General features: G+C 37.8%; 1 protein-coding gene and 1 pseudogene across 1 annotated transcript in view; one reads left to right on the top strand and one right to left on the bottom strand.

Moving 5' to 3' along the window:
- Window positions 1-3,673, top strand: part of LOC149144400 (probably inactive leucine-rich repeat receptor-like protein kinase At5g48380) — a 3,744-nt gene extending 71 nt beyond the window's left edge. The window contains exons 1-2 of the mRNA XM_089453253.1: window positions 1-1,982; window positions 2,300-3,673. The exon at window positions 1-1,982 is cut by the window's left edge and continues 71 nt beyond it. Of these exons, the coding sequence (XP_089309379.1) occupies window positions 1,098-1,982; window positions 2,300-3,310 (1,896 nt within the window). The 5' untranslated portion in view covers window positions 1-1,097 and the 3' untranslated portion in view covers window positions 3,311-3,673. The remainder of the gene's footprint in view (window positions 1,983-2,299) is intronic.
- A 40,715-nt stretch (window positions 3,674-44,388) lies between these two features.
- LOC149144399 (ubiquitin-conjugating enzyme E2 22-like) lies at window positions 44,389-100,721 on the bottom strand (annotated as a pseudogene).
- Window positions 100,722-144,179: the final 43,458 nt, after the last annotated feature.

Raw genomic sequence — 144,179 nt, 5'->3', positions numbered from 1 at the left:
TTAAAGAAGAGAACGACGCGTGGATGTTGCGGCAGGATCTGCATTCTGCAAGACATGAATCCCGCAGCTTGTCTGCATTCAAGTGACAGAGGAGCGGGGTTTGCTTTATGAACGCAGTTTTTATTACACCCGTGCCGTTTAAAACGGGAAATTTTAAATGAATTTGACGCCGATTATAAATCGGGGACAAGAAATTCTGTCAGAACTTGTAATAAATACTGAGGTGTTTAGTGTGAACGGTTCAGGATAGGGTTTGCTGACTAAGGCTCGGACAGGTAAGGTCTATGTAGTTTCTCTTTATTTTTCCTTGGGTTTTTCGGTCCGCGTTCGGCCCTGAGACGTTCAGCGTTGAAATAAATAAGGGAAGAAGCTTAGGTTTCTTTATGGTTGGAACTTGGAAGATGCCACGGGATTGAAGGGCATATTTTAGCTTTCCTGGACGGGCAGCGAGGGTTTTAGTCATCAGGGTTTGATTTATATGTGAGGGTTTAAGTTTTTTATTTTGTGGGGCAAATGCGAAGGTTTTAGTGCTTTATTTTATCTCGAGGGTTCAGTGTTTGATATTGTGCAATAAAAGCAGGGGCTTCGGCCTTTGATTTTGTGCGAAAAATGCGAGGATTTCAGTGTTTGATTGTGCGCTGTAAATGCGAGCGTTTCACTGTTTGATTTCATGTCGTAAATGAGAGGGTTTCATTTTTTCTTTTTAATGTCATATGTGCTGCTGAAGAGAGCTGGGGTTTGGTTGATGTTGTGTGGGGTTTGTTTTGTGGTCTAGCGCGCCTGCGTTTCGTGGCTTGCGCTTTTAGAGTTCTGGAAAGGTTAGGGTATCAGTGGAAGAATGATGACGAATCTAAGGTTTTATCCTTGGCTTGCAGTGTGGCAAGTAGATGTTGAGGGTGGAGTTTTCTGAATCCAGGCTTTGGCTGCTTTGTGTTTGATCATGTGCGAGCGTTAGTTTTCCCTGTTTGGGCTTCTTAAGAGGCCAGAGTGTGAAGGGTGCATTTCTGAGGCCTAGTTTTGATATTTGAAGAGGCAGCGAGAAGGATATAGTTTTGAAAATTATTTTTTGACGAGGTAGGAATAACAGGGTTTTTAGAATGGCAGCAATTGCTCTTTTGGCTAGAGTTTGCGTTGTTGTGCTTGTGCTACTTGGGCCATTGCCAGTAGATAGAGCCATTGGCGTTTCCGTCCCTCCGCCTGCCCCAGCTGGCGTTACGGCCCCCACGTCTGTTCCAGAAGACGATATAAGATGCCTGGAAACTATAAAGAAGACCGTAAAAGACCCCCATAACTATCTTTATACTTGGAATTTCAATAATGCTACGCCTGGGTTTATCTGTAACTTCCTAGGGATAGATTGTTGGCATCCAAACGAAAACAGGGTTTTGAACATCAAGCTTCCTGGGATGTCTCTTCAGGGCAGTTTTCCAACTGGCTTCGAGTATTGTGGAAGAATGACAGGTTTGGATCTCTCGGACAACAATCTATCCGGGACCATACCTGTAAATCTTTCAAGATGGCTACGTTATCTGACTTCATTAGATCTCTCCCAGAACAATTTTAGTGGTTCAATTCCAGCAGAGCTTGCTAATTGCACATATTTGAATATAATTCATCTGCAGGAGAATCGGTTGTCTGGTGAAATTCCCTGGCAATTAGGCCGGCTGGATCGTCTCAAGGATTTCAATGTACGAAGTAATCTATTGTCAGGGCAGATTCCTACCTTTGTGAACAAGTTCGATGCATCTGATTTTGAGAATAATACTGCTCTTTGTGGTTCCCCACTGAAGCTCTGCAGTGAAATGACTTCAAGGAAAACAAACGCACTTGCTATCGTAGGTGGATCGCTCTCTGGTGTCGCAGTCGTGTGTTTGATTGGAATTGCTGTCTGGTGGATTTTCTTGCGGTCAGTACCAAAACAATTGGCGGATACAGATGAACACAAATGGGCCAAGCAGATAAAGAGTCGGCGATCCATTCAGGTAATGAAAATTAAATTAATGAATGAATTTATCCATATTAATGTCTTATATCTGTTCAAGGAATATATGCATCAAAGGCACTTCTTCTCATGGTATCTTAACTCAAAGTCTTAGGTACTTATATACGATTTTCTGTAATTTGAGATGTGCATGTCAATAAACAGAATATGTAGTTCGTATAATAGAGAATTCGTCAGCGTTGAAATTTCAATAACTTTTATATTAAGCATTGAAATTAATCTTTATATTTAAGATAGAGGCCAATTTAAGGCTCAAGGAAATTTTCTTGAAGTAACACTGTTTTTCCCAAATTTTAGGTTTCCATGTTTGAGAAACCCATTTCTAAGATCAGACTTGCTGATCTTATGGCGGCCACAAATGACTTTAGCAAAGACAACATCATAGGATCAGGAAGAACAGGCACTATGTATAAGGCAACACTGCAGGATGGTTCTTTACTGGCAATCAAAAGGTTGCAGTCTTCTGCACAGACAGAAAAGCAGTTCAAGTCTGAGATGAATATTCTAGGGCATTTGCAGCATCGGAATCTGGTTCCACTTCTTGGCTACTGTGTTGCCAAAAATGAGAAGCTTTTAGTTTACAGACACATGGCTAATGGATCATTGTATGAGCGATTGCATGATCATGAAATAGAGGATGGTAGTTATCTTGATTGGACTAGAAGGCTTAAGATAGGGATTGGTGCAGCTAGAGGATTGGCCTGGCTCCACCACAGCTGCAACCCCCGAATTATTCACCGGAATGTAAGTTCAAACTGCATTTTATTGGATGAAAATCATGAGGCAAAGATAACAGATTTTGGGTTGGCTCGGTTGATGAATCCTGTCGATACTCATCTTAGTACTTTTATCAATGGTGATTTTGGCGACTTGGGTTATGTAGCACCAGAATACATGAGCACCTTGGTTGCTACATTGAAAGGGGATGTCTATAGTTTTGGAGTAGTACTTCTAGAGTTGGTTACCAGACAGAAACCTATTGAAGTTACAAATGTACAGGAAAGCTTTAAGGGAAATTTAGTTGAGTGGATCAGTCATCTTTCAAAAAATGGTCTCGTTCAAGAAGCCATTGACAAATCTTTAATTGGCAGAGGACAAGATGATGAGCTTCTCCAGGTTCTGAAGGTGGCTTGTGCTTGTGTTCTATCCCCTCATAAGGAGAGACCTTCCATGTATGAGGTTTACCACCTGCTAAGAGCAATTGGCGAAAGGTACAACTTTTCTGATCAGAATGAAGACATCCTTCTGGTATCAGGCATGGCTGATGCTGATTATTCAAATGAACTCATAGTGTCAACAGAACCATGAATTTCAAACTTGGATGTAACCATGAATATTTCTTGAGAAAAGCCTTTGCTGGTAATGACTGACAGCAAGAATCTACAGTCGTACCATTGTTGCAGAAGCAAGTGAGAGCTGCAAGCCAGATGAGGCTTAATGTAATGACAACTTCGTAGCAAGCCAGATGAGGCTTAATGTGATGGCAACTTTGTAGTTTGTTAGGCCTCTTTGCAAACTATCTTTTATTAAGATTAAGTTTGAAGGTTTTATTGTGTACTATCATTAAAATTATTTTTGCAGTAGAACAATTGCTAGCTCCACCTCTGTCAACAAGCAAATGCAGAAAAGAGTTGTAAGAAGTGCATTATAAAATCACGATTTAAATCACCACCTGCTGAGCCATTTGTGCATAACTCCAGGTAAGCAGTTCCCTTTTTCTAATTTTTGTTTCCGACATACTTGATTAAATAATTTTCCTTGTTGAATTGTTTCACGATATAGAATGTTAGTTGGAGCTTATTTCAGGTCTAAGCAGTTGTATCTATGATAAACATTGGTCAGCAGATAGAAAAGTGTTCCTTCTTGCAGATAACTTAAATTTGATTTTCTTCATTAGTGTCGTCGTACAGTCATTTGTCTAAGTTTTCTTTATCATGTTGCTTTGGCGTTAATGCATATTATACATGTCAACCAGTAAATAAGAGTGATTTAGCCTAGGTGATATTGACCATGTTCTTAAAAGTTAACTTAGATGTGATTGGAAAATTTTGAATGTCTTCCTTTACATGAAAATGTGGTTAAACTGTTCTGCATTCTATAACATCTGTATGTGCATTAGAACCAGCTATGAGTTTCTAGATGTAAAGACTTCATCTCAAGTATATCAGTCAAGAGGCTGGCCTTAATCTGGGTTGGTATGGGAAAATTTTGTTTTAGAACTTTGGTTTAGATGCATTATTTATAGCTTTTTGATAGACGTCGTGATAAATGGGCCAGAACTTCGCACTTAGTAATGAATTTTGTGACCTGGGGGCTGGCATTTCCTTTTATGAAATGATCCTAGCTACAGACCAGTGATAGTATTATAGATTCTCGCTGTTCAAAACTTGAAGCAGCTAACAGAAGAAATGAACAAACTTACTGTATTAAGTATATGAAGCCCGAAGACAATGCAAGGCCATGTTGACAGATAGTAAAACTGTGCCTACAAAGGAAGCTCTTACAAGTTACGAGTCATGACCCACACATGATAGGAATGCCAGTGGAATTGTAAAAGCATATGGACCATTCCTAGAATGCCTTCAAACAGGTCATGGATTTTTCAACCATATCAATGTGATGTTCGAAATTTTGTAATTGTTCTTAGTAAAATATTCTGCAATTTGACAATTCTTTTCAAACGCTGTCAAATTTTCAAACAACAGATGTGAAATTTTGTAATTGTTCTTTGTAAAATGTTCTGCAGTTTGACAATTCTTTTCAAACGCTGTCAAATGTTCAAACAACGGATCTGAAAGTTTTGAAGTACATGTGGAAATCCTTGCTTCCATGTTAACTGGGTTTGGTGTCATGGTGCATTCTTATGTACTCCGTAAAACAATAATATAATTCTGCTAATACCAATGATCAAGTCTGCTATTCATGTGAGTGCGAAAGTAACCATTTCAAATCTCAACCATCTTCGTTTCGCTTATCATGCCTTATTCTTTCTAAGAAACTTCTCTGCATGTGAAATTTCTTGTGTACATGGTACAGCGTAATAACAGAGAAGCAGAGCATTAGTATCTAATTTATTCAGTGGTTACTGCTGATATAACACTTATCAGGAATTTGAAAATCTGTCCTTGTTTGCTATTCTTTTCGTCGTTTCAGTTTGAGATATCTTCGACAGGACTCTGTTACATGTTGATGTGACAGGTTAATATTGTGTTTTTCCCTTGCCGTTTGTCCGCTGCTCCTCTCTGGCTTCTTGAATATGGTCCTTCAATTAAAACTAATTAAACTACATTATATTTGTCCTCTTGCAGTGTCTGTTTCTCTGATATGGATTTTTGAATATGGTCCTTTTACTTTAATTAAAGCTAATTAAACTACATTAGCGTGAGACAAAGGGGTTGATGAAAAGAGTGTTGTGTTACAGAGTTATAGTTTTTTTTTTCCCATTTTTTAAAGATTTAATGATGTTGAATTAGGTTGTGTTGAGTTCAGCTTTAATGTTGGATAAGATAATAATTTGTATATTGTTAGGTCGGGGTTAATTTTAATGTTGGATAAGATAATAATTTGTATATTTGTTAGGTTGTGGTTAATTTTAATGTTGGATAAGATAATAATTTGTATATTTGTTAAGTTGGGGTTCATTTTAATGTTGGTGGTTAGGTTGGGTTAATTTTAATGTTGGATAAAAGAATAATTCGTCAATTTGTGAGATGTTATTAAGATTATGTAAGGTTCAATCGACTTTGGTTTGATAATTTTTATCACCTTACAGGTCGCTTCAACCTCAACTTTTCTCACCTCACAGGTCGCTTCCAACCTTCACTCAAATTTGAACCAATAACTTAATAAATTCTAAACTTTATACAAACATAACTAATTTACACCTCATAAATATAAACTTTTAAAATTATTTTTATCTTGATATGAGGTGTAAATCGAACATGAGATGTGATTCAAGGATATCGGATTTATTTAAATTGATAACAAAACTGTTATCCTATGAAAGCTATTTTTGAGTTATTTACACCGAAAACAAAACTGCTGTGCCAAAGAGTATTGGAGTTATTTACTTGGCTGCCACCAAGAGGGTATTGGAGTTATTTACATTGGTAAACGCTGTTATTGTTGGCTTATATGAGGGTATTGGAGTTATTTACATTGGTAAAAGCTGTTATTGTTGGCTTATATGGGTTTGATTCAGGTTCGGAAGAATTATTTAGTCAAATAAATTCCGCAGCTACTGGTTCTTTCGGCAACATCTTGTGAAGCCGGATTGAGGTGTCACCCGAGGTAGTAGGGGAGGGCGCTGAAACCAAGTGTTCGCACTCTGGGTATGTTTTGGATGTGGTTTGGGGCTTGCGCGTTGTTCTGCAGCCTCGCGCTACGCTAGATCCGCGCAGATCGGAATACCTTTATCGCGCTTATTATAGATGGAATCACTTATTACTGGTTTGATTTAGTTAAAATGGTTTTTAAGCAAACATTTATTACTTTTGATTACTTTGCGCATCAAGATTAATCTAGTTCATATGAATTCAACCGTAGCAAACGCAGCAATCATAACAGTTCATTTATCATAAAAGAGTACAGTCGCAATCAACACAGAATTCATAAGAAACTTATCTTTATTATCAATCTTCTACAATACCTCCAGATCCATCCTGTGCATTCCGCTGCAGGGGTCCGCGTACACAGCTGCGAACTTTCCAGGCCTTTGTGCACACAGCTGCAGAGCCTCTACCCTACTCCCTCGACTCGGACCTACAGACACTTTCAAGCCTACTCCCTCGACTCGGACCTACAGACACTTTTAAGCTATTTCCTTGCAGAATCCATTACATTCCATCTTTTCAAAGAACTATTTTCCCTCATAGAACCACGCTCTATTTATACTTACCCTTGGCCCACGGAGGGAACTTTCCCTTGGCCCGCGATCCCTCCGCGGGCCAATTCTATTACTATTTCTTTACATTGATTTAGTTAAAATGGTTTTTAAGCAAACATTTATTACTTTTGATTACTTTGCGCATCAAGATTAATCTAGTTCATATGAATTCAACCGTAGCAAACGCAGCAATCATAACAGTTCATTTATCATAAAAGAGTACAGTCGCAATCAACAAAGAATTCATAAGAAACTTATCTTTATTATCAATCTTCTACAATACCTCCAGATCCATCCTGTGCATTCAGCTGCAGGGGTCCGCGTACACAGCTGCGAACTTTCCAGGCCTTTGTGCACACAGCTGCAGAGCCTCTACCCTACTCCCTCGACTCGGACCTACAGACACTTTCAAGCTATTTCCTTGCAGAATCCATTACATTCCATCTTTTCAAAGAACTATTTTCCCTCATAGAACCACGCTCTATTTATACTTACCCTTGGCCCACGGAGGGAACTTTCCCTTGGCCCGCGATCCCTCCGCGGGCCAATTCTATTACTATTTCTTTACATTATTTTTGAGGGGACTACCCTTTGACTCAACCTTCTATAATTCACGCTCCACAATTTCCACAAAGTCTTTTACCCTAATATTACTCAAAATTCCGGGCTTCGCAACCCATACTCGTTCCGTGGGGCTTACGCTACCCACCAATGATTCTGACACTCCATGTTATAGAAATGGGTAGAAAATCTTGATTTTCATGTAGCTATTTAATGTTGAACGATATCGGTGACATAGCTGAAGGGATGTAGATATTTAATCTTGAACAGAAAATCTTGATTTTCATGTCGCTATTTAATGTTGAACGATAGCAGTGACATAGCTGAAGGGATGTAGATATTTAATCTTGAACAGAAAATCTTGATTTTCATGTAGCTATTTAATCTTGAACGATATCAGTGACATAGCTGGAGGGATGTAGATATTTAATCTTGAACGATATCAGTGACATAGGTGAAGGGAGGTGTGATGGGGATATATCTGAATTGTATTATTTATATTAAAAAAGTGGTGAAGGTGTTAGTATCATTAGTATAATAGTGTGTGGATTAGTGTTGAGTATCATCTCTATGTTTTAGTAATGATACTTATATTAATATAAATTTGAGGAATGATATTTATATTAATATAGATTTATTTTAATCCGTGGTTTTTTAAACATCAAGAGGTAAAATCAAGTTACTTCTAAATATTATATTATATTATATTTTAAATATTATATTATATTATATTTTATATATATATATATATATATATATATATATATTTTAATTTGAGATTTTTCAAACCTCAAAAATTATTAAATATAAATATAATTATGTGGAAATAATGGAGTTACATTGATTCTTTATATATATAGATATGTCACATGTCAACTTTATATTTTAAAGAGGTAAAGTATTACATTACATCTGGTTTATATTGAATGAAACATTCAATATTTTATTGAATGACATATTTTAAAAATATTTTAATTAAAAAATGACATATTTTATTTAATATGAATATTAAAATGTTTTATTTATAATTCACATTTATTTTTTTAAATTAATATTTTTTTAAATATCATAGGGATTAACAAAAGATTAATGAAATTTCTTTTATCTTTTAAGTAGAAAGCACTTATCAGCAAGTGAGATTTTTTTTACTTATCTCTTTTATATTCCATTTTGTTTAAAATTAAAATTTCTTTTAAATATCATATGGATTAATAAAAATTTAATGAAATCTCTTTTATCTTTTAAGTAGAAAGCACTTATCAGCAAGTGAGTTTTTTTTCCTTCAATTATTTTATCATATCTCTTTTATATTCCGAGCAGAAAGCATTTATCAGCAAGAGTGTTTTTAATATTTTTTCTATAAAATCAGCAATGTGTAAATTCTTTCTTAAACACAAAAATTACAGATCACAAAAATTACAGATCTCCTTCATATGCCTTGTCATCCATTTATTTAGCAGATGATTCTTATACAAACTGAAACTTATAATTGGTTTAAAACTTTGATAAGGATTAAAACTTATTTTTTAACTTAACAACTAGTTTTGTTGTTCCTCACATAGTCTCTAGCCACCAAGACAATTTAATAATTTTTTCTATAAAATAGGTAATGTGTTAATTCTTTCTTAAACACAAAAAGATAAAGATAAGAATTAAAACTTATTTTTCAACTTAACAACTAGTTTTGTTGTTCCTCACATAGTCTCTAGCCACCAAGACAATTTAATAATTTTTTCTATAAATAGGTAATGTGTTAATTCTTTCTTAAACACAAAAATTACAGATCTCTTACATATGAGTTGTCATCCTCCATATTTATTTAGTAGATGCTTCTTATACAAATTAAAACTTATTAATTGGTTTAAAACTTTGATAAGAATTAAATTTTATTTTTTAGTTAACAACTAGTTTTGTTGTTCCTCACATTGTCTCTAGCCACCAAGACAATATCAAGGCATTCAATAAAAAGGCCTATTGCCTTGTTTTAGGTCAAAATTGAGCTCTTTACTCTTTCAAGACAATATCAAGGCATTCAATAAAGGCCTATTGCCTTGTTTTATGTCAAAATTGTTCAAAATATGATTTATCAAAATAGAATGCTATTCTTACAAAAATATAATAGTAATTTATAGATATAGGTTAAAGTTTATGCAAGACAGTAGATAAGGTTGTTTGGAAAAATAAACCCATGTATGAACTTAGAAACTTTCACAATGTTTATCAATAACTATAATGTAAACTTTGTTTTATTAGTTTTGCCAATTTAATTGACATACAATCATCGCACATAAATAATTATCACAATACTAGCTCTCATCATAATAATAATTGCACATGGATATAGAAATAAACTATTAATTAAATTAAAACTTTCAAATGTACATTTAAAACAAAAAATGAAACGAAATAAATAAAAATAATTATCACAATACTAGCTCTCATAAGAATAATTGCAAATACATATAGAAACAAGTTATTAATTAAAATAAAATGTTTAAATGTACATTTAAAACAAAGAAACAAAACTAAATAAATAAAACACAATAGTTTCAAGTAATATGTCAAGAAATGAAACTAAATAAACAAAACACAATAGTTTCAAGTAATATAACATAGGGTTAATTTAGTTGAAAGTAAATGGTTTCAAGTAATATAACATATGGTTAATTTATAGAAAGTAAAGAATAGGATAATCATGTTAAGAAAGATTCTTCAGCGAAAATCACATGGAATATCATTTGCCGACGCGTTTCGAACCAACTAGTGTGGTTCATCGTCAGGACAAGTTGGTTCGAAACGCGTCGGCAAATGATATTCCATGTGATTTTCGCTGAAGAATCTTTCTTAACTTGATATGGATCACAGAAGCTTGAACTCTATTAGGATAATCATGTTTGAGATTTATTTGTTTTTTTTCCAAAGAAAAAAATGAACTTTTTATAAACATAATAAAAAGTTACATATCATATGCCGAAGCATTCCTTTTGCTGTATGATTGAGCATCATAAAGTTCTGCAAGAAAGGCTATTCTTCCTTCTTTTAGCTAAAAGAGATAGAGCTTCCTGAGCATAACGTGAGCCTCCTCTAAAGAGGAAAACAACTCCCTTCCTTAGCATCATCAAAAAAGAGCCAACAGTTTCCATATGTTTAAAATCCATGGTAATAAAGAACAACAACAAGCATCTTTTTTCCGGGTCTCCTTTATCGAGGAAAAAAAACCCAAACAGAAAAAAGATGCCCAAATCATGCATAAAAACACTAAACAATTTTACAAAAAAGAAACCCTTTCAGCTGTATACAAAAAGAAACTACTTTGACCAATCTGCTAAGTCTTCAAAGGTATGCAATTTATACATAAGGAGGCTGGTTCGAGACATGGATTTCTCCATTGTTTTCCTCCACTATTCTCCAACTGCCCAAATCTTGTTGTAGACCTTCTTTAGAAAGCCTGTCTGCTGAATCGTTGCGCTCCCTGTAAATGTGATGAATAGAGAAAACATTAAAAGACAACTTTAAATGCTGAATTTCTTCTAATAAAGGATACAAGATATAATTTTGACATCTGCTTTGATCATTTGCCCACTTGATAACATTTAAAGAATCCCCAAAAATCTGAACTGTGAAGATGTTCCTGTGAATAAGCCAACATAAGAGAAGCTTTAGAGCGGATAATTCTGCGAAGTTGTTTGAGCCATTGCCTAAGCCCACAACTGCTTTTAGAGTTTGTCTTTCGTTTAAATGGATGATTAATCCTGCTCCAGCTTTGTTATTCTGAGAAGCTCCATCAAAATAAGCCCATGGCACTCCTTCCTTGATTTGTTCTTCTCTAACCTGTCTGGGCATCCTTTCTTCCTCTGAATCGGGTATGTTTGAGTAAATAGATGTACATTGTATGGCAATTGAGTCAACAGAGGTTTCCTTGTCTAGAAAAATGTATATGTTCCTTACAATCCAGATGCCCCAAGAAATAATTGGAGGCAAATTCCGCAATTTCCCATTTGAATATAAGCGCCACCATTTGTGCCATGCATCAGAGATGTTTTCCCCTTCCCAGGCTACCGGTTTTTGAGTAAGCTTCTCAACCTCCACCCATACTTTTTTAACTACAGGACAGTCAATAAAAAGGTTTGTTATAGTTTCAGAGTCATTTTTGCACAGAGAGCATCTTTCCGGCCCTGACTTAAACCTGGATTGGAGGATGTCCCACGTAGGGAATTTTCCTTTTAGAATACACCAGAAGAAGAGTCTGGCTTTTGCAGGGCACTTTAGCTTCCATAATGACTTTGCCCACCATTCCGGATCTCCCCAACCTTTCTTTGACATGAGGAACTTGTATCCAAATTTTGGGGAATAGGATCCAGAATCAGCGTGAGCCCACACCAGATGATCCGGTCTGTCTTTAAGCCTTACATTAGATCTGGAGAGTTCTTGTATAAAGACCTTCCAATCGTTCCACCAATGGGGCTGAAGGTCCAATTCCTCTCCTGTTTTCCATGCTTGTCCCCAGATGGATGAGTGGCCTATTTTCTCTACCTGATTAAGGAAAATAACTCCTTTGGATTATAGATGTCTAATCAGGCCTGGGGGCAAAGCAAAATTCTCATTACACCCCACCCAGGGGTCCCTTCCTATTCGAAGATTTTCACCATTTCCAATCTGCCATGACAAACCTTGCTCAATAATCTTGAAGGCCTCTATAGTCGCCTTCTAGACTACCGACACATTTCCTCCTTTCTTATCTGGGTTCCTTATCCAATCTTCTAGAGGGGTGGGGTTGATGTATTTCCGCTTTACCACTTTCGTCCAGAGATTTTCCATGTTGATTATTCTCCATCCTGATTTAGCCGCCAGTGAGGTTCCGAAAGCAGTGAGGTCTTTTATTCCCCACCCTCCCCATTCTTTCGGTCTTGCCACTTTCTCCCAGGCGACCCAGGGGAGTACTAAATCCTCCTTTGATCCAGCCCAGAGAAATCTGCTACAAATTCTTCTTATCCTTTCCAATATTCCTTTAGGGACCCAGGTCAGCGCAACCCAGTAAACTGGAATTGCTAAAAGCACTGATTTGATTAAAGTTAGCTTTCCTGCTCTGGAAAGCCACTTGAAGCTCCAATGAGAAATTCTGGCTTCAATCTTAGCTAACAACCAATTCCAGTCCTGTTTCCTATAATTATCTGGCTTCAGCGAAAACCCCAGATATTTGAAAGGATCTTCGAGCTTATAAACATCAAAGGGTAGAACTGAGGTAATTTGGCTTTTCCCTTGCCTGTTAAAGCCTTCCAGAATGAGCTGAGATTTCCTATAATTCACTTTCATCCCTGTAGCTTTCATGAAAAGATGATTCTTGAGCTCCTTGATTTATGACTGGTTCCCATTACTGAAGAGTAAGATGTCATCGACAAAGAGAAGGCGCGAAATGTACAAGTTAACTGCTACCTCCAGACCTTTTAAAATTCCTTCCCTTTTGGCTTTTAGAATTAATTGACTCAATCCTTTTGCTACCAGAAGGAAGAGCAAAGGGGACAAAGGGCATCCTTGTCTTAACCCTCTTTGCCCTTTGAAAAAAGGAGAGGCTGCTCCATTAATAAGGACCACATAACTGACACTGGTGATACATCCCATGATCCAATTGATAAAGTCAACTTTAAAACCCAGATGTGTTAACAACATCCGGAGGTAGGTCTAGCTGATTCTGTCATAGGCTTTTGACAGATCAATTTTCACCACTGCTCCTTTTCTTTTCATCTGTTTGACACTGTGAATTGTCTCTTGAGCCACCCCAATGGCTTCATGAATTTGGCGTCCATCCAAAAATCCAAACTGTTCATTTGAAATGCATCTAGACAGGATTGGCTTTAGACGGACAACAATCACCTTAGCTATAATTTTATAAATGCTATTGCAAAGCGAAATAGGCCTGAAATCTTCAAACGATTCTGGATCTTCTTTCTTAGGAATAAGGGCTATAAAGGTTGAGTTGAGTGGCAAATAGACCATACCTTTTCTCCTGGATTACTCAACCACCTCTGTTAATTCTGAACCAATCAGATCGAAGAAATGCTGGAAGAGTTCTATAGGCCACCCATCCGGCCCAGGGCTTTTGTCTTTGGCCATAGATTTTATAATACTCTCCACTTCCTCTTTTGTGACCTCTCCCATCAAACTCTCGGCTTCTTCCTCCTCCACATACCGGGGAAAACATTGGGCTGTTTTGATAACCTCTGCTAATGTTGGCTCCCCCTGATCAGAGAATAATTTTTGGAAATGGTTCCTCCCCATGAACGAGAGAGATTCAAAGGCATTGGCTTCTCTACCTTCCTCGTCTTTTAACTTCTAGATGGTATTCGTTATCTTCCTTCCTTTTGCATAATTGTGAATTTTTTTTTGTGTTTTCATCTCCAGCCTTCAGCCAGATTACCCTGCTTTTCAACCTCCATTCCTCTTCTTTGTCTAGAAGTATTTGACTTCTCTTCTTTTCTAACAGCAAGATCCTATCCTTCGACTCCTGAAATTCATAGCCATCCGATTAAGGGTTTTCCAATTCCCCAAGCTCCAAGTTGATTTTGATTAAATCTTCATTTTGTTTCTACTTCCTCTTCTTTGCCCAATCCACAGTGGCCTTCTTCAATCTTTTCAAATTTTCCATGAAAAGAAAACTCTTGTCCTCCATGGCATCCCTACATGGGGATTGCCAAGTTTCTTTAAAAAGCTTTTTGAATGATTCCTCCTGCATCCAGGATGCGTTGAATTTGAAGGGGGCTGCCGGCTTAAGGGGAGGCTTGGACAGCTCGAGAAGGACTAGAAAATGATCTGAGTTTCCCCCCTCTCCCACCCATTTCCTGAAAACTGGAATTCTGGAAGCTAGATCTTCACCTAGAAGAAAACGGTCTAATCTTTTTGCAATTCTAGCTTCACCTGTTCTACGGTTCCTCCATGTAGGTTTCAATTTTGACAGGTTTATATCTATCAGATTATGCGTAGCAAGGGCATTCAAGAAGAAATCTGATAGTGGGTCTTCTCTAGCTGAAGGTCCCCAAGTCTCGACATTCCTAATAGAGAAATTTAGATCTCCTCCTATCGCCAGATTTTGACTTCTCATCACTGATTTAGGCAGGAGATTGTTCCAAAAGGAGACTCTCTCTTGGCATGGCCCGTAAATATTTAAGATCATCAGAGGGAAACTGAAGTCAGGGGACATAGCTTCCATCCCCAACGCATGATCCATCCCCCACATATTAACTAGTTTCAGTCTTCCTTCCCTGAAGCCTATAGCCAGGCCTCCCGAGTGACCAATGGAATCCAAGGCTTGAAAATGCCAACCCGGGAGCGTGGAACAAAGAGATGACGAAACTTCTGAGCTCATGCCTAGAGTCTCCTGCAACATGAGTACATCTGGGTTACAACACTGTACCATCTCCTTCAGAGCCAGTTTTTTGGGTTTACTGGCTAAACCCCTATAGTTCCATGAAAGAAAGATCATTTTGACGCTCCCTCACAGGGTTTCGCTGCTCTAAGCACCCCAGGAATCGACAATTGTTTACCATCCGCCACGTCAAATTTTGCTTTCACCTGAGCCTTAGACAGGTAAGACTTCCTACCCCTAGATTTCCTCAAAGAGGTATGGGATATAACCATGCCTAAACCTCCAATCGGATCTCCTGAAACCGGTTTTTTATCAAGGGAGCGTAGGTTATAATGGCATGCCAATTTGGAAGGAGAGATTTTAACTTCAGATTTCATTTGGAACCTCTTCACAACTTAGGTTAATCTTGGGGATAGATGAAGTGATGCTATCAACACGAGTGTGTTCAACAGGGGAATGACTATGAGAATTTGAATTCAGGCATGCATCTTTAACATCACAAGGAGGAGGCATAGAAGGAAAACAAGAGTCCAGACGCATACCCATCGTGTCTTCAAGGAGGGTTGTAGTCGATTCTTTTGTGATTTCCGGGGCAACATTTCCGATTCCGATAGGTATTCCTTCTTCAATCTCCAGAACCTGATGAGCCTGCTTCGAAGACTTCTCCTTCTCACTCCTATCCACCTCTATGGCATCCTCCTCTTGAGCCGCATCATGCCTAAAATCTTTATTCTTTTCGGCTGTTGCCACCTTCGCCTCGGCTCTCTTTTGTTTCCTTCTGCGATGAAAACCCAATGGGCAGTCCCTTGCTAAATTTCCATACACATGGCATCTGTGACATCTGAATGACAAGTGTTCGTAGTCCAATGGCTGGTAAAAAATGAGGTCTCTGTATTGAATTTTGATATTTTCTGCAAGGCCTTCTCTGGGGTTAAGACTGACCAATATCCGTGCCATGGATTTATTCTTTGTTTCAATTAAAGACATATCCGTTTCCAAATAAGTGCCAAGCATATTCCCTATAGACATGAAAACTGAATCCACCCAAAGGAAAGGAGGCAGACCAGAAACTCGTACCCAAACCGAAATGTTTCGACCTTTGCCTGTTGCGCGTTAAATAGTGGAGTCCATCACTTGAAGAGTACAAGATGGTTGCCGAAGGCCTAATTTTTCCCCATAACCCAGTTCACCATTTCCTTCTTCTCAAATTGCACCATGAACCATCCTTTTGCCAGAACTGATACCTTGAAGGATTTTTCTGGGGCCGCCTGTCATTGCTGATCCGCCCAATTTTGGATGAATTGGGCTGAATATTTCTTACCCCTTACTCGCCCTACCAAAGTGCATTCGGCCACCCCAATTGCTTCCTCTATTTGAACATCCATCCCCAGCACTAGATTTGCTTCGATCTCCTTTTTCTTGATAAATTTTTGTTTCTTCCTTTTCTCCCCGTTCTGCCTCTTGCCTGAGACCTCCTCCCTACCTTGTGTGTCAGTAGCACCATTTGCCGCCTCTGCTTGCTGCGAAAAATCGTTCTTGTCTACTAGCGGATTTCCTGAGGGGGTCTCTATAGCAATAATTTCCGCAATATCCCTGTTTACAGCTCCTTTGTCGACTCCTTTTTCTAAGCCCACCTCTGTTCACTGCTTATCAGGTTCGAATACCGGACCTTCCTCTCTTAGACCCGATCCCTCTCCAGATCCCACCTCCACCGACTCAGATATCACATTAGGCTTTACCAAACCTATTGCGATAGAAGATCTGGTTACGGCCAGCAATCTTCCTACCTCAACTGACCCTAGGTCAATTTTGAGCCCTCCTCCCAGGCTATGCCAAGTCCAATTTTTTGGTCCATGGACGAATACCACATCTTCAAGACCCCTAGTAAAAGAACGAGCAGGAAGGAAGGATTTGGTATTACTTACTTGTAAAGAGCTGAAAACATCCCCTTGAGGGTAACCCTCCTTCTAAATTCTCGATTCCTGGGATTCGAATTGGTTAAGAGCCTTCTGATTGTTCTGCGCTACCAGCCCCAAAATTTCTTCCAGCAATCCGATCGAAGTCCTGTTCCTCCATGACTCTTGCAGATCTGGTTTAAGTTTCGAGATTACATGGTGGCCGCTTGTCCCAAAGAACCGCTCAATATTCTGTGCCGTTAAATCCTTCCCCCATACCGATAGTATGTCTTCCGGCTCAGGGTCGAGTTCAATGGCCTCACTAGGGTTGACCATGTTTAATGCAGCAGATTAAATGCTAAAACTGCCAAACAGACCGTTCCCGTCTTCAGTAACAGGGTAAAGACCTCAGGTAAGCCGGAGAGAGCGACAGCTATGGCGACCTGAAGACAATGTCTCAGGCACTTTTCTGTTGCCGAAATCGTGAAACCACCAGATGCATCCATGTTCCAAAGCAATCCGTCCACGTACCAAAGTGGTCCATTTGTTCCTTGCCGGATGTCTTCATCTGGTGCCCTGATCTGCCACTTGTTCCTTCGAATCCTACCACTGTCCTTCGCTGCTTCCATTCGCCTTTGTCACCGAAACTACCCATTACTGAGATGCCTTAGGCCCTTGGCCCTATTGGACGCGGCCCCCGCTTCAGCGCCTGCGACCATAACCTAAGTCCTACGGCCCCCATCCCAACCCAAGATTTAGTCCTCCTAAACCTATATAATCAATAAACTTTCCAAATTCATCATTCAACCTTATATGTCTACAAATGTGAAAATGGAAATTAATGGTAAAAAAACTTCAAATATATTTGAGATTTATTGATTATAAATAACACTTTCCAAATTCATTATTCAATAAATTAATGGTATATAAACAATGCAGTTTAGTGAATTTTCAATTATACCACTCACCAACAAAACAAAATGATTATACATCAATACTTCACAAAATCATAAGAACATATCTCACATCGATAAAATAAAACTTGTAAAATCAACATGTAATAGTTTAATTAAAATAAAATTTTACATGTTTGTAGACCTCTTACATCTACCCATCCTTGTGCTTTTAAAGCCATCAAAGAGCAACTACTTTACCAACCATAATTATAACTAACTACATGTGAGGCAATTTATGTGTAAATGTTTGCATTGAATTTTCACCTTCATGGGATTATTTTATGTTTCCTCGATGTTTCGACACTTCATCTTAACCTTTTGTTGATGTACAACTCTTAGGCTGATTAGAAGAGTGACTAGTTCTTTTTTTCGGTTGTGAAAATCTAAGATAGTCTTCTTCATCTTCAACAATTTCTTCAATCATTGATTGTAGCAAAATCACTATCTCAACTCATTATATTACTTGTGAAGGAAATTGCTATTAGGATGTATTCCTTTTGAGTTCAACCATATTTTCCCATTTAATTGGGCAATCAATCTATGTTTTTTAAACTTAAAGTAAGCCACTTCATGTTTGGATTTTAACTGATAAGACATATTGGGAGCTTATGTGTCAAATTGTAATGGTCGTTACAATCTCAATTTTATTATTATTATTATTATTTTTTTAAATTTATAATTTGACTTTATTTTTCCTTCATTTTCATTGGATATATCTACCTAGACATAGATCATATATCCCTACATGGAAACAAGTAGCTCAACTTTTCATTCTTATTTATTACTCTCAATAATAATAATGTCATGAATTTTCTTTCAATAAACCCCTTTCGTTTCCATTTATAATGGTATTCCTAATCATCAAAAGGATATCATTTTTGTTTTGAACATATTTGGATTAATAACAACAAGGGAATCTAGTCCATTATACAATGTTGCGTTGATATACCTATATAGAAAATGTTAATCATAATTCATTCAAACATTCCCACCATACTTCGACCCTCATTATATATATCTGTGTGTGTGTGTGATTCAAGGGTTTGTCAACATTACAGTTTATTTATTTATTTGCACTCATGGTTAGCATATATTTGCACTGCTTTATATACCTTATTCCCAATGTGGGATTATATAACATTAAGTCATGGATATATGTAAATTGGAAGGGTTTTGGATTGTTCTATTGTAAGCGGGAAAGTTGTTTTTGATTGCCACATATCCAGCTAATGTATTGACTTGATCGATGACTTAGATTAAAAGAAGCCATATAAACGGTTGTTTGTGTCTAGGGATTTTGGTGAGAGTTTAATGACCTCTTAGTTTTCGTTTTCATCCATTCACTTTTACTTCCGGTTTTCATCTAGTTGTGCCGCTTATTGTGGTTGGGGCTTCGTTGGTTTTTCAATGGCATATGCCATCTCCTTCGAAACATTGCAACAAGTGTATCTTAACCATTTTCTCTTGAGTATATGGCTTACATCTGTTGCATATTGACAGTTGACCTTGCAATTTGTCAAATGGAAGGGTTTACTTATCCATTTAATTATGATCATCATGCACAAAGGTATAAATACTTGTAAGGAAGCTTGTAACTCGTTATAATATTTCATTCTTATGTTTTCATATGAAGTTGTTTAGTCTGTGGACTAATAATTTTGAATGTTCTAGGGCTACCAACGGTTCTTATGGTCTTGTTGTGACTTGTACTGGTTGTCCCAAGGAGTGAATCAATGTATTCATACTCCAAGAGGTAATTATTGTTTCTTCAGTGGAAAATCCCTTCTTAATGCCTTTAGAGTAATCAATTTATTCTCACAACACTCTTGTATTTATTTTCCTCTTACTCTTTCTGAAGAGAATAGAGTGTAAATGTAAATTACAATATCAAATGTAGGAATAAGGTTTTTAGCCCTTACTCGAAAGCAATACTTCTAATTCTACATTCTAAGCCAATTGACTATATGCCAAAATCTTTTGTTTCTATTGTTAGGGTTTTTTGTGGGAATTTTCCCTCTTTATTTGTCATGGTAGCTCCACTACCGTAAAGGGTTTTTTTTGTTGTTGTTTTGTTTTTGTTTCTGTACATATATGATACATTTTTTTTCAATATTTATTCAATGAATGCACAATCATGTCCGTGACGACATAATGAATTAATACTTGAGTTCTATATTGCTTTACCAATTTATAATGTAAATTTTACAGAGTATTATAAAGAATCTTTTTATTACTTTTATGTAAGATATTTTCCAAAGGCTTCCTCTGTCTATAATATATGTTCCCAGTTTCTATCGTATTTAGGGTTTAATGCATCCATATCGTTTTTCATTTACAATGTTGTGGAACAATCTCCTACCTGACTCATTTTCCTATTCCTTCATTATGGTTCTTATTTTTTGATTTCTTTTTGCAAGATGGAAGTCTAGAGAGACTGAGAACCCAAGGTAATACCTTATTTCTCAGTCAAGCAAACCTACTATTGTCAAACTTTTCATTCTTAATTACTATAAAATAAGCTTTCTTATTAACTACTGAAGTTTTTTTCTAGGTACTTCCTACCTCCGGGTTTTGAACGACTCCTAGAGCTATTTTATGGATTTCTCGTTTATTAAACTCACAAATTTGTTTTGTTTCCTCCCCAGGTTGGAATTATCCTCATAATATTTCTAGATTCTCATATATATCACGAATTTCGGCAGACAATGTTTATTGTCTTAATGACTTTCCTGTGATATATTTTTGGCATACATCTTAGCTGCAAAACTTAAGAATTCTCTCTCATTTTTTTAGACTAATACTGAGGCAGGGTTTAGGCTAACACAGTTATGAATAAATGTTTTAAAAGAAGGAACTCTTTGAATTAGGTCCATATTCGACTTGAATATTCTTATATATGTGTGTGTGTGTGCTCCTACATTTGAAAGGATTTGTTCAAGAGAGATCTTCATGTCTGCGAATTTTTGGTTCATGTGGCTTATTGAAATTATTTTCTTTCTTCTATCCAAATTTGCATCTATATGATATTTGTTAACAAAAAAAATATATTTCTTACTCCTTATCTCTTACCGTGTTTATGTTTAATACCACACGACTTAGGTAGACCTAAATCTTTCTCACTTATTGTATTGTCACAGTGTTGGTTAACATACAATTCTTGATTTTAGTACTCTATAATTCTGGTTATAAGTACAAACTATTCCCGTATATATATATATATATATATATATATATATATATATATATATATATATATATATATATATATATATATATATATATATATATATATATATATATATATTTATATTTATATATAATTATTTTCACTTATTTGTAACACTAAATTACTGTATCATTTTCTCATGATTTCTCTCTACTTTTTCCATACTATCGATATTACCAATATAGCCTTCATGTTTTATAACTATATACATAAAAATATCACTGACTAATCTTATTTGCGCACAATTATAACTTAGTAATCATGTATTTTATAAGTTTTTATACATAACTTTATATATATATATATATATATATATTCCACCTAACCTTGAGACAATTCTGAGTACTTGTTGTTCCGTGATTTAAAATATTATTTACTCTTCGTAATGTTATTTTATTTTTGCGGGAGAAATTTTCTTCCCTCATGGTAAGATATTGTATAGCTATTATGTAACAAAGCCATTTCACACTATTCTCTAGTGTAATTTAGCATATTATAGATTTGGATACTTCTACTACTAATACTTCAAACAACATAACCAACCAATAGAGCAATCTGTAACTTTATAAGTTATATTCTCAAGTTCATTATATTCTTTCTTCCTTTGACTACGTTTATATAAAAAAACCAAGTGTAAGGAAAAGAGCTATGTTAAAACATATATTCAATACCGGCTATTGTCTTTATTTAGAAAAACTCAATGTAGAACAAAATAAATAATTTGCATGTAAATATAAAGATAACAATGTTAGAAATAACGACTTGTAAATTTTTTATGGGAAAATACTTGTTAAATACGTGGATCCTTCCAACCTTGACACAACCTCTACTGGTCCCCCTGAGCAACTAGGTTTACAATTCTCTTTCAATATCTCTTTTCTGTTTTTCTTTAGTCTCCCTGTAGTTCTCTCTTCTCGCATAATTAAGAGACAAAAGATAGAAAATTACAGAGATATTATTCATTTACCACTCTTTGAGTGGTTATTAACTACCTCCACCTCATCAATAGGTGGCAGGTAGTTAGCTGCTCATTAATGAGCTCTTGTTTCCCACTTTTGAAGACAACTTTTTGTCTTCTAGGAAACATTAAATTGGCCAATATAGAAAATTCACAGTTAAATCTAATCACCCAAATTAGATGCCTAGGACTTGTTGATGGATAAAATAATTTTCTAAAATAAATTGTAGCTCTTTTCCCTTTTCAGCGATTTGTACTTCAACCATTAGTTTCCCAGTTTTATTTTTTAAATAAAAAATAAATACAACTTTATAAACAACTATACATCAATTATTATTAGTAAAATTACTGATATTTAAATATTGTTTTGTTTCCTAATGTAGCAAACTAAATCAAAATTAAACTTATACACATGTAATTACAATGAATTCCTTACGCTGAGGGATATTACATCCTTCCCCACTTAAATTTGACATCGTCCTAGTGTCTCAATCAATTATTTCTTTTGGAAGCCATTTCAAAATCTAAACCATAGAAGGATAAGCTTCCTTAAAACTATCTTCTGATTCCTAGGTAGCTTATTCTGGAGTGAAATGTTTCCATTGAACCTTCAACTTCACTACTTCTCTATTCTGAAGTGTAACCACCCTCTGGCCTAGAATACACAGTTGTTCTGCTAGGAACTCTCCTTCTAGTTCCACTTGTACAACATGCCAATAAATCACATGAGAATGATCATATACACATTTATTCAATAATGAAACATGAAACATATTATGAATCTTAATGTTGGCTAGTGGGGCTAGTTGGTAAGCAACAAGTCCAACTCCGGCTAAGACTTCAAAGGGCCCACGATATCTAGGAGATAACTTAACACAACTACCAAGCTTGAGTGTACTTTTCTTAGGTTTGACTTTCAAGTATGCATATATCCCACATTGAATTCTTTTTGAGTTCTCTTCAAGTTTGCATAACTTTTCTGACGATCTTGGGTTGTTTTCAAATTTTGTTTGACTTGCTTGACTCTCTCTTCCATTTATCTTAACATGTCAGGTCCTAGTATCAATATGTCTTAAGGGTGATCCCGTCTCAATGGTAATTTGCATCTTCTCCCATACATGACTTCAAATTGACTCATTTTTAAAGAAGTCTGATGTCCATTGTTATAGGAAAATTTAGCTAAATACAAGTAATCCTTCCATTTAGTTTGTTTATCTTTCACATACATCTTTAACATGTCCTATAATGTCTGATTGGTCCTTTCTATACGACCACCAGTTTGAGTATGACAGGATGTGCTAAAGGTTAATTTGGTTCCCATGTTTTCAAATAATCTCTTCCAGAATTTGGAGGTGAACTTATCATCTCTGCCTGAAATTACAACCTTAGGTACTCCATTAAGTTTGAAAATATCCCTCATAAATATTTTTGCAATGTTTATAACCTTAAAGTGGATTTGACTAGAATGAAGTGTGTTGCCTTGTTGAATTTGTCAACTACAACCATAATAACATCATGTTGTTTCCTACTTTTTGGTAGTCAGTGATAAAATCCATGGAGATAGTCTCCCATTTCCACTCAGGAATGGGAAATGGTTGTAATAAACCAACTGGATGTTGATGGGGCGCCTTAACTTGCTGACACTCAAGACATCTTTACACGTATTCAACTATTTCATTTTTCACATTTGGTCAATAAAAATCCTTTCTCAATACTGTAATCAACTTTTTATAACTAGGATGACCAGTTGTTAGTCTCTTGTGTAGCTTATTTAAGACATTTTTTCAAATTTATTTCATTTGGTATATAAATTCTGTCTTTAAACAACAATAAATCTTGGTCATTAACTGAAGAGTCAACTTTCTTCTTTCAATTTGTCAGTTTTCTGCAATTTTTCTTTAAATTTTAGATATTCCAAATCTAAATTTGTAGTTGTTTTGACTTTTCCACTTAAATTTGTTGACCAACTAATTGTTGTTGTAGCATAGATATGATTAATTTCTTTACTTAAAGCATCACTTATCTTGTTTTCTTTTCCTTTGATGTGTGAAATCTCAAAATCACACTCACTAATAAATGCTAAACATCTTGTTTGTCTAGAATTTAAATTAGGTAGATCAAATAGGTATTTTAGACTCACATTATCTGTCCTTAGCTAGAATTTTCTCCCAATCAAGTAGTGTCTCCACATTTTAAATGCATGAATTATTGCTACTAATTCTAGGTCATGTGTAACATAGTTTTTCATATGTTCCTTCAATTTTCTGGATTCAAAGAAAATGACATGGTCATTTTACTTTAAAACTCCTCTTAATCCTTCTTTGTTGGATTTTGTGCACACCATGAATTCCTTATTGGGATAAATCAATTTTAAAATGGGAGCTATTATCAAAAGTTGTTTTAGCTTGTCAAAACTAGCTTGACACTTTGGACTCTACTCAAGGCTTGATTCCCTTCCTTTGTAGATTAGTGATTGAATAAGAAAGCTTGGAGAATCCCTCTATGAATCTCATATAATATCCTGTGATGCCCATAAAAGATCTAACCTCTTCCACATTCTTGGGTGCTAGCCACTCCAAAATTGCTTTACCTTTTTAGGGTCTAAAACAATTCCCTCTTTTGATATTACATGTCCCAAATAATGTATTTTCTTATGGTAGAAGGAACCTTTGCTAAATTTAGCATAAAGCTCATTATCTCTTAGAGTTTGGAGAACCATCTTCAGATGTTGATCATGTTCTTCGTTACTCTTTGAATATATTAAAATATCATTTATGAAGACAATACCAAACTTGTCTAAGAATGGCCTTAACACACTATTCATGAAACACATGAATGTGGCAGGTGCATTAGTCAACCCAAATGGAAGCACCACAAACTCATAGTGCCCATAGCGGGTGCAAAAAGTTGTCTTATGTATATCTTCATCCTTGATCTTGATTTGATGGTATCCTAACCTTAAATCAATCTTTGAAAATATAGAAGCTCCCCTAACTTGATCAAACAAGTCATCTATTCTTGGTAAGAGGTATTTGTTTTTTATGGCCATATTATTAACACGGGGGCTTCACTCAATGAACCTTTGACCTATCACTTGCATTCATAGTATACACAGGAGATTCACTCACTGAACCTCTGACATAGCACGTGCCTTCGTGGCATACTAAACAATACCCTTAATTTGACTACATATTGGAAAATATCTCTAAAGATCACATTATTTAACCCCCTACCAATATAAATCCAATACATCTTCCCAATTTATAAAACCCCTATTTTCACTAAATATTGTATGTATCCATTTTTTTAATACACATTTTTTATACCTTTTTATTTTTATATCCCTGGTATAGTGACATGATGCCTCTCTTATGACCCCACATGCATTCTACAATACATCTTTCTTCTTTTGATATACATTGTAAATGCATATTAGTTGCACCTTTATTCTTTTGATATACATTGTAAATGAATATTAGTTCTCCCACAATGCAATTACTTAACCCACACTCAAGCACATCTCACTATGATTTGTGGAATTTAATGGTCTAAGGCACACAAAGATAAACCATGTTTTAGGAAGATTGATTATGTGCATGTATATAAATAACATATAAATTGATCTATATGATGATGAAAAATCAATTGATGAATATTTATGAATAGGTTTGCACCAAAAAATGTGTTCAAGCACAAGCCTAGACCCTCTAGATGCAAGACAACTATCTACAACCAAGGTTGGGGCCCCAAATGTCAAATAAAGAGTGCAATCCCAACCTAGACATGCTTATAAGAAGAGGATGGACAAGTCCCAATACATGCACTCTTAAGGGAATAACACGAAAGCATGAAATCACCTTTTGACTCATTGTCATCTCACCAATGATATATGGGCTATCACTCATAGAATATGTAAAATGAAACAATGGATTGGAGATAACACAGAGGCATTAAATAAATGGATTACAACTAGAACATATGACAAAATTTTGATTATAGAGGTGATCTGCTCCATTTGGCTAGCTCAAAACAATGGTGTATTCCAAAATAAATCTCCAAACGTCTACAAGATTTTCTACATGTTGAAGGGAAGAATTACCTTATCATGCACCTCACTAAAGATAAGGCTTCCTTGCACTCTCATACCTTTGAAATACAATTCTAAAATTTCTAGAGGATATTTTGATTATCCAATTTTAAGGTCACAACCAAGCTAGACACCACATTGGTGTATGAGACCCCCTTACTTGTGGGACAAGGGACCAACCTCTACACAGTGATTTGACTGCTAAGTCAATGAAGGCATACATACTCTACTCCTTTGGTTTTGAACCTGTGACCTCTTAGGAGGAAACACATGCTCTTAACCATTAGGCCCATGCAAGCTAGATATAATGGATTTCTCCTTAAGGTCTCTTTTACATAATGAGTGATTACATTGAAACTAACATCATATAGGAAATAGAAACGACCCTGGAAATAATATTAAGAACTAATATCACTTCCTTGAAATAGGAATGACCCTGGCATTTCTATAATCAGAGAATCACTTGAAAATTTAAGCTAAACAATATTAAAGTAATGTCTTGAACACCAAGAACCAAGAGCCTTATCGCCCTATAGTGAAGCAACCTATGCAAGATCAAATTTACAAAAAATCCCTACCAGAGAACATCCACGTACACAATTTTGTTAGAGAAAACATCTATAATTCCAAAATTAGTTGAAAAACATGACATGGGACTTTTAAATTTGAAAACTAGTTGAGAAGCATGGGATCAAACTTCCAAGATTTTATAAAATGATTATGTCAACAAAGGTTCTCGCAAGATGGGTTTAAATGTCCAAGGAGGAAATGATAGGAGAAAAGATTTGCTAGAAATTGAAAATAATCCTTTCACTGTTCTTTCCCAAGGGGTTAAGCCAGTTATTTATATAAACACCTCAGTTAATATTGTTGTATATCACTTCAATTAATATTGTCTTCTCAGTGTCAATATTAGAATAGAGCACAATCATTTTCGCTATATACAACCATGATTACAAATATCCAAACTCTTCTGTGGAAAACCCGCAGACTAGAGGTTATAAAAGGCCAACGAGGTTTGAGCACTTCTAAAAGAACAAGTGCAGGGATCTGCTTATTACCTTGGAATCTCAAGCTGGGCAGGACTAGTAGGACTCACATCACCTTCCACGACATATATTATAGAATATTCAAAGCTAAACCAGTTGTCCTTGATTTTTCTACATGAAACTGTTAAACTACTGTATATCCAAATATAATTTCGCAGCAATTAGAGATTCTAAAAACACAACTTCTTTATCAAAATAATGTTAATTTTACCAATATGTCACAATAAATTGCAATAAATAGCTATGGAAGAATCAGTTGAAGAGAAGGCACACAATTTTCTTTCAGTACCTCTGAACTTACTATCAGACAACAAAAATATGCAACATTTGATCAAACTTTGTTGTATCTAATAAAAACAGAAGTTGGAAACAAAATTCCATGCTAAAAAGGTTTTGATCAACTCTAGTCTAACTTAGTTTCCTATAAAATGCAAGATTTAGTCCAATTTAGATGCCTCTAATTCAAACAACAGTTGAAAACATAATTACGAGCTAATAGATTCTGACAACTCTAATATAATTTCGATGTAACTGTAAAATAGACCCCTAGAGCATGGGAGAATAAGCATGGACCTCTTGTTGTAGTCTTAAGCCGTAGGTGACTAGCCATAATACATATTCTCCATTATTTGAACAAGAAAGAGAGTGGAAAGCCTAAAGAGACAAGCCCGTTTGTATCAATATTCCATCCTACTAGCCTTAGTCCAAAAACTAGCTTTAAGAAAGTATCCATTGGAGTGGAGATTGCCTTAAGCAGCTACAAAGTTCAAGTCCTTTGAAATGACTTCCTTAAGATCTCTGAGCTTAGTCTGTAGTCTAAGCCCTATGACACTTGCCTTAGTCTTTAGCTATATTGACATAACTATTCTATACAAGTTTTGGAGAGTAAAGATATATGTAGAGTAAGATTTGCATGGTTTCAAAGCTTTCACTCAATATGCATATATTCTTTTATTTGAAATTGTAGTATTTGGTGAACTAAATCTCTCCGTTTTAGCTTCTGAGAGTAAGATCTTTGGAAAAAATCCTTAAGAGACAAACTGTAGTCTGTACTATAGCTGTATAGCCGAGAGTCTCACTATTCTCAAAACTTGATCTACTTGTTGTAATTGCGGTTGCTTACAAACTTGCACTTGGGACCCAAGCTTTGGAAAGAGTGATAAAAATTAGGCCTTTGGTTGCACCTTCTATGAAATTTATTAAATTTATGACACAGGCCAAGGGGCACATGTGAAAAAATCTTTCGAGAATATATAATTCATGCTAATAGAGAATAGATGGATGTTGGGCACATGTTAACAGGTACTACTCCCTACTAAATTTCAACAGATGGGAAATAGTTAAGTATAACTTGGTATAGTGTAGAGTTAGGTAAAATGTGTTTCTTTACTTTGTACTTTTGTAATTTACAATTCGACGGTCACGATATTTTCTAGACATGAAGTTATTCGACAGTTCATTCTTTCTTCAATATTACCGACACTTGATCCGTGGCTTAACAACCGATTGTTCCATGATCTATATTTAAAGAGCATGGAGGGTCATTTGTAAGGTGGCCATTCATGAGAGAAGATTATGTAAATTTTCTTTTTTTTTACATTAATATTTTGCTTGAAGTCGCCGCGTTGGCTCAGGCCGTGGACTCTTTCCCTCTTTGAGGGTTTTAACCACGTCAAGAATACTAATGTACTGATCTGTGATCTATTCGTGAGCAGTGTCCCTTGGTGTTCTATCTAAGGAACTTATCCTGTAAAGTCATACATGGTATCAGAGCTATTTGAGGGTCGCATCCATTGGTGGTTCAAATCCGAAGCTGATACAACTGCATCCGACTGTCGTTTCCTAGATCTACTGTTTCTGACTGCTTTCAGGCCGAGAGGACTACTCTATTGTGTTATAAGCATCTGTTCTAGTGAGGAAACCATTTCGTTTCACGCGAAAAGGTTTCCGTTAGCCCTAAGTACGTCGTTTTTAAGATATGGACATATACAATCTTTATTTGCAGTTTTATCTATTTATCTCTCTGTTTATTTCAGTTCATTTATCTCTTTGTTTTTATTACTGGATCTATACCTTTCATTTCTACGTATGCTCTTTGCCCCACGACTCTGTGTAATCTAGACAAATCAGAAACATAAATGAATGTTTTTTCTCATGCGTATGCTATTTTCTGCTGCTGCTTAGTGTGATTTCGGAAAATCAGAGACATTGAGGAAAATATTTAGTTTTCAGCGAAATCTAACTTTAAGTCGTAAGGTTTGTTTTTTTTACATGTTCGTTTTGGGTTGTGTGGTTTTTTTTTTTTTGTTTTCTAGGCAAAAATGGGTTTTTCAAGTAAGCATGCACCCCAAAGCTTTAGTGAGTTTATATATATGTTCATTTTTTCCAAAAATTAGTAACCTTTTAAACTAGCTCACTTGGTCCAAATTTACTTTATGAGAATAAAGGTATTGGGTTCAAGTCTTTATTTTTGTTGAGTTACTTTTTCAAAAAGCACATGTAACTTATGTTTTAAAGTTACTTTATGTAAAAGTGTTCTCACCCATTATAAAAAGTGAGTCACTTATAATTCTAAAGTCACTTTATCTTTTATTCAAGTTACAATTTAGTGGGTAGCTCATAAAGTACCATTGTAAAAGTGACTTTCACTTATTTATAAAAGTGGGTCACATAGAGTAATGTTTTTTTAAAAGTGAGCTAATTATATTAAGTTTGGAAATGGAGGGATTTTTTTTTTTAATATAACATTATCATTCACTTTTGAGCAATCATGTACTTTGTTGGCATCTTCAACAACTTTTCTTCAAAAAATCGTAACTTCTTCATCCGGAAATTGTTTTCAGAGCCTTTTTTTTGAATCGGCCTAATTTTTCGAGATCTTTCAATTGGAACACTCAGTTCAACATCTACAGCTTCAGTTTTTATTAAAATGGAAATTCCATGCCAAGTGATTCTTGACAGCACCAACTACTTCCAATGGTTGTCTTACATTGTGGATTTACTTAGAAGTAAAGGTCTTTATAAAATAGCCTCAGGCCAAGAGTCTAAACCTAAAGATGAAGATAGGCACACCAAATGGGAAAATAAGAAAGATCAAGCACGTGGGTCGATAGGGATGTCTATTTCTCCAGACCTTAGATTCCATATCACAGAACTTGATACATTTGATGAAGAAATGAAACAACTCAATAAAGTTTTTGGAATTAAAAATGAAATTAGAGCCCATCAACTTGAAAATGAGTTACTTACGTTGGACCCCAATATTTTTTCTTCCGTTGAATATTTTTGGTCCAAGTTCAAAACCCTTAGACTTCCCTTGGAAGGTGTTAAGGTTAAGAAAGAAGATAGTAGCCTTATCTATTCCATTCTTATGAAGTTATGACCAACCTACTATGTTTTTGTTTCCACCTTCCGCTCTACTAGAGAAGCCTTTATTTATTAAGGAAAAGCCTACAAGTCTCTCTCTTTTGATTCCTTTTGTGATTCTTTAATAAGAGAACAAGAAAAACTCTTACATCTTGGTCTTCTTAATACTGGAAACTCTTCTAAGAAAGCCTTAGCATCCCAACAACAACCAAATTCAAAGAATCCTAAGAAGAAGTATCCTAAAAATAATGGTCCTAAACCAAACAAGGGTCCTAAGCAATTTCAGCTATGAAAAATCAATTCAACAAAATGATAAGACAAATAAAAACAAAGGGAAGAAGACTGATAGACATTGCAACTTTTGTAATCGAGATGGCCACTTAGGATCCAAATGCTTTAAGAAGATGGAAGCCTTGGAAGCAACAATGAAGAAGCATAACATCCATTTGGAGCACTCTTCAACTTCAACTTCATCTTCAGGAATATCTCTTTCTGGATGTGGTTGTCAAACATCTCGGTCTGGTTATGCACTAAATGTATCTGCTTCTTCTCATTTTCACGGGTGGCTCATTGATTCTGGAGCTTCTTATCACATGGCCAATAACAAAGCCATTTTTTCTTCTTTAAATGATTGTAACACCAAAAATATATATTTTGATGATGATAGATCTCTTAGTGTTGTATGGACTGGAACTATTCATCTAGACAATTGTCAATTTAATGATGTATTATGTGTTCCTACCTTATCCTGCAACCTTCTATCTGTATATTGGATAACTCATTCAGGTGAAGGTAAAATCGTAGAATTTTCACCTCGTGATGTTTTAATTAAGGACCTAAGAGATCCTAGACAAATTTTAGCTACTAGCATTGCTGATGATTCTACAAGGTTGTATAAGTTTAAAAACTTTGGGTCATCAACTCTTCCCTCGGTATTTGTTGCTGTTGGCTTATGGGGCCTGACCCAGGTTTGGAAGAATTATTTAGCCAAGCAAATCCAGCAGTTGCCAGCCCTTTCGGCAACAGTCCACGGAGCGCAGACTGAGGTCTCACCCGAGGTAGCAGGGGAGGGTGCTGGAACTAGGTTTCCGCACCCTTGGGATGTCTAGATGTGGTCTGGAGGTATCGCGCGCCGTTCTGCAGCCTCGCGCTACTCTATATTCATGCAGATTCGGTCCCAGAATGGTTTTAACTTTCTATTATCGTGTTGTTTACAGATCTAATCTATTTGAGGAAGTATTGTAAATCAGATCTACTTAGAAGGGTCTTCAAGCCAACATTTAACAATTTTAACCAGTCTGCACACTTAGAATAAACTTAGATTCACATATATCTATACCATAAGAAAATGCGCATAGATTCAACAATTATATTAACCATACACAGAGTCAAATCCACGATAACTCAGATTGTAACACAGTAATTGCAGAAGAAACTTATCTTTATTTTCACTTTATCACTAATACATTCAGATCCGCCTTGCGCACTCAGCTATAGGGGTCCGCGCACATAGCTGCGGACTCTTCCAGGCCTCTGCGCACATAGCTGTGGAGCCTCTATCTACTACCCAAGCCCTTGACTCGGACTTACAGATGCTTTTAGACTATTCTCCTCAAAAACCCATTACAATTCAGATCCATAATCATACCCCAAAAGAATTGCTTTTCCCTCATAGAGCCGCGCTCTATTTATACCTTTCTATGGTTCGCGGACCGACTTAATTCCTATTATTTTATATTATTTCTTAGGCAGACAACCCTTTGACTCGACCTTTTACAATATTTTTATCCTACTTTCTAGGCTATCAGACCCAAAATTGTTACGCGGGACCTCTGCTACTCAACAGTCCCCCAACAAAATCATCGTGACTCGTCCTGAGTCACTCGTTGGTGCGGCGAGACGCGCTGCCATGGCTTCGCAGTTCACTTGCCTCTGAGTGACGCTCGTCATCCTACTGCTTCTTCATTGTCTCCTACAACGCTTCGTCTGGTTCTTGCTTCGTTGTTTCTCCCACTTCTTGTAACCGATAATGCTCATTATGCTCGGTTAACACAAAACACCCCCTCCTAGGATTTTAGCTCTAGTAGGGGAGCCGCATACAGGACCTCCTTGTACCACCACAACCATTTCCGACCTTCGTATCTACTCTTTTCACTATCTGTGGCAGCTTGTGTTGCAATTTTGCAAGACCTGTGCTGCTTTCCGCGAGATCCCAATCCTCAAGGTCCTTCAGAGATGACTTATTAACTTCGTTTCTACCCGTGGTCTCCATTTGTCCATCCTTTCGCCTATCTGCTGTGGTTCGCCGACCTTCCCCTGGGCGAGGCGACGACATCCAGACCAATTCTGCTTCGTGTCTCCCCTGTTTCAGTACATCCCCTACTGCTGATGCTACGCGTTGTGGGACACCTGCAGCCATCACCACCCTATTCTTTAGTGAGTCCTGTTTCTTCATTGGCCATATCACCACCCTCGGGCTTACTCCTAGTGCAAAGATAATGAAAAGCTCCATATCGATAACCAACAGGTGTTCTCCAGAAGTGTAGATTGCCTGGTGGATGCCTCCTAGTGATTTATAAGCGATTCAAATTTCAAATTCATTGGTTCCCGCCTGGTTTAACATCCTCGTGTAAAATCTATGGCAGCTCGTTCCATATCTGACTCGTACTCCTTCTCTTAATTGCCTGCCACTCGCTCCTTCTATATGCAGACATCTTGTCATGAATAGTGACATGATCGGTGAACTTTTCTCGTAGTAATGCAGTAGTGTACTTCGAACCGTGCGACTGCGGTCTTGGTGATGGGCCAGATCGACGCATATCCTAGCACTCACACCTCTTTCCCCCAGACTGCTTTACCGTCCGGCGCTCTCTTTCAATTGGCTAGAGTGGTGAGATTGTCTTACGAACCGTTAGTTAGGTTGCCAGCCCGCTCGTATAGAGCTTCAGGCAACTGCCATTCACTCAGCCCGGGAAGGGGTCTCCATTGAGTTTGGCAAGTTGAACCATGCCCCCATCGATAAATTCTTTGACGACATAGGGTCCCAACCAATGCATTCAGAGTTTGCCAGGGAATTTCTCGAACTTACTATCGTATAACAATACTAGATCATTCTCCTTGAAGGGGCATACTTTGATATGGCGATCATGCCATGCTTTCTCACACTGTTTCTATACTTGCTGATGGAATTCGGCCAAAAACTGTTCCTCCTCCAGTTCCTCTAGCTGCGCGAGCCTTTCCTCCAAAGCCTCGCGGTCTGCCATACCTATGATTGCCACGATCTGCAGACTAGGCACAATATATTCCATAGGCATAACGACCTTCTTGCCATAGACTAATAAAAAAGGTGTCTGGCCCGTCAACTTCTTGCACATGGTTTGGTATGCCCATAGCACAACAAGGATGCGCAAGTCCCAGTCATTTCGTTGCGCATTACAAACCTTGGTCAACGCTGTCTCCAAGATTTTGTTGAATGCCTCAACGGTCCCATTTGCTTGCGGGTGGTATGGTGTACTATGTTGGTGATATATTTGGAATTCCTTAGTGAGTGCACTGATTGTTTCATTTAGGAAATGCATTTCTCGATCGCTCATGAGAATTTTGGGACAGCCAAACCTTGTCAGTACGTTCTCGAACAAAAAATTCGCCGCTATTGCAGCCGTGAAATCCTTAACCGGTTGTGCCTCTGCCCATCGGGTCAAATAATCTATCGTGGTGATGATAAAGCATGCGCTCGTCTTCCCTCATGGCTCGATAGGTCCTACGAAATTGATTGCCCACTTCTCAAATGGTTGTAGTGTCATCTGTGGCTAGAGTGGCATTTCATCTCTTCGCGATGGTTTCCTCGTCCGTTGACATACGTCACAGGTTTGGCAGTACGATTTCAAATCTTGATGCAAAGTGGGCCACCATAATCCTGCGCGAAGAATCTTTTGGGCTATGGCGCAACCCACATAATGTCTGCCAACAACCCCCCCATGTGCTTCGGCCAGGATCTGTCCTTGCTCAAACTCTGGGACATATCTACGCAATATTTCGTCATTGCCCATTTTGTAGAGGTGTCCTCCAATCATGGTGAAGTCTGCAGGGCGTATCACCAATTCCTCCTTTTGCTAAATAGAATATCCCTGCAGCGCGGTTCCTGTAGTTAAGAAATGGATTATATCTTCAAAGTGACCATCCTCTACATGCACCGCACATAGCTGTGCATCCGGGAGTCCATCCTCTAGATTTGTGGGTTCTTTACCAGTATCAATTTGGGACAGGTGATTGGGGCCTGCGTTTAGTCGTCCCGACTTTACAAAGACCTCAAAGTCATACTCCTGGAATAAAAACAACCATCTACAAATTAGCCCCCCCAACGTAGGCTTGTTCACTAGGTATTTTAACGCTGAGTGATTGGTATACATCTTAAAGTGGCCTCCAAGCAGATAGTGGTGGAATTTTTGAAGCGTGTATACCATTGCTAATCCCTCGCGCTCAGTCGTGGAGTAATTCTTCTCAGCTTTTGACAACTGGTGACTTGCGAACGTGATCGGTGGTCAATTCCTTCCGCTCCTGGTTGAGTACGTACCGCCCCTAATGCGATACATGACACATCAACATGCACATGAAATTCAACGTCCCATTTCAGAAGACCAATATAGGGGCTGATGCTATATTTTCCTTAAGCATCTCCAGACTTTTGTTGCATTCCTCATTCCAGCAATAAGTAGCATCCTTCTTCTGTAACTGTTCCATTGGAGTTGTGATTTGAGCGTAGCTTTTGATGAACTTCCGATAGTAGCCCGTGTGTCCCAGTGTGGCACGTAATTTTTTGACACTTCGCGGTGCTTGTAGTTTGAGTATGACGATGATCTTTTCCAGATCCACCATCAGGCCTTGCTTATAGACCACATGGCCCAGCAGGTTCCCGAATGGGACAAGGAAAGTACACTTTAAGTTTAGTGCAATCTGGTGTCAGTGGCAAGTATCCAACATCAACCATAAGCTTGCTACGCGCTTCTTAACTAGTCCAAACACGGTCCAGTCATCAAGATAGAACTTTAAGAGCTTGTGGATAAATTCTTTGAATGATGCTACTACTATTCGTGAAAATATCATCAGCACATTATTCAGTCCAAAGGGCATCACCGTGTACTGAAAGCAACCCCATTCAGTGGTGAACGTTGTTTTACTCCTGTCCTCTGGCGCGATCTTGGTCTGGTGGTATCCTGAGAACCCATCTGTGAAGGAGTAGGCTTCCTGCCCGCCCACATTTTCCAGTACCTCATCTGTAAACGATGTTGGAAACGAATCGTTAACACAGGCATCATTGAGCTTCCTGATATCCACGCAGATGCGAATCTCACCCTTCTGTTTCTTCTCCTGCACAACCATCGGACTTACCCAGTTAGACTCCTCGACTGGTTCAATGATTCCTGCTGCCAACATCTTATCCAATTCTTCGCGGACCTTTGCTTTATATTGTGGATTTAATTGGTAGGGTCGCTGCTTCATCGGTTTCGTGTCTAGCTTCAACATTATCTTCATCATTCCCAAGTCTCTTAGGATCCATTTTAGCTCCGTGATCTTTGTCGGGAACAAATCTCGATATGCTCGAAGCAATTCAATGACCTTCTCCATTGTGCCGTCATCCCAATAGTCCCATAGCATTGCATGCTTCGGCTCTTCTTCGATTTTGATATTAACTTGTTTCGTTTTTAATGGCGCCGTGATCTTTGGATATTCGATTTCGGGTTCGTGCACCTCATGCCTCCCCTTTGATTCTGGAATATTGATGTTTCACGGATCATCCTCATCATTGTCTACCTGGACCTTATAGCATTCGAGGGTTTGGCTCAGCTGTTGCGACAAATCGGGCTGCACAGTTTGCTCTGGTTCTAGTGGTGCCTTGAAAATGGCAGCATTTACCAGCTGTAATGTTTTGCCCACGGGATCCATCCATTGATACTCAAAGAGGAATGTTGACAAAAACCCTGCGCGCAAGATATCCCACTCGCCTGTGTCGTGTCGGAGCTGCACTTCAATATACTAGTTTTTGCGAATGACGTCTAGGGTGTGATAAAATAAGTGCACCCATTCTGGCTGAGGTTCCTCTCTGTAGGCTTTGATCCATCTGGTAAGGTGCATGCGTGGGTCATCACGTCCATCATATTTCTCTGTTATGCGTAGTTCCAGTTTCCCAAATCTGATTTTCACCATGTGCTTATAGGCATGCCAATCTTCGAATGTCCCTTCATGTGTACCCCACCATAGCGCAGGCGTCGCACGTAGCGCCCACCTCATCGCATCAAACCGTTGGTGCTCTGGTACTGTGATTTCAAATTTTGTCATGAATTCATCTATTATTGTCAACCCATCATACTTTGGCAATTCACGATCCTAGGCCCTTACGCAGTACAGAGATTTAGTCACAATGTTGCAGTGTAGTGTGGTTAACCTGTTGTGCCACCACTCGTCTTCCTCATCTGAATCAGAAGTGCAGGATTCTCCATCACCCTGTGATATTCTTCTATCCTCCATTGTCTTGACCCATCCTCGCCTTTGGGTAGACATTCTGTAGCTACAATCTACGTCGTCGTCGCGTTCTCTGTCGCACACAGGTTCAATGTAGCACAGTCCTTCAGTTGGATCTAGTGGAATGACTACGGGGAGCGACTGTTTCAAATATCATGGTCCGCTTCTTTAGATTAATAACCCTGTTCATGTTGGTGGCCCAATCTATTTCTAACAATGCAGGATAGGGCATAATTTCATCCATGAGTTCAATAACTTCAAAGTTCATTCAAGTACTTGCGCCATCAAGGTCTACCATAACTCCTTGCAGCCTTCCCATGGGCAGCACCTTCTGCTGGTTTTCCATCCGCAATTGGATAGGGGACCATTGTAGTGTAGGCTTACCCATGTGCTCCCAAGTCTGTTTCGGCAGTACGTTGGCATCTGAGCCCAGATCCAAAATGACTTGATCCATCTCATAGTCGTCGATCTGTGCTGTTAATCGCATTTCCCTCCCAGTCCGTGATGCATGTCTTCCCAACTTTTGAACGACGCGAGGTTCACTCCATCCTACACATCTATTTATCAACTCCTGTAAGCCTTTAACTACCCTGTTTTCACGAAGCAATTTTATACATGTCTCTAAAAAGGTAGTTATCATCGAGGGATCCTTATCTGACTTCGGCTGATCCCTACTACCTGGGGTAGAGACCTTCACAAAGCTCCCCTGAGCTTCAAGATATGTCTCCTTACTGGTCCCTAAGTTCCTTCCATCCGCTCCTGTGGCCATGCCACTTCTCAGTACCATGTTGACTTTGGGATCTTCCTGGCCCCATTCAGCCTCGTCCTCGTCCACGGCCTTGGAACCCACCGTTCGCAATCGCCACGGCTGGATCCTAATTTTGTGCGTTAGTCTGCATTCTGTAAGCAGGTGACTAGTCCATTAACAATTGGTAGCTACGACAGTCTCTTTCCTCGTGGCCCACCGACCTGCAAAAGTTGCAAAATAGCTGCTGGGGGGTCTGGTTGTATTTTGGTAATAGATGATAGTTATCAGTGTTGTGCTTTCCTCCCACCTGACAGATTGCGCACCAGAGCGGGGCTGTGGTGCTTGGTCCTGCTTGTGCCTCTGGTCGCAATAGTGTTGGTCCCCCTGTTGCCACAAAATTCACTGAGACTGGGCAATGATCTTTATCGTGTCCCTGGCTTATGCACTTTATACACCATACTTTCTCCTGAACTTTTGGTCGCGGTACTTGTTCTTGTTTTAAATTCTTCATTTCCAAACACAAATTTTGGATTTGCGCTTGGATTTGCTGAATTCCCAATCCCGGGTCTTGTAACAGAGTTTCGTGTAACCTCATCACTGTCTCTAGCGCTTCGGCCTAGGTTGAGATATTCTGTTGTGATAAAGCCGTCCTCAGATGTGGTGTTAAGGATGCCATAAACCAAGCGCAGTGCTGCACATCCGTCAATGTCATGTTAGCCTCGTGAATAATACTTTTCAGTCTTTGGTCCAAATCCCACGGGGTTTCACCAGGCATCATTGCGATCTCTTTGAACCCTATAATCGACTGTGTTTCTGACTTCAGCCGGCTAAACTCCTTCTTCAATTCAGTCTGGATTTCTGTTGTCCCCACCATTGGGTGATCGCTTGAGTACTTTATGTACCATGTCAGTGCTCGGTCCTGCAGCACACTGACTAAGGTAGCATTTCTGATATTATCATCCACAATTTGCTGCGTGTTCCATACTGATGTTAACACAAACCAGAATTGTTCCGGGTCTTCGCCTCCTACTCCTTTGAATACCGGTAACTGGATTGCGCTCGTCATTGTTACCCTTGAACTACTACTATTCCTAGTTTCTTCTCTATCAAGTCCCTGCGTTTCACACCAGACACCCCTTAGGCAAATCCTCGTCCCGACAACGGAACCATTTGTTGGCTTATAGGGGCCTGACCCAGGTTCGAAAGAATTATTTAGCCAAGCAAATCTCGTAGCTACCAGCCCTTTCGGCAACAGTTCGCAGAGCGCGGACTGAGGTCTCACCCGAGGTAACAGGGGAGGGTGCTAGAACCAGTTTTCTGCACCGTTGGGATGTCTAGATGTCGTCTGGAGGTATCGCGCGTCATTCTGCAGCCTCGCGCTACTCTATATTCGCACAGATCCGGTCCCAGAATGATTTTAACTTTCTATTATCGCGTTGTTTACAGATCTAATCTATTTGATGAAGTATTGTAAATTAGATCTACTTAGAAGGGTCTTCAAGCCAACATTTAATAGTTTTAACCAGTTCGCACACTTAGAATAAACTTAGATTCACATATATCTATACCATAAGCAAATGCGCATAGATTCAACAGTTATATTAACCATACACAAAGTCAGATCCGCGATAACTCAGATTGTAACACAGAAATTGCAGAAGAAACTTATCTTTATTTTCACTTTATCACCAATACATCCAGATCTGCCCTATGCACTCAGCTGCGGGGGTCTGCGCACACAGCTGCCGACTCTTCCAGGCCTCTGCGCACATAGTTGCAGAGCCTCTATATACTACCCAAGCCCTTGACTTGGACTTACATATGCTTTCAGATGGTTCTCCTCAAAAACCCATTACAATTCAGATCCAAGATCATACCCCAAAAGAATTTCTTTTCCCTCATGAAGCCGCGCTCTATTTATACCTTCCTATGGTCCGCGGACCGACTTACTTCCTATTATTTTATATTATTTCTTGGGTAGACAACCCTTTGACTCGACCTTTTACAATATTTTTATCCTAATTTCTAGGCTATCAAACCCAAAACTGTTACGTGGGACCTCTGCTACCCAACAGTTGCTCATAATGATGAAGTGAGCAAACTTTGGCATGAGCGATTTGGTCGCTTAAACTATCGCTTCCTTCAAAATCTATGTAAAGAAAATATGGTGATAGGTCTTCCTATGGTATCTTGCAGAGATGGTGTTTGTTCTAGATGAGTACTCGGAAAACATCATCGGGATAGTTTTGCAAAATGTGCTTCTTGGCACGCCTCAACCCCTTTACAGCTTGTGCATAGTGATTTATGTGGTCCACGTCTAGTTGTTTCATTCTCTGGCTACAAGTGTTTCTTAACTTTCATTGATGATTTCTCCAGGCGCACCTGGGTATACTTCTTAAAACTCAAGAGTGAAGTCTTTAACATGTTCTTGGCCTTTAAGGCCTTTGTTGAGAAACAATCTGGACATCAAATTCTTAAGCTAAGATTTGATAATGGCAGAGAATATGTTAACAACAAATTCATCAACTTTTTCACTGAGCATGGAATTCAATTGCAATATATTGTTCCATATACTCCACATAAAAGTGGTGTAGTTGAAAGGAAGAATCACACCTTAAAGGAAATGACTAATTGTATGCTTCAATCTAAAGGACTTAGTCTTAATTTTTGGGTAGAAGCAATTAAATGTACAAATTACATAGTAAATCACACTCCTACTAAGGTTTTAAATAATATCACTCCAGAAGAAGTAGGGAGCTCAATTAAACCAGATGTAAGTCACTTTCTTGTTTTTGGAAGTGAAGCATGAGCCCATATTCTAGATGAGAAACATAAAGCCTTACAAACTAAGAGTAAAAAATGTATTTCTGTTGGATATCCTAAAGATGTCAAGGGATATAGACTTCTTCCATCTAAATCCAAAAATGTTATCTTTAGAAGAGATGTAAAGTTTGCTAAAAAATATATTGACCTACGAGCCTAGTTCGGTGGATGTGCCACCTTTGTCTATCCCTTCTACTTCTGAATATATTTCTTCTTTAGATAATGACAGTGAGGGTGAAAATCCCCCCCCACCTTTTTGGGATCCTCCTTCAGCTCCCTAGCTTCCAAAATGGGTCCGTGCTACTCCGGATGCAGCGGGTGCTATTGTAGGTGATCCTACAGATCAACTTCTCAGTTTGATAGAGCCTCTTCTTTACTGGCTCAAGATTCAGTGAATTATGATCCTTAAACCTTTGTAGAAGCTTCAGGCCATCCAGATTGGGATGAAACTATGAATGAAGAGTATCGTTCACTATTTGAAAATGATACATGGGACCTTGTTCCTCTTCCAAAGGTATGAAAATTTGTTAGATGCAAATGGGTTTACATAACCAAGTTTGGAATAGATGGAAGAGTTTATAAACATAAAGCTTGTCTTGCTAGTAAGGTTTTTTCACAATTTGAAGGAATTGACTCTACTGAAATCTTCTCCCCTATTTCCAAAATGAACTTTATCTGCCTTGTTCTTTTCCTTGCTGCCTCTTTCAAATGGGAAGTCCATCAGATGGATGTTAAATTTGCCTTCTTGCATGGGGACTTTGATGAAGAAATCTATATGGAAAAACCTCCTGGCTTTATACAAACAAAATCCAACCTTGTATGTCAACTTAACAAATCCCTTTATGGTCTCAAGCAAGCCCCTCGGGCTTGGTATACAAAAATGGATAGCTTTCTTTTAGATACTAGCTTTTCTAGGTGTCATTCTGACAATACTATCTACACCAAGAAAGTGGGTAATTCTCTTATCATTCTTGTTCTTTATGTTGATGATCTTATCCTTACTAGTAGTGATCCCAACCTTATAAACCATGTGAAGTCCAACTTTAAAAAGAAGTTTGAAATGACGGATTTAGGACACTTGCATTATTTTCTTGGTCTTCAAGTCTTGCAATCCAAAGAAGGCATTTCCATTTCCCAGTCCAAGTATGCATGTGATATTCTACGCCACTTTCACATGGAAGACTGTAAGCCAACCCCTTCTCCCTTTCATTCTAGAGCCAAAATTTCAGTCACTTGTACTTCCCCTGAAGTTGATGCTACCTTATACCATCAACTTGTAGGAAAACTTTTGTATTTGACCGATATCCGTCCTCACATTTCCTTTGATGTTGGCCTTATTTCTTGGTTTATGCAAAACCCACATGAAAGTCATTGGAAAGAAACTAAAAGAATACTTCATTATGTTCAAGGTACAGTTCAGTTTGGGATTCATTACAGTGCAGAAGCATCTCCTCTATTGGTTGGTTTCACTGATTCCGATTGGGCTGGTGACCTTGATGATCGGAAGTCTACTGCAGGTTATGTCTTCACTCTTGGTTCTGGACCTATTACATGGGATTGTAAGAAACAAAGTTCCATTTCTCTTTCTTCAGCAGAAGCAGAGTATCATGGCGTCGTAGAAGCTAGTAAGGAAGCCTTGTGGCTTCGTCAGATCCTGTCAGAGTTTGGCTTTCAGCAGCAGCACCCGACTACACTTTGGTGTGATAATCAAAGTTCCATTCAACTATGCAAAGACCCAGTCCAACATCAGCGCAACAAACACATTGAACTACACATGCACTTCATCAGAAAGCTCATTGATGACCATGTTCTTGAAGTGCAATATTGTTCAACCGAAGATCAAGTTGCAGACATCTTTGTAAAGGTTCTCACAGAGGCAAAGTTTACTAAAATTTGATTTGTGGTTGGAGTTCAGGAAGTTGTCACTAAGGGCAGATAGGCTCTAATGCCTCCTTCCTTCTCCTATTGTGTCATATTTTTATATCCTTCATTTCTATCCCAAGTTGTTCTTAAGGGGGGATGTTAGGATATTCCGACACCTAGGAAATAGTTAAGTATAACTTGGTCTAGTGTAGAGTTACGTAAAGTGCATTTTTTTACTTTGTACTTTTGTAACTTACAATCTGACAGTCATGATATGTTCTATACATGAAGTGATCCAATGGTTCATTCTCTCATTGGTATTACTGACACTTGATATGTGGTTTAACACCCGATTGGTCTATGATCTCTATTTAAAGAGCATGGAGGGTCATTTGTAAGGTGACTTTTCATGAGAGAAGATTATGTAAATTTTCTTTCTTTTACATTAATAAATTGCCTGAAGTGGCCGCGTTGGCTCAGGTTGTGGACTGTTTCTCTCTTTGAGGGTTTTAACCATGTCAAGAATATTAGTGTATTGATATGTGATATTTTTGTGAGTGGTGTCCCTTGGTGTTCTATCTAAGGAACTTACCCTGTAAATTCCTACACATTTCAATTCTTGAAAATATATTTTTCAAGATCTTCAGGCAAATGTAATATGGAGGAAGAATCTTTATTAATGACATGGTAAGCAAAAAACAATATAATTAAATGTACATTCAAAATTGTCCAAATTTCTGTTTATTTAATAAAGCTTCCAAACTTTAGAAAGGAAATAAGTGCACAAGAATAAGTTAGCATTTTACATAGAAAACATCAACAAGCAATCTTTTCCTAGTTGCTAAAAAGGACAGTAATTAAATTCATTGTTAAGGAGAACTAAATGATAAAAAACAAAAAAACACTCACTTATTAGTTGTAACATAACGAAAAAGCATTAACAAGTTAATAGATGTGTAATACAACCATATCTAGTATTTCTCATTACATATCGTAGATTGACCTCTGCAATACACAGTTGCATGTAGACTATGAAGAAAATTATTTCTCGGAAGCCTTTACAGGAAAAAACTTTCAGAAAGCTTTGGATTTTTTTTTTTTTTTTGCACTGGTAAGGTGTACCTAGACAAATATAAATATACATAAAATAATATACTAAATTATAAAACTATGATATTCTTACAGTTAACAGAAAATGCAAGTGGGTGACCTTCCAGTATAATTCAAGCACTGTTGTAGCAACACAACGAACAATCATACAAGGATTTTTCATAAAAATTGTGCCACCTACAATGTCCACTTTAGTGTAAGAGCCTTGAGAAGAATCAATCTCTTGGACCAGCCAAGCAAAATTACTTTAAACACTATGGTGTAAACAAAAATCATACTGTCAAGACTCAAAACACAAACTAAATGCACACCAACATGAAATAACATGAAAAAACGTAGTCTCCACTATAAACAAGACTAAATTTGTATATATACCCCATAATGAAGAAAAAATTTCTTTATCTGAGCATATTGCACTTGAAAGTTCCTAACTATATAGAATGAAGTCAAAATATCTAGGTTGTGCACCATCAAAAATCAAATTCCAAATTTCCAACCATTCGACAGTTTAAATCTAAACAACAAATATATGCCAAGGCCTGAAAATATTATGATATATCTTTTAAAGAAACATATCCATCAAACAATTGTTTATGGGATGATGATACAACCAACAATAGATTTGTAGATCCAACTCTCGAAATGTCCACTTCTACAAACTCAAAGCTTGCATGTTTAGGATCGTGCTTCATGCTAGAATAAATTGAATCTATGAAATAATTCCATAGACCTAGAGCCAAGTCATCTTGTTAAGCACTGGTCAGAAAAACCTATGACCACTGTTAAGACACATTACAAAGCCCGGTGTTATAATATTCATTCATTAGTTGAAAAGTACATTTCATACAATTCATAGTCTACCATGCCCTCCTAAAATGAATCGAGATTTTTCTTATCAATGTGCACTCTGGTAGAAGCTAGATCCTTCTTCTTATGAAATGTTGATGCACCAACTCCTATATCTTTAGTTGAAGCGACATTTATGCTTGAATCTTGAATATTACTCTCATATTTGTTTGGCATGGTAGAAGTGGGGTACGAGAGGTCACAAGGGTATTTATTGGGCCTTCATTTAAAGCAATAGACTCTGAAATTTCCACTTTACTCTTCAATTTGGGCTTCAAAGCATGAATGCTTGTATAGAGCTTGCAAAATAAACCCATATCAATATATTTTGTTTATAACATAAGCACATCGTACCTCTTGTAACATAATCACATCGTACCCATAAATAAGATAAATTGATAAGTGGATGAGCACATACAAAAGAATGTATCACAATCCAAGGGTTAGATTCCAATCCTTCTTCAGAGTATTGACACATATCTCTCCATTGCTTGCAATATTAGGGTGGAAGATTTTTGTGAAAAAATACCTTGCAATCCAAGCCAATCATTACTATTGAAAGATGCCAAAGTTTATTTCTCAGTTTTTACAAGTCATGCATCCCCCTTATATACTTGATGATTTAGATAAGAAGTAAGTAGAAAAACAAAAAGAATGTCTTATAGGCAACTAAACATATAAAGCAAACATAATATCCATTTAAGAGAATGTAAATTAGATGAAGCATCATTATAAGGATCAACAATTACCTCTGGGAGGAGATTTTGGAAAATTAGGAGTTAGAACCATTTTCATTTGAAAAACACCAAATTCATATGGAGTGCCAGCTATAGGAAAAAGGATCAATAAATGTAAATATAGCTCATGTTCCAAAAATCTAGTAATAACCATGCAAAAAAAATGAATTCAGATGCTTTAGTAAATGCAATATGGAAAAATAATCCCTTTCTCAAGCATAAAACATCCAAAATATGTTACATTTTTCTGGATTATTCTTTTAGAATGTACCTGGTCCTTCAATGTCCACAACTATGATTGAAAAAGTTGTCATCATTCACCACCACTTTTATACCTCCATGAGGTGATTCATTAAGACTCTTCAGCTCCTTTGAAATTTCATTTATCACCATGGGTGGGAGGTTCTTGTTTTCAGCCTGTAACACAAGATATATATGTATTTATGTATGAAGATCCACTTCAAAATGGAAAGCATCACAAAAATTTATGCTTGACAAAAACCATATTAACTAATCGTGAGAAACTCGAAATATAACAACCTACATGCAATTTTCACCACTGTCCAGGATGTTGGGGTTTTACATTCTGTAAATTGAAGACTAATTGGAACTCTGCACCTTTAATTCTAGAATTGAGGAGATGAAAGGAAAAGGGACTTTCTTGCAGTGTTGAAGAAACAAAAATATACCAAAAATATATGTATTGGTAAAGACAAAACATAAACATTCACAATATGCCAATTACTAATAGCTATTTATGTATAGGTAAATGGTAATAGAAAGCACAACAAGGTACAATAAGAGATGAAAGGCCCCAAATATTTACTGATGTACTTCCTTGCAGTAAAAAATAAACAAATTTATGCCTAAAATCTATGCATGAAGAGAAAAAGGGATAGAAACATTCATAATATGCCAATTTAGTTGTAGGAAAACCTCTATTAGATATAGTTGATTATCTATAATGAGCTAAAAGGCCCCATCATCCATCAGTAGGGTCAGGATTTTTACCATGTCCCACTGATACAATTGCCTAAAATTCAACTTGTAGCAATGGCTAAAAACATCCACTTGCTGATTTGGTAGATGTAGCCTCCCTATCTAGCAGGTAAGATGGAATTTCACAAATCTCATTTACCTTGAAGGTTTGAGAATGAAAACTTCAATAAGGAATGATGAAAGAAAAAATAACATATAACATAGTCAAGGAATAAAGACCATTGACCATGACAAGATAAAGGGGACACATATTCATTCTTGTCTATATTGACCAATTGTGTCGGGGTGAAAAATTAATACAACAGTAACATAATTCAAAGAATGAGAGTTCAAATAAGATACCTACAAAACATTTGTAGGTTGGTGGTAGAAAATAGTCAAGGTATGCATATGATGCAATGGTGCAGTTTTAGCAGGAAGAAATAAGAAAAGATATGAGGCTCCAAGAATTGGAAGGAGAAGAAAATATTTCTTCTTCTTTCTCTGGGACCAAGGATTCTTCAATTATTTTGCATTAGAAGTCTACTAATGACATAGTGCACGTAAAATAAAATGGAAATCCTTTATCAGAAGAAAAAGGAAGCTTATCAATGAATGACATGCTTTTTGTTCAACCCATGGAAATGAAATTAGCGTTTTCTAGTGCTCTATCTCTCCATACAAATAATCAACATTTTCTAGTGCTCTATCTCTCCAGACAAATAATCAACATTTTCTAGTGCTCTATCTCCGCGTAAAAATAATAAACCTTCTCTAGTGCTATATCTCTATATGAATATAATCAACCTTTTCTAGTGCTCTATCTCCACATGAAAATTTTATATGAATCAAATTAAAAAATGCTCAAACGGGAATAATAAATTCTCAAAATGGCAGCCGAATTGGACTTAAATTCCAATGGTTATACCACTATATCCTCCATGGAAAGGGAGCTTGACGTGAGTGGTTCTGGGTGAATTAGATGAGCATTGTATGTCAATGTAGCTTAGAATTTGGTACATATGAGCAAGCTATAATTGCATTAATGAATGAGATTCAAAGCCAATGGCCATTGCATTATGGCTTTGTACATTGCTGGGAGATGAGAGATGCTATATTATTTTCCCCTTAAGTTTCAACCTTGATCAAGTCCTTTTTTAAGTGTACCAATAGGATAAGAACCATTCTATAGATGTATGGTGATGTAAGTAACACAAATATATAGAACTAGATACTTTGGAAAATATTTGTCTTTGATTGTTCTTTGTACGACTGAGTTGGGTCAAGACTACTTTTAACATTGAAAGGTTCATATAAATTACACTACATGCCTGAGGGGTTTGGTTTGCTCCATCTTACAAAAAAACATTCATGTTAGCATGATATAATTTGTGTATCCACTAACTAAAATTGCATTTGTAAAGAATCTCCTGTATTTTTTTTTTAATCTTGTGTTGGTGAAACTCAATATTAAAATTCCCCTTAAACAAATATTCTAGTTTAGCATGGGCATACACACATGTATCACTCCCTAGGCTTTACCCAAAAAGAAAGAGGTTGAAGTAAGCTAATGAAAATATTGATTTGATAATGGAAGGCATTGTGTGTACTTAACATGGGCAAGTTGTTTCCTATTTAATCATAACTTATTATTAATCTATGTCTGCAGAGTCACTATAAAATGGTTGACCAACTGATAACAGAAAGTTCTCAAGTTTGAGTTTGTGAATCTAAGTGTTAAAATTTTTACTTCATGCTTATTAGACACTCACTCAATGGTTATTATGCACCCACATTCTCCTTTAAGTTTGCACTGGAAACTTAGGACATTTATAGGAACATTGTTGTCAATGTCAATGATCACGGTATGAGAGAAGTTTGCATGGTTAACATAAATATTCATCACAAACATATATTATTGAAATGTAATCGCAAAGGAGATAGAAGAATGTGAAAACTAAGAAAACATCACTTTATAGGGTGAAAGAAACTATTAACAAATGGATTATGTACTTCCAATTCCATATAAGCGATGGTGGAATTTTGTCAAAAGGTTTCTGCAAATTGTCTTCATATATTTCTTCTTTGGTAAAGTTTCCTTCCTTCCAGTAAGAATGTTTGCATTGTGTCATGTCAAATCTACCTAGGTATTGTCATCAATCAAATTTTGAGATACATATTGCTATATTCGACAGAACTAGTTTGAAAAACATATAACACCACAACCCAAACAAGGAGGAGGCCTTGAAATGCCCAGGTTACATAACAAATTACTTTAAACAACACTATTAGGATTTGAAAAAGTCTCTAAGGTGTTTTAAAAAAAAAAGGGTTTTCAATTTTGTCAGGACTGAGGAGAGTCACAACTATGTGCTTTAGTTTATTTCTATTAGAGTCTATGCCTCAGGTTTATGGTCCCTAGACCATTTTAGCCTCTCCAAATGATGTTTTATTTTCTAAGACTAATGATGCAATAAGAGAGGGAATATCTAGGTTTTTTTTTTTTTTTGTTGTTGTATCTCAACACATTGTAGATGATACAGTCCTCATGGATGCAGATGGAGGTAAAAAGAAGGTCATGCAAACCGTTAGAGTTAAGGGATATAATTCCCATCTTGGCTTTGATTCATTGTACATGACTCTGCTATGCCATAGAGAAGTATGAACTTAAAATGTCATGTTGATTGTGTGCCTCTATTTTGAGTAGGTCCATAGACACTTGCAACTTCGTATAGAAGCACAAAGAAAGTTTTTGTAGTCAATTCTAGAGAAAGTGGGGAAACTCTTGCAAGTTAAAACATGGGGTCAATTGGATTGGAAGTTTATTGTTGAAAAATTTCTGAGAAGGCCTCAAGACTGAAAAGTGAATGTTTTTAAATCTACAATTTCTAATTTGACTTTCTGTACTTTGATTAAAATATTAGGTCTATTTCCAGAATATGAAATTCTCGCTCAATAATTCTAGGTAGTAGACTGGTTTGGATATATTTCCCTCACTTTGAATGAGATTTCAATGAAGATTCCTACAAAAAAAGGTCAAGATATGCATATGGAATACAATAGTGCAGTGTTTGTAGAAAGAAATGAAAAAAGTTACGAGGTTGCAAGAATTTTCAAGAGAAGAAAGTAAAGTATTTATTCTCCTATTTTAAGGACCAAGGACCCTTCGACCATTTTGAATGATAAGGCTACTAGTGACATAGTACGAGCATAATAAAATGACAAACGTTTATCTGGGAAGAAAAATAAGCATGTGAATGAACGAAGTGCTTGTTCTTCAATCCATGCCAACAACATTAGCCTTTTCTAGTGACCTGTCTTTGCATAAATATGGTCAACATTTTCTAATGCTCTATTTGTGCATGAAAATAGTCAAATTCCCGAGGCAACCAAATTTTATATGAATTAAGATAAAACATGTTCCAACGGGAGTAATATATTGTCAAACTAGTTGCAAAATTGGACTTGAATTCCAATGGTTATACCATTGTATCCTCCAAGGAATGGGGGCTTGATATATGGTTTTTGGTGGAGCATATGAGTCTTTCGCACATATGAGCATGAAGTGGTTGCATTCATGAATGAGGATTAGAGCCAATATCCATTGTATTATGAATTTATACATTGCTTAGATATGAAAAATCCTTTTGTCTTTTTCCCTTAGGTTTTAACCTCAATCAAGACCTTTGCTAGTGTATCAATAATATACGCGACATTCTACATTATATATGCGATGATGTAGATAATGCACTTATACAACTACATGTTCTAGAAATTCTTTGGCTTCAATTGTTCTTTGTGCCACTAAGTTGGGTCAGTGCCACTTTTAACATTGCAAAGTTCATATAAATTATAATGCATGCCTAAGATGTTTTGTTTGGTCCATTTTTTGAGAAACCATACATGTTATCATGCCAAAATTTATCTATGCACTGAGTAATATTGTATTTGTAAAGAAGCTCTTGTATTTTCTTTTAATATCGTAGTGGTGAAACTCAAGCTTCAAATTCTCTCTATGTTGGTGAGGTTCAAGATTAAAATTTGTGATAAACAAATATTTTGGTTTAGCATAGGCATACACACTAGTCTCTCTCCCCTAAATTTTACCTAAAGAGAAAGAGGTCAAGGTGATGTAATGGAAATTTTAATTCGATAATGTAAGGCATTATGAGTACTTAACATGGGTGGACTATTGACTTCGTATTCCTATTTAAATAACATATAGCTCATTATTAGTCTATGGCTGCAGAGTCATTATAAAAAAGGTTGACGAATAAATAAGATGATTTTATCAAATTTGAGTTGGTGAAACATGGGGCTCAAAACCTCACTTCATGCTTATTAAGCACCCAATCCCTATTTATTAGGCACCCACATTCTCCTATATGTTTGCACTTGCATTTCCAACATATGTCATTTATGTGAACACTCTTGACAATGCCACCAATCATTGTACAAGAGAAGTGTGTAGGGTTAGCAGGAATACTCATCATGGATGGATATGACTGACACGTAATGAAAGGAGATAGGTAGAAGAATATACACCATTGAGAAAAAAATCAGTTTATATGGTGGAATAAACTATAAACAATTGCATTCTATAGTTCATGTCACATATAAGTGATGGTGGAAGCACAAAAATATCGGGGAAAATGTCTTGCAGTAAGCACATAAATATCACTTGTTGAAAATAACCTGAAGGAGGCATGATATTTGACTCAACGTGGTAATTATATTGTCTTCTCTAGTGCACTCTTGAACTAATGCTGGAACATATGTTTGCATTTCCTTTTTCACCAAAAAGATTTGATACACCGCTTCCTCCATTTGTTTTGAAATGATAAATGTGCATAATTCTTTGTGGATTCAAAAGTGATAAACTCACCTCCAAGAAGCTACTTATCTAAAGAACCCTGCCAAGAAAATATGTCTATCAATACAAAGTTCAAACCAATAATAAATTTAAATTTAAAACCTTAAATAAAATTACAATGTCCCAACAACACTTTTGCATACCTTGGAATTGTTCAACAAAGGGATAAATTTATCAACAAAGACTTGTAATTTGTTCACCTCCCCATCAAGACTTGTAAAAGACAATTATGGATTCTTCCTACCATTTTCAAGAGTAAATAATTTTGCACAGATATAGTGCATAAACAGTCAACAAGGTGTTGCAAAGGCAAAATAAAATAGATATAGTTATTGTATTCAATAACAAGTTATTCTTAGTAATGCTCCAAATAGCTAACCAAAAGATGGCCATTTACAACACATCTACCTTATGCTGCCACATCCACCTATAGATAACATGTTGTTGGGATGGAAGTCCCATGCTCTCTGTTGCACCAACATTTACTGTGTAAAAATAGTTAAGCAATATGTAAAATATTAGGATATGACTACAAGATAACCTTGAAATAGTCAAACATTGTGGATAACAAAAATATTCAATTCATGGAAGGCAATAGAAAGTAATCAAAATTGTACATAATACACTCTCTAACATAATAATCATTACTGGAAAACATAAAATCAAATTGAAATTTAAGGAAATACACCAATACCAGTAGTGAAGAGAGATCTGCTCTTGAGATGGCCAATAATAGACTTCTTGTAATTGTTTCAGAAGTAAGGCATGATTTGATTATAGCCATCATTTCCTTATAGGCTTCTATCATTTCTTTGAATAAGACCTTGATCAGTCCTAGATACAACTGCAGAGAGGTCTAGATATATCTCAACAAACCCTTCAAATTTGGAAGAAATGATAAATCTTACAAAAGGTGAGGATAAGGCTACAAACAATCTACCTTGGAGGTATTTTGATTATATATAGATTGCTTTCAGAAGAGCCCAGAATAGAGGCTTAAATGAGCATCAAATTATTCTAGAAACCATAGAGAGATAACACAATAATGTCCAACTTCACTCAGAATAGTCCTAAATTCTGTCCACAGAGATTCCATTGAAAATACTTAGGTCAAATGCTACTGAGGTCTACCAAGAAGAGGGCCCAAATAGGTCCCAAAAAAAGCTTGAAATTAATACAAAAATGCCTCAGACATGGGGGGGGGGGGGGTGGGGGGGGGGGGGGGGGGGGTATCAGAAAGGTCGAGAAGGGCCTCAGGAAAGGGCTAGTCACTGCCTTAAATGAGCCAAAAGCAAATGAAAGATAGCTACAAATTAGCCTCATAAAATAAATCATTTCATAATGACCCAAGATCCTTTCAAAATGATTCAGAAGTGCCCTATAACAAGGGTCTGAACTACATGATATTCAAATTGATTCAGAAGTTCCCTTTCAAAGTGCTTATGAAGTTCATATCATTTATTCCAAGAATTCTAAAAGCTTACCATCCATCTTGGAGATTCTGGGATAATGGAGAGACCAATAAGCAACATAAAACTGGGAACTAGCTTTGCATCACCTCTCATTGATAACCTGCCTCGCTCAACAACACATATTTTTTCTTCTAGTTGTGTTCCCAAGAGAGATCATAGGTATATTCTGTATGAAAGTTTGTGAAAAGTGGCCACCAAGTGGTAGACTACTTTTCCTTTTTGGAGGTGCTATATGATGCTATAAGCACTTTTCTATGTATTTTCCTTTTCCAAACCATGAAATAGAAACTTATGCATTCTTTCTTTGGAAAAATAAAATCAATTAAAATTTGCATACCATTCACCCTATCAAATTCTTGTTAATCCAAAAGTTTCAAAACATTAGATACCATTCACCTTAAAATAGCCCTTGGATCATACGCACACATTGCAAGGCCCATCAAAGACATATATATCAATGTAGGCAAAAATAAGAAAGCAAAGTGCCAAAGTGCCATCACCCTTCCAATCTACCAGAAGCACATATTTCAATAAAGTTGCAAACAATTTAAAAACAAACTACCATCACATGCCTAAAAGCCTTTAAAGATAGTAATTAATGTTAATGTCGTTTAGTGAAAGCACTGAAAGGAAATTCCCAAAAGATGATTGAGGACTCAATTGTCAATAATAACCAAGTGCAATTTAACTGTTGTAGACCCCATGCGTATGACCAAAATATAAATACTTCCAAAAAGACTTTGATGAAACATTTGAACTACAGACTCTGATTTATATGTCCAATTAAAAAATAGAAAACCCAACTACCACATAAACATTCAAAATAAAATGCACTTCATGTGTTAGATGTTTCTCTGGTGTAAATATGTTGACTCGAGTGAGCAGAAACCATCCCGATTGAAGCTCGTGCCATCAGATCCTTGATATCCTTTCTAGAAAGCAAACCATTAATCTAAAAATTCAAGGAAAATGTTAACATTAGTGAGAAGAACCACATACTTATCCGCAAAACATATTCATGAAAAAGGAACCACCTCTTCTTGTTTTTAATGATTAAATGGACCAACTTTAGAGGAACCACAGTGGAAGGCATCCAACACAAGTGTTGAGGTAAGGGGTACCCTTATCTTCAAATTTTATATATGTGTTGAGGTAATGGGTACATATAGGTATGTAATTCTATTGTTTTTATGGAGGAAATACCAAATTAACGTTTGAATGAAACACAACTACAAAAGGATGAATGGCTAGTGAAAGAAACTTACACCAAAAAGCAGGTAGCAAAAAAAGATTGAGTTATCCCGAACATTCACCATTTGGACTATTCACTAGACCTAAAACCAAAAAGTACAAAATTAAGATCAGATTCATACAAGCAAACCAACAAAAATACAACCAATAATTATTTATAAATGATCCAACATATGGAAATACATTGTTCTAATTTTTATGTATCATTCATAACATTGTATAATAAGTTTGCGATTGCTATAACAGATTCAAGTTGTACAAAAGCATGATCTATCAAATCATACTTATACATGCGTTACCCCTTTATTCTACTATACCAACATAATTGAAGCTTGATGCCTGCTAATATATCCAAAAGGTCAATGTCGTTATGGTAATCAAACACCCTATTACCATCCTTCTTCCTTATTCTTTGAACCCTTCCAATGTACCACGTTCCACAAGAAACACCTTGTTTTGTACTTCGAGGAACACCTTTTCTTGCAGTACTTTTAGTGGGGGGAATTGAGTTGCTTTCAAAAAACACCCCACATTCTGATCCAATTCCAAATCCAATTGAAACACACTTTTGTGGAGCCTTCCCATCTCGCCTAAAGTGGACCCCATTTCTCACTGTCTTCAACCTATCTTTGGATAATGTCGGATTTCCATTCAACTGACTAACCAAACATTATTTAAATTATCCTTACCATCAAGATCCACCACTGGCTTTATCATTTTGCTTCGATTTTCATCAATGGAATCTAAAACTTCATCCAACTCGTGTCTCTACTCACTTTCCATTATTTGCAATTCAATTTCATTGTATACCAATGATGGTGAAGATTGGAATATAGAGTTGGAACAACTCGGTGGAGAATCATCAACTACTTCATCCACAATTTGGAATGTTGGATAATTTTGATCCTTTGTCCATGGTTTAACCCACCAAGAAGATTGAGTGTAATTTTCTGGTTGAATTCCAAGAGTTGATAAAATGTCTTGTGCATCCTTCAATCCAATCTTAAGGGCTTCTACAATTTTAGCATTTATGGATATTGAATCATATTGCGATAATATGTCAGTGTTTTGTATTCTTTCTTGGTGCAATCTATTCCAAATGCTTTCTTGCTTCTTATGAGATTTATTAAAATGAAGCCCTTGGGGATTTTATTCTTCTTCAACAACTCTATTAAGGGTTCCAACTACATGAAGCAAGTCAGTGAAATCATAGGCCCTCTCCAATCCAACCAACCCACCAACTTTACTAAAGAAGTTCTCACATACATTTGACCTAGTCAGGTGCAAAACACATGGAAAGTTAGAGTAATGATCTCGAAACAATCTCATAAACAAAACTGCAAAATGTCAAGGAATTTTCACATCTTGAAATGCCTCTCTGCTGATGAAATTTATGTTGACATTAGTATGAGATTGTTTTTGTACCCAACATAACCATAATGTGAAGAAATGATGAACTCGTGAAGCATTTCACACCCTTTCCCAATGGTTCAAACTATGAGACATAAAGATGTCAATGTAGTCAGCAACAATCATTAGATAAGTCTCTATAGCTAGTGTCCTCTCTAACTTTCCACTTGGTGTACTTTTCAACTCTTTCAAACACCTCTGAACATGCCTTGAAGCAATGCGTTTTGCGGTTCCCCAATTTTTTCGATCCATCCTCTCTCTCTATATTCACCCTTAAGCTTATGATCATCCACTTTAAAAGTGTGATAAACCATTCTGACATGACCAAAAATTATGTACTCATTTCCTATAACCAATTTTCGTCGACCGCTAAACAAAGGATTCACTATATTTTTTCCATTGTGGATGTAATCTTGGTCATGCAATCCTATTACATTGCAACCATTGTACAACCTGGTTAGCCTCCACCCTTCCCAAGGAATTTGATATCGAAGACCCGATGTTGAAGAATAATCCTTCAACATAAGTTCTCTTCTTCTGCTATCCCCATTCAAGGAATGACCAACAATAGGTCCCACATTATTTTCCACATGTTTCTTCCACATAGATTCTACCTTTTCCCATTGTTGATAAATTTTTTTTGCATTGAACATATTGCATGTTGGATGAAGAACCACAACCAAATGAGGAATCTTTTCATGTAAAGGGTTTTCAATAATAACACGTGCATAATGGCCAATAACATTATTCTTAATAGAATCTATTATAATCTCATAACCTAAAGATCCCTCCCAAACCTCACCAAGAAATGTGATTGGCATTGATGTTCTTATTTTGTACCATAAAACCCCACCAGGGTATCTCTTTTTGCTACCCACCTAACATATTTTTTCACAACTGTTTCATATTTAGCGAGAAATATAGGAATTGGGCCATCTATACCATGCTTGGTTTTATAAGAAGCATAAAATTTTTTGACTAGCTGAAAAATGTGCTCGTGCTCCCCTAGGATATATGATAATGAATTTCTAACTTGCCTTAAAGTCGTAGATATTGAAGGACCATCCAGATTCAAGCTAATAAAGCCATGTAATCTAGGACCTCCCCATAACTTGATCATCTCAAAAAGGGATTTTGTGGATGTACTATACCTTCTCCCTGCTTTTGCATGCATCAAATTATAAAAAATATCCTTGACAAATTCCCAAACTGCATCTTTACCTTGTAATTTTCCTTGCTTATGTGCCTCACACACATCCTTGCAAATCCTAAATACATCCTTCCTTTCTGTCGATTCAAACAAATTTTCCTTTAGGGATCTAAATCTAATAGAGAGTGTAGAAACCTTTGTCCTCTCCCACCAAAGAGATCACATTGTTGATCTATGGTTAGCATTTGTAACCCTTGCAACATTCTTCAGTTCATTTTGATTCAAATAGTCCAGTCTTGTACCTTTTCCTGTATCTCGTTCACTTCTTTTATTGGTGCACATTGATTCACGATATAATCACATCCTGAAGTCATCACATTCTGGGACCAAATTACAAAAGTTGCATGTTAATGAATCAAATGGGAGCCCTATTTTAGAAGCCCTATGGAAATGAATATGCATATATGTACCATCAATACGACATTCAATACCCTCATAACATAGCATGATCTTGGTATGCTTCTCTATGACCCATAATTTTCCACCCCTTTGATCATCCATTAGGACCTTTGTTTCCAATCTCTCCCCATTTCTATCAATATAAGGATACCAATACCCCAAACATTTTAGTAACAAGGGAGATAATTGAGCTATAGTAAGATGACAACAAACAAATAAATTTGAATTGAGATAAATAAAATAATATACAAATTCATATTCAAGTTTAGTTTAAGCTATTAATTAACACACATGAAATAGATGGATTTACACTTGTAGAACCCCTATTTAATAGTGATGGTGATAATGGGACCAAGAACCTAGTCAATCTTTGTTGGGACTTATCATTCATAGGCTTCTTGGGTCTCCCAACCGTGCCACTCCTCATCCCAATCTCCTCATGTGAACCCTCATTTGTAGTAGTAGAGATGTGCTTCTTTGATTTCATGTGTTCATTTAGAGAATTGACAATATTACCACTTGTCGGCACTAAACAAAACCATTTATTGCATCATGTACATTGCACTCTCACTTTTTTCATGTCCTTATGGTCTGCAAGTGTTGCTTCCACCACCTTGAACAAATTAGGCTCTTGTATCTTGTTGAAATCACTAGAATTTTGATTGCTTAATCAATATGAAATTGATCTCCAACCATCACTGTTTGTTGTACTTCGTTACATGAAGGAATTTCACTGCCATTTGGCATTGAAAGTCATTGTTGATGGGCCCCTATTTTCAAATGATGGTTTTTGAAGTTGCGTGTTGTTCGCGCTGCCAAGGTTGCATCACCTGTTCCATAATCAATACCACAAATGGATATTTATTTTAGATTCTCCCTTTTCTAAATATACTTTGAGAGTAACTTTCTCATTGTTAAACTTTTAACTTTTCCCCCCAGCCCATACACTAGGATAAACAACTATGGCTTGTTCCACTAACAAAAACATATTTTCAACTCTTGGTTGTCTATGCATAGGTACCTCCACAATCACTTCAATGTTTTCAAAGATTGGTATTGTTTCCACTACATTTGAACACTTTGCTTCCACATCAAATGTGCCTAGTTTCCTCTTGAAGCGTAAAAGTGTTGTATACACTTTCCATTTTTTCTCTTGATTTGGATTTAAACTTGTTCCATCCTAGATAAAATCAAAAGGGTATCCAACGATTTCATCATCCACAATTTCATCACGAATTTCAGAAAATATACAACCTTATCGCCACTTGACCACGCCAATGATAGAATTCTCTTCACCGGTAGAAATTTTATAAAACAAATCCATCTATTTTTGCACATAAATAAATGAAAAAATAAGTAAAATTCCACAAGCATATTGGTTTATTATAAAGCAAAGAGCAAGGAAGCAAGGTATGAAATTTCAATTGAAAGCTCCAAAAAACATGAAGAAAAATATTACTATTTGGACGAAACACCTTGATTAAAAATGTGTTATCGGTGGATTCTTCAAATAGAACTGAAACCAGAAATAAAACATATTACTAAAATAGATTTGGCAGTTAATTTATTGCTGCACCAGAACTCGGAAAAACATTGTACAACTGTTTTTAATTCATAATCTTAACATGATTTGTAACCAGAATTTCAAGTGATTTTCTAAAAATTCCCATTATTAAGTTAGATAGGCCAAACATCTGTGCATCTTAAAATTGTTTGAACCATGTAAATACCTGTTAAAATTGAAAACTAGGGCCAAATTCCACTTTGGACAACTCCTATGGGGAAGATTATTGTAGCATTGTTGCAACTCCAATGGAAACCAAGTGTTAGCCAGCCATGACGCTTAGAGAACTAATTGTAGGAAGTTTAACTCATATGGCGTACTAAACATTTTCGACATATTTCAAAATTTGTATCAGGATTTTTTGTTGTTGTTGAAAATTTGAGATATACTTTGGATTTCTAAAATATTTCAAAATCCAAATTTGAAAAAGAGAATTTATGAAAATTTGATGGTGTAATTAAAAGTTCTCAAATATTTTAGAATCTGCACTTGCTTTGATAAATGCCTTCTCCAAAATTTAAAACTATATTTATTCTAAATAGTTTTTTCCAGAATTAACAGATTTACAATTGAATATTTTATTTGTGTTACGGTTTAACAAATATGTATCTTATGGTTTGATAAATGTGTATCCTAAAAAAATTTTATGTTGGTTTTTTGGTAAGAACCATCTCTATAAAATTGTAAAGTCATTCTCGCCCATATGGAGTGATGTAAATGCAAGGCCAAGACCAAGCCTGTGATTTAATGATTAACGTTAATAATGCTAAATATATTCCTTTATAAAGCCCTCACTTTGAGTATGCTGGCAGAGTGATAATGTGAAGTAACAAACTTCAATGGTGAGCAGAAATATATACATAAATATCTTATTAATAAATGAATACTGAATTGAATGATTACATTTTAAGAGAGAGGTCCGGTTATATACAACCTTAGGTGCCTCTTGGTGAAAGGGCATGATCTTTGGTCATGTCCTTTTGCCTAAATAACTACGGCTAATCTAATTTTACATAACCCTAACTAATTTTTACATAACATTGCCTTCCTCTCGAAAGAATGCTTTTCCCTCAAAGCATATGTAACGACGAATGTTGTTGAAAAAATGATTCATTCTCCCAAGAAGCTTCTTCTTAAGGTAAGTCCTTCCACTTGATCAGATATTCCTTGATAGTACGATGTCAAAGCTTTCTTTCTCTAGTAGACAAAATACCTTTTGGTTCTAGAATGACTCTTCCCTCATCATCTAGGGATGGAAGCATTGTTTGCGCTGATTGATTTTTTCCTAGTGCCCTTTTAAGGCAAGATACGTGGAAGGCGTTGTGAACAAGACTTGTCTCTGGAAGGCTTAAAACATACACAACTTGGCTAATCTTTTTGTTGATCGGATAAGGTCCATAGAACTTTAGTGCCAATTTGTTTTTTCCTTTTTGTTTTAAGGATAATTGTTTGTATGGTTGGAGCTTGACAAACACCCATTCTCCGACTTCAAACTCTCTTTCGGTTCTGTTACGGTTTGCTTGTTGCTTCATACAATTCCTTGCCTTATTCAAGTTTTCTTTTAATATTTGGACGATTTTTTGGGTTTCTTCTAGTTGATATTTAACAACAGGTAGATTTGTTTGGACAATAGCTAGATCCTTCCATTTCAGGGGTTCATACCCATATAAGCTTGAAATGGCGTCATTTTTGCTAACGTATGATAAGTGGAATTATACCACCACTCAGCAAGATGTAACCATTGAGCCCACTTATTTTGTTTTTCTGTAGCGTAGCAACATAGGTAGGCCTCCAAACATTTATTGACAACCTCTGTTTGAGGGTGATAAGCAGAACTCATATTTAGGTAGATTCCTATATGGTTGAACAATTCCTTCCACAAATTACCCTTGAACTTGGCATCTCTATCACTCACAATGACTTTCCGAAAACCATGTAACTTACATATATTTTTGCAAAATATTTCAGCGATTTCTTTTGCTGAGTATGATTTCTTTATTGCCATAAAGTGAGCATATTTGGTGAGTCTGTCGACTACTACGAAAATCTTGTCCTTGCCTTCAGATACTGGTAACCTTCCATAAAGTCCATTGAAATTTCTTCCCATTTCTGACTTGGAATGTTTAAAGGGTGAAGAAATCCTGGTGTTGTAATATTTTAACTTTTATTCCTTTGACATGTGTCACATTCTACTACATACTTCTGATTATCGCGATTCATTCCCTTCCAAAAGAAGGATTGACGTGCATTGTAGTAAGTCTTAAAAAATCCTACATGTCCAGTTGACAGTGAGTCATGTGATTCGTTGAGTATCTTAAATTTAAACTTGGAATTTGTATTTAGATAGATTCCTCCCTTGTACCATAGGATATCATTCGTCCACTCAAATTTTGAGTTGTTGGGAAGGTTATTGATTATTGCCGTTATTTTTGGATCCTTGGCATACTCACTTTGAATTTCGTTAAGCCACTCAGGAACAACAACCGAAATTGCAAGTAGTGTTGGTTCTTCATCTTTCCTGGATAGGGCATCTGCTACTACATTGTCTTTACCTCTTTTATGTAGTATTTCCAAGTCAAAAGCAGCAAATTTTCAATCCATTTTTGTTGTTCTTCAGAAAGTGTTTTTTGTTAAAGGAGATGCTGGAGACTATTGTGGTCTGTTCGAATGGAAAACTTACTTCCCAAAAGATATTGCCTCCACTTAGCTAGTGCATGCATGATAGCGAGAATTTCTTTGTTGTATGTGGATTTGAGGCGTTCTCTTTTGTTGAGCTTCCTACTTTCAAAAGCTATTGGATGTCCTTGTTGCATTAATACTGCACCTATACCGAATCCGAAAGCATCACACTCAATGATAAATGGTTTAGAAAAATCTGGTGTTGCTAATACGGGAGCATTAGACATAATTTCCTTTAATTTTTCAAAACACCTTCCTGCTTCCTCATCCCATAGAAATGAATTCTTCTTTAAAAGATTTGTCAGAGGTGCAGTTATATGTGCATAGTTTTTAATAAACCTTCAATAATATCTAGTCAAACCTAAGAACCCTCTTAGCTTAGATATATTGACAGGTTTAGTCCATTCTTTTATAGTTTTGATTTTATTAGGGTCCACCTTTACGCCTTCATGGGATATAATGTTTCCAAGGTATTCTACTTCTTCCTTTCCGAAGGTGCATTTGGATTTTTTTTGCGTAAAATTGATGTTCTTTAAGTAGTGTAAGAACTTTGTCAAGATGTTGCAAGTGCTCCTTCCAAGTTTTACTGTAAATTAGAATATCGTCAAAGAATACTAATACAAATTTCCTAAGATGTGGACAAAATAATTCGTTCATAGTTGCTTGAAACATTGTTGGTGCATTGGTTAATCCAAACGGAATTACTTTAAATTCATAGTGACCTTCGTGTGTTCGAAATGCCGTTTTTGATATGTCTTCCAATCTGATTCTAATTTGATAGTAGCCTGATCTTAAGTCCAATTTTGAGAAGTACTTTGTGCCATGTAGATCATCCAACATTTCATTGATAAATGGAACTGGGAACTTGTTTTTGATTGTTATTTTGTTTAATCCTCTATAATCAATGCATAGTCTGAATGAACCATCCTTCTTTCTTACCAATACCACTGGAGTAGTGTAAGGACTTTTAATTTTCGAGATGATCCCACACTTTAAAAGGTCTTGGATTAATCTCTCAATTTCCTTTTTTTTGGTGATGTGGATATCGATATGGCTTGATGTTGATGGGGTCTGACCCTGCCTTGACTTCTATTGTATGCTCAATTTCCCTATTAGGCAACATCTTCATAGGTAGGTCTTGAAATACTTTTTCATGCTTCCGAATTAGATCTTGTATCTCTAGTGACTCTTCACTGGTCATATTTGCAAATAACATTTCTAATTGGTGACATTGTACTACATAAGCGGGTGCTCCTTTTCGAATCATCTTCATCATCTGAGATGATGATATAATTTGATTCTCTGGTGCTTGGAATTTGTGTAATTTGTACTTCTAACCTCCCCATTTGAATTTTATAAATTGTACTTGATTGTTGGTGGCATAAGTACCTAAAGTTCGTAGCCATTGGATACTTAATACTACATCTATTCCTCCTAACGGTACCGTGAAGAACAGAGACTCTAAATTAAAGTCTTGAATTTGCAATTTTACCTTATGGCATTTCCCCACCTTTTCAATCTTGTTACCATCAACTACCATCACTTTCATGTTTGGTAAGGGAAATGAAAAAATATTGAGTCTCTTTGCCACGATTGCATCTAAAAAATTGTGTGTGCTACCAAAGTCAATGAGAACCACAACATTGTTCTTCTTTATGTGTCCTTTTAACTTTAAGGTTTGAGGTTGTGATGTACCTGTAAGGTCTGATAATGACACTTGCGGAATACTTCCGTCATCTAATTCTGGTGAGAATTCTAGGGCATCTTCTGTTTCTATGTCAGAATATTCACTGTTTGAATCATTGGTTGCTTCACAATTATATAGGTTCTTTGGTTCTTTTCCTTTAGCACATCTATGCTTGGGGTCCCACTTCTCACCACAAAGTTTGCATTTACCCTCTTTTATCCTTTGCATTTCCACATTAGATTTTTCATCTTCACGACGATGTTGTGGAACATATCTTGTATTGTTTGAGTCCACATACTAGGGTACTCTTCGTCTTGAATATGTTTTTTCTAATTTTTACCAAAATATTTGTTCGAATTTCTTTTCAGCTGTTTTTTCTTTTCGTCTTGCTACTTCTATTGATGTAATTCATGCTTCTCAAGTTCTACTTGTAAATGGGTTTTGAGTCCCGAGATGTATGATTGAATTAGACGAGATTCTGATAACCCAGGTACTCATGTTACTAAGGTCTCCCATTCTTGAGTGTATTCGTCCACACTTCCTTTTTGTTGTAATTTGATGAGTTTTGAAAATAAATCTTCTTCCTTTACATCTTGGAATCTTTTAAAGAATGCGTCCTTAAATTTTCTCCAACTAATGACATGTGTTGTCTTTTTCCACCACATATACCAATTATATGCTTCCCCTTCCATTTTCATGGATGCGTGCCTAAGCTTTTCGTCATCATCATTGATGTCACATATCTCAAAGTATTCTTCTGCCTTATTTATCCATGCAACATTGTTTTTTTCATTTCCATCGAATTTAGGCATCTCGACTTTTGCCCTTCGCTGGTATGTCGCTAATGGTTGAGTGAAAAAGAGGTGTTGATTGGTAAAGGTATCCCAGAGTTGCTTGTTGTAAGAGCCGTGTTACTCATTTCTTGGTGGGGTGTCGCTGATTTTTTTGGGGATTTAGCTTCTTCATGAAAGTCTATTGATTTTGTTGAATCTGATGAGTTGTGCTCTTGATTTTATTCATCTTCTTGTAGTAGTTATGCGGTTGTATAATTCATCTTTTTACACAGAAGTTTTAGCAATGTTAAGGTCTCTTTGAGATCTACTTCTATTTGGACATGATGATTTTCCATCTTTATTTCTATTCGATTTGTCGTATCCTGAAGATTTTTGATATTGTTAGCCTACCCTTTAAGCTTGATCTGGAAATCTTCTAATCTTTTATTGACCTCATCGTTGTTGTTATTTATCTTATGCTCCGCGTCAACCAATTTTTTTTGGAAATCCACCATTGTCATTGTCGACATTGAGCGAGTTTGTGGGGGCGTGTATTTATCTGCCAGCTTAATTTTTTTTAATTAATTAAAAAAATTAATTAACTAAATTAACGTTATATATAGCTTATATGTAATTATATTATATTATATATAAATATAAATATAAATATATAAATATATATATATATATATATATATATATATAAATTAAGGTATCATATACATATATTATAATTAAATTAATGTTGTAATTATATTTATATATATATATATATATATATCATATACGTCAACTACGGACAGTCACATCTTATATTTTGATTGTTCAGAAAAACTAGCGAAATATCACCGCGGATTTAATGCTAGGCTACGGATTTGGACGGAGCTGATAAGGGAATAGCAATATGACGGCTGTGGATGGTAGGCAACAAGGGACGCGGTGTGCGGGCTGGACGGAGGGTTTTAGCGTATCCGCAGAGGATTTGTATGGCGGATAGTGCGTGGAAAGGGAGGTGGAGTCAGGTGCAGGGATCACGATTGGCAGCGGATGGAAAGGCGTGTGGGTAGGTTGGAGTCGGGCGTTGACGGATAACAGTTGGACGATGGAGCTAGGCAGAACAACGGGATAGCACAGGTGAAAAAAATAGCAGAAGTGCTGATAGTGGGGATGACTGTGAGCAATGTTGACAAGTCTTGGTGGCACAAGTGGTGAAAACGTGACAGTAAAAAAAAATTGGAGATAGTCAGTGGAGGACGATTTAGCTTTGATACCAGATGAAGTAACAAACTTCAATGGTGAACAAATATATATATATATATATCTTATTAATAAATGAATACTGAATTGAATGATTACATTTTTAGAGAGAGGCCCAGTTATATACAACCTTAGGTGCCTCTTGGTGAAAGGGCATGATATTTGGTCATACCCTTTTGCCTAAATAACTACAGCTAATCTAATTTTACATAACCCTCACTAATTTTTACATAACATAATGCAAACTGATGAGTCATGTCTCGTGACAATTCTATTTCAAAGAATACTAATAAATATCTATTACGTTTCAAAGAATACGTAAAAAAAATTGGAATCTGTAATTGAGATAACATATACTTAAAAAAAACTACCTTTTCAAAATGAGAATTTAAGGATTTTAAAATGATTTCAGATGCTTACCATGACTGGAAGGTGTAGGGGCAGGTGCATGTTGGAAATAATACTGAGAGGGGAGGGGGTGAATTAGTATTATCAAGTCAAATATTCCCTTTTTCAAATCCAGATAATATACGCTACTTCAGTTAATTAAAATTACGTATATACGCAACTATGTAGAAGGAAATCCACGTATACAATGCAAACTTATAATTTACTTTATCTTACAGAAGTTGAATATTAATCTGTGTATCAGAATTAAATAACCAGTAACCAGAAACAGTAAAACAGAGTAGAAGACAACCACACACAAGAAAAAAAGACGTAAGGTGGAAACCCAATGTGGGTGAAAACCACCTGCTGCAATTCGTCTCTATATTCTTTTAATTAGAAACTTCTTTTTACAATGTACTGGTGCAGTCCTTTACCAGTACGCAGGCTACAACCTGCAGAGAGCTACAACCCTCTCTCGTTTTCCAGCTTCTCCTGGAAGGGAGCTACAACCCCCTTAGGTGCTGGCCTATAGAAGGCTACAACCTTCTCTTTCTTCCAGGGACCACGTTTCATAAATTTTCAGACTGGATCCATGAACATCAATCAATCATCAAAATTTCTGCATCAAACAATCTCCTTTTCAACAATTAGAACTGAATCAAGTAGATACTTCTCTGACGGCTGTACCAAAAACACAGTAACAGTAACCACACACCAAATTCTGAACCCAGACCACTGCAGCAATAAAGAAAAGCAGCTAGATCACAACTCAAAAGATATATGCTACTTCAATAACCTGAAACCTGCGTGCATACACTTCTGTTCTTGGACCAACCTATGTATACGCGTCTTTTATTCACTAAACCAGCGTGTATACGCGCCTTAACTTCACTGAACCTGCGTACAGATCTATAAAGGATAATTCACTCTTTCAAATATTCAGACACAAATTAACCCAGATCATCAGATTTATAGATCAAGCATGTGCCATATATAACAGATCAAAATCATACAAAGATATTATCATTCAAGCCTAAAGATTATGACCCATCAATAGAACTTATCCTTCTTTTTGCGCTAAGGTTCCTCCTTCATTCAGATCCAGATCTGCACCATAACCCCAATCACTAATATTTCAGATCTAGCACTCATTAGATATTCCGTTAATTCAGATGATCCTTTGCCAAATGATCTCCTTCCTCTTTTATAGTCTTAGGCCTTTCACAATACCACGGTCCAAAACCATAATAACACAATACCATGGACCCAATACTTGGGATCAACACTTCTGACGAGATACCATGGTCCAAAAACATAGGTTCAAATACCAAGGACTAACTACCACGAACCAAAGGTAAGATCTCCAACATATACGTGCTTTTCCTTGCATGAAAGTGCGTGTATACACATACGCGCCTTTGTAACGTCTAACCCGCGTGTATACGCGTCTTCGTCTAGATGAACCTGCGTATATGTCTTTTCCTTCATTCTGAAAGCCTGAACTGAGATCTGTTACCAAAGAGAGTTGCCATCAAGGACAACACCTGTGCCATAGCTCTAAATTAGTTCCATAATGCCAACAGTGCACAATTTACAGGTGGAGGTGGAGGGCTAGAAGGAGGTGGAGGGCTGTAAGGAGATGTAGGTGGAGGTGGAGTGCTGGAAGGAGGTGGATGTATAGGAGGAGTGCTAGAAGGAGGTGGAGGTGTAGGTGGAGTGCTAGAAGGATGTGAAGGTGGAGTGGTAGGTGGAGGGGCAACACCACCTAAAAGGCCTCCATTATCATCAATACCTTATTGGGAATGCCTTCTTTATATTATTGCAAAATTATTTAAGATTCTATGATAGTTTGGTTATTGATATGGATTTATAATTGCTTATTGAGTATTAAGTATTGAGTGCTGAAAAAGAGAGAGAGAGAGAGAGAGAGAGAGAGAGAGGATGGCAAAGCCTGCTGGGGCTCACTGCTGTTAGACTAAAAACCTGTAGGTCTGTTGTGCTGAAAAACTCCAAAATTTGTTGATGAATGAAATTTGAGTTTTGCGTTTACTAAGATCACGTGCTTAGTCTCCTCTCAAAGACCATTTTTTACTCTGAAAATTTGTGTCTTCCACTGTGTTCACAACAAAGCTTCACAAACTTCAATTTCTCCCTAAATTCTACTCCAAATCTGTGCTACCCTTCTCCACACAACTGGCTCTCTTTTGTTGTACCTTCTAGGCCTTCCCACTCATTGTTTTAGTCTTTGGAAACCTACACAAGGCACCCTACGGCCCACAGTTTTCTACAACAAGAGCTCCAAACTTTGTTCAAGGGTGAATACCCTTTTCTCCACCTGCACTAGTCTTTGTGCACCTACAACTTAAAGATAAGGCCCTACAATAGGCCTCTCAGCCCTCAAACAGTCCTCCATGTAATGTTGCACCTATGGCCCTGAAACCTTACCTCAGACCTGTTATCACATATAGATTTTTGTTAGAAATTATTTATATGGGATTCTTTTTTTTTTGTGTTTAAGGTTGCAGTTGCTATCAGGATTTTATACAGGATTATTATTACAATGGTTTGCAAATATCCAATTGTCTCCCAAGTCTACTAGTTCTTGGACACACTCCAAATCACAACACAGATCATCAAAGGGATCATCGATTCTTTCCACCTCTCATGGTTTAGTTTTTCCTATTAACTACAACCCAATCAAACTCTTGCGTTGGGTGGGGTCTGTTGTTTCCAATATTCTGGGATTCTGAACCAGATTTGAGGTGTTGCGAAGAAATTATATTGTGAAAAGGAGGATTTCATCTGGATTCAGAGGAAATCAGAGGCTAAATCCAGGCAATACACATTATTGAGCAACATTCCACTTCTTCAAATTGGGCTAATTCTATTTCATGGAACTATTCATGTACTTCAGATCCTATACTGGTGCCATCACATGATCATTGTACTCTAGGTTTACAATGAATGATTAAACATAAGGTTGGATGGTGGGCTGGTTTGGAATAGGATGAAAATGATCCATATGGCAGAACCGTCCATATTGATTCTCAACATAAGAGATTTGTTTTTAAGAGTTACAATGCAAGGCAGCTGGCTGTAGGAGCTCCATGTGTTCCTTTGTTTGAAATTTTCGTAACAAAAGACAGTGATTAGAAATACAAGGAGCAGGTGGTCTACTTGCAGTAGAATGGACAATCTGCAGATGCTTCCTTTTCAGTTTCACCTAAAGCTACTGAAGAATAAGATACTGACACAAAGAAAAATGATGATGCAGATGTGGGAGATGAGGGATTGAGACGAGTTCTTAAATTTCTTAAAGTTGGGATGCCTGGCCTAAAATTCAAGGTGTTGAAAGTTGTGACTCTAGAACAGGAAAACACGGATATAATCTCAGGGGTTTTTGAGCAGTTAATCTAGGTTGTAAATGAAGAGAAGGATGATGAAACTATTGGTTAAGATAAAATTGGAGGTGATCTACATAATGATAACGTAATTGTAAGAGGAAATAATGATTTTATGAAGCTTATTAAAATTGTTGCTGCGAAATTTTCCATTGGTACTCTTTTACAGAGTATTGTAGAAGATGCACCTCCAAGCCTTCCTGTATGTGTACCAGCCAAAATAGAGAGAAGGGGTTGTGATTCATTTTTTGTTTTCACATTAAGGATGATGGCTCTCGACAATCTATAAGATGAAAGAAACTGACACCTACTTGGAAAGTTTCTACAATTGCAAAATAGACATACATAAATGACCATGTTGGCACTCAACTTAGTGATGATTATGTTTTTCTCGCTCATTGCTCTCGAATGTAAGCTTTTCATGATCTAGGTGGATGTTGGTGGCCACCCACCTATCCCACTTGGACCCCCACAACTGTCTCTTTCATTTTTTAAGTTTCCTTAATTGTAGCACAATTTACTATTTTTTAGCAGTTTTTCGGGTCCTGAAGTTCCGGAACCGTTTTGAGGCCCTAAACAACATTTTTCGGGAAATTTGGGGAGAAACATGGGTCCATGGACCGATGTTGCTCTTCCCAAAGTTTTAGTGCTCAGATATATCTTTCTAACGAGCTATTTTATGCGTCAAATGGAGATCATATGCCAAAGTTACGACCGTGGGAAATTGATGTACCAATTTACCCAAGAATTTGGGTAAATTGGTACATCAACTTCCCGAGGTCGTAACATTGGCATATGATCTCCATTTGATGCGTACAATAGCTCGTTAGAAAGATCTATCTGAGCACTACAACTTTGGGAAAAAAAATGTCGTTTAGATTTCCAAAAAAACGTCGTTTAGGGCCTCAAAACGGCTCCAGAAGTTCAAGACCCAAAAAACTGCTAAAAATAGTAAATTGTGCTACAATTAAGGAAACTGAAAAACTAAAAGAGACAGTTGTGGGGGTCCAAGTGGGATAGGTGGGTAGCCACCAACATCCACCTGGATCATTTCAACTTTTGGATTTTAAAGAAATTCCTAAGCTCCGAGATCTAGCATTGGCTAATGTGGGCTCCATTGAAAAACGTAACGATATTTGTAAGAGGCTTTCTGTTTTGTCTGCAGAAGAACCTAAGGATGTTGTCTATAATAAGCTTAAATTTCTTAAGAACACTAATACATGTGTTGAAATAATGGATTTCCTTATCGAGGTAATGGTTTCTACTTTTGAGAAACGACAGTCTCAAAAGGAAGCGATAAATGCTCTCCCTCTTTATCCAAATGAACAAGTAATGTGGGTTGAAAGTGTTGTACCCAAAATTAATTACACTGGTGAAGGATGCTTGGCTCTTCCAAATATTAATCTACAATTTCTAACTCTCCATGACTACCTCGTGAGGAATTTCAATCTTTTTTGCTTGGAATCGACATATGAAATTCAAGAAGGTATCCAAGATGTGTTGCCTTGACTGGAAGCATATATTAATAATTAGGGAGAAACTCACTTTCGAGGATTGTCTAGGATGGATGTTCCAATCAAGGAGTTAAAAATCACTGAAGTAAAGCAACCAAACATTGGAGAGGTGAAACCAGCTGCTGTTACTATAGAGGTTACATATAGTGTTTCAAGATACACATCACAAGATATACGTATTATGTATTGGCCTGTGGTATTGTGAAAGGTCTAAGCCTATATAAAGCAAAGGAGATCACTTGGCTATTTCATTCTTGCAAATCGAATATCTTAAGATCTGAAATATTGGGTTATTCTTTTAAAAGTTTGATCTATGAAAGGGAAGTTGAAAGCGAATCTGTGAAGGGTGATCTCTAGAGCGCTGCAGCTGCGGAAGTGCGGAGGCGCCATAGAAGGCGCAGTGCGGAGGCGCCACAGAAGGCGCAGTGCAGAGGCGCCACAGAAGGCACAGTGCAGAGGCGCAGTGCAGAGGCGCCACAGAAGGCGCAGTGCGGAGACGCCATAGAGGCGCCACAGAAGGCGCAGTGCGGAGGCGCCACAGAAGGCGCAGTGCGGAGGCGCCACAGAAGGCGCAGTGCGGAGACACCACAGAGGCGCCACAGAAGGCACAGTGCGGAGGTGCCACAGAAGGTGCAGTGCGGAGGCGCCACAGAAGGCGCAGTGCGAAGACACCACAGAGGCGCCACATAAGGCGCAGTGTGGAGGCGCCACAGAAGGCGCAGTGCGGAGACGCCACAGAAGGTGCAGTGCGGAGGCGCCACAGAAGGCGCAGTGCAGAGGCGCCACAGAAGGCGCAGTGCGGAGGCGCCACAGAAGACGCAGTGCGGAGGCGCCACAGAAGGCGCAGGTGCGGTGGTCGCGGCGCCACAGAAGGCGCAGGTGCGGAGGTAGTACAGATATCCGCAGATCTATACCAGTGAAGTTGCGATCCCTGCTTAAAATTTGTTTTAACTGCCTTTGACTATTCTGCAGGGTTTTGGGTGCATAACTGATGTATGGTTACTGGTATTGAGTTTAGATAACAGCATGATTAATGACTTATCTTTATGTACTAGATCTGGTTGATAAATCTCATAATATCATTGTATATGTATGGATCTGGTGATTGGGTGATTCAGAAGGTTGTTTGATTATAAGCTTCAATGTTGTTGTTGGGTCCAGTATGAAAATTGGATGAAAAGTGGCCTTTCAGATTATGTGTTGTGCTTCAGTGTATCCAGTCTGAAAATTGATGAAACGTGGTACCTGGAGGAGAGAAGATTGTAGACCAGCGCCTATGTACTAGTATCTAAGCTAGTACAAAAGCTAAGGGAGATCTTTGGAGCATTGTAGCAGGTAGCAGCCTGCGTACTAGTAAATGGATCGGCTAGTACAAGAGCAAAGGGGGTTGTAGCTCCCGTACTGGTATAAGACTGCACCAGTACAAATATTGTAAAAGGATTTTCTTATTAAGAAGAAGATTAAGATGACTTGCAGCAGGTGGTTTTTCTCCCGCATTGGGTTTCCACCTTATATCATGGTGTTCATGTGTGTGCCTTATGTGTGATGATCTATTCTCTATTACGGCATCTGTTATCTGATAATATGGTTGATAATGTTCTAATGCACTCATTGAAGATCAATTAACTTAATCATAAGAAGTTGTGGAAGTAGCATATATGAATCTGATTATGGAAATGAAAAAGTTTTATTAATGTGATAATACTGATTCACCCCCCCCTCTCAGTATTATTTCCAACAATTGGTATCAGAGCAGGTCCTTTGATAGAAGCTTGATCGCTTGAAGGAGATCCGTGGAACAATGGGAAAGAAGCTTAAGAAGAAAGCACCTAAGAAAAAGAAGTCATCTCAGAAGAACTATGATAGTGGGAGAATCGATTGGGGATTAGGTATAAGAAGCTCTTCAGATTCAAAATCAGATTCAGAATCATTATCAGGTATGAATATATTATCCTCTGATGTTCCAACTATCTTTCCTTTTGGAAGAGATGAAAGTGATAGCGAAACTACTGAATTTTCTCTTATGGGTGAACAAGAAAGATATCAAATAGAGGCAGAATTTAAAAGGCTGACAGACAAAATTAGAGATCAACAAGATCTATTGAACAAAAGGGAATGTGATTTCAAAGAAGAAGCTACCAAACTAAAGGCCCAACTAGAAGAAGGAAACAAGGTAAGAAAGCTACTCAAGGACAAGGAAGACCAATGTCAAAAATTGCAGCATGAAGTGACATCATTAAGAAAAGAAGTCAACGAAAGAAGCACAACCATCAAGAAACTCAAAGATAGATCCAGCTACTATGAAAATCTTGAAGCTACAATCATCTCACTAAAAGGAGATCTTGAAGAATCAAAGAAGCATAATACAGATCTACTCCAAGCTATTGCAAAACAAGAAAACGAAGTCACCAGCTTAAAATCTCAACTAGAATGTGCCTTCCGAGTTCGTCAAATGCAGCAGGATCTGAATGAAGAACAAGAAAAGGAGATTCTCAAACTAAGGGAACAAATGGAAGAAGGAAGGAAAGCTGAAGAAGATTTGAAAAAGCAATCTCTTGAAAAGGAAGAACAGCTTCAGGTTGAGGTAAATATCTTGAAAGGTAAACTAGAAGAAAAGGATAAGCTTTTACGATTTCAAGATAGTTCTAAAGTCTTGGATGATAGTCTTAGTAATCAAAGGCCTCCTGCTATAAAGAATGGTCTTGGTTTCCATGAATCTGTTGAAGGTGAATCTAGTTCACAAGGTGAGGCAAGGAACTCTAAAGAGAAATCTAAAGTGATCAACGAAGAAATGAAAGATCAATCTCATCATCAACCAAGAAAAGAGATTCCTCAAAAAAAATCCTTTACTCCTCCTATGAATAATGTTGAATGTTATGTATGTCATAATCTTGGACATGTTGCAGCTAGATGTAGAAGAAGAAGGGTTCAAGACCATTATGCAGAAAGATCATCACATTCAAGGTACTTTTATGGATATTGCTTTTCTTGCAATATGTTTGGTCACAAAGCTGCTGATTGTTACAGGAGAAATATGAAACATGTAAGATGTTATGCATGTAACAAGCTTGGACATATAGCTAAGGAATGCAGGAACAAAGTGTGGGCACCATATCAAAAGGAGAAAATGTCATCATCACGCTTGAAGATATGGAGGAAAAAGGAAGTATAGTCAGAAAAAGGCGGCACTGCACAACGTACAGACATACTAGAATCAGAGGGAGCTGAAAGTACAAAACTTCAGTGTCCTGAATCTCATATGCAAACTCCATAAAGGAAAGTTGCATATATACGCGAGTTAGTTACTGCACAGTCGCGTATATGATTGTTTGAAGAAAGGCAGTAGGGACAGATTCAAGAGAAGGATCAGTTTTGCTCTAGTTAATAATAATGATGTGCGGATATGATGGTTAGAAGTGTTTTGGTTCTAACTTGATATTGATGATGTCTTGATACTTCTTATTGATATGCATGATCAGACAGATGGCACAGGTTTAGAGGGAGCATATGGACTTAATGCATTATTGGCATTATGGTTAATAGTCCTTGGTGATGATACTTATATGGATAAATGATTCATCTTGCTATGGTTATGAGTTGTTCACATGGTTCTTGGATCAGATTTATGGTTGATTCTCTAATTATGCTTGCATGGGAAGCACTTAGCTTGAATTCACATCTTCTTGATGTTGAGTCACTCATATGCTGCTGTCATCATATGCATAAAGATCATATATTACAGTTATGATTCCTTTCATTCTTGGCACAAATGGATGAGGATTGTTGGCTGGATACAGGGATGATTATTCAAAGTTGCATTGTTGGAGACATGATGATAATGAGCTCTTATCTATATGATGATAGGATTGCTTCATACATATGTTGATTAATGCAGATATTCCCAATTGATGATACTTGATTCATGTAGATCTGGATGGCTATGATGTTTCTCACATAGAATGTGAAATTCTGTTGATGCGGACATACCTTGATGATTCATGCACTAATACAAGTTGCTGGTCTAGTTGCTGTTGACAGATACTATGGAGCAGATCATAAAGTGTTGTTGCTGATGTTCATCTTATTTAGGTGATGTCATATCAAGACTCATGATGCAATAGTGTCATCTCTTCAGGTCATGTAACGACCTATGTTGGTTTCCCCACTATGCCTGGGATGAAGATGTAATGTATTTGGTTTTCATTTTTCTGATATATCCCCACTTGGTTGGGTGATGGATGTATGTATTGAATCTTTTAGGAAGGTCATTTGTGATGTAGAACATCCTTTTGTAGACCTTGCTTACAGTCAGGGGGAGCCTGAGCATGAACAACACTATATAGCAGAGCAGACATTTCAGCTTGTTCTCAAAAAGAGCATGATCAGATTGGTGCACCATGACATATACAAAGGGGGATCTAATTCAGAGATTTCAACAGGTACTCAAGGGGAGCTTATAATGCATTGTTGGCATTATGGAGGACGTACAGAAGGAGATCTTGGATGCTGGTCTGATTATTGCTGCAATCTATCTATTTCATGGTCATGGATTATGGTTCTTCTTTGCAGATCTGGTTTATAGTCAGGGGGAGCATGTTCTTAGGGGGAGCATAACCCTTTGCCCTTGATGTCAAAGGGGGAGAGTGATTGGTTGTTGTTGCCATCAAGTCCAAAGGGGGAGATTGTTGGCATTATGATACATATGTTGTACTTGATGGCAACCCACTCATCTCAGATAATAAATTATAGTGTAGAGAAAAGTTCACGCACTTATATGCAGAGAAAAGTTTATTTCATGTAGAGAAAAGTTCACGCACTTTTATGTAGAGAAAAGTTTATTTCATGGAGAGAAAAAGTTCACGCACTTTCATGCAAGGAAAAGCACGTATATGTTGGAGAACTTACCTTTGGTCCATGGTAGTTAGTCCTTGGTATTTGAACCTATGAGGAAAAGCGCGTATATGTTGGAGAACTTACCTTTGGTCCATGGTGGTTAGTCCTTGGTATTTGAACCTATGAGGAAAAGCGCGTATATGTTGGAGAACTTACCTTTGGTCCATGGTAGTTAGTCCTTGGTATTTGAACCTATGAAGAAAAGTGCGTATATGTTGGAGAACTTACCTTTGGTCCATGGTAGTTAGTCCTTGGTATTTGAACCTATGGTTTTGGACCATGGTACTTCGTCAAAAGTGTTGATCTCACGTACTTTCATGGTTGGTTCATGGTATTAGTCCAACAATTTTTTGATCCTATGGTTTTGGCCCGTGGTATTGTGAAAGGCCTAAGCCTATATAAAGCAAAGGAGATCACTTGGCTATTTCATTCTTGCAAATCGAATATCTTAAGATCTGAAATATTGGGTTATTGTTTTAAAAGTTTGATCTATGAAAGGGAAGTTGAAAGCGAATCTGTGAAGGGTGACCTCTCGAGCACTACAGCTGCGGAAGTGCGGAGGTGCCACAGAAGGCGCAGTGCAGAGGCGCCACAGAAGGCGCAGTGCAGAGGCACCACAGAAGGCACAGTGCGGAGGTGCCACAGAAGGCGCAGTGCAGAGGCGCCACAGAAGGCGAAGTGCGGAGACGCCACAGAGGCGCCACAGAAGGCGCAGTGCGGAGGCGCCACAGAAGGCGCAGTGCGGAGGCACCACAGAAGGCGCAGTGCGGACACGCCACAGAGGCGCCACAGAAGGCGCAGTGCGGAGGCGCCACAGAAGGCGCAGTGCGGAGGCGCCACAGAAGGCGTAGTGTGGAGACGCCATAGAAGGCGCAGTGCGGAGGCGCCATAGAAGGCGCAGTGCAGAGGCGCCACAGAAGGCGCAGTGCGGAGGCGCCACAGAAGGTGCAGTGCGGAGACGCCACAGAGGCGCCACAGAAGGCGCAATACAGAGGCGCCACAGAAGGCGTAGTGCAGAGGCGCCACAGAAGGCGCAGTGCGGAGGCGCCACAGAAGATGCAGTGCGGAGGCGCCAAAGAAGGCGCAGGTGCGGTGGTCGCGGCACCACAGAAGGCGCAGGTGCGGAGGTAGTACAGATATCCGCAGATCTATACCAGTGAAGTTGCGATCCCTGCTTAAAATTTGTTTTAACTGCCTTTGACTATTCTGCAGGTTTTTGGATGCATAACTGATGTATGGTTACTGGTATTGAGTTCAGATAACAACATGATTAACGACTTATCTTTATGTACTAGATCTGGTTGATAACTCTCATAATATCATTGTATATGTATGGATCTGGTGATTGGGTGATTCAGAAGGTTGTTTGATTATGAGCTTCAATGTTGTTGTTGGGTCCAGTATGAAAATTGGATGAAAAGTGGCCTTTCAGATTATGTGTTGTGCTTCAGTGTATCCAGTCTGAAAATTGATGAAACGTGGTACCTGGAGGAGAGAAGATTGTAGGCCAGCGCCTATGTACTAGTATCTAAGCTAGTACAAAAGCTAAGGGAGATCTTTGGAGCATTGTAGTAGGTAGAAGCCTGCGTACTAGTAAATGGATCGGCTAGTACAAGAGCAAAGGGGGTTGTAGCTCCCGTACTGGTATAAGACTGCACCAGTACAAATATTGTAAAAGGATTTTCTTATTAAGAATAAGATTGAGATGACTTGCAGCAGGTGGTTTTTCTCCCGCATTGGGTTTCCACCTTATATCATGGTGTTCATGTGTGTGCCTTATGTGTGATGATCTATTCTCTATTACGGCATCTGTTATCTGATAATATGGTTGATAATGTTCTAATGCACTCATTGAAGATCAATTAACTTAATCATAAGAAGTTGTGGAAGTAGCATATATGAATCTGATTATGGAAATGAAAAAGTTTTATTAATGTGATAATACTGATTCACCCCCCCCTCTCAGTATTATTTCCAACACATAGTTGGTGGTCTAATAAAAAATTGGCATCCAAGAGATTTTGAAGATGATTCTAAAAACTCCAACAATACCTATAGCTCGAGACACTTTGCAACTTGTTTATTTTTATATCATCTTTATGATTGTATTAGATTTCACTTGATAGAAAAGTAGGAAGGAGTTGTATATTATTTTCTATTTAAGCCAAAGTCTTGTAATTTGAAGGGGTTTGGAGCTGAGGACTCCTGAGGGCCTTTTTTTGTAACAATGAGATTAATAGAAACTCTCAAGATTAGAAGTTCTTGATCATTGACACAAAGATTCATGTGATGGATTTTTCCAATCTATTTTTCTTTACATGATTGTATATTTCTTGGTTTTTTCATCTCTTTAATGTATTTTCTTCAACGATTTGAGCAGAGATTAGGTGAAAGGAATTCGTTGTTTACGGCACTCTTTTCACAGGTGCTCACATCTTCTTGTCATTTTTCCTTTAAATGCTCTTGGATTCATCAAACATGTCCAATTGCAGTGAGTTTTCCTTTCATACAACCTACAACAAAAATTTAATGTCTAAGAAAATTCCATCTACCTTGCCTTTGTTATTCAAATATCATGTAACTAGTATCTTGTAGATTTTGTTGGTTTTCATATGCTGACTCCATCGCCCAATGGAGGCACTCCTCTGCACCCACCACCATTAAAAACTCAACCTACAAATTCATCTTTGAGCTGAACTATCTAGCCTAAAATCCATTCTTCCTCCAGTCATTTCATTGGCTGTGATCATAGAGAGAGCCCTCTCTAGTTTGGTAGGGCTAGCTGCCAAATCAAAAGATTGGTTTGAGGTTACCTCCTTCGGTCTCCTTTCTCAGCCTTGGGACACTATGGAGGATAACAAGACCCTCAAATACTTCTTACGAATTTGAAACTCAGTCTCAAATGGATTAATTCGGTTGGCTATATATAGTGGTTTTGTAAAATAGAAGAGACAAGTTTGTTTGTAAAGGTCGTGAGCCTACATAAATCAGTTGGCTTATATGAGTAGTTTGACAGTTCAAATTTAGAAAATTCATATCTCTCAAGTGACAAGGAGTTTGGAGGCATGTGAGTAGTCCTTGGAAAGAGCTTGAAGCCCTATATTGGCTGGTGTAGGAGTCATTTCAAAATGATGCCTCCAAGTGTCAAGAAAGCTCATTCTTTTATGACTATCTTAGAATAGGGTTGGTTCATTTTATGATTATATATTGTTAATATTATAATATGATTTTTTAATTTATTAGTTTAATGACTTAGTTTATTAATATTTTAGACATGAAACATCTACCTATACTATATATGCACCTTACTACTCTCAATGCAAGTGCAAAAAGGTAAAATAACCTTGGTTTGGTTCATCATTGAGTCAAACCTCAAACTCAGTATATGATACTAAAATTATGAGAATAAACCTATTCGACCATGGGAAATTGAAGACATAGGATCCAAGCCAATTATAATGTGATGAGGATATACATATTTTTATATGGCATACTCTGCTAAAGTAATGATAAGCTCAAAACAATTATTAGAGTACCAGAAAAATGCAAAATAAAAGATGTGTAAGCCTTTGAAACTTCCTAAGCAAGCAAAAGAAACAATGAATGACTAATTTAAGAAACATTTATTTCTGCCCAACAAATGTAGAAAAAAACAAGATGCTGATCAATGCAGGATTTTGATTCAACTAGGTTACCATTTCACCTAAGCCAAAGGAGGTCCACTCTTTGCAGTAAATCTCTTAAAGGCATGTTCCTTGAAACACTTTGAAGAACATATATAAGAAAGAAAAAGGCCACCACATATACTGAGACATACATATTGTGAGACATGTCAATGCAAGAAGTGAATTGCATGGTACAAACAACTTCATAATGAATAAAGAAAATTCGATCTTGGGGTTAGAAAATGTTATAACCTGAGTAACCATAACTAACCAAAGGAGAATTGACTGAACCAAATAAGAAATTCATATGCTATAATAATCTCCTATATATACTAATTCTCATTAATACCTCACATGGTACAATTCGACACTGACCAGAACTCTCACATGGTACAGTTCGACACTAACCAGAACTATGAAATTTAATGACCAACACTAAGGAATTAAATCCCAATTCCCAATAGATTTACCTACTACAAAGGCCAAACAAATCCATCTACCAAAGCCTAATTTTACTATACCAACATCTAACATAAGACACTAATAGAAAACAATAATCACAAAGACACAGAATCAATGCATGCACAAGAGAGACCCCAACAAACCAATGACTACACAAATCCAACCCCCATCAGACCAACAACAACACAAATCTAATCCCCACTAGACCAACATCTATACAAATCCAAACCCCACCAGACCAGCATATACACAAATCCAAACACCACCAGGCTTAATCTCTTTGAATATTTATTTACATATGCCTAGTACCAAGCATAAGCCCAATATCCTTGATCAGATCCCCAATCAAATCATTTATTTTAAAGTGATGTTTCTGAGTTTCCCATTCTAGGAGCATTAAAATGGAATGTAGCCAACTTACAACACTCAAAAAAATCCCAAAAGAATTCCTTCAGCTGAGATGTTGTAGATGAACTCATTTATTTCGTCAAAATCACCCCACAACTACGTGAAACAACCTACTTGCATAGGGAAAACCCATCTATGGATGGTTTCAACATTGTGTGGTGTGAAACACCCTTACTTAACCATCAAACCAAGACCCAGTGAGAATTAAATTCATTCTTCAATTTTGATTCCTGTGAGAAGAGGCCTTATGGACCAAGAAGGTCTCAAGGAGAATAAAAGGACAAAATGAGGATAAAACGAAAGGTTCTATTGTGTTATTTAATGGAGTGTTATGTTACATCAGTTATCCCACATACAAAACATGAAAGATAAAGTAAACATTAAATAAAAATTCAGTTATCAAACATGCAAAAGACGAGAGACAAGGTGGGAGTATTTCCTATAAATAGGCTCTTAGGCATTAGGAGTGGGAGATATTTGGTGAATTTTGTTTGTGGGTAGTCTACGAGAGAGTGACGAGAGACTGCATATCTAGCCAAGTGAAACCTCTATGCAAATCTTGGAATTATCCTCCATTGTCATCAATACCTTCTTGGGAACGCCTTCTTTATCTTATTGTAGAGTTATTTAAGATTCTATGATAGTTTGGTTCTTGGGATGGATTTATAACTGCTTATTGAGTATTGAGTATTGAGAGAGAGAGAGAGAGAGAGAGAGAGAGAGAGAGAGAGAGAGAGAGAGAGAGAGAGAGAGAGAGAGAGGATGAAAAATCTTGTTGGGGCTCACAACCATGGATAAGTTATTGGGTGGGGTAATCTCACCATTAGATCCATCAAGCATTGTGAAAGGGTCGATGAATTGGTAGACTATGTCCTATAGGGAGTGACCAGGACTGAGGGGCATGGTTGTATGATCAAGGGGAGGATAGGCAAAAGAATGAGGGAACAAGGGATCCCAGCTCTCCTAACATCAGAGGCTGATGGGAGAAATCTCCTAATAGAAACCTGGCTACTCCACTGAATTTGTTGGGTAGTATCTAAGGCGCAAGTCTCTAGGTTTAATGTGAAAGCATATTTTCTCAATCTGGGACTGACATCACTAGTATCATGCCTTCTGGGCCCTCTCAGGCTTGTGGTTTTTATTTGTGTGATGACTAAAGTGGCATGGTCCATATGGTGGGATTTTGTTCCAATTTTAAATGTATACTTACTCCTGTCTTGTTTATTTTAGTTCTTCGAATCCTAATTAATGATAACTTTACTCCTACTAACTTTTAATGCTAACTTTAATCCTCCTAACTTTTAATGCTAACTTTACTCCTACTAACTTTTATTTATTTACTTTTCATATTTATGCTACAGCTCCATTTTCCAGTCACTCATGGCCCCCACCATTTCCTAACTTGCTACATTATCATTTTCTTTGCCTGTTGTTCATCACTTAGCAACATAATGCAATCTGTTGCCTTCTCTTGATCACATGTTGCTTCAAGTTCTCCTTAGAATCAACCAAATTAGAAATGTCCCAAACAATAATTCTAACCCATGACCAATATAGCTAGTTCAAGTCAAAAAAGTACTTTTGGTGGGTAACAATCACCATTGGAAAAATAGGGATAAGCAAAGGTTGGAAAACAAGGGCCAAATAAGTAGAAACCCAAATGTGTCTTTATATCATGATATAAAGATGCAACATTGAATGCACTCAAATGGTATAATGGTGGTTCTACCCGCTACTAATTTGTTTGAAAAAAGTGGATAGATTATCCTTAAGTGTCTAGTGGGGCCCAGAAAAACCATACCATTTTCTCACGAAGAGATTCCTGGCATAAAGCTTTATGTTCCATTGGGCCTATTAAGGGTTTTTTCTCATGTTCTTGGAGATTGATACCAATATACTCAAGGTTGCAACTACTAACAACTATGTTTTGAGCCATTCATATCACAATAATCACAGAGTATTAGCCATTGTAGACCCATATAAGGGTGTCTTTGTGCCTTAAAGTTGCCTGGAAGTGGATATTATCTTCTCTCTCTTGCTGCAAAACTTGTTAGGTGTGTGAACATGATCTCCATGGTATGAGTCTGACAGGGTGTCCTTGGATAGGCTAAGGTTCACTTCTAAATACTAACATATGTTATGTGCATGAAAATCATTTTAAATATGAAACTATGCAAACTATGTTCATATCCAACTTTTCTGAAAATCTAATTTATTAAGTCATTTTTTATTCCCACCCTTTCCCACAATAATATGGTACTATCACGAGTGTACCTTAACCTTTGTGATGGGTGCCTCACACAAAGAAAATATGGTGCCCTATCACTGTTAAACGCACTAATCCATCTGTGTGTGGATGCCCACACAAGGAAAATATGGTTTCGTATCACTGTTAAATGCACTAATTCATTTGCGTCCACCAATGACCACATCACATCCATGGAAAAGTGAAAAACGAGTAGTCTTCATTGTGAATATCATGTCAAATCATTCATCATGGTATCAAATTCACACCATCTTAGCATTTTTTGGCCATTAGTATCTGATATTGGGCGAGGATTATGCATTTCTCATAAATCATACCAGTTAAGTCATAAGTTTTGGATCAAGTTTTTGAGTAGTTTTGGAAACTTCCCAACTAGGGACGGTCACATTAATATAATCTTGTTTTCTGATGCACATTCTTTCTTGCAGTTTCCCCTAATCTCAAATCTATTGTTCCTGGGTCGCAATATCGTGTTTTTATTTCCGTGGATCAATCGGTTTTTATTTAGATCTCAATTCCAATGGAAAACAAAGGTTATTCTTCTTATTCCTCCTCTTCACCCTCTTTTTCTAACTCCACTCATTATCCCTATTATGGCGTGTTTATTAATCACAGGGGACCTGATGTAAAGAACACATTCACGGCCCATCTCTACTGTTGACTTTTGAACCATGGATTGCAAGTCTTTTTAGACAAACCCGAATTGCTGGAAGGCCACCTCATTAGTCCTAAAATATGTGCCACTATTGAAGTCGCCTCTCTTCATTTCACTATCTTCTCTCCAACCTATGCGGAATCCAAATGGTGCCTGGATGAGATGGTTCTTATGTTCAAGTCCAAAGCTACCATTCTTCCTGTCTTCTACAAAGTGGAGCCTTGCCAACTCCAGTGGACAGTCAAAGATGGAGCATATGCTTGAATGGATGTTTGTCATTTTATTTGAAACCCGATGTCTAGTATACATATCTCTGTTTCAAAGTATCTTTATAAAAATACGATTATAATTAATAAACTACGCAGGCATCAGGTATAGGTAAAAGAGTTTTCAGGCCAAATTGCTTGACCGGGAAATGATAATAAACAATATTCACATAGGCATTAAGGTTTGACAATGTATATCCTAGTTTAAATTTGATATAATATTTATTCCTATATCTGTGAGTATATGGATTCGAGTAAAAGAAAAACTAGCACATAAAATAGGCTTCCAGATTAGGGAAGGTTTTTTCTCTTTTTGAGAAACCAAGAATGATGAAATTTGTACTTATAGGGAGTATGACAGAGATATAACTGAATCTGCAATACATAAAGTATGACAGAGTGTATACTTACCTCAGAGAGTCAGACCTGATTCTAGACGAAAATTGAAGCAGAGGCCTGTACGAAGCACCATTCACGATTGCACGCGAACTTCACACGAAGTAATTCACAAGTGTACGCCAACTTCACACAAAGTAATTATGGAGATGTCAGTTCATTTCAAATAAGCACAAAACCAATGGGCAAGAACTGTTAAAAAAATATAAGAAACAAATTAGGTCTACCTAGATTGACTATGCATCCATTGCAATGCCAATGATTGAGACCCTTACAATTTCCCACAAGTTAAGTCTGAAACAATTAATAAATAAAAAAGGTTAAACGATGGAATTTGTACTTAGTATGATCGAGATATGACAGAACCTGTAATAGAGAGTATGACAGAGTGTATACTTCGTAAGATAAATGCTGTGTAGCAAGGTCGATATTGGCCGCCATATACTTACTTCAGACCTGATTCCAGATGAAAATTGAGGCAGAGGCCTGTACTAAGCACCATTCACGAGTGTTTGACCAGCTTCACACAAAGTAAATATGCAGATGTAAGTTCAATTCCCACTGCTATTCATCCATGAAGGATTTTGTTGTTCCTGATCGTGAAGGGTTAGGGTTCATCGGCAAGAAAGGTTGCTGCTATTCCTGACAACTCTCGACCGTGAAGTGTTAGGGTTCATCGACGATGAGGTTGCTGCTATTCTGGACCACTCTCGACATCCTTCCACCGAAATCATGTTTTTTGTGTTCGCTTGGCCAAGAAAACATATAAACAATACCTTAGAATATATATATTATTATATTATATATTAAAACCCTCTAAGCCCCTATTATAACCCCATTATATCATTTTGTAATTTTTCCATTTTTAATGCCCCAATATGAACACACGTGATATAATATTGGTTTGTAAGTGAAGCCCTCGTGGTGGCATACTAAAAAATATCGTTAATTTGACTACATATTAGAGAATACCTCTAAAAATCACATTATTTAACCACCTGTTGACGGTGTTGGACCCACCAACATGTCAGGGGATCTCCCCGATAAGAATTCCCAACTATATCTCATACCGTTTGGTGTATGAGTCCTAGCAGTGGGTCATACGATATTGCCTTAACCGCAGTTGCACGTAGAGGCAAGTAATATGTCCCTGTTGGTAGAAAGGGTGTGACATATGGATCAAGTCAAGGAAGGTGCATGAGTGGTTCTAACACACGAAGGGTGAGGTGAGCGCACCCCTTGGAAACCTATGAAAGCACAGAGTTAAGAAGGGAACACATGAGCAAAGATGCATCACAAACTAGAAGGCAAGTAAGCTAGAAATCCAAAGTGATGATTAAACCAACAACACATTTCAGTAAGATTCATACATGCATATACAGAAAGAATCTATACACTCACGCGTAAGGAAATAGATACATATATCATTTAGAGTAAACAAGATAGCTGAAATACAATATGACATATGCATGAAACGTGTTGGCTCTGTTATGTGAAGAAGTGAAAGTTCCAATCATACAATACAACGATGACCAACCACTAGTTCCGACAACGGAATGTTACAGTCACTGCTGCCAAGTTTCGTTACAATAGTCTCCAAGCTTTCTCTAAGACACTCCTATTGGAAGCTTGGTGACCAAAATCCCTTACAATGAGTTATGAGGGTCTATATATAGCAAAGGGTGGGGTGGTCCTTGAAATTCCCCTTTGTGGCTGTTCATCTACCCTCATGACTGTTCATCTACTCTATGACTGTTACATCCAACTATCGACACTTGAACTTCCACTTGACAAGATGTTACATACAATCTGCACATGTACCCATGTGAGACAAAAGAAGATTGAGCAATCCATGCAAGACATCCCTATGACTCAGACAACTATGGGAAGACCAGTTCTTCAACATCCTCATGGTGGTTGACAGTAGCGAACTGATGCCAAGCTCGGTATTCTGTGATGGTGTCTATGTAATCTATGATGACATCTTTCTGGAAATGAACTCTTGCCTCTGTATCATCTGGGTACACTGCTCTGGCTCCTCTATCCAACTCGTTTGATAACATGCGCATCATTACCTTGAGTGCAGCTGGACCAATGAAATACTGATGCATGGTGTCTGCACTAATCACCAAGTCTGCACTGGTGGCTATGCGTATCAACTCATCAAAGTACGAGTCAAGCTCCAGTCAGACTTGTGCCTTCATCTTTTCCTCAACGGGTGTACTGATAGATGGGATCATATGGTGCGTGCACAACAACCTCCATATACCTGAATACCCGTGCATGGGAAGCTTGCAAACTAGTGCTGAGTTGTAGGAGATCTTCATAGTTCCAGATCTGACTTCGGATGCATGCCTTTAGCTCGACCGCTCTGGGCTTCATCGTCTTGGGCAAGTGTCACGTGGCTCCCTTGTATCTCATTGTCCATGTTTCCATGTAGTCAACAATAGTATGCACGTTTGAAAATATATGTGCTCTCCTAGCACATCACTTCTGCAAACCATTGAGATGGACACCTGCCTTATGCACGACACCAAAATTGGAATACAATGTGTGCATGATTGTCTCAAGGGACAATACTTCATCTAGTATCGCCTTCTGCAACTCTTCTTGGGTGGATGTTGTAATTAGTTCTCCTCCTTTCTTGGGCATTTATAACTTAGCCATTCGCTCATTCTTAGCTATCAAGAAGCAAACACTTGAGCTAGTGGCTTTGACATATGCTCTAGTAGCATCAGCCAATGCTATTAGATGCTTGCACATGTCAGACATGATCGCTCATTCCTTAAGCTGCATAGGAGATGTGTGATCATCTGGAGTAGAAACTCTACACAATTGCACAACTATATGCTGCGAATCATCAAATGATATGTTGTGCATCTCTCCTTCCGGATTGTCTGCAAGGATCTTAGTGTCTCCTTGGTTGCTTGGGACCTTCTCTGCCTTCAAATCCGGTGAAGCTGGTGGTTTGAATTCTTGGTGGTAAGGCATGAGCTCAATGTCTTGTTCTAACTATTGCTGCTCCATATCCGTATCCATCTACTCAAGTGCTTGTTCAATCTCTTGAGTGTAGTCCTTCTCCTATGACTGCTCACCTTCTCTGCTTGGTGCCAGCTGTTTAGATGAGTCTACTACCTATACGGGCGCAGTTTCATTTTTCTGTACATGTTGTGCCCCTTGGTGTACATGTTCTTGTTGCACTTCCTTCTCCTATCTGCGCAACCCCTGTTCCTTCTGGAGTTGCTCCTTCAACTCATGCAACTTGTTCATTGTTTCCTCCATCCTCTATTTTTCTCTCTGTCTTTGTGCATTCCTCCTATCATGTTTTTGCCTCTTCGCCTCTATTGCTAAAGCTACTTTCTGTACAAGAAGGTCTGATATGAACCCTTAGCTTTGTTCTACCTCTACGCTGTTGATAATCTTTCTCTTTCCTTTGTCGTGTGTCGATATGTTTACCTTTGCTGCTTATGCTATTGGTGCTCTCTTGGATGCTGCTTCACACTACCTCTCTAACCATTCCACAACGATGCCGACTGGTTCATTGGGCCTGGAGAAGTTTTAAAAATATCTCCATGGATCTTCCTCCGCCCAATGACATGCCTCGTGGATGCACTGAAATTGTACTCTCACTCGATGATCTTCCACAATACAATTTAGGTCATACAGATTGAAGCTTCGAACGTTGAAAGGATATTTCTTGATCTCCTCTGTTTCAACATCTGCATGCTTGAGGTTTTGTATCTTGTACAACCTAATCCACAACAAAAGAGTGGGTTAAGGTGCCTTCTTCTCCCGGTGCAACCTAGCTGACAGTCCTGCTGATATGTGGTATGATACTTCTTCCATGACGAGCTTTTCCATGACAAACTTCGACAAAACATGCGGAGGTTTCTCCGTGTTGTACATTCGTATGAAGGTGTCAGACGGTGAGGCATACCAATCTGCTATGTTGATCAGTGCCTCCATTTCTACCTTCGACATGCAAGGTGAATCCTACTCAAATATCATCTTGTACACTGGGTGACAAAGTGATCTGACAACTGTGTGATAAATCCTCTGAAGCTGCATGCAGAAAACAATTTATAATAAGTATGGATAGAGGTTTTCGGTGATGTCCATGCCCACTTCATGCCCAGGAACCCTTGATGGGCACAGATTGCATCCAATATGTAAGTGGACATGTAGATTTCTTCTTGCTGACCTTTAGGCGGCTCCCGATCTCTGTGACCTGTTCCTTCAGCCTATGAGCCAAGATGTTAGACCAGTTGCATGCTTTGCCTTCACTGGCTAGTTGGTCTAATGCGATCACCCAACTCTGCGGGAAGGTCTCCATGCTCTCTTGGCCATACAAGCGACATGCATAGATGACCAAGTATTGATACACCTTCCGCAGTATCTTCATCCTGTAAATCTAGTTGGGTGTCATCTTGAATTTGGTTGGCGCCTTCACCCAGTTCTTCAAGATATCCCTGGAGTTGCATTGGTGCTGGGAATGATGAAGGGTGTCTCCATGGTGATCAATCGATTCAACAAATGATACATATGCTGATAATCTTATGCCATTAAGGTAGAAATCTCCGACCCGCTAAAACTACTCAATGTCATCATCTCAGGATCAATGTGCGAGACAATCCAATGTATCATGTCTACGCATGGGAACACGGGATACCTGCATGCAATCCAGTACAAGCCGGACTTGTGAATGTTCACATAGAAATGGAAGTCTTCGAGATCTTCCCCAAATTTTCCTGAGAATGCATCATTGAACTCTTGCCATTTCAGCTTGATGTCTTTGTCCACGATCAACTTAGTGTCTTCATAGATTGGCAAACTCGTAGACACTCGCTCAACTGTTGCTCCAGTTGTGATTCCATTGGTGTCCTTTGATACTGCTCTTTTAGAGGCCATTGATCCTGAACTGCTGAGAGACGGATGAACACCTGATATATCTAGAGACATGGTGACATGCATGGCAAGAAATCTGTCAGTTAAAACCAAAGCAAACTTTAGGGATGACATGCTATATACCTGGGGATTGATTGGCAAGGATTGCGTAATTTTCACTGGGAGGCTGGGAGACTGACTGCTGGAACTGTGCAAAGGTAGCCTAGACTATCAGGAGGTTGGTTGGTTGCTGGAATTGCGCAATGCGTAATCCATACTGGCCTACTGGGTGCTGGGATTTCACAATGTGCAATTTCAGCTGGCAGGTGATGTAGGCCCAGGGACTGCATTGCACAATTTTCTGGGCCAGCAGTCACTGCCTCTCAAAACTGCGCAAGGAAAGATTGGAGGGCAGTCACTGGCCATAATTGTGCATTTTCTGGGAGGAAAGAAAAGCCTTCCCTCTCATAATTGTGCAATGCTGTCTTGGTGAGGCAGAGTTCGGGCCAAGGTTGCCCAGACCCGCCAACAGGAAACTGAAAGAAAATGAAGATGTGAATGCATTGCGATACTTAGTGTAAGAAGAGGTGAATGATCATGCATGCAAAGAGTGAATGAAAGATTAAGAAAACAGAACAACATGCATGTGTGTAAAACGAGTCACTGAATCAAGGACCGTTCGTGCAAAATAATGTCATGCATGCGACAACAGTGAGATGCTAAAGAAAACTAAAATGGTGCTTCTACAAGATAATATGCATGTAAATGAAAGTAAACATTCACAAAAATCAAGCATACAACACTCACACAAGCCAAAACACAAAAAGCGACAGAAATGTTGCAAAAGACAAGTGGAATTACCAGGAAATAGTTGAGCTGGATGTGTCGAAGACTCCTGGATGTGATGTGGGATGTTAGAGATCCAAGATCGATGTGAAGCATGAGCTTTGAAGCGTTGAATAAATAAGCTTGAGGCTCATGACGTGCATGCCACAAATCTAGGACAAAGCGACACTTGGAGGAAGGTTTCTAAAATGATCTTTGCATGTAACGTCCAACTGCTAAAAATAACTCCATAAAATCTAGGGATGCTTTTTTTCATGTTTCTTTTTGCTATTTCAAGAAAAAGAAACCCATCCATGCAAGTCAAGTTTTCTCGGTCCCGGGTGGAATCAATCAACCTAAGGGCACATGCAATAGTCTGCTTGACAGAGGGGAAATTCCGTGCAATTTCTGGGCAAAAGCTGCGCTGGCCGTCCAAAGGGATTGCACAATTTATGGGAGGAGCAACTGACCGCTGCTCAGAATTGCACAATTTCTGAGCTGAGAAGAATTGTTGGGCCAGATTGCGCAGTTTTCACTAGGAAGGCTATTTGACAGGATTGAGCAGTTTCTGAGCCTAGCAGGTTGCTAGTCAGATTTGTGCAATTTCTAGAGGGTAGATTGGTTCCCCTCCAGAATTGCACAATTTATTGAGGGAACAATTGGAAGCTCATGTACATGACAGTGCAAGACATGCTGTTGAGGATGGTTGGTAGGGAGGCTCCAAAACAAAGCTAAGGAAAAATTTTGGAGGGTGGTTGTAGCCACTACAACACCCCCTGCCAATACAAACCTAATACACCTTCCCAATTTAGAAACCCCTACTTTCACTAGATATTGTAGGTATCTAGTTTTTCATTAACATTTTTAATACCCCTTTACATTTTTTCATTAACTTTGAGCTCAATTTTAATACCTGCCAATATAAAAAACCTTTACCCCCTATATATCCCCCAATATATTTTGTTATTTTTGCCTCAATATATATCCCCCAATATGAATGCATGTGGTATGGTATTGCTCCCCCAATGAAGCCCCCGTGCTTATTGAGCTATCTATAATCCATGCATAACCTCAATGTTCCATCTTTCTTTTTCACAAACAATAAAGGTGCTCTCCAAGGAGACATGTTTGGTCTTATGTACTTCTTATCCAATAACTCTTGTAGTTGAATCTTTTGTTCCATTAGTTTAGGTACACTTATTTTGTGTGGGACCTTGGAAACTGGAATAGATCCTGGTACAAGATTAATTGTGAATTAAATTTCCCTCCTTGGAGGAAGTCTTGGTATTTCTTCTAGAAATACACCCTTAAATTCTTCTAATACAAGATATTCAACTAATCATGGTTGCTGGTATTTTTCAAACAGTCCTTGCACTTGAACAGTGAAAAATTTGCAACCCTTCCTAGCATACTTCTTCATTTGCATAGTATAAATTTGTCTGACAAATATTTTTCTTGAAATTCATTGCACCTTGGAAGCTTTTCCCCCATCATCAACACAAGTAAAGGATTTTTCTAAACAATTTAATATCAAATCTATGTTTTTCTAACCAGTCCATTCCTTGAGGATGCCATAGGATCATAATGGTAAAATATTTAAATGGACGATAGTTTGCATCCCATTAAGATATATAGTATATTCCTTCCTAATTTCGGATACTTTCCTTTTGGTTCTTGTCTCTAGCTGCATTAACCAAGGCTTATGTTTCTTTTCTTTTCTAAGTTTACATTTCTCAACTATAGCAAGGGAAACATAACTTAGGGTAGATCCTGGATCTATAAGCACATATACATTTTTGTCAAATATCTTACCTTGTATTTATACCATAGTTTACTAATGATCTTCCTATCTCCCATTCAATGCAGCGTTGATTTTTGGTATATTACTGGATACATAATTTACTGTTAAAGCTTCTTGAATTTGATTTAGCACTATTTTCTTGTTTAATGGATTTTGTAGACAACCTCTCCACAAGTTATTTTCACCACAACCCCAACATTTTATGGGTGGTATAATATATTCAATGAAGTTTTTGTTTCTTACAGCGGTTCCTCCTTTTTGTCCAACAGTTTTTTTGTTGATTAAAAATTCTGTTATAATTTCCACCCCGCACACTATTTGTAAAAGTGGGCTTTTTAAACCTCTTTTTTATTGTCGAATTTTTCAGGTTTCTTTGATACCCACCCCTTATAACTTTCTCCTTTTTGTTTTCTCTGGCCGAAACACAAATTTTCTTTTCTAATAGTCTCATCCATTGTTTTTGGTTGATCAAATTCATCTTTCTCTAAATGATAAAGGTAGTCAGATGACAAATATTTGGATTTTTGCTTTTTGTTCCTTCAAGTAAGGAACATACCTCAATAGACTCATGAATTTATTGACAGAGTCATCCATAGTGAGTTTTCCTAATTTCAATTCATGAAATTCCCTAGCCTTTTCATCAAAGTACCTCTCAGTCATGTATTTTTTCTTAAATTCTTTCTTGAACAATTTCCAAGTTAGATTGTTGGTTCTAATTCTTTTAAAAACTTTATTTTCTTCCCACCATAAATCTGTCTTACTAATCAACTAGTATGTGGCCAATATTGCCTTGAGATTGCTTGGATAATTGTACACTTCAAAATATTTGGACATATTAAGGATCCATGCCTTTGCTCCTTCAGTTTCACCATCGAAATTGGGGGGCTTGATTTTCTTAAAATCTCCGTGTAACTGAGAGGATGATTTCCTTTTTTTGGATGAAAAAAACTAATTCTTGATTTTTGTTCATCTTGATCACTAAACTCATTGGTTCTACTATCAGTAGAATTTGTTGAATTACATCTGCTTGTAGTAATAAAAAAATTACTTTTAGGTCTCTTCCTGTGAGTCTTTTTACTAGCTTTCTCCTTCTCCATCTTTCTTAACAAGTACCCATTAATTTCTTCTTGATATTCTCTAGCTTTGACCAACCTTTCCTAATTTTGTTTAATATCATCCAAATCAATTATTAGATTCATCATTACTTGCAAAAATTCAATATTTTTCCCTTCTGCATTACTGGTTCTGTCTCCAACCGACCATTTTAATATCATCTTCTGCTTCACCTCTTGGTGATCCCACAGAAGTTTGGTCATTAAACTCTCCCACCATTTTAAGTTCTTTTTTTCTTTAATAAAATATGTTCATAACATGTATAGTAGTATAGTTTCTAGGACCTAAAAGAGGCCCAATGTTGTAACTACAACTCTGATACCACTTGTAATGACCCTCATAATCTTATTATTATTTTTTGTTTTTTTGTTTTTTTGTTTTATGTTATCATTTATAGGGTTCTACTAACAACTACTAATTTGACTTTATTTTTCCTTCATTTTCATTGTATAGTTCTACCTAGACATAGATCATATATCTCTACATGCAAATAGATATCTCAACCTTTCATTATTATGTATCACTGTTGAAAATAGCAACAATAAATGCTAAAAATATAAATGCTAAAAATAGCATTTCAAGATATACTCCAACTCTATTGGAAATAGAAAAAAATAGAAATGCTAAAAATAAAATTTCTATAAATAGCATTTCGGGATATATTCCAATTTTGATTTGTTCTTGAATCAAAATTGAGAATTAAAATTCGAATTTAGTCTCACTAGCTGTTTGAAAAATAATTAATTAATTCATATTGAGTTAATTAGTTGGAGAAATTCAAACATGAAGTCTTTGTAAAGACATGCAACAGTTATCCCTTTGATTGAGGAAGTTATCCCTTAATTAAGGAGATAAGGATGAGTTGTATTTGAGTTGTAATTAGTTAGCTTAGTTAATTAAGTCCAGTTAAATTAGTTCCAAATAGTTGGAGGAACTAATTGTGAGTTCAGTCAGTTAATGCATGCATGCAACTAGTGTTCTTCAGATAACTGAATATTCTCTCATAAATAACTCATGCATGTTAGTTCATACAGAGACCCAGTTGAGATTAAAGACAGGGAAATTGTACTATCAGTTGGAGGAATTTTCCTATAAAGGAAACTCATCCATGCAGAAGGAATTAACTCCTTTAGGATTGCACAGTTATTTCAGAGGTTAGAGTTGTGTGAGAGGGGAATTCACACAAGTGGAAGCTAGAGGACCCAGGATAAACTGCACAAGGAAATAGGAGGCTTGGAGGGTAGAGGAGAAGGTTTCTGAGAAGCCTTTGACTGTCTATGAGCAACATTGAGGGATTGTACTGAGAGTTGGATAGATTGTGAGCTAAAGCTTTGTGTAATCCAGAGATATTTCCACTTGTATGATAATAAAGAGATCAGGGTTTTTAGCTGAGTCTTTCCCCAAAGTATTCTTCTGTGTTCATGTGTGATTGATTTCTCATTCATTGTTATGTGTGTTCTATTTGATCTTGCTCAAAATTGATTAAGCTTCCACAAGTTTGTTTGTAGAAGTAGATCAAGTATTTTTCTTTAGTATATTGCATTATCAGGTGATTTACAATGGGAATTTCTACAATTACTCTCAATAATATGAATGGCATGAATTTTCTTTCAAGAGACCCCTTTCGTTTCCATTTACAATCTTATTCCTAATCAATAAAATGATATGCTATTATTTTTTTCAACTCATATTTGGATTAATTACAACAAAGGAACATGGTCCATTATACAATGTTATATTGACATACATAAATAGAAAATGTTAATCATAGTTCATTCAAACTTTCCGACCATACGTGAACCCTCATTATATATGTGTGTGTGTGTGTGATTCACCAAGGGTTTTTTTCAACATTACGTTTTTTTGGTTTCTTTGCACTCCTTGTTAGCATATATTTGAATTGTTTTATATACTTTATTCCCAATGTGGGATTATGTAACATTAATTCATAGATATATGTAAATTGTAAGGGTTCTAGATTGTTCTATTGTAAGCGGGAAAGTTGTTTATGATTTCCACGTATCCAGCTAAAGTATTGACTTGATTGATGACTTAGATTAAACAAAGCCATATCAACGTTCATGTTTAGGGTTTTCAGTGAGAGTTTAATGATCTATTAGTTTTCATTTTCATCCATTCACCTTTAATTTTGGTTTTCTTCTGGTCGCGTCACTTATCGTGGTTGGGGTTTCGTTGTTTTTTCAATGGCGCATGCCATCTCATTTAAAGCATTGCAATAGGTGCATATTAGTCATTTTATCATGAGTGTATGGCTTACATATGTTGTGTATTGAAAGTTGACCTTCCAATTTGTCAAATGGAATGACTTGATTGTCCATTTAATTATGATCCTCATGCACAAAGGTATGACTAGTTATAAGAATGCTTGTATCTAGTTATAATCTTCCATTCTTATGTTTTCATACAAAGTAGTTTAGTCTATGTACTAATAATTTTGGAATGTTCCAGGGTTACCTATAGTTCTTATGGTCTTGTTGTGACTTGTATAAGTCATCCCAAGGAGTGGATCAACATATTCCTACTCCAAGAGGTAATTATTATTTCTTTAGTGGAAAATGCCTTTTTTTTTGGTCAAGTAAGATTGGAGCCTTCAATTAACCACAAGAAAGATTACATATGTTACACATCTTTACAAGTGTAAAGACCAATAAAAGACAAACCCGTTGATGATTGACAGTCAACAGGGTCAACAAAACTCGAAACAAAACCCGAAACCTTACATATATAGCTTACACATAAACCTCTGACCATTATCTAACCCGAGAGCCATTCGATAAGTACCCCAGTGATCCGATGGCCCTTAAAGAAATTGCGTCGGAAACTTACACGACCCTTACCCGCTTTACGAAGCCGACAGAGAAAATAAACTATTAATGTATAAAACTTCGGGTTTGTTCTTGGGCTTAATCTCCTCCCATTTTGAAACCCGATATCCTTTCGATCAAGATCACGTATGATCCGACGGTCATTAATGATATTGCCCCGGAAACATACTCGACCCTTACTTGGTTCATGGATCCGATATGGATTATAAGCCATTGGTTTATAAAAATTCGGGCCCGGTCTAAGTCTTAACCTTCGATCACTTTTAAAACCTGATATCCATACGATCAAGCCCCTGCTAATCTGACGGTCATCAGAGATATTGGGTCGGAAACTAGCATGACCTTTACCCAATTTACGGAGCCGATAAAAATTATAAACCGCTAATCTATAAATCTTCGGGTCCGCTTGTAGACTTAACCTTCTGCCATTTTTCAACCTGATAGCCATTCGATAACGAAGGCCATCAAAATATATCTTCGGCGACCTTTCTAGTAGCCCGCTATTTACCATGTACTCCTCCCCTTTAGCTTGCTCTATCTTAAGCATTCTTTGTGGGATCAATGGTTAGGATTGACTCCAACTTCCACTGGTCTTCCTTCTGCTCATTTCTCATGGTCTGGAAGTGCTCCATGTCTTTGGATGCCTGTCTTTGACAAGCATCACGCAATTTTCCTGAGGGTGTTGAATCCCAAGCGTACCTGCTGTAACTTTCCTTGTGAAGCACTCCTTCATTCGCTAGATGATCAGCTAACATATTGGATTTTCTTCGCACATGAAAGAAACTGATAGTTCTCAGGGTTCACAAGCGAGAATAAATACGCTAAAAGACCTGTGATAGCCTCCAATGTTTCAAAAATTTTCCTGGTGCCATTCCATTACATATCTTCTTGGCCGCATTGATGACTGATTCAGAGCCTGCTTCAATGATGGCATTGCATAAATTTGACTCGATCAGGATTTCCAAGCACTGCTCTAAGGCCATGAGCTCTGCCATGTTATTACTGGCAGTCCCCAAATGACTATGAAAGATGTCCTTTATGTGCCCCTGCTCATCTCTTATAACCCCGCCAAATCCAGCCATCCCTGGGTTGCCCTTAGAGGCTCCGTCTATATTGATTTTAAAAAAACCATGAGGAGGAGGCTGCCAAATGTCTTTACCAACAGTTGTTTGGCTCACACCCTTGTTTATGCCCTGGGGAACTAGCGAATGGAGACCCAACTGTAGTAGTATGTGAGCATCCTGGGGCAAAGGAGGGTTCTCAGGAAGTTTCCACAAAAGGGCTCCAACTGTGTCTTTGAGCTGTCGTAATATTTGTGCAATGATGTGCTGGGTCGAGCTTGTTTTGTTCTTGAAAATCCTGCCATTGTGTTCTTTCCATACATCCCAGATAATAAAGCCTGGAACCAGAGTCCAAGCTTTATTGATGATTTCATTGCTTGAGAAGTCTTTCCTCTAATTCTTCAAAGTGTTGGTGATGTTGAATCTATCCCTGTTAATTTGCCTGAAGACTGAGGCCACCCAATCCCACAAGGTAGAGGTGAAAGGGCAGAGGTTGAGTAAGTGTTCCATCGTCTCGTCTTGTAAGCCACATATATGGCATTTGGATGGGCCAACAAAACCCCTTTTTAGAAGATTCTCCCAAGTTAGAATTTTCTTTTGTTGAACCAGCCACATAAACAACTTTATTTTCATCCAATGCGGGTTCTGCCAAAGGTTCTTCCATACTTGATCAGGGTTTTGATAATCAAACCCTAGGGCCATTCATTTAGCTTCTTTGAGGTTAAAGTTGCCTTCGGTGTTTCTTCCCCATCTCAGTTGGTTAGACAAGGATGACACCAAAATCTTCCTCTGTTCCAAGTCCAGAGCAAGAGAAACTGCTTGGGCCTTCAAAGGGCTCTCTTCACTGTAACCTAGATCCTTCCATATTCTCCATTTACCATTGTTCCTTACCTGATCCTAGAAGTCACTTACCATAAGTAAACCTTTGTTGTCAGTGTCATTCTTGAGAGCGGTTAATTCTTCCTTAAACAAATTTGGTTCTTGCTACCAGTTATCCTCCCAAAACCGTGCCAGGTTCCCAGCTCGGATCTCCCAGAAACTATGCTGCTGGAAAATGCCTCTATTCTCCCAAGCAAGGTTCCAAATGTGGGAGCCCTTGATGAGCCCTGACATTCGGATATGATCCCTCTCCTGCCAATTATTTTCATATTTATGTTTCCAAAGCTTGGCCCAAGGGGTTTCTGATTCCTTAAGCCACCTCCACCAAAGTTTTTCTCCCGAAAATCTACTGAGGGTTTCAGTGTCATGAATCCCCAAACTACCATGGGCCTTAGGTTTGCAGAGCTTGTCCCAAGCTACGAAAGCCCACTTATTTTTCTCTTCCCCTCTTCCCCAAAGAAAATCTCGTTAAATACTCCTGATCTGTTTCATAACGCCTTTAGGAGCAGGAAGTGTTGAAAACATGAAAATGAGAATAGCCTACAGGACAACCTTCATAAGCACAAGACACCGCACCAAATTTAAAGACCTGCATGTCCATTTCTTGACCTTGTCCTGAATTTTATTCGTTACCGGCTCCCACACTCCCTTGCTTAGAGGTTTGTATGTAAGAGGCATTCCAAGGTACTTGGAAGGTAACTGATCCCTTTGAAACCCAAGAATTCTGGTGAGGTTCCTATGAGTAGCAATGTCAATGTTAAAAAATAGAACTTTTGATTTGTCAAGGCTTAACTCTGTACTGGAGGCCATAGTGAAGTTGTTCAGGATTTGTTTGAAAGCTCTGGCTTCCCTGATCGTGGGAATACCCTGCGGCATTGTGTCATTTAGAAATTGTTGATGAGTAGAAGCCGCACCATCCAGGGTGAGGTCTGGGGGAGAGTTGATTCGCTTGCCTGAGACCCCTAGAAGGCATAAAGGTTCGAGAGGGAGAGCCGTTAAGTAGGATGGAAAAACTGGCCATGGATATAAGGGCCATAACCCATCTTATCTAGTTGTGGTCAAAGCCATAAGCTCTTAGCACTGCCCTGATGTAAGACCAACTTAGCTTATCATAAGCCTTCGCTAGGTCAAGTTGTATGATCATACCAGCTTGCTTATTACTCTTAAGAGAGTGTACCACATAGTGAGCTTGAATGATGTTATTGATAATCTATCTTCCTTCCACATAACCAGTTTGCTCCTCTGAGACAAGAGCTGGAAGCAGGGGCTTGAGTCTGTTAGCGATCACTTTGGAAATAGTTTTGTACACCACATTACTTAAAGCTATGGGTCTGAATTGGTCTGGTGTCATAGCGTTTTCCTTCTTTGCAATCAAAGCTATGAAAGAGGCATTAAGAGCCTTCAAAACCATTTTGGATCTTCTTGAGCCTTCCACAACCTCAAGGATATATTGTCTGATTGTTTTCCAACAAGCTTTGAAGAAGTCCAAATTGAACCCATCCGGGCTAGGAGCTTTCCCATTTTGCATCTCATTGATAACTTCACTGACCTCCTCTTTAGACACTGGCCTGTTAAGATTGTGGTTGTCTTCCCTGGTTACAAGCTTAGGAATGTGCTTTGTGAAATTGTTAAAGAACCGATATCTGTAGATGAGAGGCTCCTCTGCTATGCTAAGGAAGTGCTGAACAAGGACATATTCCATTTCTTTGTGAGAGACGAGCTTTTTCCCTTGAGAATATTTGAGTTTTGTAATTCTGTTATGTGACCTGTGATCTAGGGTTGATTTACGAAGAAACTTCGTGTTTCTTTCTCCTTCTCTAATCCACTGCATCCTTGATTTTTGTCTCTAGAAAATCTCCTCTTGCATGCACCGATATTCCCATTCATGCTGAAGATAGTCAGCTTGATTTTTCCGTTCCTCAGTAAAAACCATCTGTGATGATGATTTGATTAATCCCCTGGAGTTTCTGCTCAAATTCTCTTTTGGCTTTAAAAATATTACCAAACTCCTTTTTTCTCCAATATTTAAGCCTGGATTTGATGCATTTAAGTCTTTGTTGTAGCATGAACATTTTAGTGCCTTGAACGGGAATATCTTCCATCCACCATTTGTCAATATTGCTGGTGAAGTCAGGGTGAGAGAGCCAGACGTTTCCAAACTTGAAAGATCTGTTCCTTAGTGTACCCATAAAATTAGCTTCAAGATGGACAGGCCAGTGGTCCGAGCCTCCAAAGGAAAGGATTGACGCTGACATGTCAAGGCCTGTGAGAAGGGGTCCTCTGAGATAATGAATCTATCTAGTTTAGAGGTGATTTGAGAAGCCCCTCCCCTCTTATTACTACAGGTAAAAGTGCCATTTATTGTTTTAGTGTCCACTAGCCCCATGTTATTTATGAAGTTCTGGAAGACAATGGAGTCTTTGCCTAGTTTTCTGGTACTGTCTTTTTTCTCTGTAAGGGATTTGGTCATATTAAAATCCCCTACCAAAATCCAGGGCACATTAGGATATCTCTCTCTTAGCTCCTCAAGGGAGGTGAGAAGCTTGAGTTTTTCCTCTTGTTTTTGAGGACCATAGACGTTTGTGATCATGTATATCTCCTTATCACCCAAAGGTTGAATCACCAATGATAGATAGTTCCTGGATGCTTCAGCATCCAGGATTCAAAGTTTCTGGGGATCCCAAAGCGTAAGAATCCCCCCTGCCGAGTTGTCTGCTTTAACCTCTAGATACTCATACTTGATTAACCATTTGATGTGTATCTCTATGATCTTGTCCATTGAACACTTTGTTTCGTGAATAAAAACCATATTTGGTTTTTCTCCTTTTATTCTACTACTAATATTTCTTTGTTTCCTTTTACTTCCTAGACCCCTAAGGTTCCAGGTTGTAAGCATCATTAAGAAAGGTTTGTAAAGGATTAACTGGTAATATCTCTCATCTTACCTGAGTTAATCATGAGTTTCCCACATTCGGTCAACAACTCATTATGTCTTTTTCTTCCTCTTTTCCTCCCTGGGTTCTTGGAAGAATGCATCGGTGTATCCTTCATCGTTTTCTCCCCTCTATTCTCCTGGCTATGATGGCTTATTTTGACTCCAGAGCCCTTTGATTGCGATCTCTAGAGGAAGAGCTGTTGAACCCTGTCAAACTCCTCTTTTGACAGTGAGTCTACCCCTTTGGTGATTCCTTGCTCCAGAAACTTTTCTAGATCTAAATTCTCCCTTTCTAGAATCTCCTGCAGTTCATGGTCCTCCATTCCAACCACACTGAGGGTCATCTCATGGTCCCTACAAAGCTCCATAATTCTCGGCAGATCATCCTTTTGTTGGCTGTTCTCTGGTATATCTTCCATGCTAGCATTCCTTTCCTTCTTAGTGGTATTATTCTTCGATTCCCGGTTTTTTCCGTTGTTTCCAACTTCTTCTTCTAAAATCTTGAAACTGTTGTGGCTTGGTTGTCCGTCCTCATTAATATTCTTTTGATACCTCTTTCCTCCTTTCTCTTTACCTCCAACCTTAGTAAAACCCTCAGGAACTTTGTCTGTGGTGTTTTTCGTGTTTCTCTCCAGTTTATTTAATGGGCAGTCTCTGTATAGGTGCCCATGTTCATGGCACTTGCGACACCTAAATGGGACATGTTCATAGTCCACCGACTGCACCCATTATTCATCATACACTTCTAAAATGATCGCGTCCGGAAGTGCCCTTGATAAGTCCATTTCCACACATATCTGGGCGAAGGATGTGTATTTTCCTTTTAGAGTCGCATCTGAGATATTTATAAAATGTCCTAGCTTGTTGCCGATAGACTTTAGAGACTCTGATAGCCAATAATCTAAAGGAAGGGAGCAAAGTCTTATCCATACTGGTACCGATGTGAAAGTTTCTCATTTTGGGACAAAGTTCATCATCCATGGTTGCATGTAAAGGCTTGCAGCAACGTAAAAATAGGGTCCTCCCTCGAACACTCTGTCTTTATCCTTTAAGGTTGTGAACACCACCATAAAGAAGCCCTTGGACCTTAGGTGAAGGTTTATTTCCCCCTTTGGTTTCTAGGGGTTCCTTATCCATGCTTGCAAAGCCCTCTTTGTTGGCCAAATCCCTATAAATTTGCATATAACCGCGTATTTCGCCATGTGATCTCTATGAACTTGTAGCGCTGGGTCACTTGAAATGAACTGAGGAATAATGGTTGACTTGGGTTTACAGACCCCTGTTGTACTCATAGGAGCAATTTTCTGACTACTACCCCCTATCCTCCTCTCCCTACTAGCTTCCTCATGATTCCCTTCTTGTCCATGAGGTCTAATATTTTCCAATTTTTCTGTGTTAATAGCCTCTGTTGCCACCTCCATTGGTTTCTTGAAGCGATGCAATCTAGCTCCCTTGCTTCTGTCTGCAACTACTTGACTGTAGGAGGGAGCATAAATCCCTCCTCCGTGTCCCACCATGGCGACCAACGACAAAACCCTGATGCAGAACCCTAGTTTAGATTGTAGAGCCCAATCGTTCCCTGCCTCCAAAAATTAACCTAAATTTCAAAAACCTCGTGGAAAATGCCTTTAAAGTAATTAATTTATTCTCGTCATACTCTTGTATGTATTTCCCTCTTACTCTTTCTGAAGAGAATAGAGTGTAGATGTAAATTAAGTATCAAATGTAGGAACGAGGTTTTTAACTCTTACTCTAAAAAAACAATTCAAATTCGGCATTCTAATCCAATCGGCTATATGCCAAAATATTTTGCTTCTGTTGTTAGGGTTTTTCAAGGGAATTTTCCCTCTTTATTTGTCATGCTAGATCCACTACCATAAAGGGATTCTTTGTGTGTACATATCTACGATATATATTTTTTCATTCTTTATTCAATGAATGCACACTCATGTCTGCGACAACATAACGAATTAATACCCTAGTTTTATATTTCTTTCCCCACTATATATGTATTTGGTAAATTACAGGTAGTTTCCTTCTTGTATCTAAACCTAAGGTCTTGGGTTATGAAAAAAGGGTTATTTTATTTTTTTTATCAATTTAAAATGTAAATTTTATAGAGTATTGTAAAAAATATTTTTATTAAAGTTTATGAAGATATTTTCCAAAGGATTCATTCTGTTTGTAATAAATGTTCCCAATTTCTACCTTATTTAGGGTTTAATGCATACATTTTTCATTTAATTGTTATGGAACCCTCTCTTACCCGACACCTTTTCCTATTCCTTCACTACAATTCTTATTTATTGATTTCTCTTTTGTCAGATGGGAACCCAACAAGCTAATACCTTATTTCTCAATCAAACAAACCTCCTATTATTGAACTTTTAATTCTTAATTACTATAAAATAAGCTTTCATATTAACTACCATAATGTTGCTTGTACTTCTTTCCAGGTATTTCCTACCTCGGGGTTTTGAACGACTCCTGGAGATATTTTGTAGATTTCTCATTTATTAAATTCACAAATTCGTTTTGTTTCCTCTCGAGGTTGGAATTATTCGGGTTCCCATATATATGACAAATTCTGTCAGAAAATGTTTATTGTCTTAATGACTTTCCTGTTATATATTTTTGGCTGTGGAACTCTAGAATTCCCTCTCATTTTTTTTAATTGGTACCAAGGTCGTGTTCAAGCTAACAAAGTTAGGTAGAAATGTTTTAAAAGATGGACCTCTTTGAATTAGGTCCATATTCGACTTGAATATTCTTTTATATATGTGTGTCTCTACATTTGAAAGGATTTGTTCAAGAGAGATCTCCATGTTTGTGAATTTTTGTTCTGTTTCTTATTAAAATTATTTTTTTGTCTTCTATCCAAATTTGCATCTGCATGATATTTGTTAACAAAAAAATATCTTTCTTACTCCTTAACTCTGATTGTGTTTATGTTTAATACCACACGACTTAGGTCTAAAATCTTTATGTTAACCTACAATTCTTGATTTTAGTACTCTATAATTCTAGTTATAGGCACAAACTATTCATGTAAATATATATTATTTGTACTTGTCTGTACTGCGAAATTACTGTATCATTTGCTCCTAATTTCTCTCCACTTTTTCCAAATTGTTGATATTACCAAGAAAACTATAACTGTACATATGTTATTATCAGTAAAATTACTGATAGTTAAATATTTGTTTGTCTCCTAATGTAGCAAAGTAAATCAAAATTAAACTTATACACATGTAATTACAATGAAGTCCTTAGGTTGAGGGATATTACACAATTTGTTTAACAATATGAATACATTAAATTCACTGCATAGTGTTTTAACCACTATTTCAACTGAAAATGAATCTCCCTTTGATTTTGGAATATATTCCTGATCTTCTTAACACTTTTTCAAAGAATTTGCAAATTACTTATTTTACACTAAACAATCAACTTGTGTTAAGAAGTTGGGTAGACCAAATATATGCATATATCCCCATTCTGTTTTGAATTCCTCTATCTCTTTCCTAATTTGAGTTATTTCCTTCTCCATGTCACCCATTGTATTCACCTTTTTTCTAATTGATAAGATAGGAAGAATGACTTTAGATGTGATTGGGAGTCTCATAGTCTTCAACATATCATTTTAAGTAGAGTTCAACAATTAAATAACAAAATCTACTTTTGCAATTTTACTTTCAAAATTTGCAGCCACATGCTTCATATCTAAGATGGCATTAGCTATGACAATAAAATAAAAACTATGCATCAGTGGTATGTGGTTTAATTTATTCAATTATCACTTATTAGTCTCCATATTTTATGTAGAAATTGCAAGAAATTTGCTATTGCTAATGAAATTGAATTGAAATCACGAGACGTAAATTTCTTCTACTATTTTATGGAAAGGAAAACACATGAAATAACATGCAACCATCAAAACACAAGGAATGAAATGATTTTACAGGGGAAACCAACTTGGAAAAACCCCTCCGTTGCTTTGCAATAATTTAGATGAGAAAGAGAATCAATTACAATGTCTTGCTTTGATCCAGGTGGATATTGGTGGCCACCTGCCTATTCCACTTGCACCCCCACCTTTGTTTCTGTTTAATTTCCTTAATTACAGTAGCACAACTTACTATTTTTGGTAGTTTTTCAGGTCCTATACTTTCAGAGCCTTTCTGAGGGACTAAAAGAAGTTTTTAGGGAAAATGGAGAGATCAGAAAAGTCCCAAATTGATGTGTGAGATTGTTTTTAGGTTCCTCTTGAGATCTTCAAAATGAGGTATTATGATAACCAAACAGAGATCGCATGCTAAACTTACGATGTCGGGAAGTTGATGTACCAATTTACCCAAACGGGGCCCATAGTTTTGGCGCTTCATCTCCTTGGGTTAGGTTTTTGGATGTTTAGGGTTTTCCATTGTTTCTCAATAATAAACAGGCCTTTGAGCCTCAGTATAACATAGTTCAGAGGCATGTAGCCGCCACATTTTTTCTCAGAGATAAGCTACCATCACCCGAGCTAGTTTATTTCCATTTCTGTTTGTAAGCATATTTCAGTTATTTGATATTAATGAAATGAAGTGTTATTTATTCTGCATCTCTATATTTATAGTTATATTTGTGATTTCTTGTGTTCCTATTTAAGTTCGTATCAGTGGTATCAGAGCAGTCTTCTCTTTCTCTGTTTTTCTTTGCATGTCCCCAACGAGGTCGGGATATAAGGAGTTATGGATCAAACTGGTCGAACCTTTGCAAGACCAACCTCACAAGTCTTGACGGCCTCCCATTGTGGAAGAGAAGAAATACGAGGGGGAAGGAGATCCTTCCAAAATATTGCTCAAGGAATCCCTCGAGTGACAGAGAAATGCGATGATGGACAACTTTGTTGAGATCCTTCAGCGGCTACCCAAAGGTGACACATCTTCTTCGAACAACCACTCTGGAAGAAACACACCTGTTAAGGTACATGTTAACTTCGACATCCCCATATTTGAAGGTCAGATAGATGCAAACGTCGTAGATAAATGGTTAAATATGCCAGAAGGATATTTTTCTGTTAATGATTTTTCTAGTTGGGGAAAGATTACTTTTTCACTTCTCAAAGTCACCCCCACATCAAGGACTGGTGGGAAACCTACTGTGAGAAGAAGGATGAAAGTACACCCTCACTATTTTCAGTCGCTCCCCCTTGGGATTCATTCCGGGACACCATCAAGTAGCAGTACTACCCTGTCGGGAGCTATGAGGATAAATACATAAAATGGACCATGCTACGACAAGGAAGGGACAAAGACGTGTTAGAGTTCACCAATGTCTTTCATACTCTTTGCATGAAGTTAGGTATAAAGGATTCTGAGAGACATTTGGTACTCAAGTACTATGGATGTCTACATAGATACATAAAGAATGAGATGGAGTTCCTGGACATCTCCTCGCTTGGCACGACATACTGATACAGTGTCAAGATTGAGAAAAATTTTAAATAGAAGAAATGATACTTTGGATCTGTGACTCCAAATCAAGAGAAAGATGCCCCCAAAAGCAAAGAGTAAATAACAACACCCTGAAGATGAAGAAGGACGCGGGAAAATGGTGTGAGTTACATAAGAGATCCACTCACAACACAAGTGAGTGTCGGGCCAGGCAGCGATGAGCCCCAAAAATGGACAATTATTTGGGCTCATTCAATCTCCTAATTTGACTTAATCCACCATTCTCATTAGTTTATTGCATGTTTTTGATTATATTTATGTTAATAGAGTGAATTTGGTTAGTCATTATGCCAACAAGTCTAATGGGTGCTTTGTGTAGCCTTTTTGGTCAACTTGGAGACAAAATTGAAGGTCTTAATGAGCACTTGGCAGCGAAATTCGTGGGAGAACAAGCTAGAGGATTTGTAGGAAGGTGTCCCCTTCATTTATGGGCCCTTACCTTGAATTCTCCACCATCAGCTCGGAGTTCAAGGGCCACCGAATCAATCAACACAAGGGCAGCCAAGCAAGTCAAGTAGGACTGCTGTTAACTCCAAGTTTTGGGCAGCCGAGTCCCTGAAGTTTAGGAGGACTATTGGGTCCTCAATTTGTATAAATAAGAAGGCTTAGGGCCTCATTTTGGTTAGCCAGTTAGTCATTTTTGTTAGCTAGTGGATGTTAGCTAGTTAGCCAGTAGATAGTAGCTAGTGGTTAGTCATTTTGCAGCCATTAGTTAGCTAGTTTGTAGTTCGATTTTTATGCAATAGATTAGCTTTGCTTTCAGCTCATTTTCAAGTCCTTCTTGTGGACAATTTTGATGTAACTCTTCATTTCTTGATCAATAAAGATGAATCCAGCTTTGCACCAGATCTAAATCTCTCTTGGGAGGTTGTAGCTCTTGGGGTTGGGCCCATCTCAAGCGCCCAATACCTCCTTTGATTATCTTTATGTGTTTTTGCTGCATTCTTAGAATAAAATCTGCTATTTAGATCTAACTCTTGTTTTGTTATTTAGTTTGTTTTTTATGTGTAAAATAGTTTTTCATGCTCAGATTTAGTTGATAGGTTGTTAACAGAAAAAGCTTCAAGAAAAGGGCCAACAAACATCTGTGGTTTCACCTCTCCCTTAGTGGGATCAGGAGTTGTGACTAGGATGACTTTGCTGCCCACAAAAGCACTGACTTTGCTTTGCCATGCAATCATTAGTGTTTGGTTTTCATTTGTAGAAGTTGGTTACATGTTCAGATCTTTGAATGATTCATTGCACAGTTAATATACATGATTTCCTTGCAAATAAAGCTGCTGTCCATTCTTGTTACTGTTAGCTAGATCATATTAGGGTAGCATAACTAGATCTTTGTTTTCTTGCATCTCTTTGTTGGTTCAGTTGGAAACATAACTTGCAGAGCACATGTTATCCTTCTCTATCTACCCATAATCCATCAGATAATCTGCTCCAACCCTTAGTCCATGATTCGTACCCTTCATTTGCCATACTTTCCCCACCTTGCCCTAATTCCTACATTCTTGTGCATCATCACTTCCTCCATCCTTGAACAAATCCAATCGCTCCTTAGCCTCATCCACCAAGTCCTAGACCTCTTCACACCCCTATTTCACCTCCATACTCATTCCTCCATCTTTTTCCCTCCATCCATACTCCAAAATCGCATTTCAAAACATCTTGTAGAAATCCCGAGCTTCCTGTAGGATCCCCTGCAGACATCCTGTAGAAGCCTGCAAACTCGGTTACCGAGCACCTGAACATTGTGGACTTCTGTGGAATAATGTTAGGGATCCCCTGGAACCTCTCCTAGCCCTCCTGACCTTTCCCAAGCTTTCTTTCCCTTCGAACTACCCCTGCACAGTCAAACCCTAATAAGAAACAAAATCATAATAACTCCAACCACTTAAACAAAAATACAAAAACAATGTTCTTTTCAGTAGAAGTAGCTTAAATTCATGCATCTCATATCACTAGAAGTAATGGCATCATTTCTAGAAGTTTGCACTCCTACCATTGCATCATAGAGATTAGACTAGTCAGATTAGGGTTTACTAGGGTTTCCCTGTTTTGTTGGCTCTCAGTTCATTATTGCAAAGTAGGTTAATTTCCTTTGAGATAGCCTTCGTCCATAATTTAGAAAGCTTCTTCTGAGAACATATAGAAGTTGGCTTGAGCCCTAGCGGACTTGTGCCAGCTGACCAAGTGACAGCTGCGCCAAGAGCTAGTACTTGTGCATACAACAATGTCGCTTCCAAGTTTGTTACGAACTACCGGGTTGATAAAATTAGAGATAGGAAGCTCCAGGAGTTGTAGCATTATTGCTACAATACTCGAACCCACCAGGAAGTCATTGGTGGTCAAGTTGAAGGCTTTCAAATCAGACACATGTTATGACTCTAAGTCAAAGATCGACAAGGGGAATGACAAAGGGAAGTAGATCATTGATGTGAAGCCCAGTTCCACCATGGACACCACCATGATCCAGAATAATGAGCCTAAAGATTTAGAGGAGGGGGAACAACTCTTCCACTCACATATGTGGGTGAAGGGTTCTTCACTATAGTTCATTGTCAACAACGGGATCCAAAAGAACCTCATTTCAGTAGAGATTGTGAAGTGTCTAGGTATACCAACTACAACACATCCGTAACCGTACACCATCTAGTGGCTTCACCAAGGACGGGATCTCTATGTCAGCCAGCAATGCCAAGTTCCCTCAACATCAATCCCTTCATGGATGAGGCATTGTGTGATTTTTCCCCTCTTGAAGTTTGTGATGTATTATTAGGACAACCATACTTGTGGAAGCGACATGCTATAAATGAGTCTAGACCTTGCTTTATGATTATTACTTTGGGAAACAAGTTGTACAAGATACCAGAGATAACCCCACCTACCGCCATATCTTTTATCTCTCCAAAGAAATGCAGTACGATCATTTCACATACCAGGAAATTTGTTTCCTTATGATTCGCCCTGAGGGCAAGAGGAATATTGTGGCCATGACTTCCAAATAGGGCTCCTCTGCACGGTTAGGTCAAGCGCTCCATCAATTTGACCCCAGGCGTGTCACTACCCAATGGAGCGATCTATTGATGCTCTTTTCTGGAGAACGATGAGATCAAGAGGACGATTTAGGAGCTATTGTAGAAATAACACACCAGGCCAACCTCATCACCTTGTGGGAGCCCCATTGTATTGGTACAGAAGAAGGACAGGACCTGGAGACTCTGTATTGACTATTGAGCGCTGAACATGATCAATTTTTGGAATAGGTACCCAATCCCGCAGATTGATGACCTTCTAGAACAACTCAAGGGGGCCATATATTTCAGCAAGATTCACTTAAAGTCTAGTTATTGCCATGTGCCTATCGAACTCTCTGATCTCTGGAAGACCACCTTCAAATCCAAGGAGGGTCTTTTCAAATGGTTGGTCATGCCTTTTGGGTTGACGAATGCCCCTGCAACTTTCATGAGGTTGATGGAAGACATCTTGTGAACCTTCACCTGCATTCACGGTGGTGTATTTAGATGACATCTTGATCTTCAACCAAAGTTGGGAACAACACCTCCACCATATTCGACAGGTACTTCAATCCCTGCGACAACACAAGTTGTGTGCCAATATGGAGAAATGCACTTTTGGCATGAACCATGTTCAATATCTAGGGTACATCATTGATGAGAAGGGTGTGCATGTTAACCCAGCCAAGATACAAGTCATTCGGGATTGGCCAACCCCAACCACTCTAACAGAGCTCTGCAACTTTCTGGACCTTGCCAATTTCTACCGCAGGTTTGTGTTGGGGTTCTCTCATATCACTTGGCCTTTAAGTCAAGTCACCAAGGGAAGAGCAAAAGAAATGTTCTTTGATACGAAACCCAATAGAAGCGCTTGTTAAGTTGAAGCAACGCCTTTGCTCTGCACCAGTGCTCACATTACCAGACCTGCAACAACCATTTGAGATTGAGATAGATGCCTTCGACTATGCTATTGGTGCAGTTCTTACTCAATAGGGGCATCTAGTGGCTTACTGCAGTGAGACACTTTCAGACACAGTGCGAAAGTATCCCACCTATGAAAAAGAAATGTATTTCATTGTGCAGGCTTACCATCAATGGAAGCATTACATTACGGGGAAGGAAAAGGTCATCCACACGGACCACCGACCCCTACAGTTCATACAAACACAACGGAAGTTGCAGAACGATCGCCATAAGAAATGGTCCACATACTTGCAACAAATCCATTTGAACATTAAGTACAAGAAGAGAAACACCATTAGTGTTGTAGACTACCTCAACTGACCACCAGTCATGACACTGATCACTGTGCTCGACTCTTGTGGGCCTGAGACATCAGGGTGGCCGCATATTTACAAGAGCGATCCATAATTTGGAAACACATACCAGATACTCTTGGAAGGTAAGAAAGTTCCAAAATTTCACATCGAGGATGCACTTTTATGCCACTTGGGACACATCTATGTTCCTTTAAGTGAGCATGCCAAGATGATTTGGGAGGTGCACTACAGACGGGTCCCTGGACAATTCGGAGTAGAGAAAACAATGGCAATATTGCAGAAGTATTTTTATTGGTCGAACCTTCGTCAGGATGTTGGGAGGTACATTAAATCCTGCACTTTCTGTGCCATTGCCAAACTAAACGTAAAAGAAGAAAGGCCTATATACTCATCTTCCTACTCCTAATCGACCTTGGAAATCCATATCCATGGATTACATGTCGGGCTTTCCTTCTTATAAACACGCAATGACTGTGTTTTGTGGTCATCGAAAAATTCTCTAAGATTGGCATTATGGCAGTCTTTACGAAGATTATCACAACAGAGGCCACTGCTAAGCTCTTCTTTGAGCAAGTGTAGGTACACTTTGGGATCCCACAGTCCATTGTCTTAGATCGGGACAACATATTCCTAAGTGCATTTTGTTCAAGTCTATGGCCGATGTTGGATACCAACCTTACTAAGTCCACGACCTTCCATCCCCAAACTGATGGCCAAATAGAGGTCGTCAACATGATGATCATCAACATTTTGCGCATGTATAACTCAAAGCATCCATGTACATGGGATGAAAGCCTCCCCTATGTCCAACACAGCTACAATAAGGCTCTCCATAGCTCAACGTGCTACAACCCCTTTCAGGTAGGGTTGGGATTTTGGCCATTATGTCCCATTGATGTGGCCATACCATTTGCAGCTACCCAAGCAAATTCAATTCACGTTCAGTCCGAAGCCGACATGGCTAACAACTTCATTGAGTGCATTCAACACATCTGCCAACAGGTCTATTATATATTGGATAAAGCCAATGCTAAGTACAAGCAACGTCATGATCAACATTGGGTTCCACACAAGTTCCAGGTGAGCGACAAAGTTTGGCTACATTTGCAGAAGGAGTGCCTCACTGGACCCCACCATAAGCTTCACTCGCTCCGATATGGGCCATACACCATCACCAAGGATGTAGGGGATAATTCCTTTGAGCTCAATATTCCACCATTCCTTGGTCTGCACCCAGTGTTCAATGTAGATCACCTTCGACCATACTTTCCACCATTGCTCGACACATCTGACATTGTAGAAAAAATCACACCAATATCGTTAAACCCAAATTGCATGGAACATGCCACTACTAATCGGATCATGGACATGTAGATCAAAAGCAATCGCCAGCAGAAGATCCAACTGTATCGGGTTGTTAAAGCTGGCCAACTCCTGCACCAAGGCAAGTTGCTCACTAGGGACCAAGTTCAGCAGAAGTTTCCTCATCTCATGGAGGCACTCAACGCAATGGGGACCATTGCTTTTTAAGGGGGAAGGAATGATCTAGGTGGATATTGGTGGCCATACACCTATTCCTCTTGGACCCCCCACCATTGTTTCTTTTCAGTTTCCGTAATTGTAGCACAAATTACTATTTTTGGCATTTTTTCAAGTCCTAAACTTTTGAAGCCGTTTTGAGGGACTAAAAGACGTTTTTAGGAAAAACAAAGAGATTGGAAAAGACACAAACCAATTTGCATTAATTTTTTAAGCCTCCTCTTTGATATCTTTGAAACGAGGTATTATCATAGCCAAATGAAGATCGTATGCCAAAGTTACGACCTTGGGAAGTTTATGTACCAATTTACCTAAATAAGGCCCACAATTTTGGAGCTTCATCTCCTAGGGTTAGGTTTTTGGATGTTTAGGGTTTTCCATTATTTCTTAATAATAAATAGGCCTTTGAGCCTCATTGTAACATAGTTCAGATGCATGTAGCTGCCACATCTCCTCTCAGAGATAAGCTACCATCGCCCGAGCTAGATTATTTCCATTTGTGTTTGTAAGCATATTTCAGTTATATGATATTAATGAAAACAACGTAAACTTTGAAACAAGTAATATACAATCAAAACGAGAACTCTAGCCAAGAAACCCCAAAAAAACATGAAAAACAACCTACAAACGAAAAATGTCTATGCTCGAATATTGGAATGTCAAAAAATCTTAAAATTTTGACAAATTTTCAACTATGACATTATGGAAAAAATTAATGCCTAAAAAGCATATAAAAATGAATAGATGAATGAAAGAGCCATTGTACGAGGAGTAATTTCTTTTTAAATGTTAAAAATATGACGACTTTAAAATCTTAGCCTAGGACAACTTGACACATCGCAACAAATTTTTTAAGTCAACCATCAAATTTACACACAACAAAGAAAGAAAGAAAGAAATTTACACACAATGTAAGCAAAACCGATCCATTGTAATGAAAACTTAAATACCAACTATGAAATTGACACATTGTGAGGGCAGACTCGATCGCTTATAACAAAAACTTTAAAATCAACAATCAAATTGAGACATAACGAGATTGGGTTATTAGACAAGGATCGACACAGACGATGTAGGGAAAAATAAAATAATAAAAATGAAAAATATTAAAAAACACAAGAAACACACTTTACCTAAAAAAATAAATAAATAAAATAAACTTTGAAAAAAATAAACAAAAATTTTTTAATAAGTAAAATTACAAGTAAATAGTAAAACAATAAAAACAATTATAAAAACATGGTAAACAAAAACACACATATAAAAATATACATAAAAATAAATCAAACATAACAAATAATAAAAAAAAAAAACATAAAAAATAAAACATTAAAGAATAAAAACAAAAATATAAATAAACTATAAAAAATTAAACAAATATAAAAAAAAAAAAAAGCGCCAAAATTGAACTAAGTTTAGGTAATTCAAAACAAAAAAATCTAAAAACAAAAAAACATTCAAATTAAATAATAATAAAAAAAAACAAATACAAATAAAACATAAATAAAAAATAAAGAACAATTTAAAAGAAAAACACAAAAACATAAACATAATTAAAAAAAATTAAAAACATAACAAAAACATAATGAAGGAAAAAATATTAACATTAAAAACATATATAAAAAATATATATAAAACCCAAAAAAAACATAACAAAAAACATAAATGAACATAATGAATATGTAAACAAATATTTAAAACAAAATAAATAAAAGATGAGAAAAACTAAAAAAAACAAAAATTTTAAAACACATAAATTAAAAAATTAACTCAAAATATAAAAAAAAAATAATTAAAAAGCTATAAAAAAATAAATACAAAAATGTAAAAACACTAATTTTTTTTTTAAAATAACTCAAAAGTAAAAAAAAATAAAATTAATAATTAAAAAAAAAACTAAAAAACAAAAAAAACATTCAATTTTTTTAAAATATCTATATAAAACATAAAAAATAAACACAAAAAAAACAAAAACAAATATAAAAACACAAAAAACACATAATTTTAATTTATTTATTCATTTATTTTCTTTTTAAGATTAAGATAAAAAAAATTAAAAAAAATGCGCCCAAGCTTGGCAAGCCGATTCCAAGGATCGACCTGGGCTTAAGGCCGATTCTTAGAATTGACCTGCCAAGCCTTGGGCCGCTGGGCTAGCCAACCCAGGGTTGCTCGGCTAATTCCAGGAAGTGACTGACCAACCCAGGGTTGCTCGGTCGACCAACCCAAGGCTGCTCGGCCGCTTGGTTGGGCGGCCTTGGCTGCGTGTAGCCTGGGCTTGGCAGGTCGATTCTTGGAATCGACTTGCCAAGCCCATACACATATTTTTAATTTTAATCTGTATAATTTTTTTTATGTGTTTTTTTTAATTATATATATATATATATATATATAGATATATATATATATATTTTCCGATGCCATATTTTTTTAATGTTCATAAATTATCTATATATATATATATATTAAATTATGTGTTTTTTTTAATGTTTTTTAAAATTTTAATTATTATTTTTGGTTTTTAGTTGTTTTTTTGCCTTTTTTTTGTATATTTTATATTTTTATTATAAGAGTTTTTATTTAATTTGAATGTTTTTGTTTTGTTTTTTTTTACTTTTGCCTTAATTTTTTAATCTTCATTTTCATGTTTATGAGAAAAGTGTTTCGGCATAAATCACATGAAAAAACATTTGTCGACGCGTTTCGAACCAACCAGTGTGGTTCATCGTCAGGACAAGTTGAAGAGTCAGATCATGGCTACATATTAAATAGGGAGAGCAGATCATCCAATGGCTAGGTTTGACTAAAGAAATGACCATATTAGGCCAGACTAGACCAACAACTATAATAGACCCAGAAACGACTAGATTTGACTATTCAAATTGTTTAATTAAATTAAAATGTTAAAACTAATATTATTATAATAATTATCATGTGTTATTATAAGTAAAAAGTTAATAATGATTAGTAATAGAAGGGAATTAATATATAATAAATAATATTATATTATTATTATAATAATGTTACAGTGATAATTTTCTTATTAATTTTGTTTTTATTTTATTTTATGTTTTTATTTTTTAAAGTGAAGTTTATCCAATGGGAATAAGAGTTACTAGATCTAGGTAAATAAATAGAATAATATTAATTCCTAGTTATGTTATTTGTACTAGGTTATTGAGATTAGACATGAAAATGGGAAATATTTTATAATAATATTAATCTAGTATAATTAGTAATAGTATGGAATTAATATTAAAAATAATATTAGTTATTATTGTACTTTGTTATGATAAAAGTATTAGAATTATTATTGATGGTTAGGGTAACTAATTAATATCAATTTATTAGTGAAGTTATCTAATGGGAACATATATTAATAGATCTAGAGATGTTAGTACAAGCAATGATTGATTATATTAATTTAATAATGTTATAATATTAGTAATATTATTAAAGGTTTGGTAATTTAAATATAAATATATTAGAAAAGCTGACATTTTGTTATTCAAGATAGTCATGAACATGACTATTACTAAAATAAAATAAACTAATGGAGATTTCCCAAATGGATAGAAGAATTACGGCTAAATAAAGAAGGATGAGGGATAACAAGGGGAAACCTAGAAAGCTAGAAAAAGTCAATAACACAGGATGGGGAGGAGGGGGAAGACATGACTAGGAAGAGAGGGCAGGGATCCATCAACTACCGATCTTCCAACTGTCATCTCTATTGAGATTGCTTGGCCTTCTTTCAATCTCAATTGCTTTGCTAAACTTTCGGTGATGGAACAATGCAACCTTAGCAATAAACTTGGCCTCCTCAATACAAACACGATGCTCGATCTTTTCCGCATGCTCTGCTAGTGTGGAAGACTTGGTTCTCCCATGCTTTTTTTTAGCTTTTTAATTTTTTTGTTTTTATTTTAAATATTTTTGACATGTTAATTTTGCTTTTTTTTTGTTTATTTTTTTAGTTTTTTTCTGGGTTTTTTGTATATATATTTTTATATTATATATTTTTATGTTAAAATACTTCTAACCTTTGTAAAAAAATTAAAAAAATTCATTATAAAAAAATTGCAAACAAAAACAAAAAGGCACTTGTTTGGAAAACCCTTTAAAAACTAACATCCTAGGACGAAAAACAAGAAGAGAAATAAGGCAACTTTAAAAATTGTTAAATAAACAACATATTAAAAAAAATTGTTGATACTGAGGACATAAAAAATTAAAGTGTCAAAAATGCCATAAAAAAATGTTGAATGCTTAATGTCCATATTTGATACATAAAAAAAATTTAAAATGTCGAAAATATGCTTTAGAAAAAAGATGTATTCTGCATCAACACTTTTCAAAATCGGTTGAATTTTTTGCTCGCTAAAAAAAACAAGTAATCGTATCAGTTCCCATTTCAAAGTTTACGTTGTTTGAAATGAAGTGCTATTTTTGTTGCATCTTTGTATTTATGGCTATATCTTTGATTTGTTGTGTTCCTGTTTAAGTTCGGATCATGCTTCAACTCTGAAGCACACCCTGCACTGCAAAATTGTTCTTTTGCTTCCTAACCTTGCTCTCGCCAACACTTATCTAATTCAGGCCTCATCCAACCTCCTATTTCCCTATTGAATCGTCAAGAAATTAAGCTCCTAAAAAATAAGGAAATTCCCGATTTCCTTGCCCAAATCTAAGGGTAATTGATCATCTTCTCAGTTCAAATGCATTGTAAACTCAACATTATACAATTATAAATAAAAATGTGCCTTTTCCATCCACTCAACTAGGCAATTCGAATTCCATGCATGACTAGGTCTATTGTTAGGTGATTGACTAGTTAAATACGAGATCAGTGAGCTAACGACAATCATAACTGCTCAACTAATGACTAGATCTCTGTTAACTGAGTTCAACTAACAATAACTCAACCAGATTTCTAGATCTTAGCAATCAACTGATGCAAAACTCTACTTGTAGCCTACAAACCCTAATTTACGGACTTAACTAGTAGACAAGGCCATGTCACGCTATCTAATTGCATTCCAAGTCATCCTGCTAATGTGGAAAATCGAATTTTCTCCATTTGACTACAACACTAGTCAAATGAAGCCTTTTCTTGCTACAATTTCAATGCTCCCTCTTAGCAAGAAAAGGGTTCTGCACCACCCCTATCATGCTCCTGTCGAAATGTACGATAACACAACTCCCTCTCACTATTGATATTTCTACTGCAACAACTGCAACTGAGAAGCATCCAAAATACTAAATCAACTGTGTCTCTAAGCTGCAACTATCTCTTGAGCGTCGCACTACTACTAGTCTCTACACTATCTACTGGGAAATCTACGCTGCTGCTAACCCTGTTATTGAGCCTCCTGCTCCGCTGTCAACGCTACTTTGTGCTCCTTAGTATATGAATTCTCCAACTGACACTAATCCTCTTGCGACTGAATATTGTGTGCCCCTATAGCAAGGGTAATGATCCATGAGAAGAGTATACTACAATTGCTACTCCTCTCTTATGGACCTTGTCGAAATATTTTCAACTCTGGGACTAAGGATTTACATTTCCCCACCTCACTCCTAGAGGTATGACTGCATGCATGGCGAAATATACCTCTAACTTGTAGATTTTTTCCACTCTAACTCCAATCTGTTTCACTTTTCTAGTAGCAACATGTCTCAAAAAGGCTTTCCGCTTACTAAAAAAAACAGCATAGCCTCTATCATACAATATAACTACAAATATCAAATTATTCTTCAGCCCAGGTACATACATAACATCTTTCAACTGAATACGAGAAAATGACTCCCTCTTAAAGGTTACAGTTCCAATTCCTTTGGTACTATACCTCCCATTATCTACAAATTTTATGTATAATTTGAGATCCTTCTCTTTTAGGCTACCAAATAATTCCTTGCTTCGTATCATATGATATGAGGCACCGAAACCTAGGTACAACTCACTCCCTCTTACTGTGATTTCCATGTAAGTAAAGAGGGTGAAATCTAACTTGAATTGATATGCCAAAGCATCTCCTCGTGCTCTTGCTACAGGTTCCTTGTTGTATTTCTTGTGCAGACACCTGGTAGTGAAAATATTTTATTTTGTTGAGGTCCTTCTTCTTGCCATTATTTTGGTTGGATTCTACCTCGCCCTGGGCCTTCATTCCTTTGACCTTGTTTCCTTTGCCAACTAGAGCACAGTCTTATTCTTCCTCAACTATAGTGGATGTAACACTATCTCTAGTGTTTCATTTTATCTCCTCTTGCACCAAATCATACCAAAGTCTCTCCCAATCTAGAAGCTTGTCTCTTCCATTAACTGAATCCTAATAGTTGTACCAGGATTTTGAAAGGCCAAGGAATGCTAATCTCACAAGTTCAGATGATGGTACATTTTCTCCTACTCCTCCAAGTTCATCTCGAACCTAATTGAATATGGATAGGTACTGAGGAATGGTTTCATTTTTCTACATTCAAATGCTCCCGAGTTTATCTCTCAATTCTTATTTCCTGGCATCACTGTTGCTCTAGAATATATCTGTGAGAGTTTTCCACATTGCAAAAGGAGTCTCCTTTCCATGCAAGTTTGAAACCAAATTATCTTTGACACCCTTCAGACACCCTCCAGAATAATCCTCCTGGCTCTTTTTGTGTCTTTCTTCCACTGAGAAAGTTCTTGTTCATCTGATGCCGTTGGTTTTCAAATATCAATTTGTGTATATTCCCATACTCCTTTATCAGCCAAGACAACTTCCATTATGTCTTTCCAAGAAAAAAAAATTCGAGGTGCCCTCTAATGCATACTCCAGCCTCAATCTGTTGAAATACATTTTTCCTGCATTAAAGAGAATCTGCACCAAAAACTCTGCAAATTGAAATTTCTTTGAGAGAAGATCTGCAACAAGGTTTTTGTGTAGTCTTTTGATGCTTTTATACCATGTATAAGTTACAATAAATTTTCTACTGCTAATGAAATCAAACTGAAATCAAGAGAAAAAATTCTTCTACTATTTTGCGGAAAGGAAAACACATGATAGAAATACATCAACCATCAAAACACAATGAACACAACGATTTTACAGGGGAAACCAACTCGGAAAAATCCCTCCACTACTTTGCATTAATTTAGATGAGAAAGAGAATCAATTACAATGCCTTGATTCAATTCTGAAGGACACTCTACACTGTAAAACTATTCTCCTGCTTCCTGACCTTCTCTAGCCAACACTTAGCCAATTCCAACCTCAAGCAACCTCTTATTTCCTTGCATAATCTTGGAGGAATTAATCTCCTAAAAAATAGGGAAATTCCATATTTCCTTGTGCAAATCCAAAGGGAATTGATCACTTTTTTAGTTCAAAAGCATTGTACACTCAACAGTTACAATTATAAATAAAAATGTTCCTTTTTCCATCCACTCAACTAGGAAATTCGAATTCCATGCATGGCTAAGTCTATTTTTAGGTGATTGACTAGTTAACTAAGAGATCAGTGAGTTAACAACAATCATAACAACTAATCTTACCTTCAACTCACTCAACTAATGACTATAGATCAGTCAATTGAGTTCAACTAACAATAACTCAACTAGATTGCTAGATCTTAGCAATCAACTCATGCACAAATATACTTCTAGCCTACAAAATCAAATTTATTGACTTAACTAGTAGATAAGGCCATGTCACTCTAGCTAAATTCAATCCAAGTCATCCCGTTGATGTGGAAAATCAGTTTTTCTCCATTTGACTAAGGCACTAATCAAATGATGCATTTTCTTGCTACAATTTCAACATTTTCCTTTTTGCTTCTATTAAAATATCACTCCCCACAGTTTTTGATTTTATAATCTTCTAGAGATTGAAGTTCATTTTATTTTTGTTTATGTATGCCTTGTATCTTGTCAATGATTTCATTTTTATGGTTGCAAGTTGTGGAGAAAGATAATTCTAACTGTTATTTTTCTTCCTCTAAAATGTTCACTTGATCTTCTAATTTAGATAATTTAATTTCAAAACACTTTTAACCTTTTAGACGTATTATCTTCCTATACTTTAGCTCTGGAAGAGACAACAATATTATGCTTCATAATTGAATCCAACTTTATATTCATTCATCTTGTTTTGGTAATGTTTTTCTTTGTTTGAAATTAGACAAGTTGATTTGCTTTCTCTTATTGTAAGGTTTCCAATTGAGATTTTTCATATTGTAAGTCTTGCATATGTTTTATCAACTCATTCTTTTTCTTCATAAGTTGTAATTAATTCAAAGAACTCAAAAATATTTGTAATTTGCTTTCAAATTGTGAATTTCCTTCTCCTTTGACTCAAATAATAGTTTTTCATTGCTACCGTCTTTAGAACAACTAGATATGGTGATAATTTGATTTTTCAAGCTCCTTGATCTTATTATTTTAATTTTTACTTCCATTTTTGTAGTTTTTAATTGAGTGTCTAGTTTACTCAAGAGTGTTTACAACATATTAACATTTTCTTTGCACTATATTAACCTTTTGGATACCATTTCACCTATTTGTCGGTGCCATTCAACCTATCACTTGCATTTATTTCATTCAATTCCACTTTGACTGAAGTTGTTCTAGAACCAATAAGATTTAATTTCAAGTTGTATTACTATCAAATTGAAAGTTTTATTGTCAAAGTCTATAGAATACAAAAACCTTGGCCCCAAGTGTGGTAGGGCTAGATGATTTGACTAGTTTAGAAGTAATTGTAATTTATTTGTCTATAATGGAAAGGGTTGTTCCTTTATCTCTTATATGCTTCTCAACCACCAAAATAGTTTAAACAAACATTGTTGATCCTTCAAGAATACTAGGATGTATTTCGTTAAAAGGTCACTAACTTGGTTCCCAATCCATCATTCATTCCTTTTATCAATTATTCTTCTTCATTATTTGTTTTATTTTACTTTCGGCCTATCTAGTCACTTGTGATTATTTATGTTGCTTTCCCTTTTTCCAAGGATTCTATAAATTTGTTGTTGATATAAGAAATCCTTATAACTGTTTTAGCCATTTTCTTTGTAACACTAGACACCAAACTTGTTTCTAATTTTTTTTTTTTTTTTTTTTTTTTTTTTTTTTTTTCAGATTCAACTGTCCTCGCATCCAACTCCATAGGTTGTATATTTTTTCTAACCTGCCTTATGTCTCGTGTGCTTCCTTGTTCTTAAGAATCTTCAACCCAAGAATCACAATTTCCCTGAATTTCCCCCTACAAGCTTAGGATAATGGTGATAACTAGAAAGTGCATCTTTCCTTATTAGCTAAGAAATAAAGTGGAAAGGATCATATTTCCAAGTTTTTTTTTTGTAAATTAAAAGAATTATGATTCCTTTGTAGAATGTCATAATAATTCTTGCTTTTAATAAGAAAATATAGGATTTCATATGGCATGACAATCATAGTCTTCTTGTTCTTTGATAAAAAGTGTACTTCATCAACTACAAGTCTTTGTTTTGCCATTTCCATGGAAAACAATTGAGTAGTGATAAAAATAGATAGGAAATCAGGTTACCTTCAAATCCATACACTCTTATTACAATATGATTTTTGAATATGTACTAGCATCTTATCTTGATTTTCCTACTTAATTGCAGAATCCTTGTTTATTATTCTATTATTCTCTCTAGAGTTTTGTTTGCCATCGAGAAATGAAGATTGGTCAGGAATAAATTTCATATTCAAAATAGTTACCTTTAGGTCTCCCTCGGTGTATTATATTTTTCCAATGTACTATGTTTCTTTCCTATCCATGACTATCTATGTTTTTGAGTTCCAATCCATGCTTCTTGAAAACGTTTGGATAATTGAAGAGAACCAAATGCACTAGACATATTTGCTATATGAATACATATAAGGAATGGATTGTACTTAAATGCAAGTGGATGTTTTCTACAAGATAACTCAAAAATTTGAAAGTAACCTCATGAGGATTTTATCTCAAGTCTTTGATACAAAGTAGTATAACTTCATCTACTTATTCATCATTAGTGTATCAAAAAAAAATTCCGAGGAAAGATGCCATTACTCGAACCTTGGGTTTCAGATTTAAGTTGCTCACAAGAAACTTAATTTACAAAATATTTAGCTGTATTTTCCAACATATTTTTTTAAAGCTTGTAGCTTATCAACCTTTGTCTAGTTAGAAAATTATTGTTGCAATTCAAGTTCCTTAATGACTCTTCCTACCATTGGTAACCCTAACATTTTACCTAAATCTTCTGGTGATATTTGAACCGTGATCTTATAGCTAAGATGAGAAGTGCTTCTTTTACTTATTGTGTCATAATGATTAACTAGGAACATCTGATTCGAACATAAACATGAACGCAACAACTTACAGATATAATCATAAACACAGAGATGCAGTAGAAAACACTTCATTTCATTAATAGAAAAATATTGAACTATGCTTACAACCAGAATGGAAATAAGATAGCTCGAGCGATGGTGGCTTATCCCTGAGAAGAGATGTGGCGGTTACATGCCTTTGAACTTAGTTACAATGAGGCTCAAGGGCATTTTTATTATTGAACAATAAGAGAAAACCCTAAACAACCAAAACCCTAACCCAAGGAGATGTAACACCAAGAGTTTATGGGCCCCGTTGGGGTTAGCTGGGTAGCCAACTTCCCACGGTCATAACTTGGTCATATTATCTCTATTTGATGCGTATGATACCTCATTGGAAATATCTCTCTGAGGACTACAGTGGCCAATGTGGTTGCTATATAAATCACTAAGAATTTTTGCTAGAAAACGTCGTTTAGGGCCTCAAAACAACTCCGGAAGTTGAGGACCTGAAAGACTACCAAAAATAGTAAACTGTGCTACAATTAAGGAAACTGAAAAACTGAAAGAAAAAATGGTGAGGGTCCAAGTGGAATAGAAGGGTGGACACCAATATCCACTTGTATTAGTCCTCCCCCCTTAGGAAGCAATGGTCCCCACTGCATTGAGTTCCTCCATGAGATAAGGAAAATTATACTGAACTTCGTCCCTAGTGAGCCATTTTCCTTGGTGAAGGATTTGGCCTGCTTTGACAACTTGATATAGGTGTATCCTCTGTTTCTGAGTGTTCTTGATCTGTGTGTCCATGATCTGATCAATTGTGGCCTATTCCATGCAATCCGGGTTCAGCTCAGTTGGTGTGAGTTGTTATGCAATGTTAGATGTATCCAACAATGGTTGAATGCGATCTACATTGAACACTAGATGCAAGCCAATGAATGGGGGAATGCTGTGATCCAAAGCATTGTTTCCCACATCCTTGGTAATGGTGTAAGGACAATATCGGAGTGGTCTGAGCTTTCGATGGGCTCTTGTAATATGTTCTTTCTGTAAATGCAATCAGACTTTGTCACCCACTTGAAACTTGTGTGGCACTCGATGTTGATCATGTCGCTACTTGTACTTGGAATTTTCCACAATGGAGTGACGATATATCAACCTGTTGGGTAGAGGTGCTTTGGGAGTCAGATCGAACGAATGCTTGACCTGACAGTGCAACGATACCCCTGTGGGTGAGGAGAAGATGTCCCTGTATTCTTTCATGACCATATCCACTTGCTTCTACTGTGTGGAGGAACCCTTCCCGGGGGCCATGGATGTGGCTACAATCTTCCCCTTAATTTGAGAGAGAACCAGAAAGAAAATAAATTTCCTAGTCTAGGAGATGATCTTACTACATTTCTTAGCAGAGATCAAAGAGGTGGCGGTAGGTGGGGCTACCTCCGGTATCCTGTATAACGTATTACCCAAAGAAATAATCACAGAGCGAGGTCTAGACTCATATACAACATGTTGCTTCCACAAGTATGGTTGTCCTAATAATACATCACAAATGTCGAGAGGAGCAACATCACATAATACCTCATATGTGAAGGGCTTGATGTTGTAGGGAAGGCGACACTATTAGCTGACTCGAAGATCTTATCCTTGGTGAAGCCACCCGATGTTGTACGACTGCGGGTGTGGTATGGTCAGTAGGCCCAGTCGCTTCATGACCTCTGCTAAAATGAGGTTCTTTTGGCTGCCACTGTCGATAATGAATTGCAGCAGCGAACCCTTCACCCACATTTGTGAGTGGAAAAGACACTCCCCCTCCTCTAGATCTTCAGGCTCATTCTTTTGGATCTTGGTAGTGGAAAAAATGGCGCTGGGCTCTACATCAATAATCTGTTTCCCTTTGTCATTCCCCTTGTCGGGTTCTAACTCAGGGTCGAAACATGCATCTGATTCTGAAGCCTTCAACTTGGCCACCAACGACTGCTTGGTCTGACTCTCACCTCTGTTGTGAGTGGGGCTCTTATGGAGCTCACACCACTTTCCTTTGTGCTTCTTTAATTCGTGGAGGTGTTCTTTTCTTGTAGACTTGACAGGTTTTCTTGGGTCACCCCACCTTGGCTTTGTCCGTTATTCTTTGGATTCACAGATCCAAAGTCTCGCTTTTTTTATTTAAACTTTTTCTTGATCTTGAAAGCATATCGTTACGTTTTGCCAAGCAAGGAGATGTCCTAGAACTCCATCTCATCTTGGATCTATCTGTGTAGGAAACCACGCTATTTGAGTACCAAATTCCGCTCAAAATCCTTGATACACAACTTTTTGCGAAGGGTATGAAAAATATTGGTAAACTCTGGCACATCTTGGTCCCTTCCCTACCACAGTGTGGTACACTTTATGTATTTATCCTCATAGCTTCCAAAAGGGTAGTAATACTCCTCTATGGCATCCTGGAATGAATTCCAAGTGGGTGCGGCTGAAAATAATGAGGTCGTACTTGTGGAGCTGTAACAAGGGTCTTTTTCACCTCTAGTTATCTCACATTACAAGTCAATCCGGGAGCGTTTTGTTATTGTAAGGGACATCTTAATTTGAGGCTATTTGTCAGGATAATGCTTCGTAGTATAGATCTAAAGAATACAAGAGTAAACGGATGCTAATGCTAAATTACTTTTGCATAAAGAAATCACACACGCTGCAACTTCGTCAGTCGAGGGTATGGAATTAATAACCTATCCCCCTAGAAACTGATGAAGGAGTATGGATCATGATCTGGGAGCATTATAGCGTCTGCTGTATCTCACAACAGTCTTGAACCTCCTCTCATGCCACTTCAATAAACGCAAGCGAAAGGAACAGCAAGAAAACAGAATGAAACAGCAACTTCAGAAATGGAACAGCAATAAAAGGAACGACAGTAAATGGAACGGCAATAAAGAAACTAAGTCTCGCGAGGTCTACACTTCCAATCCTTGGCACACACTTGCATACAAAAAGGAAAGCAATCATTTATACAGGTTTGCAGCTTGATCAAATGGAACAACAAATTATTAAAGACAGGAAACGTCAATCATATGTATATCAAATGGAACAGCAAATCATTAAAGACAGGAAATGTCAATCATATGTACACGATCTGCAATAGTCACCAACAATCCATTAACCCCAATCACCTGTAGCTGAAATATTCTACTTATGAATTCTGTAATTAGTGCAAACAACTCAGATCAACAGTATGCGAAGAATCCTTTATTACAGAGATTTATAACAGGAAAGCTACAGATGAATAAATATGAAACAACATGTAACCATAACAGATTATGAGAAACAAACCACACAAAGCAGAATTGTAATGGTACAATCAGCCAGTGTCCGTTGGAGCCGGGCCCAAAGCTTCCAATGGCGCACTGCTGTAAACTACTTCAGACGCACGGAGAAATTAACACCGAGATATTATATTAACGCATCAATGAGAGTACAAAACTAAGTCTCAGAGAGACTCAATAGTCTGAGTTCAACTGATAATAAAATTCATGAACAGAAAGTTAAAGATACAAAAGTCATCCTCTAGTTTCAATGCTACCCTCCTTTTATACAATTAACGGTGGAGTTCATCGGTCGACAAAACGATTGATCGTAGCGATCCCTCAGGATCGAAGATCCTGAGGGATCCGCTAAACTGTTAACGCTTTCCTTTACTCGGCCTGTAATTCCGAACTGGCAGTCCTCCATCTCGTTTCGGACTGATCTCCCTTGATTTACTCGACCTGGTCTGAACCTTATTTAGAATTGGAGGGACAGCCGTTATCTTCTCGTCAAATCCTCGTTTCGCATTGCGCCTTCCTGCTTTTACCTTTTCCTGCGTAGAGAAGACAACTGTTAGTGATTGGATCATTTTAGACTCGTTGTCTTTGCATTTCCCCTACTTTATAATAAAGAAAAGATTACAACTATTGCTTAAAACATCACTAAATCATTTATTAAAACATACCTTCCCAATGCTCTACACACCCCCCGACTTACTCTGTTTCATGGCCTCATGAAACCGTTATAATTAACATGGAGAGCAGTAAGAGAATAGGCTGGAGAGGGTACTTCATGAGGGGGTCTGCAACCATGATAGGCAACCAGATTATCAAAGAAATAATGCAACTGATCTGCAGGCATATCATACAAGGCCTGGTACCCTGGTGCAGGGTGCCAGATAATTGGGCTACGGAACCGATATCCTAACCATGATGGTCCAGCTTGCAGAATGCACTGGCCATAAAAAGGCAATCGTTCAGCAGCCAGCTCAAAGTTCTCATATCTGAAGGGCTCCCTGAGCTGGATGCTTGGGGTGGAAATCCGATAACGGAATTTGGCAGCCTCCAAGGCGGAATCTTTAATAACCAGGAAGTGTTCTAAGCTATTTCGGATCAACTCCTCATGCATGGGTCCTAGTAGTTTCATAACGCCAGGGTTTCTCATAAGGCTTTTATGTGATTGCCATAGGCGAACTGGATCTCGAGGCTCAGCCCTGACCCATAGATCCAGGCTGTGCTCCTGCCTCTGAAAGGCATTGTAAGCCCTGAGCCATTTTAACTGGTTGACCCCAAATGAAACAAAGGCTTGCAGCTGTATATCCCCCACAAAGGGGCCAGGGTTTAGATCAGTTTCCTGCTCAAGCACCATATTGTGCAAATAAAATTCGCATAATAATCGTTGGACCTTAACCCCATAATGTTTGCAACAATCAATAAAATCATTAACAGTGTTAATCTGAATGGGGGCACCTGCCCTGACAGCTTTTATTTTCAATCTTAAGTATCTTTCAAGGAGGAATAAAGCATAATTCTTCGCGGGGGCCCTGCAAGTCAAAACATCATCATACAACGAACATACAGTGTCCAATTGTTTAATAACAGCATCTAGTCGACGTGTTACCTTGGCAACCTTTTCCTGCTCCTTATGCCATCCTTCAAAAGCCTGACTCTCCGATTCACTCATGTTTCTCAGCTTCTGTTGCAGTTCTTCATGTTTTTCCAGAGGGATCCTTTGTTGCTCTAACTGCTCAGCCCTCTGCTGCAATTCTTCGTATTTTTCTCGAGGAATCCTCTGCTCAACTTCCTGCTGCAGCTCTTCATATTTTTCTCGAGGAATCCTCTGCTCAACCTCCTGTTGCAGCTCCTCATATTTCTCTCGAGGGATCATTTGTTCCCGTAGCTGTTCAGCCTCTTGCTGGGCCTGTCTCATCTCGCGGTGCAAGGCCTTGGTTTTTGGATCCCTTTCCCATAATTCCCTGGAGGCCGGAAGTTTCGCCTGGACCTTTACATTTGGTCGCTTAATTCTCCCTGAAGGTGGTGTCTCAGTGTGAACTGCTCTATTTTCCCCTTCCTTCTTGACATGTACAAAGGGGTACGGTGGTCCCTCTGTAACTGGGATGTTGTCTTGTGGCTCAGTTTTAATTGAAACGGCAGTTGGTTCTAATGGGCTGTTTGGAATATCAGCCTGCTCCTCTATGTCAATAGGAACGGCATTCTGGTGCTCTGTTCCAGATGGAACAACATTTTGTTCCTCAGTATTAATTGGAACAGCTGTAGGCTTGCTAGCAGAGTATCGACCTACTAGATGCCTATAGGTGCTCTGTCTTCCTCTCTGAGAGGACCCAGCTGTATTTGCCCTTCTTTTTCTTCTCACAGTCCTCTTTATTCTCAAACTGGCTTTCAGACTTCGAATTTTCCGCCGAAGCTGGGCTATAATGGTCAGCAATTTCTGCTGTTTTCTTCTCAACTTCTTAATTTCTTTTGCCTCGGCTGTGGGCACATGGGCGGCCCTCAGTTCTGCTCCTCTTTCATCGAGGGTTTCTTCCATCATTCGGGGAACGTCCTGTTCCCGACAAACATTTTCATCCACCCCGCCATCAGCGGGTGGATTTCCTTTTGGTGTTTTAGGAACGGCTTGTTCCTGATTGGTATTCACATTTTCTTTGTCGATGACAGGGGGGTTTTCTTCCCCTGCCATTCCATCATGCAATTCGTCACGCGTATCTTCCTCAAATGGTCCTTCGGGAGGCTCTGCCGGACTGGAGGGTGAAGGATAACCTCTAAGGCTGGCCAAGATGGTGGCCATCTCTTCTTCCTCCACAGGGTTTTGTGGATGGCTACCCCCCAATTGTTCCATCTCCTTCTCCCGAATTGGCTGCTCAGCAGCTCCCTCTGGATAGCTGGTCTCGGCCGCAAAGTCGTCATCCCTATCTCCTTCTTCAACTCCTACTTCATTCTCTGTTTGTTCCAGGTTTTCCCAGGTATTTGTTCTGGCGCTGGAGGGTCCTCTATTATTTCAATCGGCTGGCCTATGTTTGGATGGATTTTTTCCAGCCTACCTCTTATCTTTGCCAACCGAACTGACTTTCTAGGCCTCCCGGGCTGTTCGGGTGTGCTGACCATCTGTTCCTCCGCCTCCACCTTTCTGCGTTTTTCAACCTGTTCTTCTGTGCCAGAGGAATGCCTTCGCTTTAAGGTAGCAGGTCTTTCTGCGGCCAATTCCTTACGTTTTTCTGCATGTCTAGTTGCTTCAGGGGTGCATTTTTGTTTCCCTAGCTTTATGCGTTTCTTCGCTTGTTCGGTTGTGCCCGAGGGTTGCTTAGGTTTTGGCGATTCTCTGGGTTTTTTAGGTGTTTCGGCGGTGCTAGCGGGGTGCTTCGTCTTTGGGGATGGTGATTCTACTTCCCCTTCAATTGCTGTAAGAAGTTCCCGCCAGCTAGTCTGCTGCCGAGCGAGACTGTATGTCACTATCAGGCGGATCAGCCCGTGGTGGCTAACCACTGCGTCTTCATGGTGTGCCTTTTTCAGGCTCCGAGAGGTATCATGCAACAATGAATTTAACAATGCAGGGAGATTCACAACACATTTTCCTTTTAACACAGCTAAGAGCTTAAGGTGACGCGGCCTTACCACATCTTTTCGTCCTTCGCAGGTGATGTAGCTCTGTACTACCTTTGCCAGTTCGCTCCAAGGTTCTCCCAGTGTTGCCGGCAGCACTCCTTTTCCCTTCACTGTCAGCTCCTGCTCCTCATCTTGGAAGAGTTCTACGATCTTTTGCAGTCTTTCTTTCTTTGTTGTCCATATTGGACCTAAGTCTGGTAAGCCGGTTACTTCCGCGATTATTTCCTTCGTGACTGCTATCTGCTTCCCACCTACCACTGAGTGTTCTTCCTACAAATTCTGCAGGAATTCCATGGCCACTATTTCGTTTGATTTGCGCAGGCGGCCAAAATAAGTTAACCACCCTGCTTTTTCTAAGATCTTCCGAGCTGCTTCGGAAACTATGAGCTCGCTCGGCTCGCTTCTGATAGACTTTCCCCCCATGGTTCTGTTTCAGGGTCTAGATGGAACAGCAATGCAAAGAACGTAATTGCGGCAAAAAGAAAAGATACAGAGCATGCATGAATAATTGATCATAAATAACAACTTTTTCAAAAATAGCATTGTCATGCCGTTAACGCATATCGTACCTCCGTATCATATCATTTCCAAATGATGTGTTAACACGTGGCCGGCGGACTAATGAAGTCACCTCCCCCCCGCGCGAAATGATAGGCTGCCTCAGTCGTCAAATAGAAGAAGGCGGTCATTCCCTCACCGAGTCATAATGGAGCAGCTTTTAAAATTTTGCCATGTTTCAGATTAGACAAAGAAATACCGAGATCGATGCGACAGATAGATCGCGTTTAACATAAGCCTTCGTGATGTGATGCAGAACATAAGGATAGGACGTCTAGCACTCATGGAAAGTCTGAGATTGTCATAGTCAATGCCTTTGCCATAATTGGTAATGATAAATGGTCATGTGACGTATCCATTAAGGTGTAAGATATAATTATTACAAGGATAGAAAGAAAGATTTAATAAGATCCAAATTGGTGTATATGTTTTGACTCCAATACCATTAACAGAGCTCTGCTGCCGACCGGTGTTTATAACCGTGGCAGGGTTGTTTATTTCACCCCGGAACCATAGTCCTTTGTGTAGTTTTGAAGAGCAATTCTTGTCAACATGCAGGCCATCATGCTGGCTTGGTAACCAGATAACCATGACGCCATTCACCAGAGAGGCGCGAAACGTGGGTAGGCTGGCTCGTGATGAGACCCCCTGTTCCAAGGTTTGTTTATATAATGAACCTGTTGGACCATATCCCTGGTGTGGTGGCCATGATGGGAACGCCACTTCGCTTCCAATCTTATGATCATAGTAGGCTGGTTCTTAATGAAACCCCTTATCCTGCATTTGACAAATAATTTCTTTTGGTTCTGCTGCTTTTTCTTTTGAGATAGACTTTTGCTCTTGTATAGTTACACATAAGGGTGGTTCAGCCCTCCTTAAGAGTGGGAATGGCGGAAGAAGTCTTGTTATCCCAATAGGAAGATATAAATTTTCTATTCTTATTTCCAAGTAATAATAAAGAAAATTGTAGGAACGTAACATGATAAAGTTTTCCAACAGGGCAGAGGAAGTGAGACTTATGGCTGAAAGAATGATGAGTGTATGGTTCCCTCCTTTGTTGCATCAATACTAGGGCTGTTATAGATAGCGATTTATGATGTGCTGATCTTGATATATCATGCCTTTTATATTTGTTGCATAAATATATAGCTGCTACTTATGGCCTCGGGACAATGTTTTCTTCTTATAGAAAGGACGAGGGCATACTATTTCTTTCTTACAAGGGAGGGTGGGAGGGTTCTTTTTGATGCAATGTCCTAAGATAACAAAAGCACTCAAATGCTGCTTGCTAAAAAAGATTGAAAAAAACAAACAAATGTTGCTCCTTAAACGGAATAAGAAAATTCAAAAGTGCTGTTCCTTTTGAAAAGGAACAACAAAAATTCAAACGTGCTGTTCCTTTTGGAAAGGAACAGCAAAAATTCAAAAAGTGCTGTTCCTTTTGGAAAGGAACAACAAAACTCAAGGGTGCCGTTACCAGCCAGTACACCATTTAGAATCATTGTCCAGATCTATAGAATGGTTATGGCTGGTACTATCATTGATGAAGGGGCGTCTGTGAGTATCCTTTCCTCTATTGCTTGGAAAGCACTGGGTTCCCCAGCGCTTTTACCTGAGTTGAGAAATCTCTCAGGTTTTGATAAAGGAACCAGTCGACCATTAGGAATCCTCCCCGATGTACCTGTTACATTGAAGGGGAAGACCGTTAGGATGAACGTGTTGGTAGTTCAAGGACCCTTGGATTATAACCTACTCCTTGGACGCGACTATATTTATTGCATGGGAGCGATAGTCTCCTCACTCTTTAGAGTAATGTGTTTTCCACACGAAGGAAGGGTGGTCAAGCTCGTAGACCAGCTTTCATTTCCGGGATCTCGCATCGCAAATAGTCAAATACCAATCCTAAATGGTCTGTTCACTCAAGATTCGCCTCCGCCCCCAGTCCTCCTTCCCGATGAGCGCGAGTAATTCGGAAACAAAGACTAGGACCCAGGGGGCATGCACCCTGGTCTGCTTCGGGCAGAAGAAACTCCGGGTATAAGGAAGAATTTCCGCAGGAGAACATGACTAGTCCGTACCCCGTCCGAAGGAAGTGGGGTTGTTCTGGAATAATGATCTTTTGTTAAAGTTATGTGTTTGGGAATCATTCACCTTTGTCTAAAAAAGTGGGCAATGCCCAAGTAGGAATTCCCTTATTGTAACAAGTAGTCACCATCTTTAAATTCAAGCCTCGCCCATCGAAACATATGTTTTGAAGGATAAGCAGGGGCAGTAAACTAAGAAGGAAACCGTATTGTTGTGACAGAGGGTAACCATCTTTGGACAACCCAATGATAGACACCGCCGAAGAAAGAGATTGATTTGCGGCAGCGAATAGAACCACTCTTCGGATAATAAGAAAGAGGCAAGCCTCCCTCGATAATACCAATGTTTTATCTTTGAGTAGTGTTCTTCTATTGTCACAATAGCTGTTTGTTAAAAGTGGGCCGACAGGAAGTCTGAGTACTGCGTAAGACCCCTTAAAATAACGAGAAGACAAGTATCGTTAGCATTAGATTAGCAAGATGACAAATAACTGTGAACACCCAAAGAAAAGCAGAAGTAGGAGAGAGGAGGGGCAACCTCGAAATTCTATCCTATACCTGGGGGCATGCAAACTTTCTGGAGTGCAAGCTAGGGGCGGTTATTTATCTGGTTTTAAGATTAGCCGTTTCCAAACTTGCATGAAAGAAAGCCTGTGGGGCAGAAGTAAAATTTGCCAAAATAAGAGCATAGCTGTAGTAAGGCATAAGCTCTATAAAAATTGGTCCTTATAGGAGGCATTCTTATGACTGGTATATTGAGCAGTTTTAGCATATAGTTCATGCTCGTTAAAAAATAAACGCGAAATTCGAGCAGTTTTAGGCCTGAATTTATGCTCGTTAAAAAATAGAAAAGTGTGAGCAAATGTTTCCCCCAGAGTTCAAGCTCATGGAAAAAATGAACCGGTAAATAACCTTTTGAGATCGTAAATTCATTAGCCATAAGAACCTTGATCGTGTTTTCATCCACCACCTCCACCGTTCATTTGGCCGATCATTCACTTCCATTGGTGTGTTTACCTCTTTTGAGAAACAGCTGCGAAGAGTGATTTCACCTAGCCATCCTTGTGACACTGCCGTGATTGGAAATTCCAACCTGTACCTGGAATCTGTAGCTATCCCTGTTTATCACTCGTTCCTCAAAAGACGAGTCTTCTTTCAGCTCTTTTCACTGACTCGTAAAATATGAAAAGTTTGCCGAGTTTTGGCCTTCCAGCTCGTTAAAATGACCGGAACGCTATCCCTCCTCTAAATTTTAATCTTTTTGGACTTGAGGGATTATTGGACAAAAGGATCGAGCGCTTGCCTGGTTCAGCTCGTTAAAAATACCGAACAGCCATCCCTTCTGTATTGTTTTATACTTTTTCGGACTTAAGGGATTAGCTGACGAAAAAGGAATTATGGAGTTGACTTTCTGTACCTTTTTAGACTCTCTAAAAATGAAAAGGACCGAGTTTTCCTTGTCGTTAGACTCGTTAAAATAATTAAATAGCGACAAACTTGTCTTTAGACGAGAACGAGTTTCCCTATCGCTAGGCTCGTTAAATCTTAGCGATGGGCTTGCCCGAAGGGCAGGTTATAGAACAAGCATATGTTATCCTCCTCAAGCTTGACAAAAATAAAGAGGTACTGGTCAGAAATGACTGGGGAAAAATTGGGAGAACATCAAAGTTTAGAGGTAGCAAGTCACTCTTGAACATGACACTTTTCCTCCGTATCACATCGGGTTGGGTTGTCTCATTCACCGGTTTCATCACCATGGTCCTCGCCACACCATCCATTCGGGGTAATGCTACCGATCCATCGCATCAGTGTCGTTATATGTTCAAGAGGGGTCATTCAGAAAGTGTCAACCGTGTCCCATCCACTACCATACATTATCCTTCATCCATTTCACGATCGCCACCCTGAATCATATGTCACAGTTTGTTTACACCTCCACTAAATCATTAGCTCCGTTCCGTGTCATTGATGTGGGATTCATTAAGGCCCTCCTTTGACGGATCGCTTCTTGTCGACATCAGCTCATTATCCAAGAAGTCGATCTAGGAACACCCCCATCAGTACTTTGAAGCTTGCATGCCTCAATGGCAAGTTTCTCACTTCCGGCGACAGGTATACATCAATGACCTTCGACCAGAAGATTTTGCGTGGCGTTCGACGCCAAGTCCTTTATTCACGCCACGTGAATTGTACTGCCGTACCTTGAGGGTCATCGTCCTTATTGGTGATTCCTCTCGCGCTTGTTAACGGTTTTCATTATTGACCGGTAATCAAGCGATGTCTTTCCATGTTCGACTTCAGCGTAATTCTCACATGGATCGACTTGTACTTAGAGTGAAGATCGAACGAGTTTGAAGACCCCGGATCTAGTTTCATCCATCCGGGCTGTGATATATATTCAGGAAATATAAAAGCATTTACCATGTACATCATTGCAGCAGATGATCATCCTCCTCAAAGGATGATAATTTTAGCGGAAGATTATCAGTCTGTCTTCAGACGATCGTCTGTCATATGTACCAAAATGTATTTATAGAAAGCTGAGCATGGGAATACCCGCCTCAGCTAGATCATGAGAATAATGATGAATGAAAGATAATGTATTGTATTGTATTGTATTACAGGGCACTCTCCTCAGCACTGGAACGAACTTCGGACCCTCTAGCTAAAGCATTTCACCCGATTAACGGCCTCATACTTTAGGGGGCAACTGTTATAGACATTTTTGTGCCTCGCGTCAAGGAGCAGGAAATGTCGATAATTACAGGGATCCTCAGTCCCTAAACATGTTGTTCTTACCCCTAAAAGAACAAGGTCATCAATCAACAGCACTTCCAATCAGTTCTCCACCTGAAAACACTTCAGAACAGGCTTATTTTGGATCATGTCAGCTGCTTAACTGAGCTTCTGCGCTGTATTGCAACTGTCCCACTCTGTACCTGCGCTGGAAGTCAAAAACAATGAAGGCTACCTGCGCTGGGCGAGATTGGCCAAGTGGCACAGTCCTCCTGCAAGGTGTCAATTGCCCAGGAAGCTTCCAAACTGACACTTGGTTCATCAGATTCGCCTTGTGATGAGTAAGAGGTACTTGATCACCATGTGTAACCAAGGATCTCCAAGTGGACTCAAGAACTGAAGATTAACTGAAGAGGGAGAGGACACTAGTCAGCTCTATGCCAGCCTCAAGCTGACTCATCCTCTCTTCTTCTCTCCTATATATAGAGCTCTTCTATGAGGTCTAAGGAGGCTGGAATTTTGTATAAGCAAGGAGGTGCTGTTGGTATACTGCCAGGATTATTGGGTGATTGTTTTACTAGAGGTGAAGAAGAGAGTTCTTGCTGCCGAGGAGGTGCTGCTGGATTGGGGCCAACATCATTGGTTGTAACTTCCTCTGGAACCCTGTTACTTTCTATCAATAAAGTTTGCATGTTCTTCTATATACTTGTTTTACATAGATGCTTTTGTGTTTACATGTATATTTGATGCAACCTAATCCATGCTTCAATTATGATTGCTTGTATCTCGTAGTTTGCTCCCTTTTGTTGTGCAGATTCTGTGTGTAGCTGGATCGGCTTGGAGAGTAAAGAGCTGGGAACGGGATACAAAGCGAGAAGGACAAGGATCGACTAAGCGCAAGACACCAGGTTGGTTGATCCTCTTTCTATTCTCTCTGTGCTTTCATAAAGATGAACATGAAAACTTTGTCATTCAGTTGTTGCTAAAGTCTGTCACCTTTAGAAAGGGTTAGTGTCATCCGCATCGGATACTTTTCCCCACAACAATAGCTGGGGATCAATCCCCTTCATATCGGGATAGTCCCAAGCAAATGCCTCCTGATACTTTCGTAGGAGCTGGATGAGTTTGGTCTCTTGTTCAGGTGTCAGATTAGCGTTAATGTTTAAAGTTTTGCCCGGTTCAATTTGTATTACTTTGCTGTTAGCAATAGAGGTTACAGGTATATTTGGGTCATTGTCATCTTTTAGAGGATCTTCCTCTAATTCGTTATCAAATGCCGCTTTTATCATAAAGCATTGTGTATACGATGTGGACTCTGTTTGATTAATGAATTTATTGATGGCATCATCTTCCGTTTGATCTTTAAAATCTAGCGCTTCCTGAACTGTTAATGGTGGTCTAATATTATCAGTAATATATGAGGCAGGGCGCAGATTGGTCATCGATATATGAGGTGTGATGCTTGGCTGGGCTGGCGGGTACAAGATTAAATTTTTGATATCCGGTCCTCTGGTTATGGTCATGTTTCCTTGCCGACATCCAATGTAGGCGTCAGCAGTAGCGAGCCATGGTCTACCTAGAATTAGCGGATGTCCATCTAGTCGGGTTTTGGGATTAATCACCAGAAAATCGGTCGGGTATTCCCAAGAGTCCACTGAAACCATGACATCATACAAGGTGCCTTCTGGTCTTATTACTGATCGGTCAGCTAGCTCTAGTAAAGTGGAAGTAGGTTCTACCGATGTGATTCCAAGCTTCTGGCAGGTTGATGTTGTGAGGATGTTAATCGCAGCCCCTAGATCTACTAAAACGTTGGTCAGGGTCTGCCCACAGACTTGAACAGTGACAATTGGGTTTCCAGGATCCTCATATTTAATTGGTGTTTCTTTCCCTGATAAGAGGTCGGATAAGGTGCCGACTACCTGGACTCTTGGGTTAGGGGTTATATTTCTTTTTGTTTTTCTGCTACACAGGTCTTTTATGGTTTTTGCATATATGGGGATGTCCTGTATAGCCTGAAGGAATGGAATTCTTATATACAAGTTTTGGAGTTCTCCCAGAATATCAAAATCCGGATATTGCATTTGTCTTGGAATGGCCAGTCGTTCTGGGAAAGGTGGAGAAGATGTAAGTACTTGCTGATGAACTTGGTCTTTACTTACTTCTTCTTGTTGTAACGGTTGTTCTATCAGTAACTGGTTTTCAATATGAGCGGTTCTATGTCCCTCAGTTTCTATTATTCGCCCAGATCTCAACTGAAGATCATTGCACTCCTGCAGAGCAGATTCAATCTCGGAAGATTCTATGATTTGAAGAGATTGAACTGGCCGATTATTTGGGTTCGGGTTGGGTTGGGCTGGGAGCTGCGGTCTTAGGTTGGGCTGGGGATTTTGTTGCAAGGCTGGCAGAGTTGGTTGAGGGAGCGGAATTGATCCTGGCGTTTGATATGTCGATCTTGGCCAGTTGCTCTGCCAGGGTGAACTTTGCGAAGTGGAAGGGGTCCACTGCGGAGGATATGAACTATTTGGCCAATATGGCGGAGGATAAGGAAAGTTTGGCCAACCAGCTTGGTTCATCCAAGGGTTCGGAGTAGGAAACATTTGAGGCGGCCAATTTGAAAACGGGTGCTGAGACTGATTTTGCCACATATTCTGTTGCTGAGCATTAAATTGCGGAGATTGAAAAGAAGAGGAGGGATCTTGAAACATACCAGGTTGCCTAGGTTGCCATTGACGACGCTGGTTGATAAAGTATGCTGATTCTGGTTCCTCTTCTGCTTCTTTGTACACCGCCTTCAAACCAGGGAGCGAGGGACAGCTTTCAGTCGGATGGTCCTTGGTACAAATAGCACATATTTGAACTGTATCAAGCGGGCATTCTTTCTGGCTATGTTTCTTCCTGCACCGTGGGCAGAAAATTGCCAGATTCTGTTCCGCCTCTGCTTGCTTCTGTTTAGCCTGCACAATATCAAGCTGTGTAGTTAATGTCCCCATGATATCAGTTTTAAAATTCTCTAACAGATTTCCAAGTTCCACTCGTGATACTCCTTCTGTTGAAGTTCGATTGTCTCTAGTGAAGCGATCATATTCTGCTGGTTTTATCCGTGTGCTGCCTCTTGAGCTCCTGATACACAGATCAATGATGTCAGCAAAATTTTCCTGATAAATGTCTCCTTTACCCATAATATTCAACGTTTCAATCCATTGCTCCTTCATACCTCTAATCAATGCAGTTTTCAACACGTTATCGGGCAGAGGTAACGATGCATATGGAGATCTCTGCAAGTTATATTGGAAACGTTCTACATATTCTTCTAAAGTTTCATTTGGTCTGGCAGACATTTGAAAGATTTCATCCTTTAGTTCTCTTGATCTACAATAATCCTGATATTTTTTTAAGAAGGCCGCTTTCATTTCGTCCCAATTGTTTATGACTCCACCACCTAGACCCATGAACCATCTCAGAGCTGCTCCCTTCAAGGTAGAGGGAAACAGTTTTAGCTTCTGGGGATCAGTGGTGTAATCGTATCCCCTGCATAACACATCAAATTCAAATAGAAACGCATCAGGGTCTTCTGATGTGAGTCCATGAAACGTCGGAATATGTTGAAGCGGAATTGCCTTCATTGGTGCATTCGCAACAGAATCTACTATGGGATATTGCAAAGTAGAGGTTTGGGTATTTGGCTGATTCTGCGCCATGGAATCAAATATATGCCAGTAATCTTCAGGAATTTCCAATAGAGTATTCCTTGGTTGAGGAGGGGTAATCTTAGCAGGAACTGTTTTTACAGCACTCCCTTTATCAGGGATAATGATGGCCCCTACGGTCTGAGGTGAATGAATTCCCTCAACAAGGATTTTTGCAGCGCTTCCTTTATCCGGACTATTTAAAGGCTGGTTTAGTTCAATAGGAGATCTAGGTTCCTCGATTTCCCCTGTTTCTCCTTCTCCTTCACAAAGGTTACTAAAATTTCCTTCGTGCACTGGTCCAGGAGTCGAATTGTCAAATTCTTGAAAGTCCTGCTCCTCTGTCTGACTGTGCACCTCCGCAAAGGCTTCAGATGGTGATTCTGAGGCCTGAAGGGAACTAGCAGGTTGTTTAGAGTTTACTTTCTTATAACCTACTGATGGCGGAGATCCGACTTTCTTGTAAATTTCGTCTATAAAGGTCTTTCGTCCAAGGGTCGCTGACCCCTTGGCTTTTTCGATTTTGGATGGAGGCTTTTGATTCTTTTCTGGATTTTTCTGCTTAGTCATGCACTCCAATTAAATTACTAAATCAATTCTGCTAGGAAAGCGGATGGTGGAGCAGGGCTTTTACATGCTCCGCACGCAGGTTCTTACCTTCCGTTTTTAAAATCCAGTTCTCCCCTAACAGATTCACACACTACCCTGTTAAAAAAACAAATGGCTATGCCCCTTCCCCGGCAACAGCGCCAAAATGTGGAGCTATAACAAGGGTCTTTTTCACCTCTAGTTATCTCACATTACAAGTCAATCCGGGAGCATTTTGTTATTGTAAGGGACATCTTAATTTGAGGCTATTTGTCAGGATAATGCTTCGTAGTATAGATCTAAAGAATACAAGAGTAAACGGATGCTAATGCTAAATTACTTTTGCATAAAGAAATCACACACGCAGCAACTTCGTCAGTCGAGGGTATGGAATTAATAACCTATCCCCCTAGAAACTGATGAAGGAGTATGGATCATGATCTGGGAGCATTATAGCGTCTGCTGTATCTCACAACAGTCTTGAACCTCCTCTCATGCCACTTCAATAAACGCAAGCGAAAGGAACAACAAGAAAACAGAATGAAACAACAACTTCAGAAATGGAACAGCAATAAAAGGAACGGCAGTAAATGGAACGGCAATAAAGAAACTAAGTCTCGCGAGGTCTACACTTCCAATCCTTGGCACACACTTGCATACAAAAAGGAAAGCAATCATTTATATAGGTTTGCAGCTTGATCAAATGGAACAACAAATTATTAAAGACAGGAAACGTCAATCATATGTATATCAAATGGAACAGCAAATCATTAAAGACAGGAAACGTCAATCATATGTACACGATCTGCAATAGTCACCAACAATCCATTAACCCCAATCACCTGTAGCTGAAATATTCTACTTATGAATTCTGTAATTAGTGCAAACAACTCAGATCAACAGTATGCGAAGAATCCTTTATTACAGAGATTTATAACAGGAAAGCTACAGATGAATAAATATGAAACAACATGTAACCATAACAGATTATGAGAAACAAACCACACAAAGCAGAATTGTAATGGTACAATCAGCCAGTGTCTGTTGGAGCCGGGCCCAAAGCTTCCAATGGCGCACTGCTGTAAACTACTTCAGACGCACGGAGAAATTAACACCGAGATATTATATTAACGCATCAATGAGAGTACAAAACTAAGTCTCAGAGAGACTCAATAGTCTGAGTTCAACTGATAATAAAATTCATGAACAGAAAGTTAAAGATACAAAAGTCATCCTCTAGTTTCAATGCTACCCTCCTTTTATACAATTAACGGCGGAGTTCATCGGTCGACAAAACGATTGGTCGTAGCGATCCCTCAGGATCGAAGATCCTGAGGGATCCGCTAAACTGTTAACGCTTTCCTTTACTCGGCCTGTAATTCCGAACTGGCAGTCCTCCATCTCGTTTCGGACTGATCTCCCTTGATTTACTCGACCTGGTCTGAACCTTATTTAGAATTGGAGGGACAGCCGTTATCTTCTCGTCAAATCCTCGTTTCGCATTGCGCCTTCCTGCTTTTACCTTTTCCTGCGTAGAGAAGACAACTGTTAGTGATTGGATCATTTTAGACTCGTTGTCTTTGCATTTCCCCTACTTTATAATAAAGAAAAGATTACAACTATTGCTTAAAACATCACTAAATCATTTATTAAAACATACCTTCCCAATGCTCTACAGTACTATCATCCTTCTGCTCGCGGTAGGATTCCCACCAATCCTTCACGTGGGGGGTGGCCTTGAGAAGTGCAAAAGTGATATTTTCCCAGTTGGAAAAATCATGAACAAAAAAGTATCCTTCTTGCAGATTTAAATATTTATCTACGACATCCGCTTCTATATGACCCTCAAATATGGGAATTTCAAAGCTAACTTGTACCTTAAAATGTGTGGCGCTTCCAGAGTAGCTACTGGAAGTAGATGCGTCACCCCTAGGTAGCCATAGAAGGATCTGGGCAAGTTTGTCCATCATTGCGTTCCTTTATTGCTCGAGGGCTTCTTTGAGCAAGATTTTGATAGGATCTCCTTCCCCCTTGTATTTATTTTCATCCACCATGGGAGGCCATCGGGATTTTGGAGGCTAGTCTTGCAAAGGGTCGACCAGTTCAAGCCCTAACTCGTTATATCCCGACCTCGTTGGGGACATGCAAAGAAAAATAGAGAAAGAGCATACTGCTCTGATACCACTGATCCGAACTTTAACATGAACATAAAAAATTATAGATATAATCATAAACACAAAGATGCAGTAGAAAAACACTTCATTTCATTAATAGAAAAATACTAAACCATGCTTACAAATAAAATGGAAATAAGATAGCTCGGGCGATGGTAGCTTATCCCTGAGAAGAGATGTGGTGGATACATGCCTCTGAACTTAGTTACAATGAGGCTCAAGGGCATTTTTATTATTAAAAAGTAAGAGAAAAACCTAAACAACCAAAACCCTAACCTGAGGAGATGTAACAACAAGAGTTTATGGGCCCTGTTGGGGTTAGTTGGGTAGCCAACTTCCCATGAACGTAACTTGGTCATATTATCTCTGTTTGACCCGTATGATACCTTGTTGGAAAGATCTCTCCGAGGAATAAAACAACCATACCAATTGCTAAGAAATTTTGCCAAAAAACGTCGTTTAGGGCCTCAAAACAGCTTCGAAATTTTAGGGCCCAAAAAACTGCCAAACATAGTAAACTATGCTACAATTAAGGAAACTTAAATATTGAAAGAAACAATGGTGAGGGTCCAAGTGGAATAGGCAAGTGGCCACCAATATCCACATGGATCAACATCACAGTGTCGGGGCCCAGATGAGCTGGGGGGTAAGATGGATTTGATCAGTCCAAAACTTAACAATATAGTTTGTTTCATTCTTGGTTTTAAATTAGTCTCATTTTTACTCTTAAGTTCATATAGATTAATAATTCTCACATGGGCGTCACCAATTCTTATTAAATTATTAATCAAGAGTTCTTCCTATACTTTTGGTGATAATTTTGAACTTATAGAACTACCTCTAGAAATCAACTTGTTTGTGACACTAATTCATGGTAGAAAGAACATGATGATAAAAAAATATTGGAATAACAAAAATAACATGTGTGTCTCCTTTGTCAAGTAGAGCAATTAATCAATAATTCTCCAAAAATGATAATGAAAATGACTTGAATTGTGCACACGCAATGTTAACATAATAAATTCATTCACCATTAATGATTTTACTCCTTTCATGAATGATATCACCCTTCATTATATTGACTTGAATATCTTTGTTTGTTTCTGCCATTTTGGGTCCCACCTTTTATCATACTCACATGTTTTTCACACAAGCAAATTACCTCTTCCAGATCATGGGGTGTTTGGAAACATGCTAACTCACCATGCATCTTCCCACATGATATCAATTATAACCATTGATCGTGACAAAATAATGATATTGGATCCATTGGGTGGTTAACTCACCCTTAAACACCACACAAGTTACCCCCCAATGCCAAACTCCACCATTGGATGTGATAAACATGGATCATATGATCCATTAGGTGGTTAAATTATTGTTAAACATCACATAAGTTGCCACCCAATGTAAATAGCAGTCATTGATAAGATCTAACGAGGTTTGTTATATCTATTGTATGGCCATATAAACTTTATGCTCTGCACACGTTAGTATACAATATGTTATATGTGCCATCGGCCTGAGAGTGAATATTTTCATGAGATTAACTTAACGTGCTGAGGTAGGCTTACCCACACTCAACATATAAGCCAATATACATGTACAATGATCAGAAAGTATCATCCACTAATGAAAAATTGTGGACCCATGATCGGATGACTTCCTGTGATCATAGCCATCATACTTTCTGACCTATTATGAATCTTGAAAGTGCATCCCAGATGAATGGAACTAGATCTGAGGTCTTCTACCTCCTCACTCGATAGTATGAGTCTAACCATGAGAATGAATTAGTTGGAGTCAAACATGGTAGATACCATCTGATTATCGGCCAATGATGTAAGTCGTTAACAAATGTGAGAGGAACCATCAATAATGTTAATGTCCCTCAAGATACTACAATACAATCTATGTGGTGTGAATTAAAACCTATCACTGAAATCGAGGAAACTTTCTATTGAGGTATGCAAGTTCCAAGGCACTAGAGGGAGTTTCTAAGTCAAATTCCTTGATAATGAGCTGATGTTGACAGGAAGTGACCCATCATAGAATGGCCTTGATGTATCCACCATCAACAACATGAAATAGATAACAAGATTTGAGACAAAATGCAATGATGTAAAGAAGATTTAGGAGAGGCAGACATGAAAACTGGCTTAAGGTATTGTAGCAGATGTCAACTAAGGATGGAATTTCTCTTGAACACATCGACGACACTAAACAGAGTCGGTAGCATTGACTCAAATACCCATGATGAAGGTGTGATCAATAGCGAGACAAGTAGATTCCCCAACCCAAAGTAGTCATGGAGATGAAGTGAAAGAGTGTCATGTTCAAGGGTGACTCATTGCCATAGGTATAATGCCCCATTTCCCCATTTTTCTAACCATTTTTGGCAAGTACATCTTTATTTTATACAAGTTTGAGGAGGATAAAATATTCTTGATATATAATTTCATCCTGCTAATGAATCCTTCTGAGCATTTTTAATGAACCCTCAGAAGGAGTGGTTTGGTCTCGTGATGCTTGATGAGTCCAATGTTGTTTAATAGTTTTACGAGTCCAATGAAGGTGTAACTCGACTCATTTTTCATGTATAAAGAGTTTGAAAAATAGGTGAAAAGGAAAACTCCAAGATGTTCATTTTCGTAAATTTGGCTCTTGGGCCCGAAAAGGTGTAAAACAATACTGAGGAGAACCTTTTAGCCATGTTCGACTAGAGTATTCCTTTTTCGTAAATAGTCCATCCCAGTCCAGAAAAGGATTAAACTTATACTCGTCAGATGTCTTTTCATTTACTTTAACGAGTTCAAAAATACAATTGCTCGACAATATTTTCATGTTTTGGGAGTATGAAAAGAGCTCAAAAAGGACTCTAGGGGGTTCCTTCTTCATAAATTTAATGAGCCCGAAAAGTGATAAAAGTGTACTCATTCATCAAAATGACTTGTATTTAACTTATAATCTACATTACATCCTTCAATTACCATTTAACTTGCTCAGAGCACCATAAAAACATTAAAAATACATGAATCATGTCAAAATTAGGTAAAAAAAACATTAAAAGATATTAAAATAATGAGTTATTTTGACCATAAAAAAGGGAAAATGTGTAACAACCCCGGGTTAAAAGTTCATGTAATAAATTTAATAAAGGAAAAATAATACCAAGGTCATGGGACACATATTCCAAGATGAGCATTGGGCAAAACATCATAGTTGGTGTCACTTTCGGTTTATTATGGCTATGGAATTTGGAAAAGGTATTGACAAAGGAAATGAGGCATTGATTGGAATTTATTTATGAAAATAAAGGAAAATATGAAAAAAGGGAGATGAAGGGTCACAGATTTGCATGAGAGGAAAATTGAAGGAAAATATAAGAAAATGAAGAAAATAGAGGCCTTAGTGATAAAAAGGTTTATGAGGATCAATTCACAACTTTTGCGAGTATAACTTTTGTTAGTTAGATTTTTTTCAGTTTTAGCTTGGGCCAAGTGATAAAGAGATAGAACATCACCAAGAGGAGAAAGAAAGAAAGAAGGAAAGGAAGGCAAGGGAAGGAAAAGGAAAGAAAAGGACAAGTAAGGAAGGTTGGATCAAGCAACTATAATAGAAGGCTTTACATGTAATAGGTTGCACGTGTGATTTCCTAGTATGTTTATTAATGCATGGTACATGCATTTGTATATTTGGTTATTTTGTTATCATTGGCATGGGTTTTTCCTGATGTGACAATGGTATTAGCCTTTCCTTGCAATTTCCAGATAGCCATGGTGTGATGGTATTGCTTTTTGGTTGATATTTTGATTTCCAAAAGGTTTTGGAATCGGGTGAGGTGGTCTCAGGAAAATTCTGAAGGGTTAGGGGTGGAGGTGCTTTAGTCTCCAGGAAGCCCTCGACAGGTGGGTGGAGACAGGAAAATTACTTAAGGAAATGGTGAAGAAACCTTGAGGCACCCAAGATTGTTTTGGGCATTGTGATATTTTGACCAGTTTTGGCGAGATCACAGTAGTCTGAGGGTGGAGGTGGTTTAATCTCTGAGAACCCCTTGCTTTTTATGTCTTGAGTTCCCACATTCATTCTTGGAATATGGAATGTGGGTGATTGGATAAAATAAATATTTGGTTCAACCCAATATATGGTCGGGTGGTATGTGGAAGCCCCTAACTTGGTTGGCTTTTGCATATGTTAATAAGAGCTGTTTTTTATTGTGATTCATGAGTACTTGTTATTATGTGGATTTGATGGTTGTTATATCATGGTTAACATTTTGGTTATATGTTGGTTATATGCATGGTTCCATAAAATTTTCTATCTATGTCTCTTGTTAAGTTTTGATTAATTGATTAATGGTTTATGAATTTATGGGCTAACAAATGTTATTTCAACTATTATAAGAGAGAATTAGATATTTTTGGCAAATCTGAGATAAGTTCCAGACTTCTATGATTAGATATGCATTCGTGACCTATAACTCACATGTTTACCATATGTTTGACGAAATGAATCTCATGGTTAGAACTAGTTAAGTCAAGCTTCTGATTAAAGTTTGTATGTTTAGCCTTGCCATTAGGTCA

Source organism: Pinus tabuliformis, chromosome X (assembly GCF_031772625.1).
Source record: "Pinus tabuliformis cultivar Carrire ecotype Pingquan chromosome X, CPIR1, whole genome shotgun sequence".
Lineage (NCBI taxonomy): Eukaryota > Viridiplantae > Streptophyta > Pinopsida > Pinales > Pinaceae > Pinus > Pinus tabuliformis.
This window is presented reverse-complemented; position numbering and strand designations above follow the sequence as displayed.